A 144,179-nucleotide genomic window follows, 5' to 3' on the forward strand; every position below is an offset into this window, starting at 1 on the left:
GCATGTATGGAAAGATGAGCAGAAAGAGTTTGAGTGCAACGTTAGACAGCCTGGTTGTGAAAATGTGTGTTTTGACTACTTCTTCCCCATCTCCCAGGTCAGACTTTGGGCCTTACAACTGATCGTGGTCTCCACGCCTTCACTTCTGGTGGTTCTACATGTAGCCTATCGTGAGGGTAGAGAGAAAAGGCACAGGAAGAAACTCTATGTCAGCCCAGGCACCATGGATGGGGGCCTGTGGTACACTTACCTGATCAGCCTCATTGTTAAAACTGGTTTTGAAATTGGCTTCCTGGTTTTATTTTACAAGCTCTATGGTGGCTTTAGTGTTCCCTACTTTATGAAGTGTGATTTGAAGCCTTGTCCCAACACTGTGGACTGCTTCGTCTCCAAACCCACGGAGAAAACCATCTTCATCCTCTTCTTGGTCATTACCTCATGCCTGTGCGTTGTGTTGAATTTCACTGAACTGAGTTTTTTGGTCCTCAAGTGTTTTATTAAGTGCTGTCTCCAAAAATACTCTAAAAAACTCAAGTCCTCAGTGTGTGAGTGCCACAACCTCAGATATGTTAAATATGGTGAGATGGGGGCCCCTCCCTTGCTCCAGAAGCACCATTTAGACTCAGCCATGAGCACAGCCCAGGGAGGGGAAACAAAGGTACTCTGTGGCACACAAGAGGCTTAAAGCAAACCCGCATCCCTCTGAAGTAGACATAGGCTTCCTTGGAAAACGAAGGGTGTCAGCCTTAATGTCAATTGAGAGGAATTTTTTAATTTTTCAATATGTGCTAGACAGAGGTCTCATTGTTTGGTGGTAGCGTTCATCCACATGAACCCTACATGAGTTGTGTTTGAATGGTTAATTGCAACTTAGTCTGAAGAAAGCCAACTAACAGCATTCTTCTAAGTGCTTAGATCTATCAACTGGAAAATATAAAAAGTGACACTTCTTTCGAATGTGATGGCGTCCAAACAACAATTGAGGCACTGGCAATCGTTCCAAGTGGCAGCCAACACTCCACTCACTCAGCCCTACTCAAACTTTGTAGAGAAAGCCTGTGATGAGGGTGGGGTAGCAGCTAACCAGGGGCACACAGAAGCACATTCAGTGAGGGGGTTCAGCCTGGGGAAAACTCCACAGAGCCCAGGACGCTTTGCAGTTTAGGTGTCCCTGGATATAAGTGGACTAGGGGAAAGGGAAGAAAGCCATCATTTACTGGCCTCCAGCTTAAATACAAATGTTACTGGGAGATAATTCCACTTAAGCCTGAACTAGCAGACATTTGCAAGGGTCATTCTAGAGTCATGAGGGAAGGCAGGTCCCACAGAGAGAAGCACATTGGTAGGGAGCAAGGGGAAGACCCAGATAAAGAATATGCCTACCTGATAGTTACTGAACACTTATCTTTAACCACAGAACAATGAAATACTTTGTAAATTTCCATATGTTGGACATTTATACAATCAGGAATTCACAATGTACTATACAATATGTCATAGTTTGCCTACGATTTGCTAGTACATCTCCTTCTAGAATAGATAGTAAAATGTGTACTATGCTGTTACATTGGTTCAAAAAATGTAAAAAGAAGAAAAAGATATGTTTATTATCACTTGATTTGAAAACTATGGCTTTCTTTTACTTTCCTATTTAAAAAAAAATCACAGATACATTCTCCTTGGATTTAATACTCTAACATATGTGCATTTCTCCAGAATAAAAATGAAGTGTTTTTGCGGTGTTACTCGACTGTCATCGATATCGTTACTTGGCTGCCCTGGGCATGATTGTTCTGTGAAATAAAACTTGTTCTGACAATTTTAGAATAGGATTTGCAACCCTGCCTGGTAAAGATAGCTCAGAAATCATTCTTCTCCGCTGGGATTTTTTAAACAAAATGTAAGTTCATAAAAATGTAATTTTAACTAAAATTATGTCATGTCTTCCACAGCCTGCCCTCTTTAACATAAAATGTCTCACTACAGTTCGTGCATAACAAAGGTTATTTGTGTCATCATGTAGCCTCCAGACCATGCCGCCAACAGTGGTCATAATCTGTTTTAAAGACTGTCTGGACAGCAGAGAGGATGTGAACTCTGTGGTCCCCCTCCTCCAGTTTACACCACATGTCACTGCTGGACTCAGGTACTTGTATCCATTGTACTTTACCTTGTGACATGAAAACATGTTTGTGTTTTCACAAAAGCTAGCCTTCACAAATTCAGGTAACCAGGAAGGACTTAAAGGAACATATATTTTTTTCTACAGTAATAGGTGGTTAGAGAGGTTTAAGGTTTTGGAGGCCCTGATCATGGCATGGAATCTAGAACATAGGGTTTTAGTGCACAGAACTGGAATGGACATCAGGGAATTTTTCAGTCTGAGGATGAATTTGCTGCCGAAACGCCTTAGGGGACCTCAGCCTCTTCACCTCAGTTATGACAACAAGCTCTGCTCAAGCTAAGAGGATTGGATGCATATGTACATTCTTGCCTTTCCACTTTGCGTACAGAGGAGACTTAAAGGTAATGGAGGTAAAGGCCATGCATGAAGTTGTTTAGATAGGAAGGGGAATAATTTTTTTCTTTTTAAAGCTTAATTAATTTACAAAATGAGTTTCCTATATGAACATTCTGGAGGTTGTCTTGGTGTCAGTGAAGACCCAAAGCATTTGATTGAGAGAAACTGGCAGTTAAATTTTGCCATCTTTATTCTTTCTCTTATCAATAAATATTCATGGAGTAATGATTAATAGAAGCAAGACACTGTGTTGTGGATCTTTAGATATAATTCCCACCTCCAGAAAATTTCCACTTCCATTAAGGAGCATGGAGGTGAAGATGGGGTTGGGTATCTCACACCTGTATCCTGTATTTACATCACCTCACTTGACCCCCCTACAAGCTTCTGGTGCTCAGACAGTAACCTTAGAGATGAAGAAAGTGAGACCCGCAAAGGCGTTACTTCTTTCAGGGACACACAGCTAGTAAAAGCAGAGTTAACAATCACCATAGGTCTGCCTTAAACTACCTGCTCACCACATCAGGCTTCCCAGATCACTAAACAGATGTCTTTCTAATTTCATTCAAGCCATTCCTGACTTGCAATTCTTTTGTTTCCCCTGCCCTCTTCCCCAGAATCTTTCTGGTTACAACTTTGCCCCTGGCCACAGGGTTTCCTCTAATTGGAGCTGGAGGGAATTTTTTTTTCAAGTACTTGGATAGAAGAATGCCAAGCATGCAAGTGGCTATGGTTCCAGTCTTCCCAAGGAAATTAAGCCAACTTTCTTCAGAGAGACAAACTGCAAAGACTAGAGGGGAGGGGAAAAAAGGCAAAGACCTGAGGATGTTTGAATTCTTTGATCCTGCTATCTCTGACACTGGCTCCACCCCTACCCTTTCTGCAGTTTAGTCACATCGAAGATAAATTCCCCATTTTTGTTTAAACTGGTTTAAATTGGGTTTCTGGGCCTTGCAACTAAAAGAGTCCTAATAAAATCATGTTCTTCATTAATTTCTTTCCTGTATAATAGAAAAAAGAGGTATGACTCTTCTCCTGTATTAGCCTTTCCTTTTTAGGCTTCAAGCATCCTAACTTTTACATGTGTGTATGTGTAGAATGTTTGTGTCAATAGGAGGAAAGACGGGAAAGGATGTCAACACTGGTTACAATAAGAGAAGGAGAGATGAACTTTTTCTTTATAAATCTTTTCATTGTTTCACATGTACTTTTGTTTTTAATTACAAAAAAAAATCTCTATATTTCCCAAAGATGCCTTAAACATTTTTTATTTTTTGGCTGCATGGCATGCGGGTTCTTCCCCGGCCACGGATCGAACCCGCGACCCCTGCAGTGGAAGCGCAGAGTCTTAACCACTGGACCGCCAGGGAAGTCCTTAAATTTTTAATAAATAAAATAAAGCAATTGAAAACCCCAAAGTGCCCCATCTCTTTCTAGCTCGCATCTCATCACATGCATGTAACACTTGCCTTAAACATTGATGCCAGTGTATTCCTAGTTTACATTTTATTTAGTCTGTATATTTAGTATGACACAGCACAAACGAGAGGGCATTTTGCAGCTCTGTGAAAAACTGGTGAGGAAGGAAAGCAGTGATGGGGCACGTGGAGGTAAAAAATGTCAGCGTTCAATTGAATTTTAATGACAAAAGCCCAAGGGAGAGACCTGCCAGCAGCTCTTTCTTTAATATAAAATTGGGTCTTTTCTCACAAAGCAAATCTTCTTTCAGCTGTAAAAGACATCGGTGATTGTGGCGAGTTCTGAGAATTTTCCAGAGACCTATCTTGTTTCCACTGTGCCAGAGAGTTTAACAAACAGCCTTCCTATTCTGAGAAGATGTAGATGATCTTTTAAAATTCTATAATTGTACCCATAAATTCTGTCCGAAAGCAATGGGAAATGAGCTCTGGATGTTACCCAAATAAGCCACCATCCCGTCTACTTACAGGTGAAGTATCGGATCCTTCGCCAGCTACGGAGATTTAATTTTCTATTAAAAGAAAAAAGAAAAAATGTTGTCCAGACAAAAGTGATATATGTAGTTTTTTAAATCTTGTTTTAGCTTTTTTATCTTTAATTTATTTTTATCTTAAAGTTTCTCTCAGACATTAATGTCTCCTGTCAGAGTGGAGATAGGCAGAATCGTTGTGGTATAGAACTGCGGCAGGCTCTGCTTGTCTGTGCAGAGCAACAGGAAGGTGAAGAAGTGGACTCCAGAGTCCTAGCCCTCAGGGAAAGGACTGGGGCAGAGGAGACAAATATTAAGCAGTACAATTTCCACATTCTTGTTATAAAAATGTCATTAACTAAATTGATGATCATCAATCCCCTGTTACTAAAAGTATGACTCACTAGGTTAGCCAAGTGCCTTCAATTAAAAAGCACTGATCTCAAAGGAGAGTAAGTACAGTAACTTGAGACCTTTCTGTAGAAGATTAGCAAACCTGATAAGCCAATCTTCTTAGAGAAGATTGCTCCTAATCACATTAATTTCATGATGATATTAAATCTACTGACTGTGACCAAGGTCGAGAATCTTGTCTCATTCATCTCTTCACATCCTTGTATTGCCACAGCTTAGGTCCCTGGTACCGAGGAGTACAGTGTTTCTGGGGGAAAAAATCTTTGTGTTCCTCTTGCCTCTTCCATCTTTCATCTACCCAATATTTATTCCTCTCCACCTAAAAGAATTCTGATTTTGTTGGGGGTGGCAATGTGCCCAGCTTTAAAAAAAAAAAAAGCACATTTCCAAGTCTCCTCTGCATGTAGTTAGCAGTGTGTGACAACCTTCTTGTCAAAACAAGATTTTGTGACTGATGCTTTGGGGAGAGTTAAAAAGTGGAGCCGATCTACCTTGCACGCTTTTTGCTCCCCCCCGTCTCTTCCTGACTGAGACATCATAGCTGGAGCTGCAGTGAACATCTTCTACCATGAGGTGACTCTGAGGATGGAAGCAAGACCTTATGGATGAAGGAGCAGAAAGAAAGCTCCTGGGACATTGACACCATTATGGAATTTCCATTAGCTCCGCACCGCCTGTCTCCATGCTTTTGTTTTTGTTGTTATGTGAAAGAGAACTTAACTCCCACCTGATGTAAGTCATTGATTTGTTAGTCTCTTTCAGTTATAGACAAAAACAGTTCCTGACTACATTCATATTACTAATTAGGATGAAGACACAGAAGGCACGCTTCTACCTACTGAAGACAAGAGAAATGACCAGGATATTGAAAGGCAGAAATGAGACGTGTTTAAAGATCTCAATAGACTTTTGTTCAGAACAAGTCAGGTGAGGAACTTCCCTGGTGCTCCAGTGGGTAAGACTCCGCACTCCCAATGCAGATGGCCCAGGTTTGATCCCTGGTCAGGGATCTAGCTCCCACATGCATGCCGAAACTAGGAAGCCCGCATGCTGCAACGAAGAGCCCGCTGCGGCGCAGCCAAAATAAATAAATAAATAAAATACATAAAAAAAGAACAAGTCAGGTGAAATGCAACAAGTAACCATTCTGCATCAAGATTTAAATTTTAATATGAGACCAGGATTGATATTGGTTCATGAGGTAAAGTCCGTGGAGCTTTAGCTATCCATCACCTTAACATGAACACAGTGTAATATGACGCTAATGAAAGAAAGTTCACTTAATTCTGTTGTACTAGAAGTTCGTGTTCAGACTACAGGGAATGACTTTCCCAATGCTTGGAAAACAAATAACTTATTTCATGTTCCAAGATTTGAGAACCAGGACCAATGGGTGAACATCAAAGAAATAAAGATTTTTACCTAATATAGAAATGTTCTATTAATTTGAACTGCATCACAATTAAATGATTGCCTGATAAAACAGTGAGACTTTATATTGGCTGTATCACTATATAAACCTGCTACCACAGAAAGATCTCTGATTAATAGAGAATTGCCTTAAAAAAAAACAAATTTCATGTATTATACAATAACAAGACTCCTCATTACAACAAACAAGTTAGGCAGTTCCATAGAAATGGTTATAAGATTTACCTTCTTTAAGATCATGGCATTATAGTGACATGTAAGATAATCAATGTTTTGTATGTTTTCATTCATCTTTTCTTCAGCTTGAGAAATTCTAATTTCATTTCAAAGTCTGGATCAAATATTTCTATCAGAGAGCAAATTTTTGATATAAAATGGGGATAAATAATACCTATCTTATAGGGTTGTTGAGTGAATTAAATGAGATGATCCACGCAAAGCACTGGCACATAGAGGTTATTTTTTTTAATGTTAGATATTAATACATGGCTGTATTATATCACTTCTCCCTCCATTATTTGCTTGGTTTTTTTTAATCCCCCTCTAAATATGAGCCTATTGAATGCAGGCAGAGCCAAGGCCTTCATCATCATACCTTAAGGGCTTAACCCACACTAGTTGCTGACAGTAATTAATGTATTCATGAAATTTACAGCATAACTATGTTGTATAAGCTAAAAAATCATAGTATTCTGGAATGGGAAGAAACCTTAAAAATACTTCCAAATGAGAAGACTACAACTCAGAATGATAAAGTGACTTTGCCTAACGTTAGAGGAAATGACAGAGCAAGAATTCGGTTATTTAAAACTCCAAATCTAGCCTTCCAGAAGCTTCCTGTACAAATAGCTTCAAAGATCTCTGGAATATTGGTATTCCATGTAATGGCCGACTGTGTTGCATCCAGTTTTTTTTGTTTGTTTGTTTGACTTTATTAGGCAACTAATTCTGCTTTAGCTGACTCTGATTTTGTTGGGAGTGGCAACGTGCCCAGCTTAAAAGGCACATTTCCAAGCCTCCTTTGCATGGGGAGGTGGCACTGACTACCTTCTAATCAGAACAAGATTTTTCGACTGGTGCTTTGGGAAAAGTTTAGTCTGTTTCCATTGTAAACGGTGGCCTATTTTTCCTAAAATGAATCAACAGCTAATATATCATAGTCATCTCCCAATTTTTAAAACTGTTCCAATATCTATTCAAACTATCATAAGTAGTCAAAAATATAAATGACCACCACATATTAGCCCATGCCCTTTATAAAGATAATTTATAAAACAATGAAAACGTAATTCCTGGTTCAGTTTCTGGACCTTAGCTACACACACACTTCCCAGTCTTAGCTTGCCACCTTGTGGCCTCTTACTCCTGTGCAGCTCAGCGTTTGACCAGCACATACAGCAAAGCCTCTGGAACTGAGGAGTTTACACACACATACCCACTTTAAACTTATTTTATACGCAGGTAAATGAGCTGCACCTCAAATTTCACTTCCAGACCAACTTCATTCCAGCAAAGGCTTACAAACCTTAAGTCAGAGAGACAGATGCTGCCAGCTACAAGTGAAGTGAATTAAAGAACGTGCACTGAGAGACAAGTGCACAAAAACCATCTAAATATTTACGGAATAGGACGTGCATACACGACTGCTGAAAAGGAGTGTATGTAACTTTTCCTGTGAAGCCAATATGAACATCGCCTCTAATAGAGATGGGAAAGCAAGGTAATAACAGGATTTAAATATAGATTTTATCAAATCCAAATGGTGGCAGGGTCTCTCTTCCCACTCTGACAGGGTTATAAAATCTACTACAATGTCTGCTTTCTCTGCTGAAGGTATACGTACATATGTGTGTGTACATGTACATATATACGATTATAACTATTATATAAATTTCCCTTCAAAGCAGTATTCTAGGATTGGTAACCTCAGTAAGAACACATGGGTCTCCTGGAATAGATGAGTCCGGTGGTGACAGCCAGCTACCTCCTATGGTTGTGATTAAATCAGTGGACATATCAGGAGCAGTGTCTGACACAATTATTAAATATTACCCATTGTCCTACTAGATAGAGCCAGACTTCAGTCTTGGGTTCCCAAGCCTCCCTTCCAGGATCTTTGAGCTCAGTGCTCAAACTGCAGCTCCACTGAGTGCCTGATTCAATGGATCAGACTTGAAAGCTCTGCTGGAACATGTCTGCCCTTTGCTTCCCTGTTGTACTTCTGAAAAAAGCTGCCTACACGTTATAGTTTGGTTAGTGAAAAGGAAACAAAACATAGCCAGGCTGTAGGAAGGCTGGGTTCCAGCCTATAGTTTTAAAATCGAAATGTAGATTTTCTCTCATTGTCAGGGTTGTAAGCTTAGAAACAGAGAGAGAGAGTGCGAGCGAGCACAGGAGCACAATAATACAAGTTAAAAGCTCAATGATTACACACAACCAATCACTATTTTGTGTTGGAAAGTGCACACCACTATCACACAGAACATTCTGGATGTTTCTGGTTGCTTCACTTCTAGCAGAGGTGCTGTTGCCTTTCATACTTCTGGCTCATCTACTTCGGCTGGGGAACTGGTGTGGGATCGAGGTTTTGTTGGAAGAAACTAGAGTTGCTTCAGTTTCTCGTTTTATATTGGTAACATGTAGACTACATTTTTTTTTTAGAAAAACTATTTTTAAAGTGTAAGACACCAACATATGCCATGACATGTGACAACTTATAATTTTGCCTTATTACTAAAATAAGTATATGGCACTGCTTCCCATATTTCCAATGAGAACTTTCCCTGTATAACCTTGCCACTCTCCACCTTCATCCTCCTGCTTTGAAATGGCAACACCTTCAACCAGCAGGACAGAGAGAAAGCGTTCTGAACCAGGGGTCAAGAGACCTGTTTTGTAGGTTTACTGTCACAAGTCATTTAATTTCCCCGTATGTCACTGTCTTTATAAAACAGGGTTGCTAAGTTTCCTATTCTTCTCATGGAGCAGGGGTTGAGAATTACACTTCAAGCTGTATAAATCAGGTTAGAACACCACCCAACTGCCACCATGGATTAGAAAGTTTCCTTTGAGGACAGATATACTTGAGAAAAAAACTTTGTAATGCTCCAGTTTTAAGTAGCTGTAAGCAGGTTTAGCAAATACATTAAGGATGCTTTTGAAATTTTCAAATAAGTAAATGTAATGAGTTTACCAGCTAACTAAGTGGTTTTGTAGGGTTGGAGGTAACAAGCAAGAATTACCAAAAGGTTCCAGTTGTTTGAACATCTGGGTTGTACTGATTGCAGAAGTGTTGTAGAAATATGTAAGAGATTGATGCTTTGTATAATCCCATCCCCCTTCCCATCCCTACGTGTCTAGGTGTTGCTTTACACTGTGAAGCCTCCATATAAAAGGGCGGACTTTGACTTGGCAAGGGCGGGGGCAGTCTCCTGGTGAGGATGACTCCTAGGTACCTGATTTCTAAGAATTTCCTGGTGTGATCTGCTCCTGAATAGTTTGAAACCCACCGTGTCCTCAAAAGCCCTGTGACTTCAACACCTCACTGCTTGGCAGGGACCTTGGCACATGAGGGCTACTATTACCACCCCGGTGCCCCGTTCCTCTTCTCCAACCTCCCCTGTGGGATAGCGGCACTTAGGGGGTCCAGGACTGGTAGCACTAAAGTCTGTGCAAGTGCAGCTTGCAGAATGAACATTCTTTTGCCACACCCATAGCTATTCTGGGGAACACGAGAACCTGGTGGCTAAGTGGGCAGCAAACAAAACCCGTATTATTAGTCTCAGTTATAGGGCTCCCCATACACACTGACTAGAGTGAGTAGAGAGCTAGGCAGAATCCACTCTAGCCCTCCACAGCGGCTTCTCATTTCCTTCTGTCTCTCAGCTCCTTTGCTTTCTGAGTGAACATCGCCAGTAGGGGCCCTTTGCTCCTCTATGTTCCCTACCTTCACGGCTCTAGATTGGCTTCCAGAAGTAGTTTTCCCTCCTTTGGAATCAATATTAAACTATAGACGAAAAAATTTCATAAATGTGGGTCTTAAAAAAGGAGTATCATTTACAAATCATCTCCTAATACTGTTTCCTAATCACTTGGGGAAAATGCCCTCCAGCTACCAGGACAATCTTCACAACATCATTCCAGCTAAAGACACTGAGCAACCTCTTAGCTCATGTGGCTGCCTGTGTTCTCCATACCAAGGGATGTACAAACTCTGGAGTCAGTCTGCCTGGTTTCAGCTCTCAGCTCCGCCACATACTAGCTGTGCAATCTTCAGGCAAGACGCCTACACTGTCCTCATCTTAAAATGAGGATGAGCACCGAACTCTTAGAGTTGGTGAAAGAAGAAATGGAAGTACAAGGAAAGCTCCTAGCACGGTGCCTGGCACGTAGTAAAAGTCAAATAATATTAACTGTTTTACTATTACTAGCAGATCTGACACACGGGACTTAGGCCTGGGAAAGCTAGATAGAGCAGGTTCCTGCTAGACTGTACACTTGGTCTTGAAGAAAGAATTCAAAGCTCATCTTTATATTCTGCAACTTTATCTTAACTTAACCTGGATCTCCCAAGACTTTTGGGCCAAGAGGATACCATGAAGAAGCTACTTTCCAAAACTCCTTACATGTACCATGTAGTCTGGAAGCACGCTCTCCACTGAATCTCTTAATTTAGGACTTCAGCACTGGACTCAGTCTTCTTACACCACTTCCTACTAACGGCATCTTCGTTGTACAGTCCATCCAATAAATTAGACCAAAAGCTGTTTCAATTTCTCAACTCTATCAGCCTTCATCTACATTCTAATTCAGAAATATAGTTCTCTGGCCATTTCCAGACACTGTGTTACATTACTCCTAAAATCTTAAATTGCAATGCTCCAGTCTTTCATACCTAATTCTTGGCCTTATGCCTACTATACCCTCTCTTTGGCGCCATTAAGACCTCCTGTGGAATCTGAAAAAAAATGATACAAATGAACTTATTTACAAAACAAAAACAGACTCACAGACTTAGAGAATTTATGGTTACCAGGGGGAAGGGTCGGGGGGAGGGATAGATTGGGAGTTTGGGATTGACATGTACACTCTGCTACATTTAAAGTAGATAACAAGGACCTACTGTACAGCACAGGGAACTCTGCTCAATAATCTGTAATAATTGGGAGATGAATTTGAAAAATAGATACATGTATAACTGAATCACTTTGCTGTACACCTGAAACAAACTGGTAATCAACTATACACCAAAATTTAAAAATTGTATAAAAATAAATAATACTGAATCTCCTAACCCCCCTCAAAAAAAAAAAAAAAAGACCTCCAGTCCCTTGACCACTCCATTTTCCTTTTTTCTTTTTTCAAAAATTTATTCTTATTTTTGGCTGCGTTGGGTCTTTGTTGCTGTGCATGGACTTTTCTCTAGTTGTGGCGAGCGGAGGCTACTCTTTATTGTGGTGGGTGGGTTTCTCACTGGGTGGCTTCTCTTGTTGTGAAGCACGGGCTCTAGGCGCACGGGCTCAGTAGTTGTGGCTCGCGGGCTCTACCGCGCAGGCTCAGTAGCTGTGGCGCACGGACTTAGTTGCTCTGTGGCATGTGGGATCTCCCCGGGCCAGGGCTCGAACCCTTGTCCCCTGCAATGGCAGGCGGATTCTTAACCACTGCGCCACCAGGGAAGCCAGACCACTCCATTTTCTTCTGTCCTCTTGGCTTTGATTCCTACCCTAATCAGGCTCAATTCATTGGTGTAATACTACTCCTCCTGGGACTATGCAACCTCTTCCTTCTTCCTCCACTGTTCAAGCTGAGGAACACTACTGGAAATATTACATAACCATGCAGACAGTGCTACTACAAGATTATGCTCTCCTAACTCAGCTGGGCCTTGAACGCTGATCAATAATCCTTTTATATTTGGCCCCTTCTCTCATTCTTCACTTCAAACTTTAACATTTAAATGTTGATTTCCTACTTTTCCAAGGCTTCCTCTGGAGCAGGAATGTTCTGTTTCCTAGGAACTCAACATTCCTACTTAACAGACTTAGTCTAAGAGATGTCCTTTCTATTTGGTAATGCTAATACCTCCACCTGTTCTTGAGACCAGGTTCCATCTACTACTCTATGTCAGCTTCTGCTTCTTTAATGGGTACCTCCGCAGAATTCATAAATAGTCGACTTTACCTTAAAGGCCTTTCAATAAGGTCAGCTCCTGACTAGTTTCCTTCCCCATTTTCTCTCTTCTGGCTTCCATAATTCTCCATACCCTACCTCCTTTCCTGGCTGTCACCTAACACTTCCTTCCCAAGTCTTCTCTGCTACTTTTTCTTCTGTCCACTGAGTGTCCACTAAGTATTGGTGTTCCTCAGGGTTCTCTCTGTGGTGACGTATTTTTTCCCCTACGTGCTTGCTGCTTCTTTCAATTCCAGCAAAATGTATCAGGTGCTTACTATACCTCAGATTATGGGCTAAATGCTCAGGAGATACAAGACAAAGACAGGATGCTTGTCCTCAAGGGACAGAGCTGTTTCAGACCCCTATAAAGAACTGATCACTATACCTCTCTGCCTTAATGACCTACAAGAACCTCAAACTCAATATTAGCCTTTCCTTCAATGCTATGTTCCTTCTACAGACATACCTGTTTTATTGTTCTTTGCTTTACTGAACTTCACAAATACTGTATTTTTTACAAACTGAAGGTTTGTCGCAACCCTGTGTCAAGCAAGTCTATCGGGGCCATTTTTCCAATAGCATTTGCTCACTTCACGTCTTTGCCACATTTGTAATTCTTGCAGTATCTCAAACTTATTATTATTCTATTTGTTATGGTGGTCTGTGATCAGTGATCTTTGATGTTATTCCTGCCAAAAGATTACAACTAGCTGAAGGCTCAGATGATGGTTAGCGTTTTTTAACAATAAAGCATCTTTTTAAATTAATTTTTTTGAGTATAGCTGTTTTTGAGTAATGTGTTAATTTCTGCTGTGTAGAGCAAAGTGAATCAGTTATACGCATACACATATCCCCTTTTTTGGATTCCCTTCCCGTTTAGGTCACCACAGAGCACCGAGTTCCCTGTGCTCTACGGCAGGTTCTCACTGGCTGTCTGTTTTATACACAGCAGTGTATGTTTGTCAGTCATTCCCCCAATTCATCCCACTGCCCCCGCAACAAAGCATTTTTAAAGTGTGCACATTGTTTTTCAGATGTGATGCTACTGCATACTTAACGGATTACAGTAGAGTGTAGACATAACTTTTATACACACTGGGAAACCAAAAAGTTTGTGTGACTCAATTTATTGCGTATTTGCTTTATTGCGGTGGTCTGGAACTTAACCCATAGTATCTGAGGTACGCCTGTATGCTGTCTTGGTAAACAGCATCATCATTCACAATTACCCAAGCCAGAAAGTAAAGAATTTTATGATAATCTATTTCTCACATCTGAACCCCTCTCTACCAAATCCTCCTCACTGGCACTTAAAATATGCTCCATTTGTAAAAACTAGTTGGAATCCATAACACTCTCCAGCTACCATTCTATCTTCTCTTTCACAACCATCTTTCCAAAAATAGGTGTGTACACTTGCTCTCTACATCCCTCAAAACTGGCTTCCATTCAAACTACGTAATTGCCAAGGTCACTAATTACTTTCTTACGACTAAAGCCAGAGGATGCTTTCCATCCTATGTCTCATGATTTTTCCTATCACTTAATCTACTTTTATTTTAATTTTTATTTTTTTGCAGTATGCAGGCCTCTCACTGTTGTGGCCTCTCCCGTTGTGGAGCACAGGCACCGGACGCACAGCCTCAGTGGCCATGGCTCACGGACCCAGCCGCTCCGCAGCATGTGGGATCCTCCCGGACCAGGGCACGAACCCGTGTCCCCTGCATCGGCAGGCGGACTCTCAACCACTGCGCCACCAGGGAAGCCCCCTAATCTACTTTTAAATACTGAGTCCCTCAGAGTTCAGCCCTGAGCCCTTTCTATGCACTTTTTCCTATAGCTATTCACCCATTCACAAAACGGCTCCTCTTCCCATCTCACCTACCTGAACATATGGTATTTCTTCAACTACTTATTCAAGGCAAAACCCTGGAAATCTTCTCTACTTCTCCCCTCCTCTTCCTTTCCCATAACTCATAATGATCAAGTCCTCTCAAATATTTTTGTTCTCTCCAGTCCATCCACCTTTCTCCTTCAGCCATCACCACTCCACACCGACAGTATCCTCTCTCCCCTGGATGACTTGGACAGCCTTCTTAACTGGTCTACTTGAATTCCCCACTGGAATGCTCTCACCAGAGTGAACTTTTAAAACTGAAAATGTGGGGCTTCCCTGGTGGCACAGTGGTTAAGAACCCGCCTGCCAATGCAGGGGACATGGGTTCGATCCCTGGTCCGGGAGGATCCCACGTGCCGTGGAGCAACTAAGCCCGTGCACCACAACTACTGAGCCTGTGCTCTGGAGACCGCACGCCACAACTACTGAGCTCGTATGCCACAGCTACTGAAGCCCGCACGCCCTAGAGCCCACACACAACTACTAATGCCTGTGTGCCTAGAACCTATGCTCTGCAACGAGAAGTCACCACAATGAGAAGCCCACACACCACAACGAAGAGTAGCCTCTGCCCAAAAATAGATTTTAAAAAACACACAAAACTGCAGATGTAAGAATCTTATTCTTTTGCTTGAAACCCAAATGTGAACCCAGGATAAAGTCCAATACAATTAGGTCTAAGACACAGTGTGATGTGGTCCTTGCTTACTTCAAACGCTATCAGTTTTTTTTTTTTTTTTTTTTACCATTTCCTTAAAAGTTATTCCTACCAGTTTTTCAGTTTCCCTTTAGCCTGGAGCTTCCTCCGCCTTGCTTCCTCCAATACCTCCTTCTTTAGTGAAGTCTTCATTAACTGCTTCCCCTCACTACAGACCATGCAGTATCATATTCTCACGCTATTATATATTCTTACAGTACCCCTAGAACTAGTAATGATAGTAATTGTGTACTTCTGAGCTCCATGAGAGTTTGAGTCAAGTTTTCTTCAACTTCCATTTAAGCATTCAATAAAATTTTACTACTGCTAAGTACATATTATGTTTAAGGTACTGGACTAGGTGCTTGGCATAAAGCAGTAGGCGATCTAACTAGAAAGATTTCTGCCCTTGTGCAACCTATAAGTTGGTTTTGCGGCAGTGGTGGTGGCGGCATGAGATTTAAGCACGGCAGAAAAAAAGCCATTACAACTCAAGATGAATGCTATCAAGAAGTTGAGTGCTGTAATGGAGTAAGTAACTGGCCATGGGGCTAGAAAACCTAACTTGAGAAACCTAGGTAGTGACTTCAGACAGAGTACTGAGAAAGGAACAGGTTGAAGGCGGGGTGGGGAAAATGACTTTGATATGACGTGATATGCCTAACTATGAGGTAGGCAGCTGAACATGAAAGCCTGGAACTATAAACAGTTTGGTCCTAGGGTTATGTGTTTACGTGTGACAGGTACACTGATAATACTAAGCTCCACAGAATGGACACCATCCAAAGAGAGTGCAGAGTCACACAAGGAGCCAAAGGTCCAGGTCCTGGAAGAGGAACTAGGATTGGAGTCAGTGATGGAGCAGCCAGAAACCGCTGCTGTAAGGATAAGGAGAAAGCCAAGAGAAGATGCCAAGAAAACCAAGGGAGAATACTTCAAAGGGGAAGTCCTCAACCGTACTGAATGCTCCTGAGGCAGTAAATGAGGGCAGAAAAAGAACCTACAGGTATGACAGCATGGAAGAGACTGGTGATCCTGATGAAAGCACTTTCAGCAAAGCTGTAGGGACACACAAAGTGGTAGTAAATGAAAAATGGAGGCAACTCAGATTAGTTATGATGGGAACTAAATAAAAGGGGTTATAGTTGGATGGGATCAAATGACCACTCTCCCCCTTTTCTTTCAAGAACAGTAGCTATTAGGGACTAATATGAGCTGTTGGAAAGGATCTAGGAAAAGAAAGATTGATGAAACAAGAGTAGTTAATTCAAGGTTTCTGAGAAGGTGAGGAGGGCTTTTGACAAGTAGAAGAGAGTGCAGATATAGATGGGTTTGTAAACTTAGTGATGGAATTTGAGAAAGTTCCTGTCAAATTTTTGTATTTTCTCAGCAGAAAAAAGAAAAAAAAAAAAGTACATAAATCATTTAAGTTTGTGGAAACAAGTTGTTACAATAAAACTGCAGAAAAATTGCCAGTTTTGAGCCTATTTAAGTTTTGAGATTATAAACCTGCCTGTTGTAACAATTTTCTCCTATTTAACTGCTCAAGAGTAGACAGAAAACTGCGATTTTTCCAGATCACGACATAAAGGGAGGTGCAGGGGTATGGTCTGAGGATATTTGCAAAGTGGGATCTAGTCTCTAAGCCAGACAAGTTGAGGGCAGGGAGTGAACTGATGAATAGTGAGCAAGTGGTAGCATTAACTGTTATTCGTGATGAGGTAGAAATATTTTTTAATGGAGATATCTCGAGCAGATGAGTTGGAGAAAGATTGTGGTTGGAGCAAGGGAATCTGAATTCCAGATTTGGAAGTGATACAGGTTTCGATTATGTCAAAGCGTAGGGCCCCCATTTATGGAGCGATCACTGAAATGAGAGGCACCTCTAATGAGCAAGTTCATCAGGAAATAAAACAAATTTTGTTCACTGAGTGGTAGTGTTGGGCGGCATAGACAGTAAGTGACAAATATAAAAATTAAGAACACTGGTATGGAGAATGAACATGTGACACTTCATTACAGAGTGACCCGGGTGGCTCTCTCTGATGAGGTGACATTTAAGCTTTACTATACAAACAGAGGAATAAGCATTCCAGACACAGGAGTAAATATGTGTAAAGCCCTTGAAGTGGTGGTGGTTTGGGGGAAGCTTAGTATGTGCTCCAGGAGATGGAAGCATCTGGAAAAGGGACGTAGCATAAGAATGTCTGGAGAGGTTGGCAGGGACTTTGAGTAAAGATTTTAATCAAAGTGTACTTAATGTTCAATAAATATTATTTGGATGTAGGGTGATGAAACATTAACCACCAATACAGCAAGGGAATCAATCCAATTGGAATGGATAAACTGACCAATCAGAATAATCACCACGTGTAAACAGCTGGTACAGGTGCACTGGTGCACACCTGCTGATTACGAGCCCTGGCTGAATGAATGACATCTTAGATGGCTGTTTCCCAAAACATGTTCCTTAAATCACTAACTTAGTGGGATATACCTAAGTATTAACATTAAAAAAATTTTTTTTAATGTTCACGGTCATTTAAGTCTGAAAAATTCCCATTTTAACAGTTAACATCTTTTCTGTACAGCAGAACCTCTCAGTCTTCAATACGCGGATGTACACTGGATTCGTTAAGGGAAGCTACAGCACGCAGTTTAGAAAACGGCTTTCATCACTGCCATCACCTTCCCACCCACTGCTAGCACACTACACTAAACATCTTGAAAAAGGCTGCCTTACCGCTGCACTTCTTGACACCTCTCACATTCATCAGTCTCTTTCTCAACTCCAGTAACATTCTTTTTTCTGGCGCCCATCAATTTTTTCACGGACTACTTCAAGTCTCCCTGCTCTTAACCTCCAACTTATCCAACCAATCCTCTATACAGTGCCAATTATCTTTCTAAAATCGGTACCTGATCAAACGGTTCAACTGAAATGCATTCAGTAACCACTTGAAGAACAAAACACGATAAAGACTAAATGTGGCAAATAAGAACCTTCACGACCTGGCCCATCAGCCTCCTCAGCTTCAGCTTCTCCAACTCCCTATCTTTCCACACAGACCACCTGCAATACTGCAAACGCACTATGCCACTTCTTATCTCCTGCCTAGAATTCCCCTTTCCCCTCTGAGCAGCCGCCGACCACTCATTGATCTTCCAAGACCCATCTTTCTAGAAACACTCATAACCACCTACCTCTTTTTCCCTGAAAAACAGAGCATTCTCTCGATGTCTCTAGCTTTCATGTACTTTTATCTTAATAACTATAGCAACTGTTTGCTTACCTGATGATCAAAATTTGCCTTTGTAAAACTCTGTCCAGCCATTTAAAATAATTAATTATGCTGAATTTAACATTGCTGAAAATTTCTCAAACTGTTACATTTCACTTAATGATGTATTCTGAATAACATGTTCTGATCTGTAAGATTCAAATTCTCTGAATTTAGAAGAGAGAAAAAAATCCATTTTTCAAATGATGAAAACTTAGGCAACTTTACACTGTTGGAAGAAAATATCTCAAAGACAAGAGATTGAGGAAAATTATACCATGAAAAATATATACTTTTTGATACTTTTTTAATACTTAGGCATTACATTCTGTATCAAATTTTACCAACATGCTGTTGTTCTATAAATTCATTATTTTATACCATAATTTGATTTTTCTGTTCCATGCTAAAAAGCCCACTATTCCATAATTACTTTTAGCATACAGTACCTGGAATATAAAAAAAATTAACTCAATGTTGGCAAACTGCCCGCCCCACCCCACCCCCAACATGTAGGAGAACAATTACAGAAGTTCTAGTGGTTAATTTTCTTAAGCTAATGAGCAAAAGAAAAGCCCCAGTACACTGGCATTTTCCCTTAACAGGCTCATCACTACATTCATCAGAAATAAACCTACTTACTGCTGTACTATACAGGGCAGTTTGCCAAATGCCTACCTTTTAAGATCTAGGTCAACTTCTAAGAAAACTGTACGGAAACATTCAGTTGTTAACAAAAATTTAATATTAAAATGACTCAAAGTTATTATTAATTTAGAAAAAAACATGTATTAATCACCCATAAGAACAACTTTTATTTTAATAAATAACAGTGGGCTTACCAAAGGATAGGGATTTTAATGTGTCAAGTTTTATGCATATTGGTAATAAACCTTAAGGAGGTGAAACCAACTATTCAATATAACCCATTCGGCCCTAAAAATAAAACTATAATACTTTAATAATAAAACTTAAAAAAATATTTTCCAAAAGAAAATAATTCACTCCTTGACCATGCTTATTTATTCAGAGTACCAGCAATTTCAGTTAATGTTAAGTGCTTCATTTTTCCTGCAAGTCTGATGTTGCACAGGGAATATACACAATTTCATATCACAATATCATCAATATCTCAGGCTAATAATATTGTGAACGCAACTGGTTTATAACAAAGTCAAAAATCAATGCTACTATTTATGGCAAACAGAAACAAAAGTAAATTTGAAAGGATGTTTTCTTTTGTTTCCAGTACTGATTTTAATTGGAATTCAAAGGAAGGTAATAAACTCTCGTGAAATAACCTCTATCTCTGGCCGTAAATCCACAGTATAAATATGGTGAATAAAGCTAATCTATAAGAGCTAACTATATACTGAATAACCAAAATAATCAATTGTAACAACTAATACTGCTCTGGAAGACCCACCTAATGAAAAAAGTATCATTAGATATGGTGGGAAAATACAGACAAATCTGTACAATCTAACATCTATAAACAGTAAAATCAAAACATCCAACTTCCTTATAGAAAGTGTTTCATCTATGTAATTATAAATGTTTAAGGACTCTTGCATTTTATAAACACAAGATGGGCTCACTTTGATGATACCAATTTTTAGATTTATAAAAATGTTTAAAAAAATCTTTCCACAAAAGTTTATACAGTTTAAAGCTATACACCAATCTATAAATCTCAGAAAATGGGGGAAAAAAACCGAACAAATAAAACCCAAAAACCTTTATAAGATCACATGTATAAAACAAGAAATGAAATGTGATTTTATTTAAGGCAATACTGGGCTACTTCACAAATCACCACCTCAAATATTTACACTGCTCCACACTACTAGTTTCTATCACATTCACAAAGGATTTTTTTTTTAAATACCAAATGTTTAAAATCTTTGATGTAGTAAATTCTTTATTCACATTTCCATTATATTTCATGGAATCATAGTAACTATATCCAATTAGAAGCACTGAAAAGAAAACTGCAGCTATAGGAAATTGCTAAAGAATCTGCTTTAATTTCACATGAGTACCACCCAAAAAATCCTGGAGGGTAAATTTACAAAGCAGAGCAAGGTGTTGATATAACGTGCCTACTTTGTGAAAAGTAATTTTTTGAGATAGTCTTGTAAATAAATGTTTTATGTAAAAATCAATGAACTATGGCAGAGTTTCTAGTTTTAGTTAAAAAAATTCTTAATTTAAAACAATAAAAGAACAGTTTTAAAAACTTGATCACTTAGTTAAAAATTAAAATTCCAAATATAAATGTGTCATTTAATAGTTTAGACTTACACACTGCTGGTGGCAGCAAATGATTTACAATAATAAATATATACAAAAAAGGTATCTACAGAGTACTGTTACACATGAGCAGTGACCCGGTGAAACATATCAATCACACAGATAATTCAGTTTAGTTCATGGAAAGGGCAACTGGCTGATAGAAATTTGAGGTTTAGCTCGACTATTTACAGTAACTGAAATATTGATTCTGTTCCTCAAGTCCCATAGGGATAAAAAAAAGTTTTACATGACAAATGTCATGTTCATTTTTTTTCCTTTTCTTTTTTTTCTCTTTTGGCCAGGTTAATTCATGTCAGCAACAACAAAAGAAAAAGAAAAAGGTTACACAATTCTAGCATGCTTGATGGCTTCCTATTTAAAATAAAACTGTAAATAATGTATTAATAGCACATGAGTTATCAGTTCTGCCCTCTCCCCGTGGCTTTGCCCATACTGATTTCTTTCATAACAGACACGTCTGGATCATTTGAATGCACTTCAAGTTTTTTCAGACTGACGGTAGGTTTCATTTCCTGAAGTTGCTTTAAGACAAGCTCAGTGCAATTTTTAAGAGTCTTGTCTAAAACAATTTTTACATTATCACTGCACTGAAGCTGTGATGGATTGGCAAACTGTACAAAGGTTTCACTTTCTTTACAAGAACATATATGATTTCCACTAGTCACAGCAGTCTTGTCAACATTTTTTCTTGCATTTGAATGGGATCCTTTTTTATTCCCACTATTTGGATGGTCTTTGTCAGTATTTTTCTTCTGCTTCACTGCAGACTCCTCAAGAAACTTCAGAAATGATACTTCGAATCCCATTGGTTTAAATGAGCTCCAGTCAAAAGAGGCAGGATGCTCCTCAGTGGTTTGTATTGCAACAGCGGTTTCTTCTTCCTTGTGCATACTACTGAACTCAACTGCCGGTGCTGGTTCGGCTTTTTCAACTTTCCTCTTTTTATTTTGGGAGACATTTTTTTCTTTATTAACTCTCTTCAAATTACTTGCTTTTTGTTTTTCTGACTGGCAGGGGTTATCTTCCTGAAAGTCTTTACTAACATTTGAAGAGGTCTGAGCTTGGGTCTCCACACTTGTGTTGTCTTCATTTATTAATTTGGTAATAAATAATTCTGTTAGCTCATCCACTTCATCTTTTTCATTTTTTTCAACTTCCTTCTGTGGAACTACAGTTGTTCTTGAGTTATCACTGCTCTCTGATATACCCGTGTCAGAATCTTTCACATCACTCTTTTCAACTTCTTGCTCAGAAGTTTCCTTTAATTGTGAGTTGCAACACCGTTTGAAGACAATGAGGAGATTGCGGTGTTGTGATGTAAATGCCTTAGATAATTTATGGCATTTATAATGTCTAATTATATTGCTTTCGCTTGTAACAACTGACGTACACCCCTTTATCATACATGGATACTGGGTGACAAATCTGCTCGTACACTCAGATAAGGCATCATTTCTAGCCTTTATAGAATATACATGCTTCCCACGTTTCAGAGAATAAGGCTTATTTTCTTCAATCTGCACAATCTTTGCAGTCTTGTTTTCCAAATTATTTTTTTTCTTTCGTTTGGTCTTAGGCATTTTGGTTCCTTCCCTTCCAGATCTGTATTTTGTCCCCCGGTGTTTAGACTTTGTCTTTTCTTGGTTTGCCTTGCTTGATATGTTTTCCTGACCAGGTGTTAATCTTCTTGGCCGAATCAGATGAGCTTTATGTTTGTCATTATGCTTATTAAAAATGTGTCGGAGGAGATTGGACCGGGTTGCATATATTCGGTCACAGCCTTCACAGTCACACTTGTATATGCCATCTTCCTCAGTTTTACTTCCCCTTGCCCCAATTCCATGATCTGCCTCAAGATGAACAACATAGTTCAAATATGTGGTAAATGAAGATTTACACTCTGACTGATCACATGGAAATTTCCCAACATCCACCGAAGCAGTCATACTTTCAATTTCCTCAGGAGACATCTCGTGAAGTTTCATGTAGTGTTGTATTAGGCCAGTAATTGCTTGGAAAATTCGAGAGCAGTCACTCACCTGACATCGAAATTCTTTCACAGTCTGTTTAGTTTCAATTTCTTCACTGTCTTTACCAGCTTCGCTTTCCTCTTCAACCTCTGCAGAAAATGCAGGTAGATCTGATTTGTGTACAGCCTGGTAATGCAGAATTAAGTTTTGCTGTATTGTAAAGGCAGCAAAGCAACCCTGATGAACACATCGATAAGGTCTGTAGGGACTGTATCTTGTGGGAAACTCAAGAGATTGAGAAACTGGCTTCTTGCGTTTTCTCTCCTCCTTTTCTTTTTTATGTCTCCTAACTTTCCGTCCTTTGGTTTGTACATTTGTGAGAGAATTTGTATTACATTGTTCTGAAGTAACGGTCATCACTTGTGAAGAACTTTCTGTTTTATCAGGACTTTTTTTTTCTAGAAGTTGTTTTTCTGGGATCACTGCTATATTACTGAGGGTATTTTCCTTCATTGTACCCAATTCTAAAGCAGGCTGGAATTCCCTTTTATTTTCCTCTGTCATAGCTAGCTGTCTTTTTACTTGTGTAATTCGTGGGGCTGACGAATTTTCACTCTGAGATTTTCTTCCATAAGGCCTTTTTATTTTTAACTTTACCATTTCTTCTGTTGTAAAATGATGTACTAACTGACAGTGTGCCCGGAGATTCGAATTTCTCGTAAATGTCTTTGTACATGTAGGTACTACACATTTAAATGGAGCAAATTTCAACTGATTCTTCTTAATTTCAAGAATCATCTCTGGAGTGTACTGATGAATTTTACCGTAGTGCTTAAACAGTGCATCTTTTGTCATAGCACTGTAATTACAGCCTTGGTTTTGACACACAAAGGGTTTATTAACTCTGTCATTAAACTGAATGTTGCTTATCATTTCAGAAACTGGCTGAACAAGTGTGACATTTGGAATTGGTTTAACAGGAGTGGGAGTCAGTGTCACTGACGTATTTATCAGTACACACTGGGGTGCTGGAGAGGACAGGTCGTTTTCTAATTTTAATTTCTGTAAGCCTTCTAAAATCTCCTGTACTTGATCCTCCTTATGTAATATTTCAGGCTGAGGAATGTTACTTTTTGTCGGCATGACACCTATGAAGGAAGAAAACTGAGAAGAATCGGATAATTTGTTATTTTGTACAGTGTTTACTGAAGGAAGCTGAATGTTATAATTTATTTGAGCATTCTGTGATGTTTCACCAATACCCTGAGATCCACTTTTTACCTCAAGTATTTGAGAATTCATAGCACTTTTAATAATTTCAAGAGTTTTTTCAAAGTTTTGTATAACATTGTCTTCAGAAATCTGCAAATCAGAATTTATTGAAGGTGCGCATGAATTCAAAGCCATCATTTGGGAATCACCATTTTCAGTTTTTAATGTTAAGGGAGCTAACACTGTATGGGACTCAAGACTGGTTTTAAAGTTTTCTTTCACATCAGTTATAAACAACTGATTGTCAACATTATTTAACTTCTGTGTTAGATTTTCCACCAAACCCTGAGGTTCACAATTAGGAATTACAGTTGAATGAAGGTTAGTAGTGGGTATCTCAATCCTCTTTGCTATAAGTCCCATTGCCGTTAGGTCACTTGTTACCAAGTTTTGGGGAGCATTAGGGGCAATTAGTGGAGGAGCAACTTTCTTTCTTCTCTTAGAAGCACTGTTTCCCTTTTTATTTAAATGACTAGACCTTGTGTTCTGAGGACCACTTATAACGGAAACTCGTGAACTGTTACTGATAAAATTTTGTGATGGCCCACTAGAATTAGGGAATGAACTAGAGCACAGACCATTTTCAACAGTCTTCAGTAGTAAGTCATTTGCTGGAAAAACAGGCAAACTGTTGCATTCCTCAATGGAGGAAGTTTTGGAGTTTGGTGTCCTAGTCTGGTCTGTCAGCAGGGGGTTTGCATGGCATACAGTCTGCAGCAGGGGTGGCACAGGTGGATTTGGCATCACTGTTGCATTTACTGGTGCTGGGTCTGAGACACAACCTGGGGTAACATGAGAGAGCACATCGGCACCCTCAAATGTACTGGGAATGCCGGCAGTTTCCAAAGCCTGTTTAATAATTTCGCTTCCCTCTTGACTAACACTTGTATTAAAGTTAGTCACACCACTCCGAGGAAATGTATTTGGTAAAAATGCTGAGGAGCGATTTTCAGCAGCAAGAAGTTGCAGGAATGATGGATCTTTAAAACATGCTCCTGGACTGAAGGTAGACTGCTGCGGCTGCTGCGAGTTTACTGCATTTGTGGAGAGAATCATGCTGGCAAGAAGAGAAGGCTGCCCGTTACTCTGCAGAAGTTCTTGAGCAATTTCTGCCCCATCCAGTGGTTTACAGTAAGATCGCTTAGACAAGTGTCCACCCAGAGATCTGGGGTTAGTGAAAGCCCTGTAACACCTGCTGCAGATAAATTTCCCGTCTCTGATAATTGCCGGCCACTTAGCCCTTTTGTTGTGCTTGGGTTTTCTTTCCTTCCCATTTGGGCCCTGCCCACGGTCTTTTTTCACTTTTTCCAGTGCAGACTGTTGGGCACTGGTGCCACTGAAGTCATTTCCAACACTGACTTGTGAAGGAAAAATTGCATTCTCACCATTACCTCCCTTTAGAAAAGAGGAATTAGTGTTCCCTTCGATCTGTGAGGAAAAATGGTTTGTATTATTTTCCAGCTGGGAAAAAACAGAATTAGTCCCACTATCTGCTGGTGAAGGGAAGAGAGACATTGAACTACTTTCTGCAGGTAACGGAAGGAAAGGATCTGAGCCACTGTCGATATTCAAAGGCAGAACTGTTTTGGTTAGATCTTCCATTTGTGCTGGCAAGGTAGTACTAGATAAATTTTCCATTTGGGAACATAACATACCACCACCTTGTTCATTTTTATCCTGAGAAGGTATATTTGGATTTATGACACTTTCCACTGAGGGCAAGAGTGGAGCTGACACATTTGCTAAATGAGCTGGGAAAATGGAAGGTGAGACATGCTGCAACTGATTAGAACAAGTAGGATTCCCATTGGCTTTGGTCTGTGGTGTAAAAAATGCATTATTAGAGCTGCTCACCTGTGATGGCAAAAAATAAACAAACTTTCCATTATTTGGTGTATTTAAGTTGTTAGCTTTCTGACCCCTTTTGCTTTTGCGTTGCATTTTGAATGCTGCATACTGGTCAGGGTGTGCTGTCTTCATGTGTTTCCCAATACTCTGTGAAGAGTTATAGGTTCGAGTACATCCCTCAACCTGGCAACTGAATTTCTGAACTGGTGCTTTTGGAGGCACTGATGGAGTTCCTAAAGAATTACTGAGGTTGGGCTGTGGTGGAACAAATGTGATACTTTCTAATGTCTTCAGAGGTAAATTATAAAGATTGGACGATGTTTTAACATTACCTCCACATTCAAACTTGGCAGTTGGTAAATTGTTTTGAAATCCTGCCTGATTTTGCACAGAAAAGGTCATCAGGTTGTTCACTTGTCTTTCTAAGTTTTGTGGAGTAAGGTCATCTATTTTGAGGGCTTCCGAATCTACTAAAGAATTCTGAGTAATCTGGGCTTCATTAAAACAAGCCTGTTCTTTTCTCTCTTGGAAACCTGTATGACACAAATCATTACAAGGATCTTCAACTGGTGTATGTAAGTTTGTGACCAGTGATTCACCAGTGCCTTGCACAGCTGAGTTTTCTTGCTTTCCAAAGTTATCCTCGATCCCCTGATTGAGGGATACCTTAATAGACACAGCTACCTCACTGGCCTGAAGCAGAGGAACAGGGGCAGGGTTTTCCAAACCATTTGGCAATGGTCCATCAGCTTGCTTGAGCTCTGAAGCAGAAATCTGGTCTTGTTTGGTCACAGGTGATTCTGCCTTGCTTTTATCCCAAGCACCACTTCTATCTGCTGGGAAGGTGTTTTCCATGTTATTTTCTGAAGGAAGCACAGATCCTTCTTTCTTAGTGTTCCCTTCTGCGTTCTGATTCACTCTGGAAGGCTGAACAGAATCTCCACAAGAATTAAGTTGGTCTTCAGGAGGCAGCACTTTTTCAGGAGTACTGTGATCATCCAGATGCTTTTCTAGTTCACTCTGAGAACGATAAACTTTACCACAACCTGTGAACTTACAAGTATAGGTATTATAATGTTGTGCTTCATGATCATATAGTAAATAAGCTTCTGAAAAAATTCTGCCACATTTAGGAAACATGCACTTTGCTCTAAAGACTTGATGTTCCTTTCGGTGGGTTAAGAGCTCTGCGTAACTATTAAAACCGGCCTTACATTTCATTTGTATACAGATATATGGTTTACTGCCACAGTGCATTTGTAAGTGATCATTGAGATGAGTAACACTTACAAAATGCCGTCTACAGTACTGGCAAATAACTTTTTTGCTTTGCATTTCAAGAAAGCGCTTGGCATCTTCATTATCCTTATGTCCCTTTACATGAGCAATTAAATTTTTAAAGTACTTAAAGCCCTTTTTACAAAAAGTTACAGGGCAATTGAATTCATTAACAGGTACTGGTTTCTGGACTGGGATCACCTCTGGCTCATAAGATTTGTCTTTGTCATCAGTTTCATCATCTGAACCATCATTATCATTAAACACTATGAAGTCTGTTGAGTAGAGACTATTCTTCTTGATAGGCCGCTGTTCCTGCTTGGCCACAGCATTAGTCTTCTGATTCTCGTTGGTAGTTGTGATCTTAGGAGGCCTTCCCAACCTCCTTAATGGTTTCATAGCTGCTAGTCTCTCTTTACTAGATTGTTTAACATGCAATGTGACATGAGGGACGAAAGTTTCTTTAGAATTAAAGTTCTTTGCACATATGGGGCAACTGTAAATCCCATCTTTGTAATGTTTTTGAGCATGTCGTACTATTCGATGACCAAGGAATTCTTTGTCACATAGCACACAATACTGCATGTAGGCTTGCCAGTTCCTGAACCTAGCAGATATAAATCCCCTCTCTCTTAATTGTTTTATCTCTCTCTTTTTCTGCTTTTCATCACAAATGTCTCTAAGAAGGCCAGAATTAGCACCAATTCCACCATTCATGGAAGTTTCTTTACTCTCTTCCTGATAGTCTGCTACTTTCTCATAAACCTCACTGTCATTTAGTTCATCTATTGAAGACACAATGGATGCTTCTTCTCCCATTAATGCAAGACATTGTCGTTTTAAGGTTTTCCAATCCCAGAATTCTGGATCAAAGGGCCACTGAGTTTTCAATACAAGTAAGAGCTCACAGCGTAGAGAATTTGGTATTGGAAGATTCTCTTCATCATATTTCTGGTCTGGTTGGTTATACAACATTTCCACGGCATAATATGCATCTACCGTAGGCTCAATAAGAAATTCACTCAGTTGACAAGCACGTTTAACTTCCAGATCATCAGGCAACAAGCATGAAATGGTCTTGCAAATAGATATTTTCACTTCAGTATTTTCTGTAGGTTCCAGGCGAAGAGCTTTTACACATAGTTCTATACAAGTGGCAAGTCCAGCCCCTTCAGTCTGTGAAAAAGCAAGTAAGAAATGTTATCTTAATTTACACTCATCAACAGATTTGTGAATTTAGTAATTTTAAAACTGATGTTTGCTTTTCTCAAATTTTGCAATAGCCAATATATGCAGATACCCCCTTCCAAAGCATTGTAGCTGTGTGTGTGTGTGTGTGTGTGTCTATATGTGTAATGAGCTGTAGAGAATAGCAGAAAAAGCATAAACGTTGGGAGCTAAGGCATGAGTATAAAATCATCTAACGGCTAGGCAAACTTGGACATTATTTAACTTCTCTGACCTTTCATATCACAATATAAAAGAGAGATGAAAACAACACAAACTTCATGAAACTGCTGTGAGCATTAATAGATATTGTGTATCTAAAGTAGTTGGTATAGTTTAGTATTATGTCTGGCACACATTAAGTGATCAATAAATGTCATTAACTTTATCACAAATTTCATTTCCTAAGTTTATATTTACAATCCTTCTGAAACAAAACCCTTAGTCCAATTACAAAACTGAGAATGTCCCCATAATTCCTAACTCGTTAGTAATGAAAGGAGATTTTCACATTTAAGAGAATAAAGTTATCTGTTCCTTAATATTGGGAGTTCTAGTTCTATCATAAATTTGAATGCCAAATCAGCTACCTCATGGTTGGACCATCTTTTTTTTTTTTTTAAGATTATTTTTGATGTGGACCATTTTTAAAGTCTTTATTGAATTTGTTACAATATTTCTTCTGTTTTGTGTTTTGGTTTTTTGGCTGTGAGGCATGTGGGATCTTAGCTCCCTGACCAGGGATCGAACCCACGCCCCCTGCACTGGAAGGCGAAGTCTTAACCACTGGACCACCAGGGAAGTTCCTGGACCATCTTAAGAATTAGGAGTAGCAGGAGACACAATAAACTTTTTTCCTTTTGAATTAGCATCTTGAACTATTATTATAATATAGCAGTAATAAAGGTAAGACTCATGTGAAAGATACATGTAATGAAGAGATAAAAATGGGTTTTACAAGGCTAAAAGAGAACAAATATATGAAAAATAAGCCAGTCACAAGATGTGGTCACATTCATGGGAATGAAATATGTGTGACATAAGATCAAAGGGCAAGAAAGTCAAAAAAGGTCCAAGAAAGCTGAGAGGATCTGTATTTTTACAGGTTAAGAAGGAAATAAAATATTTTACTAAAACAGAAGCTTAGATTTGTGGGCCAAAAGGAAAGTGAGTGAAAGAGGCTGAGATGCTAACGGCCATCTTAATGTTATAAATACATTTGAAACCTTAAGAAACAAGGCTAACAAAACAAACTATGTCAAAATTTTTATTCTTCTGAGTTTTCATCTTTGTGTGTGTCTGACTGAAAATTAAGTTTATAGGTAATATTCAGATCATAAACTGGTTATGTAACAACTGTTTTTTTTTAAGAGTTGAGTTTGAATTCACAATTTCCCATAAGTACAATGTGATTAAACAAGTAATTAGCCCATAAAAACCTACTTAATAATATCAGTTAATAAAAGTACTGATAGCACCAGCTTGAATTTATGAGTCACAGGAGCAGAAACCTAAGTGAGATCCATTCAGAGAAGGAATAGAGACTCATCCCCCTCTCTAGCACTGGCACACAGCAGGCAATCTTCTGAAAAATGCAAGGTTTTATCTTTGGTGTCTCCCTTTTCTATTCCTTTCCTCTGGCTGCCCAGTATCCTTGACCCAAAGCTACCCAAGGCTTACATGCTGATATTCCTTCCCCATTAACATCCCATTCAGCCCTTCCCTATCCACCCACAGCATCATGGCTTACCCTGCTTTAAAATTCTTAAATGGTTATTACCCATGTCTTTCAGAATTAAATATAAACTGCTTAGCATGGAATGAATACAAAAGGGCCCTCACAGTCTGACCTATGCCTCATCTGGTCTAGCCTCATGTTTTATCTTTTCCCTATCCAAACAGCCTACACTCCAGGCAATGTGAACTGTAGTTCCCCAACTACGCCATTCTCTCATGTCTTGATACAACTTGTGATATTGTAATATACTGCTAAGAAATATATATTTTGGTCTCCCCCCGCCCCCAGTTCCCACATGGCTCCTAAAACCTTTGTAATTTCCTAAGTAATAACAGCTATTGGGGCATCTTTTGTTCCCAGCTTTTGAAATAGGTGAAATGAGTGTTTTTTGGTTATTTATAATAAGGCTTTTTCGATCACACTGGAGTTTATTAATGAGATGATTTCTGAAAGCCCCTAGATAACCACAGGCTGGGGGCTGTCAGGGGAACCAACCTGTGATCAGAGGGTTGAAACTTTCAGTCCCCCTCCCCTCCCTCCAAGGAGGAGAGAGAGGATGGAGGCTGAATCTATTACCAATGGCCAAAGAAGCCTCCATAAAAGCCCATAAAGAAGTCGGTGCAGAGGCTACCCTGGTGGCGCAGTGGTTGAGAGTCCGCCTGCCGATGCAGGGGATGCGGGTTCGTGCCCCGGTCCGGGAAGATCCCACATGCCGCGGAGCAGCTGGGCCCGTGAGCCATGGCTGCTGAGCCTGCGCGTCCGGAGCCTGTGCTCCGCAACAGGAAAGGCCACAACAGTGACAGGCCCGCGTACCGCAAAAAACAAAACAACAAAACAAAAACAAACAAACAAACAAAAAAGAACTTGGTTCAGGGAGCTTCTGGGTTTGTGAACAAGTAGAGGTGGGGGAGAGTAGCTCACTCTCTCCCCCATACCTTGCCCTGTACATCTCTACCATCTGGCTTTTCCTGAGTTGAATCCTTTCAAAATACACCAGTAATATAGCTGGTAAACTGTCTTCCTGAGTTCTTGTGAGCCACTCTAGTAAATTAATGAAATCTGACCAGAAAGTTGTGGAAACCTCTGATTTATAGCCAGTTGGTCAGAAGCACAGGTGACACCCTGGATTCAAGACTGGTAGCCGATGTTGGGGGAGGAGGGCAGTCTTATAAGACTGAGCCCTTAACCTACGGATTCTATGCTATCTCTAGGTGAACAGTGTCAGAATTGAGTTAAATTGTACGACACCCAGCTGGGGTCTGGAGAATCAGAGGATTACCTGGTATGGAAAAAATCTCCACACACTTGGTCATCAGGAAGTATTCAGTGAGTAGTGAATAGAGGAGAAAACAGTATTTTCTTTACACTACCTTTCATTCTTTTTCTGTTACTAGGAACACTCTCCCTCTCCAGCTTTGTTTGGCCATCACTATCTGAGAGTCTAAACAGACCAGTGGGTTAGAGGGCCCTCTTCTTTTATTCAATCAGCACCTACTTTACACCAGGCACTATGCTCAGCAATGTGCTCTCCCTCTCAGGAGTCTTGATATCCCTCTATATTTGAAAGACCCATATTACACTGCAACTGTTAGTGTGTCTCCATCAACAGATATGAGATCCTTAAGGGCAGGGCTATATTTTTCAACACTCGGACTTCAGGGGTCTAGGAAAAAGCATAAATAAAATGATGAACCAAGCTATCTGCTCCATTTCCTTTGCAAATCTCAAATAGAGTTTAAGAAGGAAACAATTATTTTAGGTAATATGTGAGCAGCTGGGCAATAATTTTCAACAACTCCTGGAGTTTTGGGGAGAAAAGGGGGGGCACCAGTTAACCCAAATCATCAACCTTGAGGCTAAATTTCATCATGTAAAAAAATGAGGAGTTACACTAGAACGCAGTCACTACAACATAACTTTAAGGTCTCTTTCATAGTCCTAAAACAATAATCATCTATGATTCTACTTTTAAGATAAAACCTCTGTTTGGTCAGATTTCAGAAAATAAAAACAAAGGGAGACATTTTATGCAATGGGAAGCAAGATTTTGGGGCAGAGCAATTACCACACTGCACATTATCCTGCTCCCCTGGACAACTTTCCCAAGCTATTCACACTTTAAGTGCTTTTTTATGTGCTTTACTTCTGAGCCCAAAGTCTCTCTAGAAAAGCACTACTCAACAGAACTGTCTGCAGTGATGGACATGTTCTTTATCTGTGCTGTTCAGTATGGTAGCCACTAGTCACATGGAGCTACTGAGCACCTACAATGTGGCTACTGTAACTGAAGAACGGAATTTTATATTTTACTTAGATTAACTAGCCATAAGTGTCTGATGGCCACCATAATGGACAGTGTAGCTCTTGTCCAAGATTTTTCCTCCCTCTCCAACAAGGTGTCCTTGTGAGCAGGATGTAAGGTTGAGGGAGGAGAGTCCCTGTTACCTAATCTCCTCAATTCCACGGATTAAGAAATGAAATCCAAAGTGGTTAAGGTTACCAGGTGGTCAACAAGTCAAGATTTATACCCAGTTTGTCTGGCTTCTAGTTTCAAGTTCCATCTACTTTGCCATGCTGCTCTTTAAGTTAGATATAAAGTAGTGGCACAACCTATATTTTAAAATTACATAGAAACTTATTGTTAAGTTTATTTTTTAACTGCAGCGCTACGACATATAAAATGAAAAAGTAGGATGAGTTAAGGTTGATAAAAACTGGAAAGCAGAAGGACTCAGTCCTGTTCTTTACTTCTGAAAATGAAGAGAAATTATTTCAGGAGAAGAATAGCGAAGATACATATAAGATTTACTGACCAGCTATAGATCTTAAAAGATATTTTTTAAAAAGAATAAGAATGTCTTTTGGTTTCTACTTTTAAAACCAAAATTATACATTAATTAAAAATACTTCTTATCATATTACATCCCGGTTTTCAAGGATTCCTAAGACCTGTCTGGCAAACCATTCCATGCAGTGCTAGCAACTTTGGAAAGTGACTTCCGTGTACATTTAAAGGGGAAACCAAATGCATCCTACAAGGGTTACTATAAGAAAAATTAATTTTGTAAAAGTTGGATTCTGATTTTTGCTAATAGATAAATGGAAACACTTACGCAATCTCTGCTCATCACTTCCCTTTTGAATTGTGTCTAATCTACTGTTTAATCCAACTATTAAGTGTTTTCATTTCTACGACTATGTTTTTGTATTTCTAAAAGTTCTTTTGACTCTTTTTAAAATCTGCTTGGTCATTTTTATAGGACCTCTCATACTTCAATCCCTTATTTTATATCTTTAAATATATGTATTTTATAATTTATCCGATAACTGTATTATTTAAAGTATTAGGCAAATAATTCTATCATTCTTTCTGTCTACTGAAATTCATTCATGTCAGACTGTTTCATATGTTTAATAGAGCTTGATGGTTAACTTATTTATGTCTTTAAATATATGTAATTTATCGTTTTTATCCTTGTATGTTTAACGCTATTGTTAGTTCTCTCTGCTAAAATTCCCTCATGGCAGACTGTTCTCTGTTTTGTAAATCTTGATGGTGAACCCATCTTAAGAAGGGTTTTATCTAAGAATCCTGTACTGAAGGTATGTCCCTCCAAAGCAGTTCTTCATTTGCTTCTGCCAGGGATCCCAGGCATTACCAGCCCAGGACTCCATCCTTACCTTCTTAAATACTACTTATGTAAGGGAGCAAAATCTGTCACCACCAAATGTGTCTCTTTGACCTGAGGATTATGTTAGGCTGATTACTTTTAAGAAACAGAAGACTAAGGAAGTTCTTCCTGTTACCCGCCACCCCTACTTGTTACTGCCTAAAAGAATTTAGACAGAGGGCCTGTTCTGGAATAGAGCTGTCACCAGAGATCTCTGCAAAGAATATGGGCTAGGGGTGGTGGGGAGAAACTCTGCAGGGCCTGGAGATCAGAGTCCACCGTGTCTGATAGTCTCTGCATGGCCCGGCACACCATTGGTTTACCAAACACTGCTTTTCCATCTTCATGTGAATTGCCTTCCTCCCCTCTGAAGCCCTAAACCACTACACCCAACATCCTCTTGTCTTTAGCTGAAGATGGTATTTAAGGTGAGAGTTTCGGCCATTTTGACGAGTTACTCAGTTTTCCTGGGTCTCTCCCATGTATACATGTTATTAAACTTTTGCCTGATCTTCTCTTGTTAATCTGTCCTCTGTCAGTTTAATTCTTAGATCAGCCAACATAACTAAGAAGAAAAGGGAGAGGAAAAGGTCTTCCTCCCTGACACTCACCTGGTGTGGGGATTCCTGGTTATACGGCAGGGTAAATGTGGACCCCAAATCGTGTGAGGGCAGACCTATGGTTACAATTTATTAGGGAAAACATTTCCCTCCTCTGACCCACAGTCCAGTCGGACATGCACATGGTTCCCTATCATCACCTGTGTTACACAGTATAATATTTTTCTAGTCCACTTTTCAATGAAATCATAGTATTTCAAAAGTTGGTGGAGGGAAGGAGGGGAACACAGAATTCAGTTCTAAATCCCCAACTTGAAAGGGCCCAAGCTCCCATCTCTTGTCTTATCCCTGTGTGGATATAAAAACTCAAACCCCTTAGTAACATACCCCAATCCTCACCAGGGTAGGAGAACCCTAGCATCAGCTCAAATTTCTACTCCAGTTTTTAGGTTTCTCTTCTTTTTGAGCCTAGGGATTTCCCCAATATTCTTGCAATCTCAGCTGCTATACATTAAGAACAATGTTTGTTTTATTTTATCAAGTATTTTTGGGTCTTTTGTAGAAGAAGGATTTTTAGATACCGTAATCTGCCAGACTGCTAGCAAAGGAAGCTATCTCTATATTTCTCTTTACACTTTCTAAATTTCTATAGAGCCAATTATCAAAATAGTATAACACCTAGCAGTAAAAATTGTGGAATGATAAAATGCAAGTATTATGTATATTGCTTTTCTCCAGGCTAAGAGCAAGCCCCTGGCTCTCATTTGCATTTTTAAGTTTCTCTGTATCAAGTATCATCAAGGACTAATAAGAAAATCAATGTTCAAAGCACTAAATGAAATAAACAAAAATCACTGGAAGAGGTGCCAAAATAATAAAGTCTTTTATTAAAGGTAATTTATATATTTGAAATTAAGATAAGATACCTTGATCGTTCTTACCTCTGAATTAATAACTTTAATCAGGAAGAAAATGTGATATACCGTCTTGGTTAACAAAGAAAGTTGACGACATCTTTCTAGGTACACTTGTATAGATGGTTCTACTCTTTGCTGTAATTTACTCCAAAAGAGAGTGAGTTCCCTTAAAAAAAAAAAAAAGTAAAAAAGTAAGCTGGAGCTATCACGTAAAATCATGAACATGTCAGGCTCGTAATTACATGTGAAATTAAAACTGGTTACAGATTCCAATTCTATATGTGGAATGAGGTTTAAAAGAAAAAAATCTCAATTTCTAAAGACTTATTATAAATAAAAATCAAGATATGACTTATTTTACTGATTAAGATTTCTGAATCTCAGAGAAGCACTCACTACCTTTTACTAGGAAAGCATCTGACATTTAAACAAGTTATACAAATGGTAACTTTGGGCCACATCTGAACTTTAAAGTAATAAGAAAGTGCAAAATGTGTGTGTATATATAAAAAGCTTCAATGGCATAATGATTTTTAAAAAGCATTTAATTTTTATCTTCTAACTTAAATTTAAATTATTAGATAATGTTAAGAATCAAGGATGACACAGAACCCAGAAGAAAATAACTAATCTGTGCCACAGCAGCGAAAAAATAAAAGAAACTTTGAAAAATAAACTTTGAAATTTATTTCAAATGCAATTACACTGTATTTTCTTAGAAAGTAATCCTACTGAACTGATGAATTTTCCTCCCTTTTACCTATTGTCCTATTTCTCTTCTGTCCTCCATAGTTAACTTCCACAAAAATCTTCTTCCTGGCTTCAACTTCCCCTCTCAAGTATTCTCCTCCATACAGGCCTTTCCTATTAGTTCCTCAGATTCCACTCCTAGCAACTGTGCCCTTTTCACCATCCACCTGAATAACTTGCTCATTTACTGGATTTTAACCTTCATATTGAGGACTTCAAAAATCTGTCTCTCCAGTCTTGACCACTTTCACCTTTCTAGTTCTTTATAAGACCTCCCCACTTTGATCTCTTTTGAAACCTGAAACTCAATATATGAAAAAGATGATTAACATTCTTTCCAGTTCACCCTTCTTCTAATTTAATGCATCATTATCACTGATCCTATCTATCAGCCTCTGCTTTTTACTATCCTCAAGACTGTTATCTTCAACATTTCTCTCACCCCACCCCACATCCACAGGAACACGTCGTAACTTCCCAGCTGGACTATTTACTGGCTTTCTAGTTGATTTTCCTATCTCAGCTCAATTCCCTGTATGGCCACTTCCTACCCCCAACTCGCCCTCATTGTTCAGGCTCCAATCCATTCTCAACTGTTAGTCTTAAACAGTGTTTCTTGAACATAAACTTCTATTTTGCCCCCTTCTACTAAGGGCTTTTAATAGACTGCTTTTGCTTTTCATATAAAACCCAGACTTTGATGCCTTTTGTAAACCAATATAACACATTAATTTCTTAGTCATCATTAATATTTGTTATATAGAAAACCTACTTGTCCTCAATAAATACATGTTATTTATTCTCCCTTCAGAATCCTTCTACCAGCCTTTTATATCAATCTTCTCTGTATTGCATATACAATTTTTCCTTCATAACTGAGCTCAACTGTTCAGAAAACCTTTACAATTATAAACTTTAGTCTTTTTCATTATACAACCATTTATTTAGCTTGCCTGTTCTATATTCACTTATATGACGTGTGTCACTTGGTAAATATCCTTAAATATCAGAACGTTGTAAACTAAATTTTCTTTTGTTTTTCCACAATACCAACACAACACTGAAGACTAATAATGCTGTCGACTGACCAGATAAATTGTCAGTTTTAACTAACACTAACTTAAGACAGTTGATCTTAAGTTTTTTGAGTTAACTGAAGTCATCATCTCTGTTAGCTGTATCCTCCCAAAGGATTATATATAACAGGTTTGCCCACTAGGAAATGTACCATGAAGTTAGTGAAGTAGAATGATACCTCACAGAAATGAACTATATTTCTACACATAAATGACTAGCAGCTAGTTATGTAGTAAAAAAGTCTGCAATATGCAGAGCAAAAATATACACATTAAATCAGAGGTTGATTACATAATCTGAAAAAATTTTTATTGTGGCATTAGACATAAGCCCTTCTTTCATCTTCCAACATTTAAAAATTAATCATAATTGATCACTGCTGGTATACTAAGGAGTTGTGTGGTCCTTAATATAAAGTTTTTAAAGTTATAATATGAACTACTTGATAATCAGTTTGCACAGCATATAATATCTGAAAATAAGCTTTTTGTCTTTGTAACACTAAAAAGATTTTAAAAAATATGTTCTTAAGCTATCTGCACAACCTATCCTGTAATCTTATTGAACAAACTTCTCCTTTCAAAATAAAATCAACTCACCAAGCACAGTACATATCTCCTTGTTGAAGCTGACGTGATAAAAATGCAGTACATAAGACAAGAGCATTTTTTTCATCACCCTCAGATTCTAAGTTACAGATCATTTCTAGGGCATCTTTGCAATCAACTTCTGAAATCTACAGGGAAAGGATATAGAAATATGCCATAAAATGGTTTTATGTTAGAATATACAGTAATATACTTTATAATTTTTATTAGATATTTACAGATCATTTTCATCAGTAAAATCTCATTAACTCATACACTATCAATTCACAGTTTGTCATGACTAGCCTGCTGTTTAAAGAAATAATCTTTCTTCAAGTCAGAGAACCAATGATTTTCAAGACCTTTATAAGCATTCATTTACATGTAAATAACTAATGCTAATTATAAGCAACCTCTACCCATTAAATCAGGTCTATAATACTGAAAAAGAAAAGCTGCTACTTGTATTTCTTCCCCTTTATCCAGTAATTTAAAAAGCATTAGAATCAGCAAAAAGACAGAAATGTCTACTGGATATAGACTAGAAAAACAAAGTGTCTATTTATTGGAGGGAAACAAGTATAGTATGAAACATTTTATGTAGCTATACCACTTTTAAATGAAGCTCACCTCAGTTTTCTATAAATCTCCATTATTTTTCTTTTCACATAAATTCATTCCATCTCAAAGCTTGTCAACAGTCATGCATGCATAAGTATAACCTAGATGAAGGCAACTTGCTTCATTTAATTATGCACTTACATCTAATGCTTATTTTTTAAAAATTAAAATTTATAACCTCATTACAATGATTTACTACATAAAACAGAATTTACCTATGATCTCTACAAGTATTTGCTGTAAGATAAGGATTTGACAAACAGCATACAGTCACAAATCACTGGTGTTCCACAGAATTAGAAAGATTAATTCCAACATGGTACAACTGACAAATGGCAAAAATAATTGAAGATTAATACAGACCACTAGCACCCATGTACCACAGAGGTAACTATACACCTCCCTGTTGACCTTCTATGTCTCATTACTTTTTGAGTACGGGAAAAGTGTGTGTGTGTATGTGTAAAATGTAACATGTTTAGGATTAAACAAGTGTCTGAATGGGAATGAGGGTAATCTTGAGGTTGATCTTTGGTAATGAGGATAACGATTGCATGGGGATAGATTCAGAGGTTCCATTTTATACATTACACTGAGCTAGAAAACACTAAGATAAGAAAAGACCCAACTCCAAGTCTATGTGTTTAACAACAATGATTTCTTAAAGGAAGTATGAAGTTAGTGTCAGAGTTATGACTGAAACCTAAGTCCTGGAACTCCCTGGCACAGTACTCTTTCCACTACTCCTCTGTCTGCCTCTTTCTTACAAATCTTTATCTCTAAGTGACCCTATGTAAACAAACACAAAAAGGGCTGAACAATATATATTTATATAATTAATATTTTCAAATATCTACAATAAGTTAAATGCATTGTTAGACATTTTATATATGTATGTTATTATTTAATCATAACTTTTCTACTAGGTAGGTATCATTAACATTTTATACATAAGATGTCAATAAACACAGTGAACAGCAGCTACTATTATTATTCATTTATTTGTGCCAGCTTCTTCAGAAATAGCATTGTTAATCAACATGATAGCTTGCCTGGTAAATACTATTTCTTTATAGAGATAAGGCTCAGAGAGGTTAAGTTACTTGCTCAAAGTTACCTGCTTAATTAGCAGAGTCAAGATTTCAACCCAGGTCTCGCTTCAAAGTCTGTGCTCTTTCTAGAATTCTACATGCACAAGCATACTGAGGGTCTTTCTTACTAAATATTGATTCTACATGTTCAGGTTTAACAAAAATTCTTACATCTTGAAAGTCTGATTTATTTTGAATCAAATATTTTTTTGTTGTTCTTCTAAAACCTAAGCCATTCTTATTGAATTTTCATATAATGCAAAATGTGTACATTATATATAAGGAAAGAAATTAATTTTCCCAATGATATTACTTACATTAGCTTATACTTAATAATTAAAAATATAGGGCTTCTCTGGTGGCACAGTGGTTGAGAGTCCGCCTGCCGATGCAGGGGACACGGGTTCGTGCCCCGGTACGGGAGGATCCCACATGCTGCGGAGCGGCTGGGCCCGTGAGCCATGGCCGCTGAGCCTGCGCGTCTGGAGCCTGTGCTCCGCAACGGGAGAGGCCACAACAGTGAGAGGCCCGCATAACGCAAAAAAATAATAATAATAAAAAATATATATATATATATTTATATATATTTGTATCTATGTAAGGTAGCCTCTATAAATTTATCCACATATATACAACATACCAACTGAAACATCTGCTATATTCAATAATACAGAAAACCTCACTTTTTATAGGTATACTAAGGAAACAATTTTACTATGTGCTATTTGATAGCCTTCATTCCCGATTTGCCACTAGGTGGCCCACTTGAAAAAAATAGGACACTAAAGAGAAAATGAAACCTAAACTAATAAATGGCTTAATTAAAATTGTGCAAGTGAAATACAGGTCAAATTTAGCCATCAATGAGCAAGAATTATTTTTTATAATCCAAGGCAGCATAAAGTAAGGATTACCAATATAAGAACTATTTATACATTACAGATAGCTATTTTGTATTGCTCTGAAAAATGAGTAAAAATCTAATACCAGAAAATTTAGAAATATGAATAAAAATTTTAAAGCCAATTAAAATGATCTGTTTGTTAAAGATATACTATGCTAAATCCCTTTGTAAAGCATAAAAATCATTTCAAAAATGTGAATGACTTCCATGTTTTAATATAGCTCTTTCTATAAGATATTCAAAAAGTATACAACACTTCATCAATATTTTACATACATTTACCAAGTATACTTTTAAAATGTATTAGCTTTAACATATTTTAGGAATAGTCTTTTGCTTATCAAAATGAAATTGCTTTCCATCTAGAAAGGGACTTAAATGGTAAACCTGTCACATTAAAATAATTAGCTACTGTTTGTTTTTGTTTTATACTCTCAGGGTAGCAAAATCTTAGGTTAGGGGCTTCTCTGGTGGCGCCGTGGTTGAGAGTCCGCCTGCTGATGCAGGGGACACGGGTTCGTGCCCTGGTCTGGGAAGATTGCACATGCCGCGGAGCGGCTGGGCCCGTGAGCCATGGCCGCTGAGCCTGTGTGTCCGGAGCCTGTGCTGTGCAACGGGAGAGGCCACAACAGTGAGAGGCCCGCGTACGGCAAAAAAAAAAAAAATCTTAGGCTAGATTTAAAAGACGAATAATCTATAGTGTTAGGAAAGGAAAAAACTTCATATACTGTTTATGGGAGTATACACTGGCATAATCTTTTTTTGGATGGTAGTATGGCCCTATTTATTAATTTAAGATGTGTAGGTTCTTTGATCCAGCAATTCCACTTACAGAAATTTACCCTACCAGTATACCCCCAAGAAGAATGAAAGGATGTATGGACAAGGCAACAATTTAAATGTCCCCTAGTTTGGCTAAGATATTATAAATCTATACTATGGAATTATGCAGCCATGAGAAAGAATGAGGTTGATCTATAAGAAATAATATGGAGGGGCTTCCCTGGTGGCACAGTGGTTGAGAGTCCACCTCCCGATGCAGGGGACACGGGTTCGTGCCCCGGTCCGGGAGGATCCCACATGCCGCGGAGCGGCTGGGCCCGTGAGCCATGGCCGCTGAGTCTGCGCATCTGGAGCCTGTGCTCCGCAACGAGAGATGCCACAACAGTGAGAAGCCCGAGTACCGCAAAAAAAAAAAAAAAAGAAAAGAAATGATATGGAAAGATGTCCAAACTAAGAGGAGGAAAAGTGACCAGCAGCCAGGGTATGTTTAAGTATGTTTAAAGTGTGTGTGTGTGTGTGTATGTAAAAGTATCAGAAATATCAAATTTCACACTTAATGATTAGTCAGAGGAGTATTAAATGTGGAAATAATGGTTAGAGAGACACAAGGTAGATTTTACTTTTTTAACACTATGTTTATTTTGACGACAAAACCAATAAATACTGGATATAAAATAAACAACGCTAGCTTCATTTTTACACCTACACCAAGAATTCAGGCCAAAATCCCTTCTAGAGAAGCCAGATAAACATTCATCTCAGTCCCATTCCTCTGCTACCTCTATCACACTGAAAGCGTCCTGAGAAATAGTCAATCCCTTGTCTACTGGCTCACTTGGACAAGGATTTCCTCAAAAGGACTATAGATCAGACCATGGCTGACTCTTTCCAATATCTATTCCTGCCTACTCTAAGGAATGGGTAAAGACCTCAAATGTTTACAAGAACCAGACAGGTAAAGTGAATGTTTGAAGCGGGTCATGTAGCATACCTCTTCTGAAGGGGGCAATGTCTGGGCAATTGTTCCAAAGTGATTACCTTTCCTTGGGACAGAAATAATAACTTACTCCACTTGGAACAATGAAGAACCAGTTTCTATATGTTTGTAATAGAAACATAAAAGAGTAATCAAACAATCTCTAAGCAAAAAGGGATTTTTAACAAGGAATGTGTAGACTTACACATATCCCATCCCGTTCTACACTATGTGATCTAGTTTTATTCCTGGGGTGGGAAAGAGACTTGAGCGAACTCTGCTTAAAGAACATGAAATATCTTAATTCCACCTGCTTAACAAGAGAAGGAAAAAATAATTTCGTATGACATCAGAGATACCCAGGGTCTTCAGAGAGAATTTTTCTGAGGCTCTCCCAGAGTAGGCTGGGCTGCTGGTACTTAACTCTGGATAATTAGACCAAAAGGGAATTTAAGTTCAGTATTGCAAGATTTTTTGATTATTCAAGACAGCTAGAAATAGAGATTTTTCCTGGAGATTACAAATTCACAGTCTTCAACTTCAAACAGGACTTTCAAAGTTAACCTAACCACCCTGTCTTTAGATAGATTCCTACTAGAAGTTATGCTTCTTTAGGGTAGGACCTATGCCTTACTTTTAAATTCCCTCAGTGTTTAGACAGCACACATCTCTTACTTAATAAAATCTGCTGAAGGAAGGATGGACGGATGGACAGATTGACTTAAGGGCTGGGACTGAACTGATAATGAAAACTTTAGTGGAGCTGAAAAATATCTAAAATGCAGCATCACAATAACTAATTTATTTAAAGACTAAAAAACAATGTTACACACATTTCAAAGGCTGTTATCCCAAGAAACTTGATACAGCTGCCAATGAACTTGTCTACAAAGTTATCCTGAACTAATAAGAAATTTTCTATCTTCTATTTAGCTCCTGTTATACAGCGATTAAAAAGCCATTACCTGAGACAAAAGAGAAATTATTGAAGAAAATAACAGCTAAGGTCTAAACTAATGATATCTCCCCTAACTAAGCTAGAGCCCTTGGCTCTACTCCACCCGGCCTAGAAATTACCTGGCATCACTCTCCCAGTATCCTCATTATCCTCAACATACACAACAGGCTTATTTCTAATCTCAGTCCAAGGCTATCATCTTCCTCTTTATTTTCTATTCTCAAGAAAAGTCAATCACCATTATAATTACAGCCTCTAACCTCATGTGGGCATTTAGCTTTCTGTCCGAGGTTATCCTTCTTCTGGACTCTGATTACAATCTCTCTCTGACTACTCAGGGGATCATGCATGCTCTGTTAACTGTCTTCTCTGTTGTTTATCTCAGCTTCTCTCTTTGTATATCCTAAAATCTGTCCCACAATCCCTTTGTTCTCCATTCTCTATCGCTCTGGAGTCGAAAGATATGTATATTAGAGATATAAGACACATATACATTAAATGTTCACACAACACTGTCCAATGTATTATAGTTTTATCTATACTCTTTATATACATATTCCCTGCTTTTTGATCAACAACTTTCAATTCTCCTACCCTGTCTCCAACTTCATTTTGGAATTATGAGTCCTCCAATTGCAAAATTCCCATTTGGATCATGATTCTACTTTTTGAATTCTGTAGTATAAAATACACAAATACATGAATACTATGCTTTATGCCAACTAGAAGTAAAAAAACACAAAACAGAATCACCTGTCTTACAAAGAAAAAGTTTTACATTAAATATGCAAATAAAGTATTTACATATATAGACAGATAAAGAGAGAAAGATATATAGGGAGAAAGAGAGAAAGAGAGAGAGAGAAAGTATTCCTAGCAGGAAGTCATATAAATTTTTTAAGTTACTTAAATTAGCCAGTTAGAAAAAAATCTGCAAGTATCTTGAAGTCAGGTAAAACTGAAATTAAGGCCCAAACACTAACTAATATAAACATCCTAACTAAATTAAGCTACCGCCATCTTTCCCATAATTTAGCCAAAGCAGTTAAAAGAGCCAAATTATTTAAAATAGAAGCCAGGTGAAATGTTTACGTATAACTCTGAAAGCTGCTTAGAATCACTATCTAAGAGCACACCCCAGATCTAAGACTGACAACAATGGCTCTTCACTAAGAGAAATGGAAGTCAAAGACATTCTAATCTAATTAAAAATTATTTTCTTCACTTTAAAAAATAATTACTAACAAAAGAAAACATACTCACCTCTTCGATTAACTTTTCATTTGGTGATGATGTACAAAGACAGACAAGGTAAGTTTGCTTAAAACTACCTTTTGTACCAATCTCTGGATGGTCAGAACACAGCTTTGCTAGAGCAGTTGCTTGACTTAACTGATCTGTTTTGATTAGATGTTTAATTCTCATATCCAACAAGATGGGACCCTCAAAAGCTAAAAATTCATTCACTTTAAAAAACAAGACATAATAGATTATTAACATTTGGTAATAGTTCATTTGCAATACAAATACTTACAAGGAATATTTTTTTAAAGCACAGAAACGAAAACTCTTTTTTGTTGTTGTTGCAGTTTCCTATTACTCTCAGGCTATCACAAAATACTCGATCTTATAAGCAGAAGGAGTTAATGCTGCTAACTTTTTAGAGCTGCATTAAATATTTTTGCCCCTGAAAGTACCATTTACAATGAGGTGAGTTAAATTCCTGATTATAAAAATAATTTTACATTGAATTCTGAAACTCATTGTTTTTAAAATAATACTAAATTCTTTTCCCCACAGCCTTTATTCTTGATTACCAGGCGTTACCATTTCTAGAAATTTGCAGTTAGGACATTACACACTTACATGGGAAACCACAAAAGGATGTTTGGATATTCAAGAAGATGAAATTCAGCTAATATTGTGTTCAATACTGTTAATGTATTTTTCATTTTACAAAGGTGAAGTCTACCTTGCCTTAATGAGTGTCGTAGAACAAATTTAAATATCTATGGAAAAATAAATAAGGGGGTGGGGGTAGTCTGCTGAAAGTTCTGTGGGTTTTTAAAATACCAATCAACAAACCTCAACACTTGCTTAAGACCCACTAATGCATAATAAATTTCTGTTCTGTTGAAATCTTAAATTTCCTAGTGCTTGTTTGATCAACTACAAATAAAAATTTAACTTTTTTTTTTGGTGAAGGAGATTTTAAATTTTAACAAATGCAAATTTAAACTTTTCCCTAAGTTTTCTTTACCAGGATGAAAATCGTGTTTAAAAATTTACTTGGTGATGGCTAGCTGGAAACCTTTGGAAGGCTTTCAGTAATAAAATTTTAAATGCCCTATAAACACTATAAAATACACAATTTCTCACTTGTGAACAGACTGGAAGACATGTCTAGTGAGTAAGTTTGGGGTTAGAACTTGGAAAATAAGAGATGTTTTTCTCTTCTTTAAATATCCTTTCCTACCCTCTAGTACCTTTATTTTTTTAGATCTAACTGTACTCCACTATGAAAATACTCTTCTATAAAATAGTATGATTATGGCTCCTCAGTATTAAAACCATGAGCATGTAAGCAATTTAACATAGGATCACAAATTTCATCCTTTTCTTGAAGTCTAGACCTTTGTATCTGCGACTCTCTATTCTTTACATATTAAACTAAACCAAAAAGTATAAAGACTGAACACAGATAAATAACACTATCTGCATAACCCTCTGGTGCCTCTGATGATATGTCTGACATATACAGGGCATTACTTTTCTTTTTTTAATATGACACGATCCTGGTTAAGACAGTTATATGGCAAATATCTTTTCACAGTTTAGTTCAATGGCCAAAGTAAAATCTGTAAAGATTTTCAATGACAAATTTAAGGAAAGAGAGTTAAAATAAAGTTATTCCAGCTATAAGTCACAGACTTTAAAATATAGCTTGAGTTTCCAGGAAACTAGCAATAAAAAGTCTGGGAATTATTTCAAATACTCCCACAAAAATTCATAATCAACAAACTCTGAAGATCATGGCAAAGACATTATTTAAAGGTGGCAAGTTTTTTAACAAAACTAATGACAATCTTAATAGAAGGAATTTCAAATAGTCCCTAAAATCTCAAAGAGCAGCATGTATAGTCAGAACGACAATTACACAAAATAATTTCTGTACTAACAAGTATAGCAGAATATATGCTATTATTATACATTCCAAAACATACTTGTGTGTGTGTGTGTGTGTTTTTAAACAATGGGAAACCTTTGCCACACTTAGGGCAAAATTGATTTCGAAGAAATACAGAATATTAGAGCAGAAGGAACTTTATAGATCATTTTGTCCAGCTCCATCATTTGGCAGATGAGTAAACTGAGGCTCACAGAAGGCAAGTGACTTTCTAGGGTCATAAAGCCAGTTAATGACAGAACCAGGACCAGAATAATGGGGTCTTGCAACTTCCACCTTAACACAGTGGTGTGATGAGAAAAAAATAAAAATTCTTATTTAACTAGTGTGTCTACTAGTTATCAGAACATCACTACATAGCAGTAAAGAGCTGTGAAGTAGCATTAGCTTTTAAAGGAAAATAATAATGTATCCTGAAGCTCATGTTTCAAACAGATCAAAATTAGATTACATTCAACAATACTCAATTCAGAACTTCCCCCTCAGGGGAGGGAAACTCACTCCCCTCACTTTTCTCCATTTTTCTTTTACGCTTTCCTTGTCCCAATTCCTCTGTATCTTTCTCTATTTCTCTCTACTCCAGGACATGTTTTCCTTACAGAGTTATAATAGCACATCAAAGACTACCAGACTTATGAAAAAAGTTTTGCTATCTTTATCCTTGACTACCTAGTCACATCAAATTTCACTCCCTACCCTGCTTTACCCATCCCCATCCCAGAAAATGAAAAAATACCTTGAATTTTACTTGTGTAGCCTTTTTATCTATTTTGTCTGTATTTATGTACTTGGGGAAAAATGCAGGTTTACTACATTCAAGCCTATTGAGAGCTGGATGACATAAAATGGCAATGTAAATGAATGATATTCAGCCAGTTCAATTAAAAAAGTAATAATGGCCTTCTTCCCATAAAATGCTACTTACATAATAGTAAAAAAGAAAAACATGGAAGATAATTTTAAATATATTACAATATATAAGTTGAATATTTGCGATAAATCTTTACCCAAATATTAACTGATCATGTACCATGCACCAAAACTTAGGACTAGGTCCTGGATTCCCCCGCAAAGTGGAGTCAACCTGTTTACTGGGTGTATATCTCCACACTTAGATTTGCTCACAATTCCCCTTACAGTATCTCTAGGCAGCTGTTTCACAAGCATCTCAAACTCTGCATACAAACATCTCTACACCACAGTATGTGGTACCTCAGCCCAGAACTAAGAGTTGGCATTAAAGTTCTTCTCTTCTGCCTCCTCCTCATCCTAACCTACAATCCACCATATAATCCTGTCACTTCTAACTCCTAAGTACTCAATTCTATTCATTTTTCTCAATCCCTACACCAACCACTTACTCACCCCCACCTCCCAGCCCAAATCATTTATCTATCAGACCACTTTGTTGCACTCTACTAGTCTTCTGCAGCCACTCTTACTCTTTCCATCACATCTCCACTAGGATGCAGGGCGCCTTTTCTTTTTCCTAAAGCACACGCTGGACTGTCTTCTAGTTAAAACCCCCAAGTGGTGTCCCTTTGACTTCAAAGGGTAAATTCCAAAATTACCATCATGGCCTACATGAATCTGCATCATCTATTCCTTTTTAAAAATACAATTTATATTTTCTCTTAAAATTTATTCAGCAAGATCGATTAGGCAAGAAATAAAAGGCATCCAAACTGGAAAGGAAGAAATAAAATCATCTGATTGCAGATGGCAAAATCTTATAGGTAGAAAACCCTAAAGATTCTACCCAAAAACCAAAAAACTATTAGAACTAATAAACGAATTTAGCAAAGTTGTAGGATATAAAAATCAAAACACAAAAATAAGTTGCATTTCTATTCACTAACAATGAACAATCTGAAAAGGAAATTCAGAAAACAATTCCCTTTATAATAGCAACAAAAAGAATAAAGTACTTAGGAATATACCTAACCAAGAGAGTGAAAGAGTCGTACACTAAAACCTACAAAACATTGCTGAAAGAAATTAGAGAAGACACAAGTAAATGGAAAGATCCCCATATTCATGGACTGGAAGACTTAATACTGTTAAGATGTCCAACTACCCAAAGCAATCTACAGATTCTGTGTAATCCCAACAAAACTGCAATGGCTATTTTGTAGAGAGAGAAAAAGTTATCCTAAAATTCATATGGAATCTTAAGGGACCCCAAACAGCCAAAACAATTTTGAAAAAGAACAAAGTTGGAGGTCTCACACTTCCTCACTTCAAATATACTACAAAGCTAATCAAAACTGGCACATAGATAGGCATGTAGGTGATGCAACAGAATAGAAAAAACTCAGAAATAAACCCTCACCATATGGTCAAATAATCTTCAACGAGGTGCCAAGACCACTCAATAGGAAAATGATAGTCTTTTCAACAAATGGTGTTGGGAAAACTGGATATCCACAGGCAGGAGAATGAAGCTGGACCCTTATCTTACACCATATAAAAAAACAAACCTGGCCTTCCCTGGTGGTCCAGTGGTTAAGACTCCGTGCTTCCACTGCAGGGGGTGCAAGTTCGATCCCTGGTTGGGGAACTAAGATCCCACATGCCACAAGGTGTGGCCAAAAAAGTAATAAAATTAAAAAACAAAAAACAAAAAAAACCTGAAATGAATTAAAGACCTAAATGTAAGACCCAAAACTATAAAATTCCTAGAAGAAAACAATAGGGAAAAGCATCAAGATACTGGATTTGACAATGACTTATTGGATGTGATAAGAAGGTATAAACAACAACAACAAAAAAAACAAATGAGACTACATCAAAGTTAACTTTTACATATCAAAGGACAGAAGCAACAGAGTGAAAAGGCAATCTACAGAATGGGAGAAAATATATGCAAATCATATCTGATAAGGGGTTAATGTCCAGAATATATAAAGAACTCCTACAACTCAACAACAAAAACCAAATAATCCAATTGAAAATGGGCAAAGGATCTGAACAGACATTTCTCTGAAGATGATATACAAATGGCCAACAAGCATATGAAAAAATGCTCAACGTCACTAATCACCAGAGAAATACAAACCAAAGCTACAATGAGGTATCACTTCACAGCCAAAAGAATGTCTATTATCAAAAACAAAACAAAACAAAAAAACAGAAAATAAGTGTTGGTGAGGATGTGGAGGAATTAGAACCTTTGTGCACTATTGACAGGACTATAAAATGATGCAACCTCTAAGGGAAACGGTCTATAAGTTCCTCAGAAAATTAGAAATAGAACTACCATGTGGTCCAGCTATCCCACTTATGGTTATGTACACAAAAGAACTGAAAGGAGGGTCTCAGAGAGATATCTGCACTCCCATGTTCATAGCAGCACTACTCACAAGAGCCAAGAGGCAGAAGCAATCCAATGTCCATCAATAGATAAATGGATAAACAAATGTGGTATATACATATGATGCAGTATTATTCACCTTTAAAAAAGAAGGAAATCCTGACACATGCTACAACACAGTTGAATCTTGAGGACATTATGCTAAGTGAAATAAGCCACTCATAAAAAGGTAAATACAGTATGATTCCACTTATATGACGTATCTAAAGTAGTCAAAGTCATAGAAACAAAAAGTAGAATGTTGATTAACCAGGGGCTGGAAGTGAAGGATGGGGAAAGGGGGGAGTTGTTGTTTAAAACAGGGCTTAATTTTGCAAGATGAAAAAGTTTTGGAGATCTGTTTCAAAACATTATGAACATACTTAACACTACTGAACTGTACACTTCGAAATGATTAAATGGTACATTTTATGTTTTTTTTTTACCACAAGAAAAAAATGCATTAAAAATCAATTCAGCATTGTTAGACAAAAAAATTCAAATTCAGAAATTTAATAAAAACTTAACACTTTAAGCTCTATATCAGTGATTCTTAACCCTGGCTGTACAATTATCTTGACTTCTAAAAAGTACTAATGCCTGGGGCTCAAACCCAGAGACTCTAATTTAATTGGTCTGTGGTAGGCCTCCAGCACTGGTATGTCTAAAAAACTCTCCAGGCGATTTAAGCACTGCCAGGATTAAGAACCACTGCTCTAAGGTAACTATATTTCAGTGTTCAAATTACCAGTTAGGGATAGTCTTAATCTTCACCTGACCTCTCACCTTTTCCTGGAAGAACAAGCTACATATACAATAAACAGAATTTTCACTTGAAGATTTCAGAATTTCTTAAATCATGTTGCTTGCTTTGTCATTAAGTCATTAAGTTATGATCATAACTGATCCTTTGACATGACTGATATAAATCAGAATTTTTAAATATTAAAAAAATGTTCCATGATATAGATGAACCTAGTAAATATGTAACCCTAAAATTTGTGTGAAATAAGATTTAATTATTACTATTATATTTAATTAAATTCTGACAACTTTATCCACGTAACATCATTATGAAATATTCTCATCACAACAGAAATAATGAATTTTTCTAGGATGTTTAGAAAAGCCAATGAGTGTATGTTTTAAAATCATTTTTAGTAAAAATAAAATCTTGGTGGTCACCATATTATATCTCATTATGTAATAGTAGAATATTATTAAGGTTAACAAAATGCAAAATAAAGCATCAGCCTGAAATGGGAGATTGAACACTTTCACAATTTTACTGCAGTTAAGTTTTATCAGCTTAATTCTATCCAGAGTCACTGATCCTCAATGATCTAAGGGTTATACACAAGTAAAACCTAAACACAAGGCAATCTAATTTAGCAGTGATTTTTAAAAATAAAATCTAAAATGCTCCACTGATTTATTTTTTATAACAAGGTCAGTTAAGAGCAAAAGGGAGAGACAAAGCAAAAAAAACCCAAAAAAGACAACCAAATAGAAACAAGTTAAGAAAACTGTATTTCTAAGAGTACTAAATGTATATAGTCTATAAGGTGTTCTTTTTAGTGACTTTCTATAAGAAATGTCCTAACACACACAAAAAAACCGTCAACAAATGTAAGTCTAGGTCTCAGAATCACCCCTTTTGGTATTCTCTACATAGACATGTAAAGATATAAACACACACATGAAAAATATAGGAAAAGTATCAATGAGCAAAAGAACTGGAGATTTACTATTAGAAAACAAATTCAGCTGCATGTAATCAGATCTGGCCTCACACTATTTACCTGGAAATTATTAGTTACCATTTGTTCTCTCCTCCCATCTCCTCTCCCTTTAAAATATAATTACATTTTACATATGTTAATATCGGGTAAACCTAGCAGCACTTTTTCCCTGCTCATTTTAAAAGGCAAAGTTTATTACTGAAAAAAAGACTTATTTTCTCACAAAGCTCTGGAGGATTTATAAGTACTGTGGAAAAGCTGAAGCTTTAGAAATTTCCTTTGAAAACCAAGGGGTTCAAAAAAAAGAGAGAGAACCATAGGGCTTAGGATTCAAGAAAGAACAGGCAAGCTAATAAAAATACAATTTATGCCATTGCAAATTATTCCAAAATAGAAGTGGAAGGGAAAGGGCTGAAGGAATTCAGTGTGACTGTTAATAGGGAGCTCTTTCAGAGTTTAGATTTTACAATAATGACATATACAGAAGAAGGAAAAGCAGCAGGCTCAGGACCAAGGACTGTTATTAAAGCTAAAACTCAAGATGACCCCTAGCTCACCAAAAAAGCTGAATGTAATCAAAGTGGTGGAGATGGGTAACTTCTTCAGAAGGACCTGCTCCTTGGGTTTGATTATGTATTATTTATGATGACAGAGAAAAAGAGGATTCCTTTATTCTTATGGTGCTTCTGATAATAAGCTTTAAATTGAAAAGGCAGAACAAACAATGGAGAAAATGGAAATAGATGGGAAGATGTAATTTTCAAAATGGGGCTTAAGGTACATTTTGCAAACTGTAGACTAGAGGAATAGATATATTCCTAAGAGTCTCAAAATTAATATATTAAAAACATGGCTTGTGGGCCTCCCTGGTGGCACAGTGGTTGAGAGTCTGCCTGCCGATGCAGGGGACACGGGTTCATGCCCCGGTCCGGGAAGATCCCACATGCCGCAGAGCGGCTAGGCCCGTGAGCCATGGCCGCTGAGCCTGCGCATCCGGAGCCTGTGCTCCGCAACGGGAGAGGCCACAACAGTGAGAGGCCCGCGTACCGCAAAAAAAAAAAAAAAAAAAAAAAAAACATGGCTTGTGAGTGGTCAGGAAAAAAAGCATGACTGTTACGAGCAAAGACAGATTCATCAAACATAAATTAGGTTACACTTTCATAAAAGTTAATTCAAAATGTATCACAGACCCAAATATAAAATGCAAAACTATAAAACTTCTAGGAGAAAACAGGAGAAAAATCTATATGACCTTGGGTTTGGTAATTATTTTTAGATAAAACACCAAAAGCACAATCCATGAAAGAAAAAAATGATAAGTTGGACTTCATTAAAATTTAAAACTTCTGCTCTCTGAAAGGCACTGTAAAGAAAAAGGACAAGACACAGAGTAAACCGACTATATCTGCAAAACTCCTATCTGCTAAAGGACTTGTATCAAAATATAACAAAGAACTGTGACTCAACAGAAAGAAAACAATGGATGGACCTAGAGATTATCATACTGAGTGAAGTAAGTCAGAGAAAGACAAATATCGAATGGATACACTTATATGTGGAATCTAAAAAAATGGTACAAATGAACCTATTTACAAAACAGAAACAGAGTGATAGATGTAGAAAACAAACTTATGGTTACCAAGGGGGAAAGGGAGAGCAGGGATAAATTGGGAGATTGGGATTGACATGTACACACTACTATATATAAAACAGATAACTAATAAGAACCTACTGTATAGCACAGGGAACTGTATTCAATACTCTGTAATGACCTATATGGGAAAAGAATCTAAAAAAGAGTAGATATATGTATATGTATAACTGATTCACTTTGCTGTACAGCAGAAACTAACACAACATTGTAAATCAACTATACTCCAATAAAAATTAAAAAGAAAATACAACACAATTAAAAAGTAGGCAGAAGATATAAATGGATGCCTCTCCCAAGAAGATATACAGATGGCGAATATTCATGTGAAAAGATGTGCAGTATCACTTGTCAGTACAGAAACACAAATTAAAACAACAATGGGATATCACTACACACCCATTAAAATGGCTAAAATTCCCAAAATAGACAACACCAATTGCCAGTGAGAATGTAGAGCAACATGCAGAATAGTACAGTTTGGCAGTTTCTTACAAAGCAAAACATAGTCTTACCATATGACCTAGCAATCTTACTCCTAGGTATTTACCCAACTGATGTGAAAATTTATGTTCACACAAGAACTTGCATCCAATGTTTATAGCAGTTTTATTCATAAATGCCCCAAACTGGCAGCAAACAAAATGTCCTTCAATAGGTGAATGGATAAACAAACTACAGTACATTCACACAATGGAATACTATTCAGCAATAAAAAGGAATGACCTATTAAGCCACACAAAGACATAGATGAATGTTACATGTATACTGCTAAGTGAAAGAAGCTAGACTGAAAAGTCTATAATTATACGACAATCTCGAAAAGGCAATACTATAGAGATAGTAAGTGGATCAGTAGTTGTCAGGTGTTCTGGAGAGGGTTGAATCAGTGAAGCACAGTTAATTTTTTTAGGGCAGTGAAACTATTCTGTATGATACTGTAATGGTGAATACATGATACTATGCATTGGTCAAAACCCACAGAACTTTACAGCATGAAGAAGGACTCAAGGTATGCAAATTAAAAAAAATATCTAGACGGTTGGGAAGTCCAGGATAGAACACAGAATATGGCAAAAGAATCTGTCTTACAAATGTAATGAAAGAACTTCACTGAAAGAGGTGGGAAAATGGGGTGCTCACCTAACTTTGGATGAGTGGAGTCAGCAAGAATGGAAAGAGGAACTGTACCCACAGGGGTAGAGGTTATCAATTCTGAAACCACTATACATGTATACTAGAATTGATTAAGTATATGGATGGCCAATGGTAAGAGAAGTAATTCTGAAAAGGCTACATACTGTATGATTCCAATTATATGACATTCTATTGAAGTGAGAGGTTACAGGTAAGCGAGAAGGCTAGAATAATCCATGTGATATAGATTAGAGTTGGAGACATCAGTATAAACTCTCACATTTAGTTTAATACAGATACAGCTGGTTACATACAGAAACATTTATAGATATGTGTACACACACAGATTAGTTATACTTACATATATTTTCTTACTTTGTCTGTTGAGAGGTCCTAGAGGCAATGACACCTCAGTAGCAATGAGCAGACCCAATTACCAGGTCTTGGTTTCTAATATCAATACTATTCTCCAATAAAAGGAACTAGGGTTCCTTGGAGAAATAGCTGATTCTAGGATTAGGGCAGGAAATATGCACAATAAGCCTGGAGCATCTTGTAGTGCCAGAAAACAAGGAAGTATTCAAATAAAAAACATAACTCACAATGATGGGGTATGTCAAAGGGACACAGAAGTTAACTCAAAGAGTTCTTGGGAGCCAAAGCTGAACTATTTGAGCAACAAAATAAAGTAGTACTGGATTATCACCAAAGTATAAAAAAAAAATTCATGAGTCCATATTGACTAAACAGATAGATAAGGAAGAAAAGACAAATCTCCTGTGGAGAACTCCAAATAATCTGTGCAGATACTGCCTCCTCGAGGAGGTGGAGCTTAACTCTCCACCTCTTAAGTGTGGGCTGTACAAGGTAACTTCTTTCCCAAGAGTACAGCATGGAAAGGGGGGGGAAAAAGTAATTCCACAGTGGAGAAACCTGACAAACACACTGCCTCAGCCAGGTGACCAAGGTTAACACCAACAGTGAGAAATCATGTTGATTATATGTACCTTTGGTATGATGTGATGACAATGGCACTGTACCTCTGTGATCTTTCTCCCCCAGACCCATAAGCCCAGGTCTAATCATGAGAGCAACATCGGACAAATCCCAACTGAGGGGATACAAAATACCTGACCAGTACTCCTCAAAACTGCTAAGGTCATCAAAAACAAGGGAAGTCTGAAAAACTGTCACAGCCAAGAGGGGCCTAAGGAGATATGACAACTAAATGTAATATGGTATCTTGGGTGGGATCCTGGAACAGAAGGACATTAGGTAAAAACTAAGGAAATGTGAATAAGGTACGGACTTTACTCAGTAACAAAGTATCGATATTGATTTATTAATTGTAACAAATGTATCATGCTAATGTAAGATATTAACAGTTGGGAAAAATGGTTGTGGATTATTTGGAAACTCTTCACAATTTTTCTGTAAATCTAAAACTATTCTGAAATAAAAAGTTCATTTAAAAATTAATTAGATCAGACTAACCTCAATATTAAACAATCTTACTTAATACAACTCTAGCCAAGTACCTCTTGTGGTCTTTCATCAAATCCTGATAGACAAAAAGGAGAGCCATGGACCAGACATAAGGAAATAGGTGAATTTGATGAAACAACCATAATCAAACGGCATTGGCTAAAAGACTGAAGGGCAAGCAAGAAGATTTCTATAAGTATCCCATAGGGTAGGTTTTTGGATATGACCTTTTTAATGGTTATTATCGAGAACCTGGATGCCGGGCTTCCCTGGTGGCACAGTCGTTAAGAATCCACCCACCAATGCAGGGGACACAGGTTTGAGCCCTGGCCCAGGAAGATCCCACATGCCATGGAGCAACTAAGCCCGTGAATCACAACTACTGAGCCTGCACTCTAGAGCCCACGTGCCACAACTACTGAAGCCCGCGCTCCACAATGAGAGAAGCCACTGCAACGAGAAGCCCGTGCACCGCAACGAAGAGACAACGCAGCCAAAAATAAAAATAAATAAAATAAATAAATTAAAAAAAAAAAAAGAAGGTGGATGCCAACAGAGTGTATCCTAATAAGATCTGCTTAAACAGGGAAGGACAAAAATCTTGAATTAACAAAATCAAGATTTTAAATGATACTGACAAGTTGCAGAGGCAGAATGGATCTAACACAGTGAAATTAAAAAGAAAAAAAAAGACTACTTTGTGTGCCAAAACACAACATATAAAAATGTAAATAATTTAAGAGTAGTTTTCTTTTTTCTTAATTTTTGTGATTTTAGTAACCTCGCTGAGTTGTGAGAATAAGGCCACCCAAAAAGGTAACGTCATCTTAAGTAACACTAAAATGAAGGGGATGAGAGTACCAATGACTTCAGAGCCTGCCAGATAGCATTTGGGGTACACATAAGTTTTGAGAATTACACATGAATAAGAACAACAAACAAAATGCACTAAAACGTCAGGAATCATGACTGTAGATTTAAAATAATGCCACACCAGGACGGCTTTTAGTCTTTAGAATAAAAGAAGACTAAGTGTGGACATGATGACGATCCTTAAGCATCTCAATTGCTATGGCACGAAAGAGGGATTTGTACTTTGTTAGGTATGGCTTTAGGGGTAGCACTAGATCCAAAGGATGGCAACTCTAAGAATGTAGTTTTTCACAATTTACACAATGAAGATTATCTAATAGCAGGCTATGAATGGACTGAATTACACAGTTACCATTCTCTAGAAGTCTTCAAGCAAAGGCCCATTTATTTATCAGTGATGTTTTAGAAGGGAGTTAAAATTGGGTAAAAAATAAATGGGCATTCAGTGCCTTTCCAATTCTGAGATGATAACTAAAGAAAAGCAAAAGTAATATGTAAGCCTAAAGATCCTGTGATATTCAATGGACATCTACTTGAATTATGCTGATTTAGTTATTAGAGTTATCTTATTCTAGGATACTAAAACCTTAAGGTGAAACCAGCATTTTTAATTTAGTCCCACACACCCCCAGTCCCTAAATCAAAGAGCATTTCTTGGTTTATCTGGGCTTTAGTAGTTCTAAAATTAGTCAATAAAAATTAATTATTTAAAACAAGATTAAGTAGATCATCTACTGTTCAAATAGTACATCAAACCTTCAAAGGCTTTGCTATAAAGAAACTAATGAGCACAGCTTATTATGGTGTTCTGATTACTGTCTGAGCTCTAGCTCTTCTCATCAAACTTGCTATAGGCTAGTGTAGGTTAAACCAAGGGGCTGGATATATCATATAAAACGCTAAAAGTTCCACATGCTGTAGAATAATCCAATTTGAAAATATAAATAAATTAGTATGTATGTGTAAAATGTTAATTCCTTCAAGTTTTTCAAAGGAGGAAATAAGCATACACTTCTAGTCTATGTGATTACCCACAGAATAACTCCCACCAAAGAAGTATTCTAAATAATGGAGAACCAAGTAAAGATTACGGCTGCAGAGTCTCTCAGTCATGTAACATCTCTCTGGTTGCTTCACGAGTTGTAATGAAATCTGGCTACCTACAATCCATCTGTTATTGTAGAAACTCCTTTTGCCTGCACAGTCCAAATTATTCCAGTAGCTATGCCATGTGAAGACCATGGAATAAAGCAGCACAGAGATAGGCAAAGACATTTGTTAACAGAAACAATGTTAGGCACATTTAAACAAATAAGGAAACTGAGCACATATTCTTTTAAGGTAAATTTTAAATCTCTGCTAAGGTAAAGGTTCCATTTTCCTGCGTTAGCATAATGTGTGAGTTTGGCAAAGACAGTCTTCAGAAACCAACAACAGAAAAAAGGAGTTAATTATTTAAGCTAGGTGCAATTTTATTTTATTAGGCTGGGTGCAACATGGCATAATATAAAAAGGAGAGAAGCTGGGGACCTCACTTCAATTCCTGGCTCTGCCTCACATCACTGACAATGTGATGTAGAAAAGAACTAATCTTTCTGAGCCTCCATTTTCTCACCTGTAAAATAGGGACAATAAAGATCCCACTTTTTCCCCAGGATCATTGTGAAGGCTAAATGAAAGCAGGCACATAAAAGCACATTTCAAACTGTAAGGAACTATACAATGTAATCTGATATTATTATTAATATATCGTATGTCCAATATTTCCAAAGCTGAGAAGACTAAAAAGTATAATTTGGTTACAGGAATAAAAACATGGTGGTGGTAATATATTGCGAATAAAAAACTAATATGACAAAGGCAAAACAACTCCAAGATTCTCAACTTTTAAATGTTGTTGTTGTTCTTCCTATTTTAAATAATGAGGGTCTGAGAACAATGTAGCTAATCTGTGGATATACACAAAGGAAGGGAGGTAATAAAAATAAACTTTTGGTGAAAACTAAGAAACAGATAACACTGCTAAAACTATCCAGAAATGGGGAGAAATCTTAAGAGGAGAGTCAGGTAGGAACAACCAGCTTGAAGAGAAGTTTCCAGATTAGCTGAGAAGCCTTTTGGTAAATATCTAAGTACCAGAAGAGTTAACAAATAATGAACTCCTTTCTCAGAGCCTTCAGAAATTGCTATCACATAGCAAAATACCTAGAGTTTGCCATCAGTTAACAAGAAAACATCAATAAACAATGGAAGAAGCTTATTTACTTCTCTAGTTAAATACCTTGGGAAAACTTGGGGTAGAATCTGGGCACTTTCCTAAATAATCTCAAGAAAAGTACCAATGACAATAATTGTGCTCTTCTTCGTAGCACATACAATTTTTGAATTCTGAACATTAAGTGTTATACATATTAGTGATTTAGCCATCTAATTCTGATAGGCTACCTGCCAGTTTGAGTTTGACTGGGATCTTTGTTGCCTAAGCTCATACAATAATAACAAAGCAGTATAAAGTAAGTCTGAGAAAAAACGCTGTTTGAGAAACAGTACTAATCTCAGAGACAGAAGATTTGAGAGTTCCCGCATTAATTTCTTATTCTGAGGAAAATCATTTCACTACCCTGTTTCTGCTTCTCCATCTGTCAAATAAGTTAGTTATCAAATATAAGCTAGATTGCCACCTGTCAGGATGTTACAGAGGGAATTCCTCTGATCAAATAATGTTGAGAAAAAAACTGTTACTCTAAGATTATATAATCCTATAAACACATCTTCCCCCAATTAAAAAAAGGTGAAGGGCCTCAAGCACCTCATATAAAATTTAATTAAATGGTCCTTCTTGGAATATCTTGAGATGAATTATATCAAAACAATTTTAAGTACTTATTTCTAGTCTAATGATTCTTTTTTTTCTCTCTGCTCTCTAGAAAATTTACCTTTATCCTTATCCAATGGTTCCTGGGAAAGAATAGTGCACAGTACCGGGTTTTTCCACACCCCAGTCTCTTGAGCTAGAGTAGCTAAAAAATGCAATTCACAGCTGCCATTCTCCATCAGCTTTTCATGAGCTACCTATAAATATTAAATAAACATCCAAAGAATTACAACAGATTTTCAAAAGCAAGCTTATCAGGCTTTAAATATAATACTAAACTCTTGAAAAATAAGACTTTTATCTTAAAATTTTCATGTCACATTACAAAGTGCTGAATCCTTTACTTCTGATTTTTAAAGATGAATCTCAAGGACAAGAATTATATTAATTATAAATTTTAAATAAATAAAATGTATTTCTAGAAATAAGTTCATATTATTTTCTCCCCAAAATCTAAACCGAGAGCAAAGTTATTTCTCAAGGAAGCTATTAGAGTATCCACAGCATGAAAGACCTTACACGTTTTATATCCTCTGTGTTAGTAAAAAAATTTCCAAAAAAACTTCTATCATTAATAAATGACAAATCTGCATCAAGGTCTAAGTCACAACTTGTATACACATATTTCAATAAAAGGGACTTATGAAAAGAAAACAACTAAATGTATGATTTTTCATTTATTCATGACATAGCCTTACAATATCCTATTAAAGCTGACACTGAACCTTGCTTACTTGTTGTTTGCAAGTGTTCATGCAATTAGCATATTCTTCAGGTCACAAAAGACCAATAGTTTTAACTCAATTCAGAAAATGTTTATTGAGAATTTCTATGGGCAAAGTACCAAGGAAGACAGCAACTAGTCCCTGCGTTTATGGGGCGTATTATCCTCTAGTGGAGTAAAGAGATGCTTAAAAACAGTTAAAACACAGGCAAAATAAAACAAATGCTGTTAAGCAGGTATAAAATAAGCCCAAGGAAGCTCTGAAATGAAAGCAAAATGTCATGGAAACTCTTAAAGCTGCACGCTGTGTTTGTATAAAAAGTTTATTCCTCAAAACCATAAAAATCTCACTGAACAAGTTCAAGTGCTTTAAGAAATTTTCTTTGAGCAACTGCTGAGAGCTCCATACCGGATTTAAAGAGTTATTTCCTCCTCATTAAACCATAAGAAAAAGTATCAAGTAGTGCTATTGTTTCAAAAAAGGAAGTTGAAAAGGCTTACCTTATGTTGACAAACAAAATTAATATGAGGAATTCAGTATTATATTTGTATATAAACTACTTATATAATTAATTCTGTGGTAGAGTGTATCTGAGTGCCAAACAATCAAAAAAAGTTCTGAGATAATCATTTACCTAAAAATAACCACTTGCTGGGAAAAAAAACCTGAGACAAAAGTTACTGATATGCTGAAGTACAAATTGCATGATCAAAAAGTTAGCTGCAATGTGACAAACACGACAAGACACTTTCAACAGTTATTAAGTATCTACCTACTATGTGTAAAACTCTATGTTGAATCCTTTGGAATAAAGGTATGAATCCTATCTTCAAGAATTTTGCACTTGATGTAATTTTAATATTTAATATTAAAATAGGAAAGTTGATTTCTCTAACTATAGTTTATTTCACATGCTTCTAAAATTTGAGACTAACCCTCTTTTAATATCTCTTCTATGGAAAAACATAAGGCCAAAAGATATTTTAAGAACTCTGGCTACAGGAAGAGAGAGACAACTAAACTTTTTGAGACTAGTTGGCAGGAACATTCTTCTTAACTAACCAATTAATCAAACTTTACTTGAAGCTATAAAATATCCAGCACAATCTAGTGCTTAGCAAAATTTAACATTCTTGAAATACTGCAAAACAACTAAGTGCTAAACTATGTAGTACTTTTATAAGTAGAATAACAGCCCTAAGTAACAGAGATAAGCATGTATTTTCAGATATAGGAGAAAAAGTATGGACTACGGAGTAAAGAATCTTGGTTCAAATAACTACTCTGATATTAGCTATACAAGTTTGGGCAGATAAATATTTTAGAGTTGAGCCTCAGTTTCCTCACCTTTAAAATGGGAAAAATATACCTACCCCCACAAAGTTTTCATAAGGATTAAATGAGAGATGTTAAATTCTTATAAAGCATATTGCAATTTTCAACAATTAGTTAAACTGTTTCTAAATACAAATGAGGGCATTTTCTTTTGTGTTCCCTTACTGCTCTGGCAAAGTTCTAATTATCTGATCTTAAAGAACAGTGCAATATTCAACCAATCTACTTAAATGTATATATTCATTTAGCAAACATCTACTGAGCACTGACTATATGCAAGACATTAATGTTAATAAGAACAGCAATTAATGTTTGTCATTACTTAAATCATTTAAAGTTTAACCAAGTAATTTATTAAGAATAAAGAAAATTGCCATAAAATATACCTATATTAAATCTAGTAGGTAAATATTCTCACCTGCACCAGTGTCTGAAATTGTTCCCACTGTTTATCAGATAACTCAACAGGCAGACACAGTAAAAGGTCAACACAGCTTCTAAAAAACAAAAGGTTGGTAAGGATACAAATAATTACTAAAATTCGAAGTAAAATAAGATGAATAATTCTAATATCATCAGTAGACTGTCCATAACTAATCTATTTAAAATTAAACTATCATAAGATTTGAGATACAGAGTTAAAAACAAAAAAGCTAAATCTAATTTTTTATTTACTCAAAGGTCTACTCACAATGCCAAGCGTTCCAGAACCAATGCTACATTTTCACATTCAGAGGTAAGATAAGGTCGGGCTTTAACATAACTTTGGATAGCCACTGTGTATACCTCCAATAAAGGTAAAGGATCTTCTGAAGTTTTCCATTTCTCTGCATATTCAAGGAGTGTCTGTTTGGAAGGGATAATAAAAAGTATTCAACGTAAATAAAAATACATATTGATTAATCAACTGTTTTTCCTTCCTAAGAAATTTTGAGAAATAACTTTTATTTATAAAAACAAAAAGCAGTTTACACTGATTAAAATATTGAAGGTAATAAAGCCGTAATCTTACTTCCAGCAGCTCTTTGTAGGAGACAAGATTAGTGTTAATTCATCCAACAATAGCATCTTTTCATGAAGTTTGGTTTTAAATAGTGAAAGCATTATCTCCTCTCTTTCCAAGTCAAAATCCACCCTTTCACCCACAAATTTCTAAGATTTAAAAGTTATTTTAAAAAGAAGACACCTGGGCAAGTAATACTTGGCCAGGCATGCAGTGAAGAATTTCAAATATTTATGTGTTCTATTTTTCATGCAAGGAACATAAAATTCAACACCTAACAAATAAATTAACCACATATGGTCAGAAAAGACATGAAATGTTTTCAGTTAATAAAAAATAGTATATAGTATATTACTGGTTTTTATGATGAGTTATCACTAAAAATATCTAAAGATGTTCAACACACATAAAATCACTATTAAAGATATTAAAGAATGATTATAAGAATGATTTTTGTAATAATCATTACAAAGAATGATTGATTATTTTTGTAATAAAGTGCTTGGTTTTTTGGGGGGTTTTTATTTTTGTAATAATCATTACAAAGAAAGAATGATTATTTTTGTAATAAAGTGCTTGGTTTTTTTGGGGTTTTTTATTTTATTTATTTTATTTATTTTCATTTTTGGCTGCGTTGGGTCTTTGTTGCTGCGCGCGGACTTTCTATAGTTGCAGCGAGCAGGGGCTACTCTTTGTTGCTGTGTGCGGGCTTCCCACTGTGGTGGCTTCTCTTGTTGCCGAGCACAGGTTCTATGTGTGCGGGCTTCAGTAGCTGTGGAGTGCAGGCTTCAGTAGTTTTGGCTCGCGGGCTCAGTAGTTGTGGTTCGCGGGCTCTAGAGTGCAGGCTCAGTAGTTGTGGCGCATGGGCGTAGCTGCCCCGCGACACGTGGGATCTTCCCAGACCGGGCCTGGAACCTGTGTTCCCTGCACTGGCAGGCGGATTCTTAACCACTGCACCACCAGGGCAGTGAAGCCCCTAAAGTGCTTGTTTTTTTTTGCGGTACACAGGTCTCTCACTGTTGTGGCCTCTCCCGTTGCGGAGCACAGGCTCCGGACGTGCAGGCTCAGCGGCCATGGCTCACGGGCCCAGCCGCTCGGCAGCATGTGGGACCTTCCTGGACCAGGGCATAAACCCGTATCCCCTGCATCGGCAGGCAGACTCTCAACCACTGCATCACCAGGGAAGCCCAAGTGCTTGTGTTTTACAATAAAAAACTCTTCATCAGAAAAACAAAATGCTGTTTATCCTACAGAATGAAGAGATGGAAGAAACTGGCAACAGTAAACAGACATCTATGCGTTCTACAACTACTAACATTGTGAGTTACTGAAAACTATCTAAAAGGTTCTACTATTATGCTAAATGAAGTAGAACTTTAATTAAATGTTTTTAGAATATAGAAGACTGCCACAATTAGTCTTTCTCACTCTTCAAGGTTTAAGACTCATCAACATGTGGCAAATTCAGGTGTTATTTCGTAGAAAAGAGGTATCTTGAAGGAAAACTCCATAAGGCCTTGCTTGTATCCTCTGGCATACAGAAGCAGCTTTCTACAAATGTGCAGGTAGGAAAGTAGGAAGGGAGGAAGGGAGGAAGGAAAGAATTATATTCTACTATCAGACACTCAAAAGAAAACACTTAATACCTTCTCCTCTCTACAACCCTCTAACTACTAGAAGTAGTAAGTGATCAAAGAGAATACGGAAGAAAAGAAGGATAGAAAAGGTAATCTGGTAAATTAAAGAGCAACATAATAACCACTTACTTTCTGAGTAGTCATATTATTCATAAACCCTGACTCTCTCCAAGTTGGACAGAAGTGCAGGTTACTTGAAGGCCCAGTACTTGCAACTGGCATCTGAAGTAAGGGCAGTCTTGCGGGATTGAGCCCTTTAACCTGTGGAGTCTGAGCTAACTGAACTGTGGGACACCTATTTGGTGTTGGAGAGCTTGAGAAGAGGTATTGGAAAAAACACCATGTGTTTGGTGTCAGCAGTGCAAATCTCTCTCAACAGGACTTAGAAAAATCGAAACAAAACCTACCAACTGAAGGGAAAAGTCTACATTCTGGAATTGTTTTGTGATGATCCCTCTGCTTCTAGGAATAAAACTGGTGATATGATGGAGGATGACCTCACTCACATCGTCAAGGTTTTTGGAATTAACACCAACTATGCATACAATTCTTACTTTAGCTAGCACCTGTCTTTCTACATAAAGTCATTAAATATTATTTTCCTTTTTCTGGAAAAAGAAGTTTAGGCGTCTGGGGAATTTCATGCCTGGCCAATGTACCCAATCTCACATGGGTTCAACTGAAAGCTTAGGTTTCCCCTATTAGTCCTCTTGCAGTAATGAATCAATTTCCCATAATAGTTTTAATTTTCCCTGAAAAAGAAAATATACTGTACTGATTTCCAAAAAGCTTTGAAATTATAAGCTTCTTCCTTTCTTGTCTCCCAACACCCCCAAGAAAAACCCTAGGAAAAAAAATCACATATATCTACATGTATGTACATATATCTACATTTTACCCAAGCTCTACATTTCTTGATATGTCTAGCTCTGCAAAGGATACTTATACATTACTTCTTTCCTTTATATACTTGAGTTCTACTATCCTCAGGTGAAAAAGTTCTTTTGTTTTTTCTACTAAATTTATTTATTTATTTAATTTTGGCTGCATTGGGTCTTCGTTGCTGCACACAGGCTTTCTCTAGTTATGGTGAGCAGGGGCTACTCTTCGTTGTGGTGTGTGGCTTCTCTTCTTGTGGAGCATGGGCTCTAGGCATGCAGGCTTCAGTAGTTGTGGTGCGAGGGCTCAGTAGTTGTGTCTCACGAGCTCTAGAGTACAGGCTCAGTAGTTGTGGCGCATGGGCTTAGTTGCTCCGCGGCATGTGGGGTCTTCCTGGACCAGGGCTCGAACCCGTATCCCCTGCATTGGCAGATGGATTCTTAACCACTGCGCCACCAGGGAAGTCCGAAAAAGTTTTTAAAGTTACCTTTAATTATAATCAAAGATGAGTTCTTTTGGGTATAACAGAGTCTGAATTGATGAGAAAAATAATTGACAAGTCACAGAATGTGAGAACCATAAAGCACCTTAAAAATGATATACTTTCACCTCATTTTATAGATGCGGAAAGAGGAAGAGAAAGCAGATTCTGGTGAAAAGTAGACCTTTTAGGTGGCTTTTTAACAGTCTGGGAATAATGTAACTAGGGAAAGGGTAGAGGAAAAGGATCACAGCAGATTTAATAAGAGATGGTAGGAAAAAGAAAACTAATGGCATGCTCATACTGATTACATATAGGAGAATAAGTTTAAAAGTTGGGTTAAATATCTATTTTTATAAAGGTATGAGTTGATATTCATAACCAGTAAGTGTACTGATAGTAGAGCTTCCCTTGTTTCTCAAAACACTAAGATTAGTAGAACCATTGTGAAACTGGAAGCATTCCCAACATGACTAGTTCACAAATTATGCTTTCTTCAACTAAAAAAGTTACTTATTTATATCTACTACCTTAATCTATACAAAGGCTTTCAGGCAGGAATTCCAGAACAATCAGACTCATATTTTTTACACAGAATCAGAACAGACCTTCAAGATCACTTAATTCTGTTTTACGAAGTCCAGTGACCTGCAATTCGAATATTAACTGAATTGGCAATCAGCAAAGCCAGGCAGCCTCCTCACTCTCTGTGAAACATTCTGTCCACTACAAACTGTTTGTGGTTATGTCACAACTATAAATCTGTAGATTACTTTATTACTTCAATTATTCCTCATAACTCTATGAGGTTATGTACTATTTATCTAGTTTGCCAGCCATAGTAGAATTAAATAACTTGACCTCTTTATTGGTTAAGCTTATTTCAGCTGAAAGTAAGAAAATCCAACTCAAAGCAGCAGAAACAATAATAAAGGTTTCCCACATAATAAGAGATTAAGAGGAAGAGCAAGTTCTGGGATTGGTTAGTTTAGCGGCTCAACAACGTCTTCAAGGACCACCTCTGCTTTCACTCTGCCGTCCTCAGGTGGTGCCCCACCCAGTCCCTAGGTCTCAGCAATAACCAGAAGAAAAGATGAGACCACCACTTCATGTGCATCTTTTCAAGCAACAAAGAAACCCTTCCCAGAAACCATAAACCCAATTTCTATCAGTAAATTTTTCCTCAGGTCCCAACAGCCAGAATTTCATCAGACACCTACGTCAAAAATCACACAGCCATAAAGGAACTCCATGGTTGCCCACTCTCCAAGGTTTCTCCGAAGCACAAAGCCATGCTGAAGAAGGAAAATGTGTGAATAAAATCAGGGTTCTATTAGGAAGGTGGGGGAGGGGCCTAAGCCTCACACTTTGGTTGCCTCTCCAATGGTTTTTACTCCCACATGTGATCAAGAATGAGCAAGTCCACATGTGTATGTGGTGTTTTTATATTTAAATACACATACACAAATGACCAAAAATAAAAGTTGTGATCTGGTTTGGAGAGGGATATGAGAGGGGTATAGAGGATAAGAGATAGGAAAAGAAATCTGTAAGTCTTCCTACGAGGCACCAGATTGCTTCCATTAATGAGTAAACTGTAAACTAAGTATAGTAAGAAAAGTTAAAACTGTGTTCTATAAAGAATGATTAATGGAACTAAGGACGGGATGCTTAATCTGGGCAATAAATAACATTTACTGAATATTTACTATATGCTAGGCACTGTTCTGCAAGCTTTACAATACCTATTAGCAATTAGATAAATTACAGTAATATGCTTATATTAAAATGGACAAAGGCATAAAATAGTTAAAGAAACAAATAAGCCCCAAGAGCACAGAACTAGAAGCATAGAGGAGATTCAAACCTTAACAGTCTGACTTCAGAGCCTGAGTTCTTAAATACTATGCTCTACATTTCTAGAGAAATAAAACTTTGATTCACAGCCAAATTAACAAATCTGAAGACCTGTCACATAAAACAAGAGTTAGTCTTACTCTATGTGCTCTCACAGGACAAACCAGCATCACTAAGTTAAAGTTTTAAGGAGATAAATTTCTGCTTCCTATGAGACTGACGATCAAACAATTACAGTTAACCAAAAATTGAACAGGTTGGGCTTCCCTGGTGGCGCAGTGGTTGAGAGTCCACCTGCCGATGCAGGGGACACGGGTTCATGCCCCGGTCTGGGAAGATCCCACGTGCCGCGGAGTGGCTAGGCCCGTGAGCCATGGCCGCTGAGCCTGCGCGTCCGGAGCCTGTGCTCTACAACGGGAGAGGCCACAACAGTAAGAGGCCCACGTACAGCAAAAAAAAAAAAAAAAAAAAAAAATTGAACAGGTTGGTCTCCATCACTGAAGTTACTCAAGCAGCAGCAAAACAGCTCTGAGTTCAGAATGCAGTAAAGCAGTCCTATTTGGGAGACACATTCCATCACAACAGAAGAGACTACACTCTAGTGGGGCTCAGAGAGGTTTTGATTGGTGGGCATATTGTTTAAAAATTATTTTAATTAGTTTCTAACACTTAAAAATCATAAGTTTACATAGAACTTGGATTTCTGACTTTTTTTTTTTCATTTGGAAACCTTGGGTCCATATTCCGGCACTGAAATAACTGGCAGGAGCTGAGGCATGGGCTCTCTGCTTGCTGGAAGTCTTACCCAGCTGCCTCCCTCTTTAAGGGACCTATTGTCTTCCTGCAAGTTATTTGTCATCACCACCTTTCCTATAGCGTGTATTAGGATCAGAGGAAGAAATACAAGCAAAAGAAAGGTTAAAGGATCATATTCCAGCAGGATCTCTAAAACTAAGTGTTTCTCAACCTCTTTTTCATTTTCATCCGCTCCTAAGGAAACTTCTGACTTTTTTCCCTAACTGTCCCCCAACCGCAATGAAATTTTAATACCACAGATGTACTGTCTGTTTATGGGTCACAAGCTATTGTAATATCTAAGATTCTTTTTGCTCCTTAAGAACCAATTTTCACCCCCTTGGGAACAAAAATGCACATTTAATATTCTGGCTGTTAAGTTGATTTCTCATTATCTACATCAGCAGAGACTAGGACATATATACTCTAGGGAGGAAGACAGTATAGATTAACTTCCAGAAGCTTCCTTTAGTTCCTCTAAGGATTATTAGGAGAGAAAAACGAAAGAAGAATAAAAGGGGAATAAAACCACAGGGGTGTTAAATTTAATAAGCAAGAGGATTAAATTACATTATTGTCCTACATAAAGGTAAGAATGGAGTGTTGGATATGTTTATACTCTTACACTCATGGTCCAATTCCAATTTATAGCTATGATTCTCTAGAGTGGAAGTTCTCAAAAGTTTTGATCTCATGACCCTTTCTTAAAAATTACTGAGAATCCCAAAGCATTTGTTTATGGGGATTATAACTACTGATTTTCACCATGTGAGAATTAGAAATGAAAACTGAGATATTTAATTATATACTTATAAATGGATTTAAAATAACAACAAACCCATCACGTTACTATAAATAGGGTATTTTTAATGAAAAAAATTGTTTTCAAAAAAATTAGTGAGAAGAGTGGCATTTCTTACATTTTTCAAATCTCTTCAATGTTTGGCTTAATACAAAAGAGCAGGATTCTCATATCCCTGCATTTAATCTGCTGCAATATCACAGATCATGTAACCTCCAGAAAAACTCCACTGTACAGGAATGAAAGAAGGCAAATAACAGAGTTTTGACTTTTATGTACCCACTGAGCCTTTGGTGAGTGATACTCTTATAATTTCAAAGTTACTAAAATTTATTTTAAGGTTTTGCGTGAAAATGGTGGATTGGACACATATATTTCGCACCTTGTTCTCTCCAAACCTCACTAAACCAACAGTAATTTTTTTTTTAAACTGGCATAAACCCACAAGGACTAAGAAAATAGGAACAGAGGAAAGAGAAACAAAATTTTAAACACTGGAAAGCATACGGAAGATGGGCACTCTATGAAAAATAACTCCAAAGTAGTCTTTAGGTAAAGACCTAATTCTGAAGAATCATGGAAGGGCTCAAGAACTGGGAGCACCAGGTGCCTCTGGAAATGGGGGCAAAGGTGAGACTCAGAATGAGAGGATTGGCTGAAAGTCTATTTAAGCAGTTGGCCTCTCTGATTTCTGCATCCCTCTCCACAGCTAGGTGACCAAAGCTAGGCACTACTCCTCTCTATCCCCAGCAGTTTATTCTGGAGAGAAGTATAGAAAAAAAGGTGTCTGCACAGAGATAAGGGGAGCATTAAGTCAGCTTTACATACTGACTATAGAGACAGCTCCCTTCTCATGTCCTTTTCCCTCCAAAATTGCCAGAACCTCCTTAGCTGAGTCCTTCTCAGGAAATTCAAGAGAAAAGACCCAAAGATTCTGACACCAGGCCTTCCCCCATGAAAAGGAAACAGCTAGGTCCCCCTACAGTGAAAACCACAACAAATCCCACTCATGGGCCTGGAGCTCTCAATCCATTTTTCAGTGGTAAACCTTTAAATATGGACAGCCAAGGACCACGCAGGAGGTTGAAACAAATTAGTTAAAAAAAAAGAAAAGAAACTTGGAGCAAGCAGAGACTATACAAGGAGAAGACAAAATTCCAAGAAACTATCATTAATATTCTAGTGTGTGCAGTCAGAATGGCCATCATCAAAAAATCTAGAAACAATAAATGCTGGAGAGGGTGTGGAGAAAAGGGAACACTCCTGCACTGTTGGTGGGAATATGAAGTGGTACAGCCACTATGGAGAACAGTATGGAGGTTCCTTAAAAAACTACAAACAGAACTACCATACGACCCAGCAATCCCACTACTGGGCATATACCCTGAGAAAACCACAATTCAAAAAAAGTCATGTACCACAATGTTCGTTGCAGCTCTATTTACAATAGCCAGGACATGGAAACAACCTAAATGCCCATCATCAGATGAATGGATAAAGAAGATGTGGCACATATATACAATGGAATACTACTCAGCCATAAAAAGAAACGAAATTGAGCTATTTGTAATGAGGTGGATAGACCTAGAGTCTGTCATACAGAGTGAAGTAAGTCAGAAAGAGAAAGACAAATACCATATGCTAACACATATATATGGAATTTAAGGGAAAAAAATGTCATGAAGAACCTAGGGGTAAGACAGGAATAAAGACACAGACCTACTGGAGAACGGACTTGAGGATATGGGGAGGGGGAAGGGTGAGCTGTGACAAAGCGAGAGAGGCATGGACATATATACACTACCAAACGTAAGGTAGATAGCTAGTGGGAAGCAGCCGCATAGCACAGGGAGATCAGCTCCGTGCTTTGTGACCGCCTGGAGAGGTGGGATAGGGAGGGTGGGAGGGAGGGGGACGCAAGAGGGAAGAGATATGGGAACATATGTATATGTATAACTGATTCACTTTGTTATAAAGCAGAAACTAACACACCATTGTAAAGCAATTATACCCCAATAAAGATGTTAAAAAAATTTTTTAAAAATATTCTAGGGGGTGTGTGTGTGAGAGAGAGAGTCTATTAGACCTATGAATAGAAACACCATATCATAAAGGAATATTTATTTTAAAATAATTCAAATTAAAAATGTAATAGCAGAAATAAAAACCTCAATTAAAGAGCTGGAAGATAAACTGAGGAAATTTCCCCAGAAAGTAGAGTAAAAGGGAAGGAAAGAAAAGATAAGAAACTTTGGAGAATAGTGCTAGAGGTCTCATAATCAACAAGAGGAATTCCAGGAAGTTAGAGAAATGCAAGGGAACAAATCAAAGAACTAATTCAAGTTAATTTCCTAGAATCTAAGGACACGAATTTTAGAATTGAAAGACCCACTAAGTGCCCAACTCAATTACTCAAACTAGACCTATACCAAGGTACTAGTTCATAAAATTTCAGAGCTCAAGGACAAAGAGAAGACCAAAACAAGCTTGGAGGGGGACCAGGGAGCAGACTTCTCAACAGCAACACTGGAGCCAAAGGAAAATGAAGCACTGCATTAAGCACTGTATTAAGACAGAAAAGTCATTTTCAGACATGCAAATTCTCAAAACTTTCAACTTCTAGGCATATTTTTTCAGGATGCTACTGAAGAGGGAATTTCACCAAAATGAGGGAATAAACCAGGGAAGGAGTGAAAATGATATCTAGGAAAAAGGGAATCTAACACCAGAGACAGGAAATGAAGAAAGATCCCAAGAAGACAGCTGTGCAATGGGCCTGAAAAATAACTACAGCATATCAGATGGCTCTAGGACAAATTTATTCAAGATGAAATTGACAAGACTACCTAATGTGCCTGAATAAGTTTAGAGGAGATTTATACAACTGAGGGAGAGTTTGGATTGAATTAGTGACATATACATAGAATATTCAGCTAAGGAAATAAAATAATTTAAGTACATTAACCTGCCCTCAACAATTAGAGAATGCACATTCTTTAAAACCACAAAACATTTACAAAAACTAGGTCACATAGTCACAAAAAATAACAAAGAATTAATATCATACATTTCACATTCTTTGAACATGATGCAATAAAGTCAGAAATTATTAACAAAATACCCTTACAAAGAAAAGTACAAATTTGAAAATTTTTAAGCGTATTTTAAAAAATTTTTTATTTTATATTGGAATATAGTTGATTAACAATGTGTTAGTTTCAGGTGTACAGCAAAGTGATTCAGTTATACATATACATGCACCTATTCTTTTTCAAATTCTTTTCCCATTTAGGTTATTACAGAATATTGAGCAGAGTTCCCTGTGCATACAGTAGGTCCTTGTTGGTTATCTATTTTAAATATAGTAGTGTGGGACTTCCCTGGTGGCACAGTGGTTAAGAATCCACCGGCCAACGCAGGGGACACGGGTTTGATCCCTGGTCCAGGAAGATCCCACATGCCGTGGAGCAACTAAGCCCGTCAGCCACAACTACTGAGCCCGCGTGCCACAACTACTGAAGCCCGTGTGCCTAGAACCCGTGCTCCGCGACAAAGACAAGTCACCGCAATGACAAGCCCACACACCAAAACGAAGAGTAGTCCCCACTTGCTGCAACTAGAGAAAGCATGCATGCAGCAACCAAGACCCAATGCAGCCAAAAGTAAATAAATAAATAAATATACATACATACAATAGTGTGTACATGTCAATCCCAAACTCCCAATCTATCCCTCTCCCCCCTTAAGTCTATTTCTAAATCACGGGTGGAAGAAATCATAATAGAAATCGGAGAATACTTAGACTTGAACTATAGCAAAAGCACATCAAAATTTGTAGGATGCAGCTAGAACAAGCTTAAGAGGGAAATTTATAGATGCAAATGTTTATACTGTAAGTTACGCTATAGCTTTAAAAAAACATGCAAATATGTTGCAACACAGTATGAGCAAAACATTAATTTCCCATTTGCCTATGTGTGATTTTTCTGGTGAGAAACATTAGGTGAAAGCAGAAAACTATACCCAGCTGAACCAAGCTTGCAGGAAAACACAAAATGCCCACACCTCAAAAACATGTATCACCTTCATCAGTTCACCAGGCGTGTGATGAGCCACACCCATCCACACATGGTTTTACAACTTTCTGTCCAATTTCAGAGAACTCTCCTTCCACCACCTCACAATAACTCACAAACTGCATCCCTTCTGACACCCACTCCTACAAACAAAGTACAGGTCTTTTCCAAGGTAAAGCACCACATTTATTTTAAGTTATGTACGTCTTAACCACTAAAGGGGTATAAAATTGTACTACAGTTTTTATAAGGTTCTGTGTGTGACACTGATGAAGTTTTCGAGTGTTGTGCCTCTAACCCCATTTTCCCCATAAGCCTTGTGATTTTTGTTGTGCAATCTTGCATAGCAAGGTTTTTTGCTAGGGATACTTATGCTGTGATAAAGCAAAACTGGCTGCATTAGAAAAAGACAAAATGAAAAAGTCATAGAGAATATTACTGGGACAAACAGAGAAATCTGAACATATATTGTAATTAGATAATATTATTGTGTCAATGTTAAAATTTCCTGTGTGATGACTGTATTTTTGGACTTAAGAGATAAATACAAGTCCAATTTTTGGACTTACGCAATGTCATGATGCCTAGCTCTGAAGGATTCAGGGAGAAAAAGAGAATTAAAGCATGAGACAAAGCAAATATAGCAAAATGTTAACACCGGTGAATCTTGTAAAAGGTATATGAGTATTCAGTGTACTATTCTTGTACTTTTTCTATAATAAAAAGTTTGGAAGAGCAAAATATTGGGGATGGCAAGTGTGGTAGACTGAATTCCTCACTCCTCCTTGTATCCACGCCGTTTTTCACATGACTTTGGAATACTTCTCATAGTGGTAGAGAATATTTTCCTACCCCATGTGACTTGTTTTGACCAAAAGAACGTGTCAGAAGTGATGGTAGGTCATCTATAAGTTTAAGAATCTTGCTCCTTCGTATGCTTCTACCATCAAAAGGAGAAGATATGTCCAGATTAGCCTGCTGTTCCCAGGAAGATGAGAAGATGCCACCCCTGTTGCTCTAGTTGAGGCCACCCTATACCAGGCAACATCCAGCCAACCTTAAACCTGTATGACTCCAACCAAGACCAGCAGATTGCCTAGCCAACCATGCCCTGACTTCAGATGAATGAGCAATACATACTTACTATTAGATGTCACTAGGGTTTTGCGGTTGTTACACACAATTTTGTGAAAACAGCTGAGTTAAGCAGCTAACTTAAGTTAGACAAAGAGAATAAATTCAAAGTTTAAAAATTTTAAAGTAGTAAAAACAAGAGCAAATATATTTATATATGAAATAGAAAATGAAGATACAACAGAGAGGATCAACAAAACCAAACACTGGTCATTTGAAAGACTTAAAAAAAAAAAAACAACCTTTGGCAAAAATAATCAAAAAAAAAAAAAGAGAAGGCACAAATAAATAGAATTAGGAATGAGAAATGGACCAAAACTACAGAAGCAATACATATTTTTTAAAAATCTTAAGATATACACTGAATAACCTTATTCCTTATTTGAAATAGCTTTAAAATCTTTTTTTAACTATTTACTTGTTTTTTAATGAAACAGCTTAAAAATCTGAATGAAATGGGTAGAAGTTATTAAAACTATCTCAAGAACAGAAAAAGTCCTTTACCCACTAAAGAAACTGAATCCAATTTAAAAAAAAAAAAGAATCTAGTTGGTTTTCTACAGGAAAATCCAGCAAACGATCTTTTAGGAAACAGACTATTATAGAAACTTTTGGAAGAAAGGAAGAGAAAAAGGGAGGGAGGGAAAGTTCCCCCAATTCATTGTTTGAGGCTATTATAAACTTAAAAACTGGGTAAATGTGATACGAGACAGGAAAAATCACAGGCCAATCTCACTTAATAAACAGATTTTAAAATCCCCAGTATTACCAAACCAAATCCTGCAATAAACTTTAAAAAATTTTAAAAAATATTTTGAAACAATTACAAAGTTACAGAACGTTGGAAATACAGTATAGAGAAAATTTTTTCCTGAACCATTTGGGAGTTAGTTGCCAACCTGGTGCTCTACTGCCTTCAAATATTTTAATGTGTATTTCCTACAAACAAGGACCTCCTGCGTGGTCAGAGAGTATGACCACGAGAATCAAGAAAAAACTACTGGGCTTCCCTGGTGGCGCAGTGGTTGAGAGTCCGCCTGCCGATGCAGGGGACACGGGTTCGTGCCCCGGTCCAGGAAGATCCCACATGCCGCAGAGCGGCTGGGCCCGTGAGCCATGGCCACTGAGCCTGCGTGTCCGGAGCCTGTGCTCTGCAACGGGAGAGGCCACAACAGTGAGAGGCCCACGTACCGCAAAAAAAAAAAAAAAAAAGAAAAAAAAAAAGAAAAAGCTACTGGTACATACGCTACTACCATTTAATCCTCAGACACCACTCAAGTGTGCCAATTATCCCAATGATGTGTTTCACAGAAAAGGATACAGTTCAGAACCATGCCTTGCATTTAGTTGTGATGTCCCTTCAGTCTCTAAGTCCTAAGCGAAACTTTAAAGACTCATTTAGGACCCTTACACTACCAAAGATTACAGGCCAGTTATTTTGTAGCATAACCCTCAATTTGGGTTTGGTGTTTTCTCATAATTATATCCATGTTATGCATTTTGGCAGAAGCAATGATGATTTCTGCTCACTGTATGCTATCAAGCAGTACATGATTTCAATTTGTACCATTATGGATGATGTTCATTTTGATCACTTGATTAAGTTAGGGCCTGCCCTCCTCACTCCGCTTGGGCCCAGCATGCCGGAACCGGCTGTCTCTCCAGGTAGTTCCCCCTTCTCCCTCTGCTTCGGCGCTGACATCCTCTGCCAGGCTGCCCCTCTGTGGAAATGCCCCCCTTCTGAAGCCCCACACCAGGCTGCTCTCCCCTCCCCCACCCCATGGGCAACCTACTCATCTCACTTGGGCTCTAAATCCCCACATGCAGCCACCCCTGCCAACTCCCTACAGAGCCCTCCTCACCCTAACTGGGCTCTGACTCCTGCACCACAGAGCTGCTACTCATCCAACCTGGGCTTCGACACTCACTCTGGGCCTATGCAACACCCCTGCTCCCACCACAGACACCTACTTTGTCCCCTCTACATAAGGAATCAAGGACTCAATTATTCAGGAAGGGAAGAGGAAGGGCTGCAATGTATTTTTTTAAATGTATTTCGGACCCAGAAGGATTTATCTTGGCAATATGAAGATAGTAAACAGATATCTCTAATTTTAAACTAATTTATCATAGTAATAGATTTAAAGGGGAAGCTGTATGATTACCTTAATAATTACCAAAAAAAGGACACGATCAAAATACAAACCCATTCAACGTAAAGAGGAAAAAAAAAAACCTTTTTGCAACAATGAATAGAAGGAAAGCTCCTTAACTTGACGAAATGTATTCAGTAAAACCCACGGCAAACCTCATACTTAATGGTGAAAGGTTAAAAGCATTTCCCTTTAAAGTCAGAAACAAAACAAAAATGTCTGCTATCACTGCTTCTACTCAACACTGTAGGCCTAATCAGCACAATGAGAAAAAGAAAGGAACACAATAAAGGCTGCAAAGGAAAAATAAAAACGTCATTACTGCAGAAAATGCATACGTAAGTCCAAGAGAATTCAAATTAGTTGCAGGATATAATCAGGATATAAATCAATTCTATTCACAAGCAACCAGAAAATATAACTGTTAAAAAGATACCACTCACAATAACTAAACCCATGAGGTACCTAAGAATAAATCTAACGAAATACATATAAAATCTTCAGAAAAGAAGATTTTTTTTAAAGACATAAAAGAAGGCCTGTATAAATGGAGGTACTGCATTCATGGATGTTAGAAGACAAATTTTTTAAATGGCAATATGACCCAAATTTGATATATAAAGTCAAAGCAATGCCAAAGAAATTCCCCATAAGGATTTTTCATATAACCTGACAAGCTGACTCTAAAATTCACGCAAAAAGCCAAACCAATTTTGAAAGAGCCAGGTGGGAGTATCTGCCCTAATCAGATAGCAAGACTTAAAGAGATGGAAATTAAAAGAGCATGATATTGGTACAGGCATAGATGACAGAAAAGAATTAGAGAGAGCTTTAAAACAAAGCTAAGTATATATGGGAACTTGGGTATATAACAGATGTGCCGTTAGTAATTAGTGAGAAAAGTACAGACCATTTCATAAATAATGCTTAAACAACCAGTTCTTCAGGAGAAAAAAACTACAGCTATTCCCAGCATACAACAAAATTACATTCCATATGGATTAAATACCTAAATATCTAAATGTGAAAAGCAATACTTGAAAACTTTAAGAACACAAGAGGAGAAGATCTCAAGATCTTGAGAATATTTCAAGGGACAATGAAGGATTTCTTAAACAAGACAAAACACACAACCATAAAGGAAGACACTGACAACCAAAGCTACATTAGAACTTAATATTTGGTTCACCAAAACCCCACATTAAAACCAAACGAAAAGCTACAAACTGGGAAGAAGTATTTGCAACCCATATTCCCAGGAATACATATTAACATGTCCATAATAAAAGTTTCCTCTGACTAGAATTGGTGAAGGAGGTTATTCCCAACTACCAAGCTAGTCAGAAGCCTGACTCAGCATCTCAGGTTTGAGCTTGTCCCTTACTGTACTTTCTTCTGGGGCTGCTGCTTTTGTATCATCTTTCTCCTGAACAGTAAGAATTCAATGAGTCTCTCTCACTTGTGATGAAATCCAACATTATTTCATAATCTTACTTCCACATTATTCCAGATACTTTGTTTCCCCATACCTTAGTCTATTGTCCTTGGCAAATGGCCCACTGTTGTAGTTATTTCAGTGGCACTTTAACATTTTCAAAGAAAATCAATTATGAATTTGACATAATTCACACTCCCATACCTTCATTCTAGGATGTGAAGTAATCATTCAGAAACTGAGCTTCTGACAGCTTAAAATCCTAAATAATCTCCAATATGGATGCTGTAATTCTCCAGAATTTCTCAGAATCCAAGGCCTACTTTCTTTGCAGCATTTTGGTGGCATGAACATCATGAGCCCAACATTTCCTATTCCCTACCTTGACGTGGTGTGGCCCATTAATTCCTCTAGTTCTTATAATATATCCTTTCCTATAAACAAGTTTTACAAAAGCAACCAAATGAGTTCCTTAGTGTAGAGCAGGGGTCCCCAACCCCCGGGTACCCCTGGTACCAGTCTGTGGTCTGTTAGGAACTGGACCACAGAGCAGGAGGTGAGCGGCAGGCGAGCAAGCAAAGGTTCATCTGCCGCTCCCCATTGCTCGCATTACCGCCTGAACCACCACCCAACCACCGTCCCCCCACTGCCCCCCCTCACCCCGCCATCCATGGAAAAACTGTCTTCCACAAAACCAGTCCCTGGTGCCAAAAAGGTTGGGGACCGCTTGTGTAGAGGGTCTCAATCTTGGACTAATATGAACATGTTTGACACTAACCTGTTCACAATGCCCACAGGTATTCCTAAGAAACCTGATGTAACAGAGATAAAAAGTAACAATGTCTAGTACACTGTAACCTAGAGAGGAAGTGTTTTTAGATCCCATCCATTGAACTAATTCTCATAACACTATATAACTGTTTCTGCATACAGGACACCCTAAAAATGACAATTTTGACTTCAGTTTAGTCTCCACAGTATTTCTAACTTTGTATGTATACTCCAAGAACCATGACAGCATGTGTCTGGTTGACCTGTACCTTTATATTGTGACTCCAAGAGTGAAGCAGTCATAGTGAAGGTAAACACATGGTTCAAGTCTAGAGTGATAATTTTATTCCAACATACAGCTGAATATCACATGGGAGGTCCAAAATCCTAGAGAGGAAAACCTCCACAAAGACCGTAACCTTAATATCTCCAGGGACCCACAAGCACAGTATATATACATAATCATACTCAAAGAAGCACAGTCAAAATCCCAGAAATAATAACAGCATGAGTCTCAATCTCAACCTGCTAGGGTTCAGCAGAAAAGGGTACCACAGTCTACTTGGTCTGTCTCTCTATCATGGGCCAACTGCCACATATATGATATTCCTACTGATATGGACTAAATATGTGTGTGCCCCTCAAAATTCATATGTTGAAATAATAACCCCGAGGTGATGGTATTAGAAGGTGGAGCCTTTGAGAAGTGATTAGGTCGTGAGGGCAGAATCCTCATAAATGGAGTTAGTGCCCTTACAGAAGAGGTCCAAGAAAGCTCCCTTGCCTCTTCTATCATGTGAGACATGGTGAAAAGGTGCTGTCTATGAACCAGAAAGTGGGCTCTCAACAGACGAGATTCTGCTAGTGCCTTGATCTTGGACTTGCCAACCTCCAGAACTGTGAGAAATGAATTTCTGTTGTTTATAAACCATCCCGTTTATGTTATTTACGTTATAGCAGCTCAAACGAACAAATACACCTACTTTAGAATGTGAAATATGACAGCAGGAAGCCCAGCTTAAAAGGTGATCAATTCCCTTTGGTTCTATAATTTACAACTATCTTGGATGCTAATAAAATTCAACAGAAACTAGTTTTTCCTTGGTCACTTATATTATATCCACTGATCCACAAAAACTTTGATTAAAAGCAAATGAAAAAAAATTACTTCTTTTCCTAAGAAAAATGTTAATACATGCTGAACTATAAGGGGATGTGATCCATTCTCAACATAACAAATGGTATTGGGACAACTGGATATCCACATGCATAAAAATGAAATAAGACATTTACCTTACTTCACATGCAAAAATTAACTCAAAATGGACCATATTTAAATAAAGTGCTAAACCTATAAAACTTCTAGAAAAAAAACATAGGAAGAAATCTTAGTGACCCTGGGTTAGGGAAAGAGTTCTTAGATACAACACTACAAGTACGATCTATAAAAAGAAATTGGACTTTGTCAAAATTTAAAACTTTTGCACTTCATAAGACTTCACTTAGAAAATGAAAAAATACAAATCCAGTAAAGTTGCAAGATACAAAATCAACATAGGAAAATCAGTTGCATTTTTATACAATAACAAACTATAAGAGAACTGTAAGAGAAATTTAGAAACTATGAGAGAACAAACTATGTGTCTATAAGAGAACAAGCTGTAACAGGAATTAAGGAAACAGTTCCAGCTTTTAAGAAAAGCTTCAAAACCCGTAAAAACAAACAAACAAACAAAAAACACTGGAGTAAATTTAACCAAGGATGTGGAGAACTGTACACTGAAAACTATAATATTGAAAGAAACTGCAGAAATCACAAATGGAAAGATGTTTCATGTTCATGGATCAGAAAAATTATTATTGTTAAAATGTCCGTAACTACCAAAGCGATCTACAGATTCAATGCAATACCTATCAAAATTCCAATGACATTTTTCACAGAAATTAAAACAAAAATTTGTACAAAACCACAAAATATCCCAGTAGCCAAAGTAATCTTGAGAAAAAACAAAGCTGGATTCCTGATTTCAAACTATATTACAAAGCTACAGTAATCAAAACAGTATAGTACTAGCATAAAAACCGACATATAGACTAACAGAACAGAACAGAGAACCCAGAAATGAATCCATGCGTACATAGTCAACTAATCTCTAACAAGGGTGCCAAGAACACACAATGGGGAAAGATGGTCTCTTCAGTAAATGGTGTTGGGAAAACTGAATATCCACACACAAAAGAATGAAACTAAACTCCTATCTTAAACCACACATAAACATTAACTCAAAACAGATTGAAGACTTAAATGTAAGAAGACTTGAAACTGTAAATCTCCTAGATGAAAACATAGGAAAAAGAGGAAAAAACCTCCTTGACACTGGTCTTGGCAATGATTTTTTGGCTATAATACCAAAAGCACAGACAAGAAAAGTAAAAATAGACAAGGAGGACTACATCAACCTGAAAAGCTTCTATACAGCAAAGGAAATAATTAACAAAATTAAAAGGCAGCCTATAAAATGGGAGAACACACTTGCAAACCATCTATCTAATAAGGGGTTAATATCTGAAATATATAAGGAACATAAAACAAGTCTATGGGAAAAAAAAATTTTTAAATGGGCGAAGAACCTGGATAGATATATTTCCAAAGACAACATACAAATGGCCAACAGGTACATGAAAAGGTGCTCACCATCACTAATCATCAGGGAAATACAAATCAAAACCATAACAATGTATCACCTCAGACCTCTTAGGATAGCTATTATCAAAGAGACCAAATAAGTGTTGGTGAGGGTGGGGAGAAAAGGGAACCTTTGTGCACTGTTAGGAGCGTAAAGTGTACAGCCATTACAGAAAACAGTATGGAGGATCCTCAAAAAATTAAAAATGGAATGTATGATTCAGCAACTCTACTTCTTGGACATATACCAAAAGGAAATGAAATCAGTATCTTGAAAAGATATCTGGACTCCCATGTTCATGCAGCATTTTTCACAACAGCCAAAATATCGAAACAGCCTAATTGACTATTAACAAATGAATGGATAATGAAAATGTTGTGTATATACACAACAGAATATTATTCAGCCGTAACAAAGAAAAAAATCCTGTTATTTGCTGCAACTTGGATGAACCTGGAGGACATTATGCTAAGTGAAATAAGCCAGACAGAGAAAGACACTGTATGATCTCACTCGTATGTACAAAAAGTCAAAATCATAGAAGCAGAGAGTAGAACGGTGGTTGCCAGGGACTGGGGGGTGGGGGAAAGAGAACTGTTGGCCGAAGTGTACAAACATTCAGTTATAAGATAAATAGGTTCTAGGGATCTAATGTACAGTATGGTGACTACAATTAATACTGTATTGTATATTTCTAATTTGCTAAGGAAGTAAATCCTAAGTGTTCTCAATACACGTACTCTCTCACACACACACATACACACACACACACGGTAAATATGTGAAGTGATGGATATGTTAAATTAACTTGATTGTTGTCTTTTCATAATGTATATGTATATAAAATCATCATCTGGCACACCTGAAATATATATAATTTTATTTATCAATTCTCCTCAACAGATGTGGAAAAAACTAAGCATTCGTTTAAAAAAAAAAGAAACAAAGAAAAAAGAAAATGAAAAGACAAGGCTTAGGCTAGGAGAAAATGTTTGGAAATAATATATCTGATACAGGACTTGTATCCGGAATACATAAAAAACTATTACAACTCTATAATAAAAACACAAGTAATGACCTTCTCCCAAAAATGGACTAAAGTTTTATATGGACAGTTCACCGAAGATAACAAATGGCTTAAAAAGCACATGAAAAGATGCTCAATATCATTAGTCATTAGGGAAATGCAAATTAAACCACAAGATACCACTATACATCCACTAGAATGGCTGTAATTAAAAAGACAGACAATACCAAGTTTGGTGAGAATATAGAGAAACTAGAACCCTCAGGCATTGCTGGGAAGAATGCAAAATGGTACATACAGAATGTAAAATGGTACATACAGTCACTTTGGAAAAATAATCTGACAGTTTCATAAAGTTAAACATAAATTTACTATCCAATTCTATTAGCAAAGCACCCCAACAAATATAAACATGTTGACAAAAAGAAATGTATATGAATGTTCATAGCAACACTAACTGGCAACAAGCCGAATGTCCATTAAATGGAGTGGATGGATAAATAAAATGTATTATATCCATATGATTGAATATAATCCAATAAAAATAATAAAAAGGAATGAAATACTTCATAGCTTTTACTCCACTTAGAGAGAATACTCATGTATCTTGCTATGTGTTTATGGGATGCGACCCAAAGCCCCTCTGAAGGTATTGTGTAAAATACAGTACATGCACCATACAGCTTTTCAGAAAGCCATAAAATTCTGAATTCTGAATCACATCTGGCTTCAATGGTTTCACATAAGGACTATGGAATTCACAGAGGATTAATAACTTTCCCAGGCCCTCCTAATACATTCAAGTATTTTATACCTTATAATAACCTATATTAAGCAACATCCATTTCCCAACTACAAATTAGTTCTTGTTTTAATGTTTTTTAAATGACTGAACATGAAGCACACAGTTAATGTGTACTATGTAATAGTGACTTATTTTAGAATTTAAATTTTAAGCAAATTAGTGTCATTTAAGACACAGATCTCTAGCTGTCCGAGTTTCCTGATTTAACCCATCAAATTCACAGAATCAATTTGAAACTAATGAAAAAGAAAATACTGATGAATATATATTAAACATTGCTTAAAACATTAATGGCTCAAAATCATATTACTTTTCCCAGAAAATATTAGCTACAATTCAGAGGTACCTGATATAAAGGTTTAAAAAATACTTCTAAAATACAAACTAACCCAGAATCAGAGATGGAAAACAAAATCTTCTGAAAGCCTTTTCCATGGCAAAGCACAGTCTATGAAAAAGAAACTTTCAAACCTCCCCAGCTGTCAGGAATATAAGATTAAAAGCAGCAAGGAGCCGCTAATTCACTCTGCAAGATGGCAGAAATTCCAAAACCTTAAAAACAACCAGTGTTGTAGAATGTTTAGTACTGTCTTTTGGAGGTCAATTTGGCAATACAAACATTTTACATGGGTATACCACTAAACTAAAGATTCTGGTTCCACAAAACAATCCTAACCAAATGCTGCCGCACACATACAAAGACATTGATACAAGGGTTTTCTGACACTTTCTGTAATCCAAAATATTGGAAACAACCCAAATGTCACTAGCAGAAGATTGTTTAATAAATTGCCGTATGTGCACACTATAAAATGTTTTATTTAAAAAGAATTAAGTTGGGCTTCCCTGGTGGCACAGTGGTTAAGAATCTGCCTGCCAAAGCAGGGGACATGGGTTCGAGCCCTGGTCCAGGAAGATCCCACATGCCACGGAGCAAAAAAGCCCATGCGCCACAACTACTGAGCCTGCGCTCTAGAGCCGGCGAGCCACAAATACCGAGCCCAAGTGTCACACCTACTGAAGCCTGCATGCCTAGAACCTGTGCTCCGCAACAAGAGAAGCTACTGCAATGAGAAGCCCGCGCACCACAACAAAGAGTAGCCCCCGCTCGCCGCAACTAAAGAAAGCCTGCACGCAGCAATGAAGACCCAACACAGGCAAAAATAAACAAATAAATAAAATGAAAAAAAAATTTTGTTAATAAAAAAATAAAAAGAATGAAGTAGTTTTGAATTTACTGACATTGAATGATGATCAGGATATATTATCAGGTGAAAACAATGTACAGCACAGAACAATACGTATTACGTGATTCTGCTATTTAAACTTGAACATATAAATGAATTACATTTATTTGAATGCACAGGAAAATGTCTAGAAAGATACTCAATTTTTGTAACTAGTTACACCTCTGGAGTGAAGAGTAGAACAGGATAGGGAGGATGACACCTTTGTATTGCTTGTATTTTTAAATAAAAAGAATGCCATTTTTATAACTTAAAGAAGAAAGTAGTTAAAAAATGGAAAGAGACTATTAATACTATGTACTGGGGAGTTAAAAAAACTAATCACATAGAAGTGTTTTTATCTATCTGACTCAAAGAATGTTTCTACTACATAGAAAACTGTGTTAGAACTGACTTTCAGGGTATGCCAAGGACGATTACATTTCTATGGATAATTAACACCAGTGACCCCACCCCAAACAATGACTTCACTGGCTCCTAGTAAATCAAACTCTACAGAGAGATTATATATTAGAGTCCAATTTCTAGAAATGAGTTTTATATCATCAAAAAATACTAAAGTTGATCAAAAATAAAACATGTTTCAAAGATGTTTACTGGCTATTTAAATATTCCTTTGAAGGAATTTTTCCGCAGTCTTCTTAAAAATATATATCCACTGGCCTAAGAGACCTCCATTTTCTGGTAAATTTTCCTATAGTAAGCACAGGCATTTTTCACTGCTTCAAGAACTTTAAAATCTTCTAATTCCAAGATAATGTTCACCAATGCCTCTGAAAGTACCTGAAAAAAGAATGCTGAGAGTAGGGCATAACCATAATAGTGGAATTTTGTTAGTTATGGAGTTTTAGGGTTAGCAAGAGAGTAAAAATGGAAAGATTATCTGTATATAAAACTTAACCTCGGGCTTCCCTGGTGGCGCAGTGGTTGAGGGTCCGCCTGCCAATGCAGGGGACACGGGTTTGAGCCCTGGTCCAGGAGGGTCCCACATGCTGTGGAGCAACAAAGCCTGTGTGCCACAGCTGCTGAGCCTGCGCTCTGGAGCCCGCGAGCCACAGCTGCTGGGCCTGCGTGCCCAGCAACAGGAGAGGCCACCGCGGTGAGAAGCCCACGCACCGCAGCGGGAAGTGGCCCCCGCTCGCCGCAACTAGAGAGGGCCTGCACGCAGCAACGAAGACCCAACACAGCCAAAAACAAATAAATTTAAAAAGAAACTTAACCTCTATTTAAAAATTTTTCTTCTAGATAGACTTACTGTGCTAACACACACACACTCACACACACACACACACACACACACACACAGAAATGGGGGGGGTAGTAATCCAAAGGAACCCGTCAACTGAAAGAGCTCCCAACAGCCAAAACAAGAACAATTTGAGCAACAAAATACAATAGTGTTAAATTATAACACAAAGTATAAAACAAATATCCATGAGTCCATACTGATGTAAATAAATGAATAAATAAATAAATGTGGGAAAAGAGACAAACTTCCCATGTAAAAGAATCATGAATAATTTATCTAGACACCACGCTCAAGGAGATAAGAGCATAACTTCCCACCTCTTACGTGTAGTGACTTCCTTCCAAAGAGTACATAACGGAAAGGGTGAACAAAGAGTACCTTTACAGTGGAGAAACCTACAAACACTACTACTGAGCCAGGTGATCAAGGTCAACATCAAGTGTTAGGTCATATTGTTAACAGGTACCCTTAATATGACTGTGATGACAACGGCACTTTACCTGTGAGGTCTTCCTGCCAAAAAACCTTAACCCCAGTCTAATCAAGAAAAAAATCATTAGACAAATTCCAGTTGAGGCATTTTCACAATACCTGACCAGTACTCAAAACTTAAGGTCACCAAAAACAAGAAAAGTCTGAGAAATCATTACAGCACAAAGGACACTAAGCAGATATGACAACTAAGTGTAATGTGTATTCTGGATAGGATTCTGGAACAGGAAAAAACTACGATAAAAAACTGAGAGGGTTCCCTTAGTGGTGCAGTGGCTGAGAGTCCGCCTGCCGATGCAGGAGACACGGGTTCGTGCCCCGATCCGGGAAGATCCCACATGCCGCGGAGCGGCTGGGCCCGTGAGCCATGGCCACTGAGCCTGCGCGTCCGGAGCCTGTGCTCTGCAACGGGAGAGGCCACAACAGTGAGCGGCCCGCGTACCGCAAAAAAAAAAAAAAAAAAAAAAAAACTGAGAAAATATGAATACAGTATGGACTTTAATGATACTATATCAATAAAGGTTCATTAACTGTGACAAATGTAACACACGAATGCAAGATGTGACTAATGTGGGAAACTGGCCCTGGGGTATATGGGAATTCACTGTACTGTCTTCACAATGTTTCTGTAAATCTAAAACTATTCTAATAAGAAATTTGTTCTAAAAAACATTTTTATTTGTTAAAATTTTTCATTAATATGTTCATTTTCAAGCTTGATATTTGGCTATTTTTAACAAGTGAACTAAACTTTCTAAAATAAACAAAAGATAATACAGTTGGCCATGTATTAATCTAAACTTTAGAATTTTTCTTAGATAATGCAAAAAATTAAGCAAGAATACTGACATTCTAAAACCTAGTTTAACATAATTATATTTTTAACTCTTTAATCACCCAAGTTTCAAATAAACATGGTTGCAAGCTAATATTATCTGATTTGTTCTCCTCTGTCTTTCCACTGATACACTGATATATAACCACCCTTGGATATATACAATGTTTAAACGGTTCTGGAAACTTAGAATACTGGTTAAAAATCTGTCCGGCCTCAGGATAAATTAAACAATGCATAGAGCCCTATAGCAGAAATACAAGACTAGGAGGATGGTAAGAGATTTCTTAGGTATCTGCCAATAGGAATCTTCACCTCGGAGAGCTCTCTATTCTAAAGAAGGTGCGAAAGTAACCTGAGTTGTTTCCCCCCTCTTACCATATTAGCCATCTGTACATACCTCTTTCCAGATGCATTCAGGAGACTACAATTTCCAGAGATGCAAATGAAGAAGGAAAACACATGGACAGTGATGGAATCATAACCAAATCTCACTCTGGGGGAGGAGTTTTTCCATGTACTGTTTCTGGCAAACTATAGACCGCTCAAAATATCCAGGAATAAATTTAAATTCCCTGGACATGTTTTGCTTGGCTCACACAGTGTTTTTCGGGTTTCCCCACCTCCCCCCCCCAGACATTTTGAATTAGATGCCAATATTTCAAAATTGGGACAATGCACATAAAAATCTGGATTTCTAGTTCTTCTTGGAAGACTCAGAAGATCTAGTAATACTGGGTCAAGAATCCCACGTAGCAGTGAAAAGCAGGAAGGTAGCAACTGGGAAATCAGGGAGGAGCTCTCTGGTTCTTCACTGCTCCTTCCCTACCCAAGTGCTCCATTTATTTGACATTCCTGGGGTTTATAGGCATCTAGTGTTGTCACTGCTAGCACAGACAAACAGTTAAGTAGTGAAAGCAGTTTTTAACGCAGGAGCACTAAACTACATTAGGTCATCAGTAAATATCAAACATTTGTCCACAAAATAGGTTCATACAGCCCTTCAGCTGAAGACCTGGCTATGGACATGTATATTTTCCAGTACTAAGTGTCCACGCCTCGGAATCCAGAGATGTAGTCAAGAGAGTTATTGGACAAAATGATTTTTTCTTTAAATTTCACTGGTATTTATCATGATTTATCTGGACCCATAATTATCTGTATATTTTATGTATGTAAGTCAGAGGACTGACAACTTACTACATTTTTGTAGTTAATTTTTCCCTTAAAATTTGGACTATTATTTGTATTAGGATTAGGGGAAAAAAAGTAATTTATTTGCTCACATAATAACTGGAAAAGATCAGAGTGATGATGACACAACTGGAATCCTGAATTTACAAAACCATACATACCAAAGGCTCCCATCTTACCCTATTCATCTACCCCATGAACCCTTGTTGTACTGTAAAAGTAGTTAGGAAAAAATTTTTGAGTTCAAATTTTCAGAGAAACTATGAGTCCAGGAGTACAGAAACAACTCTTAAAAAAAACAAACACTGAACTCAGATAACAGCAACAGTGTCGTCTGTCTCTTTGAAGACCCTTCTTTTCCAAATTATCCTTCCCCAAATTACCCGTATTTCCCCATTTTTATTTATCTGCTCAAAACCTTATCTACTTAAGATATACCCACATATTAGTCTAGATGTTCCTTAACAGGTAGTTGCATTTTCCCACACTGATGAAATAGGGGGTTTGAGTGAGGATGCAAAGTGGGGCTCACAGAAATATGAGAACAGTGGTTACTTGGGAAAGAGGGCAGGGAAGGGAGAAGGAATGAAAATGAAGTGTTAAGGAGCCCTCCTCCCCTGCCAAAAAAAAAAAAAAAACTGCTCACAACTATTATTTCTAAATCGGACAGCAAGCTTGCCTACTACTCAGAAAAATAGTAGGAAACCCTTCTTTCCTCCATGGCAGCCTGTTCCTAGAATACAAACACTAAAGCATACTCTGCTAATAAAAAGACTGTTGTGATTAGCTGGGAATTTACGTCCACTAACAACACAGAAAAGTATGCTTAAAGTTCTAAAAGAATACCAAGGGTACACCAACAAAATTAAAACGATTACTGTGTTAATTAAATTGCCATACTGTGTCACCTGAAGGGAGCTTTTAAAAAAAGTAACTTGTTAGTAAGTTACAATATATACAATATACTTGAATTTCATTTAGTAAGATACAACATATACTACATATTTCAATTTCATGTTATATTTTCTTTCAGGAGCCAACCAGCAAGAAACAAAAATGTACTTGATAGTAATACATATTATAAATTATTTTCCTATTATTTTTACTGTTGCAAAGAATTCTATTTTCCTTTAAGATGAGGAGACTCACCTCTTTGTAATTATAATCTTTCTCTAGTACATCACACCTTTAATGAATGTCACGTCAAAGACTTAAATAATGTACCATTCTTTCCACTGCAGGGGGAAAAAACTCCTATTTGTAACTTTATTAAAAAGCACATTTTTTTCTTTTCAAAAGCACTCACTGTATACATAGTAATTATAAGCTAGGGTTTTTTTAAAAAAATCAGCTCCTCTACAGGAAATATAATTTGCTTTTAAAATTTTATTTAAAATACTAACTGGATAAATGCTCCACTGGGAAAATCATCATCTACAGAGTCAGGGCCATCAGTTTTATCTTCAATAATATCTCTACCCAAAGCTGTCACAAATAGTGAAGTTAAAGCAGTAGGACCAGGAGGTAAGAAACCCCTCAAATAGGATTCTGGTGTTCTACTGTTTTATTAACTTTTAAAAAATAATGTAATTTATTTAATACACTATGCAGATTCATTACTTCCATACCAGTGTAAAGGTTACTGGATATAGCAAAATTATTTCCTATAGAACCAATAATCTGATCATTAATTTACTTCTATTCTTTTCTCCTTCAACTTCTGGAAACATTATCATCATCCATTTTAAGTATATATCACTGCTTCAAAGAAAAAGCTAGAACTAGGGTTCACAAAAACCAAAGTGGAAGTCAGAAATCCAGTAACTGGAAAATTGAGAAAACTTCCTGGGAATGAATGTAGTATTAATAGAACACTTTAGTCAACTGTACAGCAATAGCTGCAGACATGTGGTAAATGTTATTAAAGACATGAGAGAAATCTTATAATCAGCAAAGCTACTGATTTTAAATATCCACAAGAAAATTCAAATATGAAAATATTAAACAGAATCAAATTCAGATGTCTACAAATAAACCATTTAACAAGTGAGCACAGCGAAGAAATTAGTCAAAACAGCACTTCTTTGTCTCCTTGCCTCAACAGCTCCAGTCCTCTGGGAGTGTGGGTGTGTTTTTCTTTTAACCCAACCTCCCACTTGGGGAATTTTTTTTTAAAAGATAACTCATGCCTGCCATTTGCTAATTTACCAAAAAAAAAAAGACCAGGTGGAAATTTTTTGAGCAATAAATATGCCAATAACTTAACAGGATTGAAAAGTTATCACTTGATGTTTCCTGACTGTTTAAAGTATGAGAGAGATTTAACTATGAAACACAATGACTCCATTCCCTTACCTCAATTTTTGGGACCAGTGACTTTTAAGGACCACTACAACATAATTATAATCCCACTAGAATGAAAACCTGAATTTACAACCATGGTATTTTTTTAAATACCAAAGCTAGTTTCCATGGACTAGCAAGCACGTGAACCAAACAGGCAACGTGTATAAGGCAGAAAGTACTGGTATTAATCTACATACAGTTTTTACGCTCAGTATGCACTTTATCTCATTTTAGCCCACTGCATCAGATAGGGTCAAACCAAAAACCTGGGAACCACACAGTAATTTGAACAGGGAAAGTTTCACATAAAGAATTATTAATTTTAACAGAGGAGTAACACATATAAACAAGTAAACAGTGCTCTAAAGCAGGGATCACCAACCTCCAGGCCACAGACCAGTACCGGCCGCACAGCAGGAGGGGAGCGTCAGGCGGGCGAATGAAGCTCCATCTGTATTCACAGCTGCTCCCCATCGCTCGCATAAACGCCTGAGCTCCACCTCCTGTCAGGTCAGCGGCAGTTTTAGAGTCTCATAGGAGCTCGGACCCTACTGTGAACTGCGCATGTGAGGGATCTAGGTTGCGTGCTCCTTATGAGAATCTAGTGCCTGATGATCTGCGGTGGAGCTGAGGCGGTGATGCTAGCGCTGGGGAGCGGCTGCAAATATAGATCATCATTAGCAGAGAGGTCTGACTGCACAGAGACCATAATAAATCAACTGCTTGCAGACTCATGTCAAAACCCTACCAGTGAGTGGCAGGTGAAAACAAGCTCAGGGCTCCCACTGATTCTGCATTATGGTGAGTTGTATAACTATTTCATTATATACTACAATGTAATAATAACAGAAATAAAGTGCACAATAAATGTAATGTGCTTGAATCACCCCTCCCCACCCCCATCCGTGGAAAAACTCTCTCCACGAAACCGGTCCCTGGTGCCAAAAAGGTTGGGGACCGCTGCTCTAAAGAATCGCCAAGAACTGAGAGAGTACCAGAAGGAAAAAAACAAACCTGAAGGAGGGCTCTTCCCCAAAGCTAGGGTTTGAACCTTGTTGGAGAAGGTATGGTTACAGCCTACTGGAATCGCAAAGAAGTTTGCCAGGTTAGGTTGCCTGGGCCTAAGTGGCCGGTAGGTGAGTCTGCAAAGAGAGCTGAGGACCTGCTTGCAAGCAGTACCTGCGTGGGGAGGGCCACGGAAACAACCTTGTACAGCTCAAGCAGCCGCGCAGGGAAAGTGGGGTGCTGGTGGCCGGGGTGTGCAATGTCCGTGGCAGGAGAACTGTGGTGAGGCAAGTCACAAAGTCGGGGCTGGGGCTGTGAGCTCACGAAGAACCTGTCCACTCGGGGCACTCATCTGGGGCAGAGGACCACTGAATGTCCTCCTATCTGTGTCACTAGCAGTCATGCAGCAGCAGCAAGAAACACAAACAGAAGCCCCTTCTTTGTGTAATGGCCCTTCAGCATCCTCTACTGACACAGCTTAACATCGATCACAGAGAAATGCTTAAAGGGCCAAGCTCCAATACCACAGAGCAAGTAACAGAGTTGATTCAGAGCTAAGAGAGAATCTGGTAACAGGCACACTCAATACTCAGGGACGTTCATAAAGGGTAAAGCATGACAGAAACAATAAACTGGAAATACACATTACATTAAATTTGCCTAAAAGACAATATGAAAAAAATTCTGATTGGGTCACTGCTGTCATTTCTCCAGTACACTATGAAAATGGGGAAAATAAATCAGCACTCATTTAATAGCATATCTCAGAAACTTCAGCTACTCACAGCACTATAAACCAGAGGTTTCCAAACAGAGTATAAAATGCGGTACGGAGGGGGGAAAAACTGTTCCTATGAAATCTATCTAAAACAAACTTTATAATTTAACAAACAGACTCAAATAACTATATAAGCTGAAATAATGCGCGCGTGCACACGGGTGTGAAATTTATGAGACATTCCCATACTAAGGGTTCCTATTCAAATGTTTACGGGTAGGATACCCAATTAAAAGCAGCTTAAAGACCGCTGATGACCTACTTTTCCCCATGGATTTTAGGCACCTCTTTGCACCATATAAAAAGACCAAACATGGGCTTCCCTGGTGGCGCAGTGGTTGAGAGTCCGCCTGCCGATGCAGGGGACACGGGTTCGTGCCCCGGTCCGGGAAGATCCCATATGCCGCGGAGCGGCTGGGCCTGTGAGCCATGGCCGGTGAGCCTGCGCATCCAGAGCCTGTGCTCCGCAACGGGAGAGGCCACAACACTGAGAGGCCACGTACCACAAAAAAAAAAAAAAGGCCAAACACAACACAAATGCAGTTTTTTCCTTAATCCAATGAAATAAAGAATTGATCTTAGTTATATTTGGAGATTAGTAACAGATTTCTTCAACAAGTTGCCCTCATTGTAATTTATAAATATGTATTGATTACCCTTAAAAGACCTATACATTACTCAAAGAAATTCAAAACTAGTAAGATTCCCACTACTACTAAACAAATAACTTTACTTAACACATTATTAAATAAAACTATTACTCAAACTCCACTACAATAACTGCTTATATTCATTGCTCTGCTTTCCTGAGGTTTAGTTTCAAATGATTAAATTTTACTATTGTAAATTATCTTTGTGCCCTAAAACAAATTTCAACAATTAACACTTACATATTCCTCCCAAAAAGAAAAAAAAAAGTTTTACTTAGTTTGGGTTTTGCTTTTGTTTGTTTTTTCAAAATTAAGTCTGAGTTAATTGACTTGGGCTAGTTACTTTACTTCTCCATGCCTCAGCAGTCTCTCATACATAGGGAGAGTAACCACCTACTTCAGAGGGTTGTTGAGGATTACAATGAGTTCATCTCTCTCAATCTCTCTCTCCCTCTCAAACACACACACTTACACTTAACAGTTCCTGGCACACAATCAGCATTTAATGAACGCAAGCTATTAAGAGAGCTACTACTTATCATTCATTCATGTTTGCTTTATAAAAACTATACATATTTGATCCAACTGAATCCTTGCCTTGAACACAGAAACCCAATGTCAGAATTGAGATGAAACAACTGTGGTCAGAAGAAACCTAATTACAGGAAGTAATGGCCTCTTATGAGCACAAAATTCACCCCACATTTAAAACCAGCCTATTCAAGCAAAAAAAGAGGAGACAACCATTTAACAGATTTAATCACTTATTAAGCCATGGCCCCTGCTTTTAAGAAGCTCCAATTTGGGGAGAGGGCGAGGAGACAATCTTAATATAGAAAAACTATGATAAAAGCCAGAAAAAATACAGTTCAATAAGAAGGATGGGGAATATGCCATTAAATCCATTTAGGAGTATAGGAAAGCCTCATGAAAAAGATAATAACACCTCATAATCTCATCACAGATTGAAGGAAATAAATATGGAGAAATGGGGTTGATAAAACAAGGAAATCCTAAAGGGGAAAGCTGGAGCCAAAGCACAGAGGTGAGGGAAGTTATGTAAACTGTAGTATAAGAACAGACTACAAACCCCTAAGGCTCTATATAAAAAAGAAATGAAGAGATATGGCTGCCAATCAGCCAGGCTGGCATGCTAGGTGTCATGTCATGAAAGGCCCTGAATGTAAGGCTAGTGAGCTTGAATTTTATTTTTCATGGAATAGCATTTTATGCAGTGCTTACTAATGTGGGGGGTGCTGTGCTGATGCCTCATTTACCTCACAATACTACGATCCTCATCTAATAGGTTAAGAAACTGAGCCCATAGTCAGTAAATGGTAGAGCTGGGATTTCAACTCATGGTGTCTGAGCTCTTCCACATTGTGCTACCTTCTAAAAGTCTTTAAAAATATGATATCCATGCTTTAAAAAGATAACATAATCTTAGCGACAATGTAGAAGATAGATTAGTGGAGAGAATGGAGAACAGAAAAGTACCTTCATGAAAAAGATGTTTGTTGAATTTTTTGTTGCAAGAAACTAAGTAGCCACTAATAGCATATCAGATCTAACCAGAGAAGGATACAGGAAACAGTGCATGAATAAAATTGACAGAACTCAGTGACTGGGCTGTGGAGGTGAAAGGCGGCGCTAAAAATGACTCAAGATTTCAAAACCTAAGTTTGAGGGGGAAGGGAGGAATGTCACCAATACCAACAGGCTTTCTTTTTGGTGGGGAGTGGGGAGTGGGGAGGAGAGTAGATGAGTTCAATTTCAGTCTTGTTTAATTAGAAGTACCTACTGAACCTCACGAGGAAGAGTTCCACAGGTGGCTGGAAGCAGGAGTCAAGAGCTAAGAAGAGTGGCAAGGTCCAAGAGAATGGACCCCTGGAAATCCTATCCAGAGTGAGTGACAGGAGATGCTGTCAGAGTGGATGCCTGCTGAAGATTAGTATGTGAAGCACGACTGTCAACCAGGGCTCAGGAGCCACCTTCTGATTAGAGTCCTGTCTCAGATATGTTGATGAGATGGGGAAAATGGTTGAGGGTCATTAATGAAGAGTGAAAGGAAGAAAAGAACACTGAGGAAATGCCACAAAAAAATTCAGAAATGTTGTATCTACTCCGTCTAAATATATTAATACTAGCTAATAATTACCATGCATTTCCAGCGGTGAAAGGAAGAGTCAGTGAAGACGACTAAGGAGCAGTCACAAAGGTAGGAGAATCAGGAGAGCAGTATAAATAAACTGAAGGGAGATGAACTTAAGATGGGGTCACAAACACTTTTAAATGCCAACAAAGGCTGAGCAGGCAGCCACTTCAGCCTGTAGCCACGCATGAGTCCAATATTGCCCTATCTTCTGATTTTCCAGGAAAAGCCAAACACTCTCATTTCAACATGAAAGCTTATGATTTTTAAAATGCTAACAATTAAATTTTATTAAACACAATATGCAGGTATATGAAATAGTCTGAGCTGCTGGATTGCTACTTGGGTCTAAATTTAATAAAGTATTACAAATATGCCAAGCAGTGACCTTCAAAAGAGTGTCTTCTCCAGTGTGGTGAGGGGTAGAATCCAAACTGCAACAGAAGGTAAGAAATGAAGGCAACGTACAGAGTACTTTTCCAAAGACGTCTGGCAAGAAAGACTAGAAAACAAGAGTTAGAGAAAGACATTTTTAGGATAGGAGACATCTCATATGTGGAGAGAAGGGGTCAGAGAAAAGAGAAATCTGAAGACATGATCAACATAGCAAAAAGATGAGAAAGACACACACACCCATCTCTGTAGGCTAAAGGACAGAAGCGATGGAAAGAAAAATGTGAAGAAACAGGAAAGTGGAAAGGTTCTTTGAGAAGGTGCACAGACGAAAAGATCCACTTGCCAGGAAACAGCCACTTCTTTGGAAACCCAAGGAAGAAAATAAAAGATCTAGAGAAAACATGAGATGAAGATTTGAGGGAATATATAAGATGGTCGAATTAAACGTAAGCACTAAGTATATCTGTGGGACTGTTTCATGCATAAGTTTCACTATTATTTAATATTTATTGTTTCTCTGATAAGGTACAGTTTCTCTATTTAGACATTCACATCAGTGTCACGCTTCCAGAGAAGCAAATTTATTTTAAATCTTAGGTACCAAAAAATGAGTTTATTTAGTGTGCCTTGGTATGTAAAACAAAAATAAGCAGCACAATTAAAAGTCTTTAAAGATAAAATATATTAAAGTCTTCAGTGATGGCTTTATTATGCCTCTAAGACAAGAACATTCATTATATTTTGGGAGAGTGCAGAAAAGCAGTAGAGTGAGGGAAAATAAGAAAAAAGAACCATTTGAGAAGAAAACAACAGCAGAAGAGAACTCTGCTTGAACTCCCTTTACAACCCCTGGCAATAGCATTGTTATTTTCTGGATTAGTACTGTACTTGTCAAACTGTTCTGCAGCAGTAACTTTTCTGTTTTATACATAAGATTTCAGGTAAGACTTTGGCGGGGGGGAAGGAAAAGGGAGTTCCCCTCATTTTGTTTTAAGTTTGATAAACTAAAGAGTATTTTACTAAGATTAATATTCGTTTATGAGAGAAAGTTTCAGACCTAGTCCTTGTAAATGTATTAATAGCTAACATTTGCTGTGTGCTTCCAGCATCATAATATGCAAAGTGCTCAACAAACATTATATCTTAATCACACCAGCTTTAAGGCAGATATTATTCTTACCTCCAGTCTAGATAGAGATGAGCACAAAACCAAGCCTGAAATCCCACAGAAGTAAGGGAGCTAGAATTCTAATCATAGTTCAAAATCTATACTTTTAGTTACTAGGTAAATACTAGCTTTTCTCATCCCAGCCTCTCAAATCCCAGGTTTAAAATTTTGGACAAAGGAAAGATTTTAATTGCAAAGCCAATAATCTTCTCCTGGCACATTCACACACATTGAGTAATCTGCATGCCCCCCATGACAAAAAGACCTTTCATAAATTATTATAAAATCTAATCCTGCCTTCTCTAAAATGTAGGCTTTAAACAAGCTGGTTAATCAGTAATCTAATGCTATTTTCAAAATGACAATAATAGATGACTTCAAAATGATAGAATTATTAATGTAATAACATTCTAGGTCACTATCACGTATAAAACATCAAAAGTGTTTCCAAAGTAGTCTCTAAATGTAAATGAAAATGTTACTTTATACGACAACAATCGTTTTAAATAATCATGCCTTTGATCCATTCTTATACCAACAACCAGCAAAAGTCTGTAGCATCTCCATGTCAAGGATAAAAAACAAACAAACAAAAAAAACCCAGAAAAGTCTTAAGTAGCATGCCAAAGGTCACAATAAACAATTTCATGAAAATTAAAATTGGTGTCCTTAGAATTCCAACACTTTTAATCTACAGTATCTAATGAGCTGTCAAGCAAAGTATATATGAAAGAATCTGGAGGGTAGGTTTTCTTCATCAAGTAAAACAAGATTTATAAAAGATAATTCGGTGAGGAGGGGCACCAAACACCACAAATGTTTTCATTCAAGATACGTAAATCCTCAAAGGTCTTCTGGTGTTAAAAATAATTTCTCTTTAGGCAGCATTTGCAACATCAGATTGCCTTTTCAGAAACACTAAATAGGTCACAATATTAAATATACTAGGTCTGACTCGTTCTTGCCAACGTATTCAGTTTTACATACTAGAGTTCATTCTGAATTACTAAGGAGCAATAGTTATGACAAGCACTCAGAAACCCTTCCTAGAAAATACCTTCATGCAGGGAATTTCCCGGTGCTTTCACTGCAGGGGAGTGGGGGGGGGGGAGGTTCAATCCAAAAAAACAAACAAACAAAAATGACTGGGATGGGGATCAAGTCAATTACTTACTACTTCTGAATTTAGATTACCTCTTTCTAAGTGTAAAATCTGTAAACTTAAAACATAACATTGCCTATACGTCAGGCATCAATAAGGATGCCAAATGTTCCACACGAATATATTATCCATATATTTGAAATTCATTTTTTAAAGAACTGCTTCATTTTAGCCATTTAACCATATATCTCAGTCTTCCTAAACAAATGCCTAATAAAACTGAACATTTTCTGATAAATCAATGTCATACTGAACAAGTATTATATAGCAATGATGAGGCCCTAAGAGGCAATTTGGGTAAACAGACATTAAAACGGACTAAACGCTTTTTAATCCGATGATCTCACAAGTCTTCAGATTAAACAATTCATTGTTAGTAAAGCGTAACAGTGCCTGTTTTGAACATTAATTCTCTTCCTCTTCAATCTGTTTGGTCTAGACTCTAACTCCAAGGTTCACCCTCACCCCAAACAAAGCATGAGCAAAAATCTTGCCTTGATAGTTGGGGACCTCCTATTTGAACCCAAAGCCATTTGACTTTTCACTGCATAACATTGCTCCTCTGAACAAAGTCACAAAGGCAGTAAAATGAGGAATGAACAATTTAGATGGAGCAGAAAGTTCCTGCTGAACAGTGAAAATATAAAAAAAAAGTAAACAATAGAGCACGGAGACCACTGGGCTCAAGCTTAAATTTGGATTTGATCCTATGTACCAGTATTTCTCAAATTGATTCCATGGACATATGCTGGGTTTTTAGCAGTCATTTAAATTTAAAATTGTATTTTAATTTTGATGCTCCTCATAAATAAAACTATAACTTTTGTGAATCAACTAGACTAGAAGGCCACCTTACAACTTAGGAGTACCTATGTTGGTGCTTATTACTGAATTGAGCCCATCGACTTCCTATAAGCAGGGTTTTCCAATTTCTTGGTTATGACGTATGAACGGATCATAAAATCAAGAGCAGCTTTTAAAAACAATAATAGTAAATGAAAATAGAATGCATCACACACAGTAAAGATAAGTATTTTTTGGTGATAATTTTGTTTCAGTGGACAACTAAGTGGCAACGTAAAAAAAAAGTTACATCTTACTCTGAGCTGAGTAACTCTAAAATCTACAGACTCTCTTGGGTTTCTGCAAACACAAATTTGAGAAACATTGTCATGAGTACTGGACTGCCACTGAGGTAGAAGGATAAAAGCAGGATGTTGGGGGAATTTCACAAACTGAATGGAAGGTTAAAAGCAAGTTCATCAGTTAAAAGGAAAAAGAAGTTCAAATATTAGGACAAGAACTAGGATGTTATTACTAAACTGTACAAGGTAGAGACAAAACAAAACACCACATACAGACCAGGTTTAATATTAAGGTAAAGAACCACGGCAAATAAGAAGTTGTTCCACAAACTTTCCAAAGTTACAGTGATGGAGTGGGATGCCCTTCTTCTATTTGGAAATTTAAATTAGAAAGCAGGAATAGAAATGCCTTTTGCCAATCAAGGAGAAAAGGAGTAATTGGATGTGCTTTGATGACAGAATATGTATGACAAGAAAGAAAGCAGAGGTGGGGCTATAGAAACAAAAAATTAAAATCTCACCCAAAAAAGTGCCCGGAATTGCAGTGGAGAATAAACAGAAGTGGGATATGTCATAGACTGTTATAAAATTGCTCCCTGAAGCGTCACATCTCCCTGTACCCACGAAGAGGCTGGGTATGACTACTAGTTGACGCAATGGGACAATGGCGAACATGACACAAGCAGAGGCTTGAAAAGCAGTTGTGCTACAGAACTGGCTTTCCTGCTGCAAAGTAAAGAAATTCAGGCTACGTTACTAGAGGGTAAGAGTGGAGCAGAGATGAGTCAACTTAACTGGGGCCCCTCAACCAACCCACCAACCACAAGACATATGAGTGAGACCATCTGGGATCATTCAGCCCCAGACAACCTACCAGCTGACTGCAGAATGACCCAAAAGACCCATAGACTTGAGAACAGTAATAAAAACGGCTGTTCTTTTAAAGCCACTGTGTTTTTGAGTAGTTTGTTACATGGCAGTAACTGACACAGGATACTTCAAGAAAAACCAAAGGCTCTAACATTCTGAACTTTTTAAAATTTCAATGCCTCAACCTTGGAAGGGTAAGTCTTTAAGAAATGTAACCATATATTATCTACGCTTACAGGATCAGTTAAAATTCCTTGGTTTGGATCTGAAACCCTAAGTCTGGTTCTAATCTACCTTTTCTATCCTATTTTTCATCCCAACCCATGACATTTTTCTCCAAGATGCCAGTTTGGAAAGTTTTTCCAGCTCTCTGAGGTTTATTCCCATCCTTCCCACTTTAGTTATCCACATTCAAGACCCAATGTAAATAGTGTTTTCCTTTCCTTTCCTTTCAATTTTTAGCTAGTGTAAGTAATTTTAAAATGCTCTAGTTTTCTTAATTCACACTCTACTTATTGTATTAATCACTAGATACTTTACTATCTAATAGTATTACTTGCTTAACTATTAATATATGTACCAGATTTTGTAAGCTCTATCCACGCCATAATTCTCCACAGCTCCCTTAGTGCTCCCATATAAGAGGAATTTCAATATGTTTAAAATAAATTAAGATGTAACTGACTGAACTTTAACAAATCTTCTTGGCTAAATATATGTAAGGTGGGAAAAGGTAACATTTTTTCCTGTGAGGTGCACTGTGCAACTCTAAATGATAAGAGAAACAATCAAGAGGCTCTCCTGGAAAACAATAAATAGCTAAAAGTTACACAGCATATCTGACAAACACATTAATAAAAAGTAAACTTTCCATTTTATAAGCAAGGCTACTCACACATTGAATGATTTTATGAACTGAATTTACGTGTGCACGTTGGGAAAAATAAGGTAATTTCTCAACTTTGACAGAATCTCCAGGAAAATAAGTACAGCAGCAGTTTCATACAGTTAAGACCATACATTTTCAAAAATCCTTGGTTTTGGAGATTAGTCATATAAAATATCATGAATGGCAATTGCAAAATACCTCTTCCCTTCCCCCATTTTAATTTAGGATCAAGAATGTTAAGAAGGAGGCAAGAAAAATTGGTAAAGTTTTCCTTTGCTAAAACTGGTATAAGTATATTCTGGAAAGCAGAATTTAATATCTCCAGCATGCAATCATACTAATTATGAACACTTAACAAATTATTTCCCCTGAGCATTACCTAAACTTTTAAAGTTTAAATGACTTATTACTCCCTCAATACCTAAAGTAATTATCACTAATTAACAAGCAAGCTATCTTATCTTCTGATTTGAAGTGACCTACAAATTAACTTAAGATAGTCTCTAATAATCAAAAGAAAGTCGAGTTTCTCAAGGAAAATATTTAAGTATTTTCAAAATTTTTGCCTCTACCATTAAAGCTAAGCAAAACATGCAGACAAACAAAAGAATCAACTTGTATCAAATAGATGAAAGAAATATATACAAAGATATACTGTAACTGCACAATTTAAACAGTAGTTCTCAACGGTTTTAATTTCATTTGTTTCTTATACCAACAAGGCACTAAACACAGTTAATAAAGGCATTAAGGTCTATGTCAAATCCTACCTTTTTAGTAAAGCCTTCTGTCTGATAACCCAGCCTGATGTGCTTACTACCTATTCTGAACTCTACTGAAATTACTACACACAAAATTAACTTACTCTTCCAAATAACCACCAACAATTAACTGATTAATTAGACACAGCTGCAGACTAGAATTATTACACAGTTTAAAACAGAAAGCCATAGATTTACGTGGGCAGCTACAGAATGATCTCAAAGATACCTTTTTTTGGTGAAGAAAAAGATGCAGTATAGGGCTTCCCTGGTGGTGCAGTGGTTGAGAGTCGGCCTGCCAATGCAGGGGACACGGGTTCGTGCCCCGGTCCGGGAAGATCCCACGTGCCGCCGAGCGGCTGGGCCCGTGAACCATGGCTGCTGAGCCTGCGCGTCCGAAGCCTGTGCTCCGCAACGGGAGAGGCCACAACAGTGAGAGGCCCGCGTACCGAAAAAAAAAAAAAAAAAAAAAAAGATGCAGTATACAGTATGTCCTGATTTTTTAATTAAAAAAAAAAAGAGAGTAGCGCTTCCCTGGTGGCGCAGTGGTTGAGAGTCCGCCTGCCGATGTAGGGGACGCAGGTTCGTGCCCCGGTCCGGGAAGATCCCACATGCCGCGGAGCGGCTGGGCCCGTGAGCCATGGCCGCTGAGTCTGCGCGTCCGAAGCCTGTGCTCCGCAACGGGAGAGGCCACAACAGTGAGGGGCCCGCGTGCCGGAAAAAAAAAAAGAGTAAACAGCATTTCTGGGAAGACACATAAAATACTATTAGGGGACTGTCTTTGTGGAAGGTGACTGGAGGCCTAGGGTGGGAAGGAGAGCAAGTTTTCAGTGTATGCCCTTTCTTGGTCTTTGAATTTTTAAAAACCATTTTAATGTACATTTTCAATTTAAAAAAGGGGAATAAAAAATAAAGCAAATATGTTAATGATACACAGCCTTTTGACATGTCTTCAGTTGTCTTGAAGTGATATTTAAATCTTATTAGTTTATATCCTACTACAGTCTCCTGTATCTTATATTCCCTAACATTTAAACCTAGTCCTTGCATTAAATGCTTTCTTAAAAGCACATAATTTCAATTTTATCAAAAGGTCAAATCTCTGCTTTAATCAGGATAACTAAGTATGCTGACTTTGCTACCCTCCTTAACCTAGTAAAAGTGAATTGTTTTAGTAATTGTTTAAGTAATTGCTCATAATTTCTGCTAAGAAAGTAGAAATTTTCAAGTTCAATGTGTACTGAAGCTCAGTGTGTGCATTTATATATGGTTGAGAAGCACTGACCTGGATCTGCTCCAGGTTAACTGCATTTCTTAATATAACTATATTAACATGAAAAAGCATAAGGACAAAAAAAATCTTAATATATTCTTCTTTCTGGTCACTGTTTCTCAAAAGGGCACTTGTGGGTATTTAGGCAGAGGGATAAATTTTAATGGAGTGGGACTGTCCTGGTCACTTCAGAAAATGTAATATCCATGGCCCATGGGCACTAAATGCCAGTTATCACATCCCCAGTCACTGCAGTAACCGAACAACTGACCCCACGTGTTTCTAAATGTCCTTAAGAGAGAAATGTAGTGGGAAACAGTACCATGCCCAGTTGAGAAGCTGCTTATATGAATTAAGGTATGAACAAAGGTAAGAAGCGTGCGTGTGTGTATGATACAAAACCATATTTCCACAACTGCAATTCTACCTTTTAAAATAATTGTCACCAGAAGGTAAACAACCATAAACAGTCACAACTCATGTATTAATCAACGAGTCATCCAGTCCAGTATGTAATGCTGTCAACAAACACCATGCTCCAACAAATCATTCTTCAACTATTACGATGGCTTAACTTTTTAAATGAATCATTTTAAAATCCTTTTAGAACAATTAGAACAATTCTCCTATTGGAATGCTTCTGTTCAAACTCCCAAATAAATAACCTTCCATATAAAAGATATAAATCACAGTTTACTACAATTACTTGTCTACCTTCCTCCAGACACTGTAAGATCCTTGAAGCCAGGGACCATGCTCATGGTTGCCTGGCCCTCGGTGTAGGTATTCAATAACAATGCTGAATGAGTGAGTGAATCCTGGCCTAGTCTAATACAATGGAACAGTTCCAACTACAATCTGTTTTTATATAATGATACTGAAACAAATAAATGCAATAAATTATTTCTGGTTATCCTATATTCTAATTCTAAGCTGCTTTTAGGAAAATTAAACATTATCCAGATTACAGCTAGCTTGTAAAGATATAAGGAAATCTAAAATTTTCTGACAAATACTCCCATATGCCCATCCTCTACCACCTTCCCTTCCTCCTACTCTTAAGCTTTAAGCAAACGTTCATATAAAAGTGGGACATGCTTCCAGGAAGCAACCTAATATAAACAGCAAAACAATACAGTTAACAATAAGAAAAACTTAAAATGTTTTTCATTTCTATTTTACTTCTCAGAACTCAAGAAATCTGTTACTATCCTACACTTCATTCAAAAAGAAAGAAAAATCTATAAACTAGAAAGAGTAAGCAACTTTATTTCTGTAGGTTTCACTACATTCTCCAGAAACTCACCTTTTGTTGAGTTAAAAATTCAGGATATAAACTAATTCACATTTAAAAGCACTAAGCATCAACACTTGCAGAATATTAACTCTGAAGCTCACTAACTCTGACAAATATTATTCATCTTTGCCTTCTTGAAGCATGTGAATATCCCAGTTTTTACAGGAAAACCTTAGAAAAAGTTAAATGATAATCTCCAGGTTAGAAACGTAGATATAATTTCGAGCTCCTAGTATTTCTAGCACTGTTCTTAAACTGCTCCAATAAATTCTGTAATTGTTAACCACTGCTCGGCTCTGTTCAACCCATAGCAAAATGTTAATAATAATGGCTATGATACAATTTTAAAGAAACAACTGTTTCAAGTTACCTTCCATCTGGCAAGACCAAATTGGAAACTTATCATATATATATAAATTATATATATATAAAATGTTCCACAGGGGATTTTAAACATCAGATACACTCTACTATTCGAATAATAGAGATCACTTTTAAATGCATTTACATTATTGCAGGATTTTAGTGCATGCAATATGTCATTTTTGAAATCCACAAACCCAGCCTTTGTTTTATTACTATTTCATGTAGCACTGGTCAATAAAAGCAATTTACATGTTGTAAGACTAATCACTTAAAACTAATACAGGAAATTACCTTCATGCTGACAAAAAGGAATACTGTTTCATACATTAAAAATAATTTTAAAGTGACAAATATCTGATGTTGCACACACTCCAAATTAAGTCCAACTTGTATGAGATTCCACTTTCCCAGAATTATTAATCCTGATTATACATATTGCTGGTCAAGACTATTTACAGCAATAAGCCTTAAATCCATCAATGGAAACTGTTACCTGAAAAATGTCTTTCAGCAAAGCTAGACTTTAATACTTTTCACTGACTGAAAAGCTAACTTTACTTACAAATGAAAGAGTTCCTTTCATGGGCATCTTATTAAAGTTTTTTTTTAATCTAAGATAAATTTTTAAATCTGAAAGACGAATTAAGAATGAGTGTTTACGGTCAGGATAGTGAAATTAGTAAATTTCAACAATTCTTTAAAACTAGGATTCAAAGGAATTAGAGACAGAATCTCTAATTATGCCATAGGTATTCACCAGACCTATATTACCTTAAGTGGGTGGCTTTCACATTGCATTTATTCCCAGACAAGTCACCATGCAATCTCACAAAGTTTTTTTGTTGTTTTGCTTTTTAAGATAACCGCCATCAAATAATTTGCGACAATAAGGTGCATAGAACGATGGAGAATTTCTGGGTATGGGATCAAGTACCCCTGATCTTATAAAGAAAGATTTCAGAACTTGGAGACCAAAACTGAAAACGTGATCTACTCTGACATGCTAAAACGGTCCACCATTGTTCGACCTTAAGTTCAGTATCTTAACGAAACAACTTCTGTATAATGACATGTTCACAAGCTAACTCTAAATGTGACCCGTATAAATTCTTTTTCTTCCTCAAGAAGATAATCTAACCAAAATCTTGACCACAGCCAGCAGTAGCACCTTGAAATTTCAAACGTAACTGGAGGGTAGGTAATCAAGTCCAAATGTAGACACAAATTCCCCGATTTCTATCAAGCAAACAGTGCTATTAACATTCCAAATCCTGGTTAGAACGCAGTTACTGGAAAGCAGTGTCCTTGTGCAAGAAAAGGAAGGAAAGGCCTGAAACTGACCTGAGCACGGGTCCACATGAACCTCAGTCTTCTCCGTTCCACCGGGAGGCCAAACAGGGAAGGCTCCAAGTAATAGGGGGGTGGGGAGACGGCAGAGGAAGGGCAGAGAGGAAACTACACTCCTCCAAGGGTGAAGGCAAAAGAGAAGCGGACTCTGGAAAAGCCGCTGCACAGCGACATCCGACCCTAGGATACACATACAGGGACAGCTTCTCTCCACCGAGGAGAGCAACCTTCACCATGGAAGCGGTGCTCCTAACAAGTAAAGGCAGGAAGGGACAACCTCCGCGCCGCCTACCCCCGAACGTCTCGCCCAGCTAGAAGGGGTCGGCGGGGACTGCTCCTCGGAACATCAACAAAGGCCCCTTCAGTCCTAAGGCGAAACTCGAACAACAAAGGCCCGGAGACAGCGAGAACGGGGCCGGGGGCGGGACGGATGAAAGCAAAAGGAGGCAAAGGAATCAAACCAGTGGGGGCGGAGGCCCGTTGGAGTGGGACGCGGGGGCGCAGAGGCGGGGGGCGCGGTAATCCCCAGTGCACAATAAGAGAAGGAGGAAGGGGACCTGGCCTCCATTCCCCCCTTACCCTCTCCTACGGCGGAGAGGGCTCCAGTCCTCGCAGTCTGCATCTCTCGGCCGCGGGGACCGCGCAGTCCCGAGTTCGGGGAAGGGAAGGGGAGGGGGGATTTTCCGCCCTGACCACAACTCCCTTCCCCCAGCCGGGAGCCGCCGACAACAACCGCCACAACGGCAGCCACACAAAGGCGCCTTCCTCGTACTCCCCCGCTCCCGCCCGGGCGGCGGCGCTGACGGTGCCAAGGCAGCGAGGACCACCGCACGGCCGCCAAGCGCTCGCTCGCCCTCTTCCCCTCTAGCAGGGGGAAAGGGGGAGGGGACCCCAGGCGCCCTCACCTGGCACAGCTGCTGACAGTACTCCGTGGCCGCCTCCACGGCCGGCACCCGGCTCTCCCGCAGCTGTCGCTCCAGCTCCTGGAGCCGCTCACCCAGGCGCTGCAGCTCCGCGGCGCAGCCGCCTCCGCCGCGACTCAACCTCTCCTGCTCGGCCTCTTCGTCCGCCATCTTCACACCCCGCTCCGTCGCGTACGCACCTGGGTCACGTGATAACACAATGCCACGTTCGGCGGGGTCACGTGCCGGGCGCGCTCGCACGCCGCCGAGCACGTACAAAGGGCCCGGTGGGGAGGATGGGGGGCGGGGAGAGTGGCGCGAGGGAACCCGAGGGAGGTGAAGGGAAGGGGAAAGGAGGAGGGCGGGGTTGGGCGGTACGGAAAACCGCGGTTTACTTACCCCCAGCGGGAAGTGGGCAGCAGCGGACGAAATGGGCGGGCCGGTGGAGGCCTGTTCTCGGTCACGTGAGGGCCGCGACGCGGGGAAAAGCCTGGGGAGGGGCTCTCTTCTCGACCGTCCGGATCCCGGCGTGGCTTTCCCCAGTCTCCGAAGCCTTCTACGGACATATGCCCCAGTTCCCCAAGAGGACGGGTGAGGGAGAGCTCTGGGTGGGCTGGGGCAAGGGCTGCATTTGCGATTGGCCCGAAGGCAGGCCAGAGGCAGGGGAAGTGGAAGCAGGTAAAACCCACCCATGGACCAAGAGCGTGAGAGCCAAAGCGGGACTATGAACTGTCAAAATTGTCTCCGACTTCTCACCAGGAGAGGGAGGAGGGATCTAGTGCCTGAGGTACCAGATCTCGTCCCACTCCCCTCCTCGTCAGTCCCAAGAACGCCTCTCCCTTGGAAACACAATCTCTAGGGGGTTGAGGCAACAAAGAAAAATAACAATTGGGTCAGAGCAGAATGAGGTCCAATCCTCAGTCTGGAGAACGGAGCAAACTCATGAAAAGCATAGCTTAAAAGATTTCAGACTGTGAAATTGTGGACGTTGGAACCAGGTGATTTTTAAACCACGAAAACATTTCTGGAATAAGTGATAGCCAACTAATCTGTTCCGCCGCGATTTAAGACTCTCCTGCACACTACAGAAATCACCGCCACATAAAACACGCTCTATATGGAAGCTCTTGAAAAGAAAGTAGGTCAAGAAAAAAAAAAAAGACAGCAATAAGCACTCCATTAAAAATCACAACGGAGGGGAAGTCGCTAAAATAAAAGAACAAGGTTATCGAGAGTTATTACAGATTCAACAGCATTTTTTCCTGGTGCTGCAAATAGAGATGGCATTCTGAACCATATTTTATTTACAACCTGGAAAGAATGAACACTTGGCACTTGAACAGAACAGTAGAAGTAGTACAAAAATTCAAGTGCTTAAGCCTAAAGTTCAGAATAAAACAAATATTTTGTTAGTAGTCGAAAATTAGACAAAAGGCTAATCTTTCTTACAACTTGTCTACAGAAATTCAGAAAGAATGATAGTGATGAGGCATCTGGAGATTTCTAGTATTAATAGAAAATGTTCTAGACAGTATGTTTTACAGAATGAATGTTTGTAATGCATAAGTGATGGTGATGTTTAAGTGCCATTATATAAGATGAGTGGGCACAAATGAACCCCTTATAAAAGCCATTATCAGCTAAAATAATAGTACAGCATATGTGTGCTGATATTACATATTAACAATACAGGTTCTTCAAATAGTTACAAATGGAAGAGGCTGGGGAGTACACTCAAGGGCTAAGGAACGAAGATGTAAAAGTATCACTGAGAGCTTAAAAAGCAACAATTAAGGCAGCTAATGGATTTTAATATTTGCAGCTCACTCTCCCAAGTGAAGTATTTTAGACGTCCAAACAAGATTTCTCCAATGTATGTTACCTTAGGATAACCGTTAAAATATAAAAAATGAGAAATATGAGATTAGCCACATATACCAGTAAATTCAAGGACATCTAAGGCATCAAAGGCTAGCAAGACACATTTTCACTTCAAGCATTATGGTTTACACCACACCTAATCTATAGAAAGAAAGAAAAAAAAAAGAAGAAAGGAAAATATATCCAAAGAGAAATGTATCCACTTATTGATTAAAAACAAAAAGCCCAAGGATGTAGGTCATTTCCACTTCCTGCCCATGATAGCCCTAAAACCAAAAAGATTTGATTAGCAAATTGATTCTGAGCATTATCACTGACTTGCAAATGTCCCTCAGCTTGGAAGACTAAGTCCTTCACTTTTATTTGGTATCTTTCCCCCCACCTTCCCCTTCCTGCATTCCTCCGTATTAGAATCTACAGAAAGTGTAAGGACTAGGGGTGAGTGGTGTAATTAATGACCATTTATTGAGTACTTATGCGCAGGCACTGCTTGATATGGGGAAAATCAAAGGTGAATGAAAACTATCCCTGCCTTGAGGAAGCTTACAGTTTTGAGGAAGAGTGACCTGCAATGGCAGTTCGTACGACAAGTGTTCTATTATGAGAATGCATGCAGATTCAATTCTGATCACCAAAATCGTCTAAGGAGCTAGCTGGAATGTCCATCGAATCTCTACAGAAGTGCAGGTTTTTTTAATTAAATGAGGGCTGGAAATACTTTCCCTTGACAAGTCGACCTTGTCTTCGAGACCTCATAAATTTCATTCTTATCCATTAAAAAAGTGTATCAACAAGTACACATGACGTATTGTACTTACGTCCATTTGTTCTTGTAATAACACTGTCAGTTCACGGGAATCATTGCACACACGCGCACACACACCCCTACTTACTGAGACGTTCCTGGGGGAATTCGGAGGCCCGTTCCATGGAGAAAACAAGCATAAGCCCCGGGGCCAAGAGACTTGGCGTCTCTGGGGACCTCAGTGTCTGCGCCGCGAGTGCCCTTGCCCATTTTGGACACAGCGCGACTGCTATGGACGTGATACAATTATATGGACCTTCAGTCCCAAGAGACTCGATTTCAGAGTAAATCTGGGAGACAGAAAAAGCCCCCCACCCCACCCCTGCGATCAATAAAGCCGGGGAGACCCTTAGGAGACAGAGGTCGCTGCATCCAGGCCGCGCCTGCCTGCCTGCTTCACGAGTTTCCCGGGCTGCCCCGGCCCCCAACTCGCTAGTGCACTTTTTTTTTCCCCCTAAAATTCTTGAAATAGCAGGGCCTGGTGGCAGGAAGGGCGCTGGGTTGTGCCTGCTAACAGAGCCAGAGGGCCGCGCCAGGGATGCGGCGGGCGCGGCGGACGGCTCAGGGCTAAGGCTGGGCACGTCCTTCCGACCGGGGCGCTGAGCAACCCCAGCACGCTGGGAGAGAGCGCTGGCCTCAGGGGGCGGAGAGCGCCCCGCCCTCCCGCGCCGTTTCTCCCTTCCCCGGCTGTCTCCCGGGGCCCCGGCCACCGGGAAGGTGCGCAGGGCTGGAGCCGGGCTGAGGCCGCCTCCGATCTGCTCGGCTAACCGTGTCCTCGGGTCCCCACTCGGCCGAGGCGGGACGGGACTCCCCTGGCGCGGCACGGCGCTCGATCGCTTGGCAGCTGCGCGGTTGCTCGCGCTCTTCGTCCAGGGGCCGGCGCTCAGCAGCCCCAGCCCCGGCATCTGCCGGCGCGGCTCTTCCACCCGGTGCTGTGGATCGAGACCGCAGGGCGGCTGTGGCTCGTGGTTCGGTAGCCGCGGGCGCCCGGGGCCTCCAGGCCGAGGGATGCTGGAGCCTCTCCAGGGCGCGGCGGGGCTCCGGGGCTCCGGAAACCGAAAGGGCGGGGATGCTAGAGTCTGTGCTGCGCAGGCCGCGACGCGGGCACGGCTGCTGGGTCTCGGGCGGGTTCTACCTGCTCTCATCCGAGGGGCTGGGCCGCGAGGCCCCAGACAGGCCGCCTGCTGGGTCTCAGAGGTGAGGGCCGGAGTCTGTCTGGGGATCGGTCCAGCAGAAAGTCCCCCCGGAGTCTGGAACCACTTCTGTGTCCGCAGACACAAAGAGAGAGCACAGGTTGAAGGTCTATTGGAATCGGTTAAAAACACACCACACTTTCCCGAGGAAAACATTTTTCATGAGAGGAGCAGCGAATGGAGTCCAATCAAAGTTGAAAACACGAGGCAGGTGCTGTGCCACATATTGAAATGATTCCAAAGGCACCGGAAACGCTGGGCCCGCATTTAAAACGGTTAATTCTAGTCCTTGCGTTCTTCCCAGAAAGAAGATAGCATGTATATTTAAATATACATAGGTAGTTAAATGAGGAGAGATATTTGTATTGCCTATTCGGATTTTTTTTTTCTTTCCATGAGGAAAAGCCAGGTGCAAATGAGAAAGAGTAATACCATTCTAAGGAAAATGCTTTTAAGAGAGCCTCAATTATTCAAACGTAAATTAACCGCGAAATAAAGCAAAATAAATCTTGGAAGCATAAATGTGGCATACGTTATCTCTGTAGAGAACCCCTGAGTTGATTCACAGCATCTCTCCCAAGAAGAAATATAGAAATTGCCTTTAGAAAGGCAATATAAAAGTGCCTTTTTCTTATATTTCTAAGTTTTCATCATTGTATCTCATTTACCTCATTGGAAACCCATCAGAGAGTATCACTTTTGTGGTCTCTGGATTTTAAAAAATAGGGCTGTCAAAGTGTGATGAACTTGGAAATGCACAGGTCTCTCTTCCCATTTTAGGACATCAACTTCTTAGGAGTTTTGCTGATTTCTGTGATTCTTACAGACGTATTCTTCAATATAACAACAGTGGCAGTAATAATAATTCAATTAACATCAATTTGAGTGTTTAGTGTTCTGTTCATATACTGGACCAGGATCAGTGCCACCGAGTGCTTACCCTCTATCGTACCTTTACAAAAATGTTCACTTGCTCACTATTCCTCTCTCTACATCCTCACCCTCTTGACTTCCTCTCTAATCAGGGCTCCTCTGTGAAGTCTTCCTTTGTCTTCCTGGTGGAGTGAAGTCTGGATACATCTGTCACCAGAGTAGAGTTGACTGATTTGTTCTGCTTTCCCTTAGCCCACCACCCCCCTTCCCATGCAGAAATAACCACCCTTTAAAACTCCTGTAGTTTGATCTACTACTTACTGCATTTTATTTTTTTTAATGTCATACCATTTTTTTTATTGGAGTATAGTTGCTTTACACTGCTGTGTCAGTTTCTGCTGTACAGCAAAGTGAATCAGCCAAACATATACATATATCCCCTCTTTTCTGGATTTCCTTCCCATTTAGGTCACTGAGTAGAGTTCCCTGTGCTATACAGTAGGTTCTCATTAGTTATCTATTTTATACATAGTGTATATATGTCAATCCCAGTCTCCCAATTCATCCCACGCCCCCTACTGCATTTTAATTTGAAATCCCTCATCTTGCCTTTTATTATAGTCTATAGATGAGCCTTGCTCATGAGCCTGTAAGCCCTTTGAGGGTAGACACTGTGTCTTATATCCAGGCTTCCTTCTCTAATATTCCTTGGCACATTTCAAGGTAAAATTAAGTAGTCAATAAATGCCCATTGAACTAAATTCAATTCTGTTTATTTTTGACCATCATAGATATAGATTTACACTTATCCTCATATTATCTAAAATATCCTAGACTCTACAGGATGAGCAATGATGCTCTCTAAACTTTAGGAACTTATTTACAACTGCCTTTCAAATATTTTGGGGACTCTACTTTTTATCAACAAAATTATCTATAATCAAAAGTTATAGCAAGTAGACTCAAAAGAAGGCAAGATAGATGCTCAGTTGTTACACTCTATCAGATGAACTGCAAAAACACAGGCTCTAGCTTTCTCTTTCACAAACTTAATCTGTGCTTTAGATCTAGTTTAATTTTGTCTTTTCTCTTACATTTTGTCACAATATTGATTTTTGTATTGTCTTCTCGAGAGAGTCTAAATTTCCAGTCCAATTGTTTTCTTAACATAACTGAATCTTTTCTCAATTTCTTTACCATGAGTTTACCCACTAACATCTAGTGCATGCTTAATATGGGACCTTACTACCATCCTAGAAATCTAAGGAGAAAATAAATGTAAGAAGATTACCTCTCAGTCCAGGTAGGGCTTATCCTTCAGGATCTGAATTATCTTACAGCAGAACCTCTAAAACTTTAGTGTGCATAAAGATCACTTGAATAATTTGACTTAAAGGCAGATTCTCAGGCCACACCTCTAGAAAGTCTGATTAAGTAGACTGGAGTTGGGCCCTAGAAACCTGCTTTCTAAACATCACTTCGGGATCCTTCAGATCATACTGTTCTAGACCTGTAGTTGTCTAATTTCTGCCTTCCCTTCCTTCCCTCTGACTCATGGCCCTTGTACCAATTTTGTAAAAAAAGAAAGAAAGAGGGTTTCCCTGGTGGCGCAGTGGTTGAGAGTCCGCCTGCCGATGCAGGGGACACGGGTTCGTGCCCCGGTCCGGGAAGATCCCACATGCCGCGGAGTGGCTGGGCCCGTGAGCCATGGCCGCTGAGCCTGCGCGTCCGGAGCCTGTGCTCCGCAACGGGAGGGGCCCCAACAGTGAGAGGCCCGCGTACCCCCCCCCAAAAAAAAGAAAGAAAAAAAAAGCCTAAACACCTTCCTTCTTGCTCCACCCACCACCAACGGGCACAAAGCACTTAAAAAAAAAAAGTTATAGCTAACTCTTCGTAATTTGTTCTAATCATCCTGTTATCCAAAGCCTTTGTTTTGTGAATCATTTGACTCCTAAGCCCCTAGTTCAATGTGCAGCACATGGGAGGTGTGTTCTCAATAAACGTGCATTTTTCAACCTGTTCCTCATGCATTCCCTAGCAAGGCTATTTGTTGAGGAGAAGAATATTACTTCTTAACAGCTCTATCAGAAGTGGTGTGAAGGAGTAGGGGAAGAGAGCTCAAAGTTTTGTCTGTATTGGACTTCCCTGGTGGTCCAGTGGTTAAGACTCTGCACTCCCAATGCAGGGGGCACGGGTTCAATCCCTGGTCAGGGGATTAAGATTCCACATGCCTGGTAAAGGAACATGCCGAGCAGCCAAAAAAAAAAAAAAAAATTCTCCCTGTATTTATAAGTCTTAATGACATGTATTTTTTTATACATGTTAGGGTAAGTGGACAGGGAAGAAAGACAATGTAAAATTTGATTTGTAAATTCCAAATATCCATGGTTCTGAGACTTCCTAAAATTGCTAATTAGGTGCCATTAATTTTAAAATTACATAAAATTTTCAAACAGCAAAGAAAGACAGAAAATAAACATCTTCCTCCATTCCTAACCTCCAGGATCAAGTCCCACCCTGTTACTTGACTTAACAATGGTTTATTTATTCTTAAGAATTTTCTTCTTTTCCCTGGTGGTCCAGTGGTTAGGACTCTGTGATCTCACTGCCAAGGTCCCAGGTTCAATCCCTGGTGGGGGAACTAAGATCCCACGAGCCCCACGGTGGCAAAAAAAAAAAAAAAAATTTCTTCTGCATATATAAGCAATATGTGCTTATCACCACTGCTTTCTTAACAAATCTACTCATACCACTCAGCTGGACAGTCTCCCACTTTACTTTTTTCTCTTAAAAATTAATTTACAAATTTTCTATATCATCATTCTTTGTAATGACCCTATGATATTCCATGGTATAAATGAAGGTAATTTAATTAATTATTTCATGGAGGAACAAGTTGGTTCTTTTCTCTCTTTTTTTTTTAAACTATAAAAATGCTGCAGTGGCCTTCCTTGTGCATATATTTGATTATCTGAGCAAGTAAGTATGTATGCGATAAATTTCCCAATGAAGATTTGTTGAATCAAAGCAATTTGTGATTTTAATTTAGTCAGATGTTGCTAAATTGTCCTTCCAAAATGTTGGACCAGCTTATAGTCCCATCAACAGTGTAGAAAAGGACCGGTTTCCCAGGAATTCTTAGTAGAACTATGTTTTGTCAAGCTTTTAAAACAATTTCATAATTTAAAATTAATAGCTCATTTTGATGAGCATTTCTTTTTTTTTTTTTTTGCTGTACCTGGGCCTCTCACTGTTGTGGCCTCTCCCGTTGTGGAGCACAGGCTCCGGACGCACAGGCTCAGCTGCCATGGCTCACAGGCCCAGCCGCTCCACGGCACGTGGGATCTTCCCGGACCGGGGCACGAACCTGTGTCCCCTGCATCGGCAGGCGGACTCTCAACCACTGCGCCACCAGGGAAGCCCTTGATGAGCATTTCTTAAACTTTGGGACAAACTGAGGATCTCTTTTAAATTGAAGTATAGCTGATTGACAATATTATGTTAGTTTCAGTTATACAGCATAGTGATTCAGTATTTTTGCAGATTATATTCCATTATAGGTTACTACAAGATATTGGATATACCTCCCTGTGTGATACAATAAATCCTTGTTGCTTCTCTGTTTTATGTATGGTAGTTTGTATCTGTTAATCCCGTACCCCTAAATTTCCCCCCACACACACTTTGGTAACTGTAAGTCTGTGAATCTATTTCTGTTTTGTATATACATTCATTTGTATTATTTTTTAGATTCCACATATAAGGGATATCGTATAGTATTTGTCTTTCTCTGTCTGACTTACTTCACTAAACATAATATTCTCTAGGTCCACCCATGTTGCTGCAACTGGAAATATTTCATTCTTTTTTATGGCTGAATAACATTCCATTGTGTGTGTGTGTGTGTGTGTGTGTGTGTGTGTGTGTGTATACCACATCTTAAGCCAATCATCTATTGATGGTCCACCCATGTTGCTGCAACTGGAAATATTTCATTCTTTTTTATGGCTAGGTCCACCCATGTTGCTGCAACTGGAAATATTTCATTCTTTTTTATGGCTGAATAACATTCCATTGTGTGTGTGTGTGTGTGTGTGTGTGTGTGTGTGTGTGTATACCACATCTTAAGCCAATCATCTATTGATGGACATTTGGGTTGCTTCCATGTCTTGGCTATTGTAAATAGTGCTGCTATAAACATAGAGGTGCATGTATCTTTTCAAATTAGTGTTTTCGGTTTTTTTCCAGATGTATATGCAGGAGTGGAATTGTTGGATCATATGGTAGTTCGACTTTTAGTTTTTTGTAGGAAGTTCCATATTGTTTTCCATAGTGGCTGCACAAATTTACATTCCCACCAGCAGTGTAGGAGGGTTCCCTTTTCTCCACACCCTCTCCAGCACTTATTGTTTGTAGATTTTTTGATGATGGCCATTCTGACAAGTGTGAGATGATACCTCATTATGGTTTTGATTTGCATTTCTCTAATAATTGGTGACGTTGAGCCTCTTTTCCTGTGTCCTTCACTTTTTGGCAAAATTTTCCATTGCGTTGTGAGGTCTTGGAGCTTCCAATCAAGTCTATATCATTCTCTGCAGACTAAATAAATTACAAATTTAACCTCACTCAATATCCGTATTGCTTTTTAGCAAACTCACAATAGAAAATTTCAGATCTTTCTATAAACATTTACTGAAGGGGGTCTATACAAGTCACAATTTGCAAGAATGATGAGAAAAATGAAGATGATAAGACACTACTCATGCTCTAATGATCTTATTTTCTGATCTTAACCATGTTTGGAGCATCCTACCCTGAATGGACTTGCTCTGAGAACTGCCTGACACACTGTCCCAGAAATTTGGAATTGGAATGCAGGGTCATTTGATCTGTGTGTGGAACTAAATGGATGGAAATAACAAGGCATACCTCTGGGAAGTGTGTTGCTGCAGGGTTTAAGGAGAAGCAGAGAAAGCCAACTCTGGGGCAGGAAATAAAGCTGACGTGTAGAAAGAAGTGGAGCCCAGGTGGTCCCGAAATGCTTGTGATCCAGGGAGTGGCTTCCGTGAAACCTGACAGCCTTGCAGTCTCCACCTGGCCCACACGTGTGAGTTAATAATTTCCCTCTTTTTTACTTAACTTTACTGTGAAAAGAGTATAGGTCAGTTGTAATTAACAGAATGTTGACTCACACAGGGAAATTAAATAAATAGCTATAAGACGAACGAGAAAGTAAGAAGCATCTTAGGTAAATGAAATGTGTAGAGAACGGTTCAGCATGCATGACTGAAAAGAGCTTGTGAAGGTCAGTAAGTGGGATCCAGCACTGGAAAGGTAGGTGAGAGCTGCACCGTTTGGTGGACATTATGGCACCACTGACTTTTTCTCTTTTTGGCTGCACTGCGAGGCTTGCGGGATCTTAGCTCCCCAACCAGGGATCCAACCCGGGCCCCGGCAGTGAAAGCGACGAGTCCTAACCACTGGACCGCCAGGGAATTCCCACCATAGACAATTTCGAGCAGCAAAGTGACATGGTAATAATAACTGTTACCATCTATTGAGTGCTAATAAAGTGCCAGGGAAAAATATTTTATGCGCATATTTTCATGCAATTGCAACAATTATTGTTTGTAGAAATTATTAGTATCCACAATACAGATAAGAAATAGGGAATGAAAGATAAAGTGGCTTAAATAATCCTCCACCCTCAGCTCACTGCAGATTTGGGGGCTCAACCCTTCTAGATTACGTTGCCTTAAAGTCAGTGTTGTCCTTTAGAAGAGCAGCTCTAGCTGGAAATCCTTAGCACAAAATAGAAGAAGAGGCAGAAGGTAAAGAGGCTAATTAAGAAAACTTTCTTTCGTGAAATGTCTATTTAGGTCTTCCGCCCATTTTTTTATTGTTTTGTTTTGTTTTTATTGAGCTGCATGTGTTGTTAGTATATTTTGGAGATTGATCCTTTGTCCGTTGCTTCATTTGCAAATATTTTCTCCCATTCTGAGGGTTGTCTTTTCATCTTGTTTATGGTTTCCTTTGCTGTGCAAAAGCTTTTCAGTTTAATTAGGTCCCTTTTGCTTATTTTTGTTTTTATTTTCATGACTCTAGGAAGTGGGTCATAAAAGATCTTGCTGTGATTTATGTTAAAGAGTGTTTTTCCTATGTTTTACTCTAAGAGTTTTATAGTGTCCGGTCTTACATTTAGGTGTTTAATCCATAGGGAGCTCAGCTCGGTGCTCTGTGATGACCTAGATGGGTGGGAAGGGGATGGGGAGGGAGGTCCAACAGAGAGGGGTTATATGTATACCTATAGCTGATTCACTTCATTGTACAGCAGAAACTAACACAACATGATAAAGCAATTATAAAATAATTATAATTATTTTATAAAAAATTTATAAAAAACCAATAAAAAATAAAAAAAGAAACCTTTCTCTAGGAGAGATTTATGAGAGCTGCTGGGGGATAACATTGGGAAGATAGAAGCTATACAAAGATTTCTTTGGCCAGTCTAAACAGCTGATGGCACGTAAAGAAAAGGGGAAGCCGAAAGTCAAAGCTGAACTCAAGGTTTGGAACCTAAAACTTGGAAGGGCAGTAATGCCCTGAACAGAAATAGGAAAGTAAGAGAAAGCTTAGCCTGGGACTTCCCTGGCGGTCCAGTGGTTAAGACTCTGTGTTTCCGCTTCGTGGGGCATGGGTTCCATCCCTGGTCGGGGAACAAAGATCCCACATGCCGCACAGCGCAGCCAGAAAAAAACAAAACAAAACAAACACACAAGACAAAGCTTAGCCTGGGTGAGAGCAAGGGTGGGAAGGGACCTTGATGAATTCATTTTGGGGTGGAGATACCAGCAAAACATCTAGGTGACGCTGTCCGTCAAGCAGGTCGATGTGTGAAGGGAAAAGTGCAGATTGGAGATATTGATTTGGGAGTCACGTTCATAAAAATAAAACGTAAAAGTAAAGCCATGAAAATGGATGAGATTGCCAAAGTAGAGGATATAATGAGAAGGTTGATGGCAGAAACTTAGAAGAATATTTAGCGTCCGAGGGGATTTCTAAAGAGGTCAAAGATCCTATATAACAGAAGCACATTATGTCACTGGAGGCAAAACAAAGAAAATAATTATCACTCAATATCAAGAGCAATTAAGACACAAGTTCAGGTCTTAAGGATCTGAGAATATATACCCCCCACCCACGAAGTAGAAATTTAACAGTGACAAAAGTGGCAAAGGAAGTTATTTTCCAAAATAATTGTGCAGAAAATGGCTTTATGAGATCAGAGGTGGAAATGAAGAGCTTAGGCTGCAATTCATGAAGGTCATCACTGCAGATATTAGGGCATCCTGCACGACACACTGCAAGGCACATGTATTACACTGCAGTCATCTTTAACAGAACAAGGGAACTTAGTTCCCCGACCAGGGATGGAATCCGTGCCCCCTGCAGCGGAAGCATGGAGTCTTAATGACTGGACTGCCAGGGAATTCCTGGGCCTTTAGTTTTATTACTGTGTTTTGAAGGGAAAGTATTTGGAGTAACTGAAACTTCTTAGTGCAAAAACCTTCTACAGAAAAGTATGGTGATCGGTTACCCTTTTAAAGTAGCCTTTTGCGTCCTATATATATAATTCAAGTATATGAAAAATACAAAATACTCCACAAGCTTGTTTGTCATAAAACTAGTTTTCATAGTTATAGCCCTACAACCTCAAATAAATCTGTACGGAGTAGTTTCTAATAATTCTGTGAGGAACGATACATATTGATCATTTGGAAGTTAAAAAATAATGTTTTGACTGCAACCTTGAAAGTTTATTTAAAGCACATTTGATTCATTTTTAAGTCCTGCTTTTACTCGTTTGACAGGAAACGCAAGCAAAAAGAAACGTAAATTTCTCATGGTTTCTCTTTTCAGCTTTACTCCCCTGCTGTGTTGTGCCAGTCAGCACTCACTAAGAAATGATTCTTACTTTCTAAATGATGCACCAAAGCTGCAGACAGTTGAGTGCTTGTAAGTGTTCAGTTACTTTCTACACTTGACACAGGGCAGAGCACCAAAGAAGGAAATCCTAGAGGAATGGAAATGACAGCAAGACTCTGGCATCTTGAGGGAAAGGTAAAAGAAGTTGCCTCCTTGGTTCACTGAATATTTCATATAAAACATGTAACTATTACTAGAAATCAAGCCACTTATCATTTGTCACTAATACAAAAGGGGAATAATATACCAGAAAGCCATTCTATCAGCAGAAATATTAAATAAGAAGGAAACATTAGCTCAGTCTTAATATTCCTTTTTTTTTTTTTTTTGCGGTACGCGGGCCTCTCACTGTTGTGGCCTCTCCCGTTGCGGAGCACAGGCTCCGGACGCGCAGGCTCAGCGGCCATGGCTCACAGGCCCAGCCGCTCCGTGGCATGTGGGATCTTCCCGGACCGGGGCACGAACCCGTGTCCCCTGCATTGGCAGGTGGACTCTCAACCACTGTGCCACCAGGGAAGTCCTTAATATTCCTTTATTGATGTAAGAGAATAAGTTTTCCCCTTAAGGGTATCTTTTAACGTCTAAATTAATAAACAATTTCAAACATAGTATATTCATGGAATTTCATATTAATATTATACAGAGTTAACAATTGTTTAAAACTGTGTCTGATTTAATTGAATAAACAAAATAAGAATGAAAGAGGAGAAATAAAAACCAATACCGCAGAGATACAAAAAATCATAAGAGGAACAGTTACATGCCAATAAATTGGACAACCTAGAAGAAATAGACAAATTTCTACAAACATACAGCCTGCCAAGATTGAGTCAAGACAAAACAGACAATGATATCACTCATATGTGGAATCTAATTTTAAAAAATGATACAAACGAACTTATTCACAAAACAGAAACAGACTCACAGACTTAGAAAACAAACTTATGGTTACCAAAGGGGTAGCATGGGGAGGAGGGATAAATTAGGAGCTTGGGATTAACATACACACACTACTATATTTAAAATAGATAACCAACAAGGACCTACTGTATAGCACAGGGAACTCCACTCAATATTCTGTGATAATCTATATTGGTAACAGAATTTGAAAAAGAATGAATACATTTATATGTATAACCAAATCACTTTGCTGTACATCTGAAACTAACACAACATTGTCAATCAACTCTACTCCAATTAAAAAAAAAGAAGAAACAGACCAGTTGCTAGAAATGAAATAGAATCTGTGATTTTAAAAAGTCCTTGCAAACAAAAGTCCAGGAGTAGATGGCTTCACTGAGGAATTCTACCAAATATATAAAGAACTTATACCTATCCTTCTCAAACTATTCCAAAATATTGAAGATAATAATAAATAATAAATGCTGGAGAGGGTGTGGATAAAAGGGACCCCTCCTACACTGTTGGTGGGAATGTAAATTGGTACAGCCACTACTGAGAACAGTATGGAGGTTCCTTAAAAAATTAAAAATAGACTTATCGTATGATCCTACAATCCCACTCCTGGGCATAAATCCAGAAACAATGAAAACTCTAATTCGAAAAGATGCACGCACCCCAATGTTCATAGCAGCACTATCTATAATAGCCAAGACATAAAAGCAACCTAAATGTCCATTGACAGATGAATCGATAAAGAAGATGTGATATATATATATATTTGAATATTACTCAGCCATAAAAAAGAAATTACAGCAACATGGACCTAGAGATTATCATACTAAGTGACATAAGTCAGACAAAGACAAATATCATATGATATCACATGAATGTGGAATCTAAAGTAATGATACACATGAATATGAAGATTGATTCTATGTAAGAAAGACTTGATTAGCCATTGCTGGCTTTGCAGATGATAGGGAGCTACCAGCCAAGGAAATCAGGGCCCTCTAGAAACTGGAAAAACAAGAAGATGGATTCTCTCCTAGAGCCTCCAGAAGGAATGCAGCCCTGCCCAAACCTTGATTTTAGCACAGTAAGACCCTTTAGGACTTCTGACCTCCCGAACTGTAAGGTAACAAATCTGTATTATTCTAAGCTACTAAGTTTTGATAATATATTACAGTAGTCATAGGAAACTAACACAAGTGCTAATGTCATGGAAGGAAAATAGTTTTTAAACTGATCAATTTTAGTATAATTAGGACCAACAACTTGAAATTTTAAAATAGACATATTTAAGATAGATATTAGAAAAAATAACAGTAATTTGACTTAGATACAATGTATCAAAGCCAACTGCTAATGTGTTAGCAGTTGGAGGGAGGTCTATTTAATGTAAAGGACGTTATATTAAATAGACTCCAGATTCTTGATGCAGAGGGCGTTTCCGTGCTTGTTCGGTGGCTTGATACTCAGAAGCCGAGTAAGCCTTTCAATCATGTTATTTGTGCTTTGTTCCCCTTTACTAAAATAAAGCATACTAAGAGGGGGCATATGCCCATCAGAGTGTGTTGAATTCAATCAACATAGCTGGATTTGGAACTTTAATTTCACTAGCAGTATCAGAAGGTTCACCTGTACCCATCTCTCTCTGGGGAAGATTGCCTTCCTGTGTAGTCTGATTTCCATAGTTACATAGAATGAGAACCTGGCCCCTTGAAAACAAGGTATTGATCTGGCCAGAGTCTACCTTGTTCTTATTCATAAAAGCTATTTTCAGTTATAAGCATTTAAGTCTCTGAAAAATCACCCTGTTCTAAAGGAATATTAACTAAAGCTTGGAGTGATGGTTATTGCTCTCATTTTTCTTCTCATATTTTATAGATTACCACATACTCAAGTATCATATTCTGCAAAAATAATATTAGCCTTAGAGAACTTGAGAAGACTTGGACCTGACCAGAGGCCCTGACTTTTCATAAACTGCAAATTTTAAATGGGCCTTATCCCCTTTTTGTTTTTTTTAATTTATTTAATTTATTTTTATTTTTGGCTGTGTTGGGTCTTCGTTGCTGTGCGCGGGCTTTTCTCTAGTTGCAGCGAGCAGGGGTTACTCTTCATTGCGGTGCGCGGGCTTCTCACTGTGGTGGCTTCTCTTGTTGTGAGCACGGGCTCTAGGTACGCGGGCTTCAGTAGTTGTGGCTCACGGGCTCTGGAGTGCAGGCTCAGTAGTTGTGGCTCATGGGCTTAGTTGCTCCACTGCACGTGGGTTCTTCCCAGACCAGGGTTTGAACCCGTGTCCCCTGCATTGGCAGTTAGATTCTTAACCACTGCGCCACCAGGGAAGCCCTCCCCTTTTGGTTTGCTGGTCCTTTTCAACAAAATACCCCTGACTCCAATTTATAAACCAAAAGGTGGGAGAAAGGGGAGAAGTAGCCCTCTGAGAGCTTCTATGCAGAGGACAGATTGACTACAGAAGGGCCCAGAGATTTTATGGTTAGTCTTACAATATCCCCAGTTTCTTGCAGAGATTTATTTCTAATTGCTAAATTTTATTCTCTACAAAATGTTTACTCCTTTCCTCCTTTCCTTTCTTTTCCTTTTCTCAACTATCAAAACATTCCCCTGTTAGGGGTGGGATGAATTGGGAGATTGGGATTGACATATATACACTAGTATGAATAAAATAACTAATGAGAACCTACTGTAGAGCACAGGGAACTCTACTCAATGCTCTGTGGTGACCTAAATGGGAAGGAAATCTAAGAAAGAGGGGATATATGTATACATATAGCTGATTCACTTTGCCGTACAGCAGAAACTAACACAACATTGTAAAGCAACTATACTCCAATAAAAATTAATAATAAAAAAAGAAAAAACAAAACATTCCCTAAGAAGTTTCCTTTACAACCATATACATGCATATACATACAGCATTGCCGTTTCAAACAATACTGAGTTCAATTTAGTGAGGACAACGTGTAAAAATAATGGCTACAGGTTTCTCTAGGTGGAGGGAGAGTGTTCCTATAGCCCTGTTGATGCTGTGCCATGTTAATATAAGTGAGCATTATTCTTTGGTAAACACTCAGCCATCAAATTCCTCCTGACAGGTGGCAGAAACCCGCAGGTGGGTTCCAGAACCCAAAGAAGTACTGCAGGTTGGACTGTGATAGGCTACAATAAAGGAAGAGGTAACCAGATGATGGAGGATTATACAAGGAAACTGATGTACAGAAAGTTTGAGGTCCTGGCATGACAGCTCATTTCTGTCATCTCTGGATCTTTATACCTAAGGAATGATTTTTACCATGAGGCTGAAATCAATAGACATTTAACAAGTACTATACACAGGTTTATCATCAATCAAAAACCCCAAGGACCTAACACAGCACTTACTAAAATTGACTTTGAATCAACCTACAGATCAAAAGAATCTAGCAGTACCTAGATTCTTTTGATCTGTAGGTCCATCCGTACACATATTTTCAACTTTCCTTAATGTTAACTATATATTTTCCCTTCTAGTAGTATTTAGTGCTATATTCTAATTCTAAAGTGCTACAATCATTTTAATAACTTGATCCTTATGTTTTTGACTTGTTTTCGTTTCATGACTTGGCGGTAGGTAGGTATAATCAGATAACCAAAGGCAACTTCGTGGTTTTTTTTGCAGCTTTTCCTCAAATATATTAGTTTGGTTTTCCCTTCCTGGAAAGCAAACACTCTATCTTCAATCTCCTTTTGCGTGAAGGTTTGCTATGTAAAAATTACATAAAACCAAATTAGTCACAAAATATCCTTCTCTACTGTATTACCAAGGCAGAATGAGTGTCGAAGAAAAGGGTTCCAAATTTTCATGTTTCAGCTATGTGCAGTAAATGATTTTTTTTCTGAATTACATTTCCTTAAATCTTTTGTCAATTATTATTGAGGAGTACATCATTTTCTCAGTAAAATAAACCAGAGCCTCTAAAAGAAGTTTCACAAAATACAATACAGCAAGGATGAATTCAAAGTCAATTTTAGTAAGTGCTGTGTTAGGTCCTTGGGGTTTTTGATTGATGATAAACCTGTGTATAGTACTTGTTCAATGTCTATTGATTTCAGCCTCATGGTAAAAATCATTGCTTAGTGGAAAAACAATAGTAGTGAAATAAAATGAAAAGCAATATAATATTTTTTTAAAGATTAATGGGAATACAATGAATGTAATAAATTCCTCTTGTAACATAGTTGAGTAGTAGTACTAAGAATGTGGAAAATATTGGGAGAAGAATGTAATATTAACCACTTAATAAAAAGCTTTATAACATATATATCTTCAGCAGCTAAATTTACTTTCCTGCAGCTGTTTGTATATAGATAATTTTCACTCATACAAACCCTTTGCAATCAATTCAAAGTATTATGGTGATATAGAATTTAGCAAGAAAATATTAACTTCCTCCTCTAAATCTCCCCTGGGATCAACAGCTTGCAAACACATTCTTTGTTAGGGATGCACAGTCTCCATTTTTTTAGCACCAAGATAACAGCTCCTCACACAGCTATTCTCTTACTTGATTAGGGGCAAAATGTCACCTTTGCTGAAAGCAAACCACTGCTTTTCACAGCAGTCAAATGATCAAAATTGCTCTTTACAGATATAAATTGTTAATGGATTTCTGTAGAAAAAAAAAGTTGTTGATAGGGTAAGTTGTGGCTTGAGCTAAGAAATGGAGAAAACTGCAGGAATCTAGGACAAACATAAATTTATGATCCATTTTAAAATAATTATTTAAATTTATTACTAAATCCTGTTTCTCAAATGTATTCTTTTAATAAGTCCTTCAATTATTATTAGACTACCTTGGATAGTGAACCAAATTACCATCATCTGAACCCCAAAGATGTTCCAAAATAGTAATGGATGTGGTCCCCTCTGTGTTCTTTTGTTTCCCTAGCCCATCCCCAATAGTGCAGTGGGATGGAAGTTAGGCCACTGACATCCCAAAGATAATGGAACTAGAGAACCAAGGCAGCCACTTCCTTTTCTTTTTGGCCACGCCGTACGGCTTGCAGGATCTTAGTTGCCAGACCAGGGGTTGAACCCCGGGGCCCTTGGCAGTGAAAGCACAGAGTCCTAACCACTGGACCACCGGGAAACTCCCAAAGCAGCAACTTCTTGTCTTTGTTCATTTGTTTCCCTGCTTTTAAAGTTTGAATCTCCAGCACCAAGTATAAGGCAGAAAGGTTGCAAAAAATACTTGATAAGTGAGTTCCACTTTGCCCTGACCTCCTTTCATTCCTACCTGAGAGCTGTGAATGAAAAACATTGGTGCCATATCAGTAAACAAAGATGTCACAGCCATCAAGCCATCACATTACAGCCACCAGGATGGTGAGTCCTGAGGCAACTCAGGATAGAGGCAGGGTGCCCCCCATTCCCCAACTAGCAGTCAGCCCATGCAGCCACTCCCAAAGGTACACCCTGAGGACACTCAGGATGAGAGAGCACAGGATACTGGCCCCAGATAGCTCGCATATCAAAGGAATGATTTCAGTGAGCCCAGACTCTTGCATCTTCTAGTACATAGAAAAGCACTAAATTCCTTAACTTGAGATAATCTGGTTTTCCTTAATTCCCAGTAATCGTTAGATGTTCCGACTACCTGGTCTCTGTTGCAAAAACTCCTATATATCCTGGCTCCCCCTCTCTTGCCTCGTTGGAGCAGTCTCTCAGAGTTATCAGAGATGCTGTGTCCCAGGCTTAAGTCCTCAGTTTTGTCCACCAAATAAAACATAACTCTCACCTTTTAGGTTGTGCATTTTTTTCCATCAACAGAGCAAAAAGTTTTTTAAAACTTTGTTTTTCATCCTGCACTGGGAGAGGAAGAGTACATTGGAAAGAAAACAAGAGTTAAATGTTGGTGAGCTGTCCCTTGAAAGGAGGCCTCACCTCTCCAAACAGAAGTCTGGGGTGGGATGATGATGATGTTGATGATGATGATGTTGATAGACTATCCAGATCCATGGGGGCATCCAAGAGTGGGTATGTCTGGTGCCCTGCTTTCTGCCCGGTGGCCCTGTGGATCAGATGAGCTGCTTTGGGTGGCATAAACCATGAAGAGGCTTCCAGGAAGAAACTCAGTGGCACACAACTTGCTCTCTCTCCTGTTCTCACTCTCTCTTTTTAAGAGACATGGAAACATGGAAACAACCTAAATGCCCATCATCAGATGAATGGATAAAGAAGATGTGGCACATATATACAATGGAATATTACTCAGCCATAAAAAGAGACGAAATTGAGCTATTTGTAATGAGGTGGATAGACCTAGAGTCTGTCATACAGAGTGAAGTAAGTCAGAAAGAGAGAGACAAATACCATATGCTAACACATATATATGGAATTTAAGAAAAAAAAAATGTCATGAAAAACCTAGGGGTGAAACAGGAATAAAGACACAGACTTACTAGAGAATGGACTTGAGGCTATGGGGAGGGGGAAGGGTAAACGGTGACAAAGCAATAAAGAGGCATGGACATGTATACACTACCAAACGTAAGGTAGATAGCTAGTGGGAAGCAGCGGCATAGCACAGGGAGATCAGCTCGGTGCTGTGTGACCGCTTGGAGGGGTGGGATAGGGAGGGTGGGAGGGAGGGTGATGCAAGCGGGAAGAGATATGGGAACATATGTATATATATAACTGATTCATTTTGTTGTGAAGCTGAAACTAACATACCATTGTAAAGCAATTATGCTCCAATAAAGATGTTTAAAAAAAAAAAATAAAATAAAATAAAATGGGTACAGGATCTCTTCTGACTGAAGAAGGAATAGATACGTGAAAAAAAAAAAAAAAAAAAAAGAACTGTGTAATGGATATCTAATTAATAGACTAGAAATATTTATAAAGAATATCAATGAATCAAACAAATGTTTATTGAATATTAATGTGTGACCACCTTAGAAAACTATTGAGGAAGTGATTGTGCAGCCATACATGTTTTGTTGTTTGTTTTTAATATTTTACTTATTTATTTATTTTTGGCCACGTTGGGTCTTTGTTGCTGCGCACAGGCTTTCTCTAGTTGTGGTGAGCGGGAGCTACTCTTCCTTGTGGTGTGTGGGCTTCTCATTGCGGTGGCTTCTCTTGTTGCAGAGCACGGACTCTAGGCGCCCAGGCTTCAGTAGTTGTGGCATGCAGGGTCAGTAGTTGTGGCGCACGGGCTTAGTTGCTCTGCAGCGTGTGAGATCTTCCCGGACCAGGGCTCGAACCCGTGTCTCCTGCACTGGTAGGCAGGACTCTTAACCACTGCGCCACCAGGGAAGTCCACAATACAAGTTTTAAAAGCCAGAAAAAGGAAAATTTCAGAGTGGAATGAAATAAGATTCATGGAGGAGGTAGGTCTTGGGTGGAATGCAGAGACATATTGGTTATTAGTAAAAATAAAACAAACACAAAAACCAAGCAAGGAAGGAACAGGTATTCGAAAGGATAATCTTTTATTTCTGGAATCCCCTCTAGGCTAAATCCAATCACTGCAGCAATGGATGCATGCAGAAACTGAAAAGAATTAAGAACTAATGATAAATGACAACAACTCCTTTTTTCCTTAACTGATTCAATCCCGTAATGGGCAAAGAAGTGCTCTTTCTGAAGGTTCAATTGTGGATATAGATATACAAGGACACTTCCCTTCAGCAGGCAAAAGGGCCAGGGGAGAATGACTGCTCCTTACTTTCGTTTCTCTGGCTAGTCTTCAGGTGCAATCGTCAAAAAACACCCCAAATTATTCTGAAATGTAAATTTCCCTAATAGAAACAAACAGGAGAGTACATTGCTGCTGATGTTCAGAACCAAGCACTGCAGTTTGGGGAAATTTTTCAGATGTCATGTTGTGAAATTGTGTGTGGGTGTGGTGTTGGTGTGTGCATGTACGTGTAAAGTTTACGATAAAGCCCTTGCACCTGTACCTCTATTGCTACATCACTCCTTTCGGGGGCTTTTCCCATGGAACCTAGCCTCTGCATAACTATTTCATTGCTTGCTTGGAAAAGGTATTATGAAGCTGTTATGGACTGAATTATGTCCCCCCCAACCCCGAAATTAATATGTTTAAGCTCTAACTTCCATTGTCATGGTATTTGGAGATAGGATCTTTGGGAGGTAATTAGATTTAGATGAGGTCATCAGAGTGGGACCCTCATGATGGGGTTAGTGACTTTTAGGAAGAGACGTGAGAACTTGCCCTCTTTCTCTCCATGTGGAGACATAGCAAGAAGGTGGCAATGCGCAATCCAGGAAGAGAATCCTCACCAGAACCCAACCATGATGGCACCCTGATCTTGGACTTCTGGCCTCCAGAGCTGAGAAAATAAATGTCTTCTGTTTAAGCCCCACAGTCTATGGTATTTAGTTATGGCAGCCCCAGCAGACTGAAGCATTGGACTTGCCAGCATGAGGACGTTTTCTGAATGTCAAGTGGTTATTGACTTTTAGTCTGCAGGAATGCATTATGGTGAACATAAACTATAGCTTCTTGCTTCTTATGTGTCATGATGTCAGGGCTGGAGCTGGGTCTAGTCATAAAATGCCAGTGACAAAGAGACACCAACTGTTACTTACTTGAGAGAGTATTGCTGAGAGAACAGAACTATTCACAAATGACAGAGAAGCCCTTAATGTTACCTCAGGGATTAGGGGTCTCACATCTTCCTCTGTTAGGGCCATGCTTTTACAATTCGTACAGATCACAAACTTCCTCTGCGAGTCTTGTGGAAAAATCATCATGTACTCCTAATTATTGTCACATACACAGAGCTTAAGATTTTTTACTTGATGTGTGCCTAGTTTAATAAGTAGAGAGTCATGATTTGAACCATCTACCACAGCAAAGGCCACAGTCTTGAAAAGTGTGGTATAGAGAAACTTTAGGATGATCAGACTGAAAGATTAAACTAATTCCAGGTTGGTCAACAGTTTGCTTTTTTGTTTTTGGTCACGCCATGCAGCTTGTGGGATCTTAGTTTTCCGACCAGAGATTGAACCTGGGCCACAACAGTGAAAGCACGAGGCCTAACCACTGGACCGTCAGGGAATTCCTGGTTTAAATTGGGTCTGAGGGCATGTGCAGGAGGGAAACTGCTTGAGTTATTAAGCCATTCATTAGCTGGGAACACGAATTATCAGTCTTATCTTTTGGGAAAAGTCACATTATCCCATAAATGATTGTGACTGTGGTGCATATATAGAGAATCAAGGGCTGTCTGCATGAAAGTAATGGCTAGAAATTATATTCAAAGACTTGTAAAGCCAGCAATCCTTCCCTAAGTGCAAGTTCCCTTTATATAAAATTCTAATATACTTAATTTTATTTTTGCATGCATTTTGGTAATCATGAAAAATTTATTTCCAAAATAGGTGAATGATTATTTTGGGGACAATTAAGGAAAGGAGAGAATTGGAAATAGAAAAGAGGAAAATGACAAAAGTATTGATGGCAAACTACAGAAACAGAATTCTAGAAATTTTGAGCTAGAGAAACAAAGGTGAAAAAAATGCAAATGTTAGAACCAACCTGTTACATCTGTTAGAAAAGAGGACACTGAGATGCCCCTAAGGGGCAAATGAATCAGAAACTCCCTTTAGTGGGATTCTGGGGGCACAAGTAAAAGTCCTGGGTAATAAAAGGAGAAAGGCTTTAACATTTGGGTAAAGAAGCAGAAACATGAAAAGGCTAACTTTTAGGATCTATATTATTATCTCCAGAAAAGTCAAGTAAGTTTACCAGCATTTGCTTGAGACTGTAAGTGAAGGAGATTTGTGTGTGTGTGTGTGTTTTCAGTACGTGGGCCTCTCACTGCTGTGGCCTCTCCCGTTGCGGAGCACAGGCTCCATACGCGCAGGCCCAGTGGCCATGGCTCACGGGCCCAGCCGCTCCGCGGCATGTGGGATCTTCCTGGACTGGGGCACGAACCTGTGTCCCCTGCATCGGCAGGCGGACTCTCAACCACTGCGCCACCAGGGAAGCCCGTGAAGGAGATTTTAAGAAGTTTCTGGTAAACAGGAAATGGTAAATGGAAATTAGTTGTATGGTGCCCATTATTACTCATTTAAAATGTTTCTAAGACCCAGCTTCAACCCCAGTCGCTACCTAATAGGTCAAATACATGGTGAAAGGAAGACTGTGTATGATAGATGTTTTTATATCTCTTCAGGTTCACAATCCCTTGGGGACTGATGTGTTTCAGAATTCAAAGATTTTTTTTAAGTCTTAATTTTAGAAAAATTGTGTCTATCTATGTATATACACACATATATGTTTTGCTGAGAAATACTGAAGTGCTTGATTACTTGATTATGAGTTACTTTCCCAAACTCCACCAGAGGCCAGATAGATATAGAGAGAATATAATAATTATACACATTATATATTCTCTCTATACATATTATATATATACATATTTTTAAATAAATTTATTTATTTATTTATTTTGGGCTGTGCTGGGTCTTCGTTGCTACACGTGGGCTTTCTCTAGTTTCCGCGAGCCGGGGCTACTCTTCGTTGAGGTGCACAGGCTTCTCGTTGCAGTGGCTTCTCTTGTTGTGGAGCACGGGCTCTAGGCGCATGGGCTTTAGTAGTTGTGGCACGCAGGCTCAGTAGTTGTGGCGCACAGGCTTAGCTGCCCCGCGGCATGTGGGATCCTCCCTGACCAGGGCTTGAACCTGTGAGCTCTGCACCGGCAGGTGGATTCTTAACCACTGCACCACCAGGGAAGCCCCATATTATATTTTGTATATAATAATTATTTACATACACATTCTGTCTCTCTCTCTCCCTCTCTCTCTCTCCAGATACATAAAGTTGATGATAAAGAGGCTAACTGAGCAATGAGAGTGAGTGAGCAGGTGGTACAGAGTGAGTGGAAACAAAAGACAGAGCTCCAGGGCAGTGGTCTTCACGATATTTTCATAATAGATGTGCCCAGTCTCTGTTTTAGGTTATAAAAAAATTTCGTGGTAATTTTAAGTAGTTGCAAAGTGTATAAATTCCTCCATATTCTAAGTTTGATACATTTATTTATTATTAGTTAAAAAATTGAAGTGTAATTGACCTACAATGCTATGTTAGTTCCAGGCACCTGACATAGTGCTTTGATATTTCTATATGTTACAAAATGATCACAGGTAACTTTGATATTTTACATTAAAATGGTTACATCACTCTTTAAAATGTATCATATAGAATCCAAATACTATACCACCTTCATATGTATCATGCCATTTAAAAAATACATAAACAAATCCTATTCAATTTTCAAAAAAAAATTTAATGATGTAAGCTCTGAGAAATCTTTATTCCGGTAAGTAATGGGAATGGAAGAAGTTTTATTGTGGTAATATTACTCAATTTTTAAAACCTTCTTTCAAGTTATGTGCTAAAAATACAGCACCTGACAGCTTGATTAGGTGCTCCTTCAATTTTGTTGAAAGCACAGAATTAGAAACCTCCTAACTTGCAAAGTATTTGTTACTTAGTCTTTAGAATTCTCTTATATCTGCAAATCTCCCAATAGGGCTTCACTCAGAGTTATGAAATGAGAATTAGTTACTCTTACCGGTTTACTTAGAAGCATATCAGTTTACCCAGAAAGGGTTGGGAAAGTTGAAAAATTGTTAATGTCAATTCCGTTTTGCAAACATATTTTATCTTATTATATGTGATTTTTTTAAAAAAAAAATTTATTTTTTTCTTAAATCCTTGGATATTTACATTTAGTTCATTCAATCTCTGGAAAATATCTGACATGTAAAACAGTCGATCAGGGCTTCCCTGGTGGCGCAGTGGTTGAGAGTCCGCCTGCCGATGCAGGAGACACGGGTTCGTGCCTCGGTCCGGGAAGATCCCACATGCCGCGGAGTGGCTGGGCCCGTGAGCCATGGCCGCTGAGCCTGCGCGGTCGGAGCCTGTGCTCCGCAACGGGAGAGGCCACAACAGTGAGAGGCCCGCGTACCACAAAAAAAAAAAAAAAAAAAGTCGATCAAACCAGCCCTTTTGTCAAACCAATGAGCCCAATCACACTTACTTTCCATCAGAAGAAATATGGTTTCATTTTCAAATCAAACGTAAGACTTAGTGAGCCTCCCACCAATTATCTTCTTCCTTCCTAATTCTAATGCCAAGGTATTTACATAAGTCATGGAGCTTTGCCAGGAGTTTGTTACTGAATGAAATAAAAGATGGCTACTTTGTCCTACTGAGGCTCTTTTTTTCCCTTTTTTTTTGCTCTCAGAAGAATCTATCTTCAGGGGCAATACATTTTGTGATAATAGGTAAAAATTGGAAGGGATGAGGTTGTTGAGCAAAAAATTGCCATGATTCTGCTGCCCCACTACGCCATACATCTAAGACTGAAACACCCCAACAGAGATATCTAACGCCTTGCTTCAATCTTAACAGATATATATTTAAGACAGAGAATGGTGCCATGGTCTATCTGGGTTTATGGTATCGTTACCAAGGCTGTTGCCCCAGAATCATTCCCCTGCCCCTCTCTCGAATGGGAACCAATTACTTTTGCCTTAGTTTCAGGAGGAAACTGCAAAGAGAAAAAAACAAGACCTGATTAGAACTCACTAGGCCCAAGATGGTAGAAGATCTGACCTCCAGTTGCCTTTGACCTCCATTATATGCTCATTATAATACATTTGCATGCTTCAATGACACACCCACCAGCACCATGACAGTTGACAATTGCCATGACAACAACTGAAAAAGCCCATACAAGCACTGAAAAGGAGTGTTGCCTCTGTGAGTCTAAGCCACACTCCTGTTCTCAGATAAGTCATGAATATTCCTCCCATTCTTTCCAATTCTCTCTCTTTTCCTCTGACCCTCCTATATATTTGGTGTCTCTGCTGCAATTGGGTTGAGAAGTTGATTTGCAAACTAAGTTCCCACTTTTTCATTCTTTGGCATTGACTAAAACTTGTACTGTTCCAGTCTCAGCATCAGTTTTGTTATTGGTTGTGCGAATCTGAGAGGGAAAAGAACCTACCCGGCAAAGACAAGGGGTATCAGCCCAGCGAGTGTCTAAGTCAACCAATTCAGTAACAGTATCTTGATTAAAGATGGCTTTATCAACACATATTTAGAATTCTCCCTATGTTTTCACTCTGTGGTTTTTACTCTCAGAGCAGTACAATACAGTAAGTTTGGGGATGCATGAGAGACATGTCTTTATTTTGTAATGTGGGGAAATGCAATTATGAAAGGTGAGGGAAGGTGGGCAAGGAGAACAGGCATGATGTCTTGACTGTGGCACATTCTCAGGCAGATCAAGTCTAGAAAATAATGCCTATGGAATCTGAGGATTTGGAAACTGATGGTCCAAAAACTATTTGTAACAGGGAAGAGCAAAATCTGACTCCATGTTGGAGCTGTTTCTTTTATTTTAAACTTTGCTTTTCATTGCTTTTGTTATTATAATCATACATAATGGGCTGCTTCAGGGAACCCTGCCCCTCTGCCTGAACCTTAAACTAAAGTGCCTTTGTTCAGCTCACAGGGAGATAATCTGACCCTGCCCACCTGCGAATGGCTGTAGAAAAGAAGAAATTAACACATCCCTTCCCCATGCTGCGCAAGCCAGGAGATATTTTGCAAAACTAATGGCTTTTTTACTTTATTTCCTCACCTCCTCCCCCTCTCTGTTCTATAAAAGAAACTGGCATCCAGACCCCCCACTAAGACGGTTTTTGGGGACACTAGTCTGCCATCTTCTTAGTCTGCCAGCTTTCCAAATAAAGTCATTATTCCTTGCCTCAACACTTCATCTCCTGATTTACTGGCCTGTAGTGCAGCGAGCAGAGCGAGCTTGGACTCCGTAGCACATTCATGCCATTCCATCTCCCGAAAACTCTTAGAGTACCCCCAGGGGCATGCAGGCTCCATTTGAAGACTGTGCTTTAAAAGAGGACAGATGAATCCTCTGAATTAAATATCAGAGAAATCCCACAGAGACTGGTTCTCAACCTGGGCTTGTGGAAGGGCTCCCGTATGCTACAAAAGCCACCCTAAAATTGTGCTAAAATTTTTTGTGTTTTTGCATGGGAGGGATTTTCTTAATTTTCATTATAAGTGACTCTTACTAAAAAATGTTTAGATTTCATATCTCTCCATTTATGGAGAGAATATGCCAGGTCAAATTTCCTGTAACTAATGTCTACTTTCTTATGAGTGAAATTGGAAAGATTGTTTTATATTTTGTGTGGTTCCAAGGAAGTTTTAATAGTTTATAAAACTACATATAATGAAACAAAATCAAACTTTATTTTAGACATGTGAGAGAACCAAAATAGGTGGAATATAGGGTAGGAAAATAACATAAAGCTAAGAGCAAGATTAGAGCACAAAATGCTTCTTGAAAGGGTCTCCATTCCCTTATTAAGGTCAGACCATGAATGTGGTTATGTGCTTTCTAGCAGCCAACACAGGAAGTACATAATCACCTAACTCACAATATCCATGAGATGACTATCTATTCCTTTCACTGAGGCCAAGGAGAAATCCTCCCATGGCATTTTTTTTTTTTTTGTGGAGAGACTGCTGTGGACAATATCCTCAATAATACCCTTACAGTTTGTATAACAGTGATCTTCATAGAATTTCTCCTTAAGGTAAGGAGAAATTGCATTCTCCTTCAATGCAATAGTTATACTTACTGAGTCATTACCATGTGAGAAATACTTGATCAAAGTATTTACTTACATGCATTACAACATCCAATCCTCACAAAAACATTGTGAGATAGAATAACTAGACTAAAGTGATGGTGTGTGACTTGGAAATAGGTCATAAAAGGCACTGTCTCACTCTGTCTCTCTCTCGGTTCACTCACTCTAGGGGAAGCCAGCTGCCATGTCAAGAGGACACTCAGGCAGATCATGGAGAGACCCACTTAAGTGAGGGACTGAGGTCTCCAACCTACAGCCAGTAAAGAACTGAGGCCTCAGACAATAGCTATGTGAGGGAGCTGGGAAGTGGATTCTCCAGACCCAGCTGAACCTTCAGATAACTGCATCCTCTGATAGATGCTGAGTCAAAGCACCCAGGCAAGCCACTCCCAGATTCTGAACCCACAGAAACTGTGATTTAATAAATACTTGTATTTTAAACCACTAAATTTGGGAGTAACTTGTTATGCAACAACAGATAACTAATAGAGGTGATAAAGGTACAAACCTCTCTGGTGCTCTAGTCGAGATCAAAGAAATTCTTTAGAAACTCCACAGCGAGGGGCTTTATGTGAAAATGTTTGAAGCAAACCTTTTGGAAAATCTGATGACAGTCATGCAACCTCTCCCCAGAAAACGCACAAATTGCACATGCACGACACTGAAATGCGTCAAGGAAATCACAGTCTTCCTGAGGCCTATCCAGCGATCCATGTGCCCCAGATTAGAAATGTGGCTTACAGTGGTGTTTCTCAAACTTCACCGTGCATATGAATCTTGTTAAAATGCAGATTCTGATTTACCAGGCCTGAGTTAGGGCCTCAGTCTTTGCAAATCTAACAAGCTCTAACAAGATGCAGATGCTTCTGGTCTTTGGCTCACACTTTGAGTAGTAAGAGAAAAGGAGGGGTAGCCTGCACACTCTTTGAGCAATTGTTAACAAATATTGCTTTTCTCTCTGGGAGTTTTGATAGGGATGGACCGGTAGTAGGTTTGGGGCGATCGTCCCTGATATGTGTCTGGAAAGCAGCACTTATTCAGTGTGCAGAGCCACAGGCCTTGGCTTTTAACACCAAACTGCCTGGGATCACAATTTAGGGATCTCATAAAGTAGGCACCTCACCTCTGCACAGAGATGGCTATGGTGGCATCTTTAGGCAGGGCAATATTCTTTTCAAAAAGTAATATTTGGTGAGCTCAAAAACACAGACAAATGAGCTCTCAGAGGTCAAAGTTCATTACCCTGATCACGTACAAAATCTCATTTCATTCTGGAAAAACTTTAGAGCAGCTATAAGTAAACACGGACCCTGGCCATAAAGCTATTTCAGTAAAGGACCCAGAAAATGTATACCTTTAAGGAATATAATTTCCTGGTGGACATATTAAGTTAAACTGGTTGTAAAATATTGATAAATGGACTTATGGAGTTTTAAATTATGAACTCATTTAATGTTGGGTGATACTGAGCAAAAATAATGACTTTAATTCTAGAATACTTGGTCTCTAGGCTTTCTGGGGGGAAGTCATGTGATACGAAGGTTGATTCTATCTTAAAGCCAGTCTTGGAGTGTTTGAATAGACATGTCATCTATACATAAGGGAATGTTTATCTTTCTTTGTAGTGGGGTTATGCATCCAGATCATGGAAAAGTGCTGTCAAATTAACAAGGGTAAAAATAGAAAAGGGGGAGGGGCATTGCAGAGGCCTATTTTGCCTCAATGGAAATTGTTAGCTGGCACACCAAGAAACCACTCTTTTTTTTTCTTACTGTAATTCTTAAACTAGTTCAAATAGATACAGATTATAAATGAGCATAAAAGACAAAAGAGTACAATTTAAAAAGGATTTCTATTTGAGTTCATGCAGCTTGACCAATAATGTATGCTGTTCTCAAAGGACAAGAAAGATGAATAAAAGACAAGAAAATTATTATATTATTCATGGGAGAAACAGTAATGCTCACCAAATGTTCCATCTGCTTTCCTCCATTTCTCAGCCTCTTTATAGTATGTGAGCCCATGTGACTCGTTTTGGCCAATGAAATGGGAGCAAAAGTGATCTTCAGACTGAAGCAATAAACAGCCTATGTATAATTTTCCAGCTTTTCTTCTTTCCTAATTGAGGAAGTTATGTGCTCCATATGGAGCACCTACAAGTTGGTGGGGTCTTGGTCAGCCTGGGTCCTTGAATGGAACAGAGACTGTTGCTGACCTGTGATAGATATGTAGGATGAGCAAGAAATAAGTCTTCATTATGTTAAGCCACCGAGAATTCAGGATTAATTTGTTACAAGAATAAAACCAGTATATCTCAACTATTGCATTTTTGTGATAGATTTCTCCACAAGATAAAAGAGTTTAATAATGTTAATAGGGAAGTGGCTTTCTCTAAAGAATGCCTTCTCTTCACAGTGAACGTTGGTTTGAGAAAGCCAGCGTTAGTTTACAAAACACAGAACTGGCATAAACACTGGAGGAAAGATGTAGTAAATTAGTAGGTTAAAGAATTGCTCTTTGGAAAATGAGATTAAACTATCGTTGGGATCTAAACTGACAGATTTATATGTGTAGAGTTAATGAAGGCAAACAATTTGGATGCATTCAAAACAATGCTTAAGGCTTAACAATTCCAAAGTCAGAAAATTGTGTACTATTATTTATTTAGGTTGAGATTTAAAAGTCAACGAACAATGAAAACAATACTGATATGCAGTTAGAGAGCGTCCTGGGATGTGGAAAGTTTAGTTTGGGTTTAAATGTTGGCTCTACTCTTCCTAGTTTTCTAAGTGTCTTTTCACTCATTTGTAAAATGGGAATAAAGGTTTCTATCTTTCAGAGTCATTGTGAGAAATAATTATGGTAATATGATGTATATTAACCACATAGTCTGGATTCTGACCCTCAGAAATCACTCATAACTGTGATAATAAGGATGATGGTTTCATCAACCAAAATCTGAGATTCTACAACTTAATTCACAAATTCATACCTTGAGTCACTTGGCCCCAGAAATTGCCCTCATGATAAGATCTGATTTGATGCTTAAACTCAGATCCCATTGTAATCCCAGATTGTGTATGTGTGTCTGTGTGTATGTGAGTATGTATGTGTGTGTGACTTCTTTCCCCTCTTTTAAGAAAGACTAAGGAGATTAAACCATTTGTAGGGAATAAGGAACCAATAGCGTCTTCCAACTTCTTTCAGATGTCTTATTAATTGTGGCTTTTTTGACTTCTGCAATCTTTATCAAACTCCTTGCTGGGAGAGAGCCCGTTTGCTGAGAGGCAGCAGTGTGTCTGTGGTCAGCAATCCACTGATAGCAGGTGAGGGGGACAAGCTTACCTTTGAAGCAGCAGTGCTGAATTTTAGAAGTCATTGTATAGCAAGAATCCACCTATAAAATCAGGAAGATTCCTGATCCCTTTACCCTCTCCACAGCCTTAATTTTTACCATCCAATCCCAAGTGTAAACAGCTTCTTGGTAAACTATGGAAAGGAATTTTAAAAAGATAAAAATAATAACTTTAGGGCTTCCCTGGTGGCGCAGTGGTTGAGAGTCCGCCTGCCTATGCAGGGGACACGGGTTCGTGCCCTGGTCCGGGAGGACCCCACATGCCGCGGAGCGGCTGGGCCCGTGAGCCATGGCCGCTGAGCCTGCGCGGCCGGAGCCTGTGCTCCGCAACGGGAGAGGCCACAACAGTGAGAGGCCCGTGTACCGCAAAAAAACAAAAAACAAAAAACAACAAAAAAAAACAACTTTAGCCCGGATATTCAATTTGAGAGAAAGGGGAAGAAATAAACAGGATATCTTCTGTAACTATAATCACGGTAGAAATACAGCCAAAGCTTTTTCTAGATTTATCTTACTTGCTACCTTTCAGCACACACATGTGCTTAAATACATTTAGAGAGAATGTTTCCTTTTAGGCACATATATTTCTATTTTAATGACTGGCTCACCCGAAAGCTCAAGGAAAGCCTCCACAAGAAGTCACCACCAATCCTTAATGGACTACTTAGAATAAATAAAAGATAGAAGAACGTAAAGGAGAAGCTATATGTCCAAAATTCAGAGTGGGCCTTTGTTCAGGAAATATGTTACATTTACCTAAGGTTGAAAGAGGTCAGCGCAGCTAATTTACTTTTATTTCTGATGGATTATTTTACCTTGAAATCTGAAGAGACAAAAACTCTAGAAGTTCTCCGACTTGTTTCCCAGCTAAATTTTATTTCATATTTTGTCTCCTCTTTGCCTCCAGAACATCATTATGATTTGTAGTTACATATTTATTTGTGTTTATTTAGTATTTATCTCCCCTATTCAAAAATACACACTGTGAAAGCAGAGATCATTTGTATTTTGTTCACATATAAATTTTTGTTTATGATCACCAGCACTTGGGTGGACAGTGTCTGGCACATGGGAGACATTCAATGGTAGTGATTGAATAGAGAATTAAATCTTATAATGTTATATCATTATATAATCTATGTTATAAAATTTAGTTCTTTTTAGAATGTATATATTAAAATTATTCAGCAAGTCAACATATTAGAATCCTTACCTTTAATTTACCAACTGGTCATATTACACTAAAGAAATCTTAGATGTTGAGGATACTCAAGGGAGTTGCATAGCTTAAACAAATAAAAATAACAATTCCACATCTGTTGGCTCTCTAATGTAACCTAGAACACAGATACTATTAATGGCTGGTATTGGTCATAGGAAATCAATGTGAGGCAGGCTGTGACTCAAGCTAGACAAATCTCAGCCAGTTCCCTGGCCATATTTGATTGGCATATTAGTTTCCTGTTGCTGCTGTAAGGTTGTACCACAAACTCATTGGCTTAAAACCAACCAGATGTATTATCGTACAGTTCTGGAGGTCAGAAGTCCAAAATCGTTCCACTGGGATAACACTGGTGTCAGCAAGCCTGCATTCCTTCTTGAGGCTCAAGGGGAAAATGCAATTCCTTGCCTTTTCTGGCTTCCAGAGGCTGCCTACATTTCTTGACTTGAGGCCCCTTCCTTCATCTTCAAAGCCGCAGTATAGCATCTTCTCTCCTCTACGACCTCTGCTTCTGCCTTTGTCTCTCTCTCTCTCTTTCTTTGTGTCTCTCTGATCCCCTTGCTTCCCTGTTATAAGGACCCTTGTAATTATATTGCCTTCAAGCACATAATCCAAGATAATCTCTTTCTTTCAAGATCCTTAACTTAGTCCCATCTGTAAGATTCCCTTTGCCATGTAAAGCAGATTCTGGGAATCAGGATGTGGGCATCTTTGAGAAATCCATTACATAGCCCACCACAATTGATACAGGAGTAAGAATCTGACCTAAGCCAGGCCAGCATCCTTCTGGATTGTTTTTTGCCCCGGAATTTGAGAAAAATCACCCATGGTAATGGAAGCTCTGACATACGAGGTTTAGGACCCAACAGCAGTCATATTCCTTGAGGTACAAAATAGGCTGGAAAAAGAACGGAGAATAAAGGAAAAAGAATGGAGTCCCCTGGAAGAGAGAATAATGTGGAAACAGAGGGCTGAGGCCCAGGTGTGCTTTTGCCAGGTGTATATAACTGAATCACATTGCTGCACACTTGAAACTAACACAACATTTTAAATTAACTATGCTTCAATAAAAAATAAATCATAAAAAAAGGGCATGCAGTAAAAGACAGTCTTTACTCTCAAGGAGTCCCATGGGAGGCAGAGCAGCAAATCTTCACTGCGTGTGATGAGTACCATGGGAGCACTCCTGGGGACACTTCACTCAGGAGTGTGCAGGCCAGGGATGGTTACCAGAAAGTTGATGTTTGGGCTGAACCCTAGAAGATAATAGGAGATTTTGGACAGTCCAGGGAGAGGACATTCCAGACAAAGTCACAGAGGCACGAAAGAGTGCGGTAGATTCCATGCATCATGAGCAGTGTGATATTATAAGAACAAGGAGTTTGGACTTCCCTGGTGGCACAGTGGTTAAAAATCCGCCTGACAATGCAGCGAACACAGGTTTGAGCCCTGGTCAGGGAAGATCCCACATGCCGCAGAGCAACTAAGGCCGTGCGCCACAATTACGGAGCCTGTGCTCTAGAGCCCGCGAGACACAACTACTAAGCCCGTGTGCCACAACTACTGAAGCCCCCATGTCTAGAGCCTGGGCTCTGCAACAAGAGAAGCCACCGCAGTGAGAAGCCTGCGCACCGCAATGAAGAGTAGCCCCCGCTAGCCGCAAGTAGAGAAAGCCTGCGAGCAGCAATGAAGACCCAACGCAGCCAAAAAAAAAAAAAAAAGAACAAAGAGTTTATGTGGGGTACTGATGAGAAATGAGGTTAGAGAGCTTGACAGGGCAAAATTGAAAAGCTCTCAAGGCTCATGCCAGGGAGTTAAGGTTCTGTTTCCAAAAGCAATTGCACAGTGCCTGGCATAGAATATTAACCGTCACATCGCTGATGGTTCGGACGCAGAGACTGCGCACGGTCAATACAGAAATCAAAAGACCTGGTCGCAGAATTGATGTCTGGCACTGAGACTGTTACACTGACATCTTTGTTCTGGGAGAGAAAAATCAGTGTTGGAGAGCTAGATTTTTTACATTTTTAAAATCCAAAGATCAAAGACATGAATATGACTGTGCAGCTGTATATGAAGGGGGTGAGAAGTAAAACTGGAAAGATTGAAAATAATTAATACTTACTGAAGGCTCCTCTACATTCCTAATACACTAATTGCTAATAGCAGGGATCTTTGCCTGGGGTCTGTTTATGAACTTGGGACTATTCTGAAAACATCCTGAAGTTTTAGGCAAAGTTTTATTTTTTTTAAATAAATAAATTTATTTATTTTTGGCTGCGTTGGGTCTTTGTTGCTGCCGGGCTTTCTCTAGTTGCAGCAAGCGGGGGCTACTCTTCGTTGTGGTGTGCGGGCTTCTCATTGCGGTGGCTTCTCTTGTTGCAGAGCACAGGCTCTAGGCGTGACGGGCTTCAGTAGTTGTGGCACGTGGGCTCAGTAATTGTGGCTCATGGGCTCTAGAGTGCAGGCTCAGTAGTTGTGGTGCATGGGCTTAGTTGCACCGTGGCATGTGGGATCTTCCCAGACCAGGGCTCGACCCCGTGTCCTCTGCATTGGCAGGCGGATTCTTAACCACTGCACCATCAAGGAAGTCCTAGGCAAAGTTTTGAGCATGAGTGCATTTGTTTATTTTCCTAAGGGTAGGTGTTTTGAATTGTTATCATATTCTAAAAAGTCCTTGTCTCTAAGGTTAAGATCCACTGGCTTCTAGCAGTCAACTAGGAAAAAAGGACATGAAGTAACATTGTTTAGACATTACATGGTGGATTACAGTGGTAGAAATTTCTTTTGAGGGGAGTGGAGAGTTAGCAGGTAGGCCAACGCCCAGTGGTCTAATAAACAATCTCCCAAACCCTGCTGCCTTATCATAATGACAATTTATTTCTTGCTCACCTCGAAGATCAATGCAGTTAGTGGCGGGAAGTGGGTCTTCTGCACACAGCTGGTTAAGGATCAAGCTCCTTCCATGCTGTGGCTCTACCATCTTCAACATGTCATCTCAGAGGCATCTTGGCATCACCCAGGTAGCACACAAGGGAAAAGAGAGAGCACACAGAGAAGGTGCATCCCTCTTAACTGCCTTGATGGGGCAGAGGCACATCCCTTCTCACATTTCATTTACAAGAACTGATCATACGGTCCCTTCTAAGTGCAAGGGGGTTGGGAAGTGTAGTTTATCTGGGTGCATAGGATGAGGAAATGTATTTGGTGAATATCTAGCTAATTTCTGCCCTGGGAAGTTTAAAAAACTGGATTCGTATCTGCTGGTCATGGTTTTGGGGTAGCTCTAGGTAAAAAAATATGGAATGAACTAGATATCCTTTCTCAAAGACCATATGGTTGTTCATACCGGGTTTTAAAAAATGTGTCCTTTGTTTAAATAATGTTTTAGGTCAGGAGCACAACCTCAAGAATTCTCTGATTCATCAACACCCTTAAGGGTAGTCACCCACCCAGTAACTCAGATGGAATGTGAGATAAAGGTCCAAGCCTTCAATATGAAGAAAGATTGAGGAATCTATACTATACTCCTTTCTACACTGAAGATGCTAACAGTATTTCAAGGTCCAGGATATTTTATTGTCAAATAAGATTCACTTTATGCTTTCATTCTGATAAGCTCCTTTGTAAAACATTAGTCCAGGACCTTCTTAACTCAAACTGCAGAACAAGTCAATTCCAGAGGGGAACACAAAGATCAAGTGATGTCAATCATCTAAGAACTGGAGCATATTAAAATGCTTTACTTTGAAAGACATTTTCAAGTGACTGCTTTAATCATATAGAATTTTGCTAATTAAACAATTTCAATGCCAGCTCTACTAACTGAATTTGGAGTTACATTTTATTTTAATTGTTTCTGTTCTCTAAAAATATACATCAGAGCTTTTTAATTTTAATTCCACATTTTACACAGCAGTTAACCCTCCCACACAGCCAGCTCCAACAGTCACAAAAGCAGAAATACATGCTTGCTGAGGGTACTGTTTTCCAGTTTTAAGCTTATTAAAAATTCATCTGTTGAACTGTTTAGATTAAGTTCTGCCCTTTACTGCATCTTACCAGTCTCACAAAAGCCAAACAGTCAGTGTGGTCTGTATGAATATAATCATGGTCGAATTCTGACTTGACATAGTCTTTTTCTGACCTTAAATACTTTCTTCTCCATCAAAAACAGTCTTGCCTCTTCTAATTGATTGCTATGTCAATTTCCTGGCTCTGTCTTCATTTGTTCCTTCAAAAAATGTGTTGAGGGGCTTCCCTGGTGGCACAGTGGTTAAGAATCCACATGCCAATACAGGGGACACGTGTTCGAGACCTGGTCCAGGAAGATCCCACATGCCATGGAGCAACTAATCCCGTGCACCACAACTACTGAGCCTGCACTCTAGAGCCCTCAAGCCACAACTACTGAAGCCCGCGCACCACAGCTACTGAAGCCCGAGTGCCTAGAGCCTGTGCTCCACAACAAGAGAAGCCACTGCAATGAGAAGCTCGCACACTACAAAGAAGAGTAGCCCTTGCTCACCGCAACTAGAGAAAGCCTGCACACAGCAACGAAGACCCAACGCAGCCAAAAATAAATAAATAAAATAAATAAATTTATATAAAAAATGTATTGAAAATCTTCTTCTTAGCTGTGTGACCTGAAGGCAAATCACCATGCATTATAAAGCCTCAGATTTTTTATCTTTGAAATAAGAATAATCTCCCAGATTTGTTGAGAAGACCTCAAACTGGATGATGAAAAGGAAGGTGCTTTGAAATCTTCCAAGGGCTGTAGAAACACCGTTATCAATAAAACCACTAAACCTCCTGATAGGCGGGAACAATCATTGTTGCAGAGTTCAGAAAAGGAAGCAAGCGTGACTTGAAGCATCCTGCCGAGCGCGAGAGGGGAGAGTGGGGAGATAGGACTTGTGCTGAGTCATGGGGAAAGAGGAGGACTTAAATAT

General features: G+C 38.6%; 2 protein-coding genes across 6 annotated transcripts in view; one reads left to right on the top strand and one right to left on the bottom strand.

Moving 5' to 3' along the window:
* GJB7 (gap junction protein beta 7) overlaps nt 1-685 on the top strand; it is an 807-nt gene extending 122 nt beyond the window's left edge. Inside the window, exon 1 of the mRNA XM_067702966.1 lies at nt 1-685. This exon is cut by the window's left edge and continues 122 nt beyond it. Within this exon, the coding sequence (XP_067559067.1) occupies nt 1-685 (685 nt within the window).
* Nucleotides 686-18,650: 17,965 nt separating this feature from the next.
* On the bottom strand, nt 18,651-107,685 carry ZNF292 (zinc finger protein 292). Of its 5 annotated transcripts, XM_067702631.1 has the most exons (9): nt 106,672-107,685; nt 106,276-106,472; nt 61,958-62,112; nt 61,685-61,763; nt 59,268-59,403; nt 44,168-44,370; nt 37,584-37,720; nt 35,182-35,323; nt 18,651-28,220 (listed from the first exon to the last, which is right to left on the bottom strand). In XM_067702631.1, the coding sequence occupies exons 2-9, from the start codon at nt 106,441-106,443 to the stop codon at nt 21,075-21,077; spliced, it is 8,166 nt and encodes a 2,721-aa protein (XP_067558732.1). In that variant the 5' UTR covers nt 106,444-106,472; nt 106,672-107,685; the 3' UTR covers nt 18,651-21,074. The 5 variants fall into 5 exon arrangements, with proteins under 5 accessions (XP_067558732.1, XP_067558733.1, XP_067558734.1 ...); XM_067702632.1 differs by lacking the exons at nt 106,276-106,472; nt 106,672-107,685 and adding an exon at nt 105,365-105,894; XM_067702633.1 differs by lacking the exons at nt 59,268-59,403; nt 106,276-106,472; nt 106,672-107,685 and having other exon boundaries at nt 61,958-61,991.
* Nucleotides 107,686-144,179: the final 36,494 nt, after the last annotated feature.

The sequence above is a fragment of the Pseudorca crassidens genome, chromosome 13, assembly GCF_039906515.1.
Source record: "Pseudorca crassidens isolate mPseCra1 chromosome 13, mPseCra1.hap1, whole genome shotgun sequence".
NCBI classification, from domain to species: Eukaryota; Metazoa; Chordata; class Mammalia; order Artiodactyla; family Delphinidae; genus Pseudorca; species Pseudorca crassidens.

What these genes read in the sequence shown, in the direction of transcription:
- ZNF292 (XM_067702631.1), bottom strand. Translation starts at nt 106,443, where the DNA reads ATGGCGGACGAAGAGGCCGAGCAGGAGAGGTTGAGTCGCGGCGGAGGC. An exon ending in ACTGTCAGCAGCTGTGCCAG is followed by an intron (nt 62,113 to 106,275) that starts GTGAGGGCGCCT and finishes CCTTCCAAACAG; the next exon opens with ACACTCCTTGAATATGCAGA. An exon ending in GTTCTGGAACGCTTGGCATT is followed by an intron (nt 61,764 to 61,957) that starts GTGAGTAGACCT and finishes TTTGTTTTTTAG; the next exon opens with AAGCTGTGTTGACCTTTTAC.